The sequence below is a fragment of the Lissotriton helveticus genome, chromosome 10 (genome assembly GCF_964261635.1).
Source record: "Lissotriton helveticus chromosome 10, aLisHel1.1, whole genome shotgun sequence".
NCBI classification, from domain to species: domain Eukaryota; kingdom Metazoa; phylum Chordata; class Amphibia; order Caudata; family Salamandridae; genus Lissotriton; species Lissotriton helveticus.
In genome coordinates, this window is record NC_136071.1 from 7,206,297 (window position 1) to 7,322,724 (window position 116,428).

At 48.2% G+C, this 116,428-nt stretch overlaps 1 protein-coding gene across 1 annotated transcript; it reads left to right on the top strand.

The window, feature by feature from the left end:
• The first annotated feature begins 15,435 nt into the window (after window positions 1–15,435).
• GPKOW (G-patch domain and KOW motifs) lies at window positions 15,436–92,406 on the top strand. The gene is made up of 11 exons (XM_078664525.1): window positions 15,436–15,701; window positions 22,851–23,011; window positions 26,395–26,534; window positions 27,397–27,503; window positions 44,306–44,510; window positions 51,459–51,591; window positions 52,903–53,050; window positions 56,680–56,824; window positions 85,371–85,440; window positions 87,754–87,839; window positions 91,957–92,406. The coding sequence occupies exons 1-11, from the start codon at window positions 15,490–15,492 to the stop codon at window positions 92,083–92,085; spliced, it is 1,536 nt and encodes a 511-aa protein (XP_078520651.1). The 5' UTR covers window positions 15,436–15,489; the 3' UTR covers window positions 92,086–92,406.
• The last annotated feature ends 24,022 nt before the right edge of the window (window positions 92,407–116,428 follow it).

A 116,428-nucleotide genomic window follows, 5' to 3' on the forward strand; every position in this document is an offset into this window, starting at 1 on the left:
GGAGCAGTGCAAGCTTCCCTCACACACAGAGCAGGTACAACACAGGCAGCAGCAGTGCAAGCTTCCCTCACACACGGAGCAGGTACAGCACAGGCGGCAGCAGTGCAAGCTTCCCTCACACACAGAGCAAGTACAGCACAGGCGGCAGCAGTGCAATCTTCCCTCACACACAGAACAGGGACAGCACAGGCAGCAGCAGTGCAAGCTTCCCTCACAGACAGAGCAGGTACAGCACAGGCGGCAGCAGTGCAAGCTTCCCTCACACACGGAACAGGTACAGCACAGGCAGCAGCAGTGCAAGCTTCCCTCACACACAGAGCAGGTATAACACAGGCAGCAGCAGTGCAAGCTTCCAACACACATAGAACAGGTACAACACAGGCAGCAGCAGTGCAAGCTTCCCTCACACATAGAACAGGTACAGCACAGGCAGCAGCAGTGCAAGCTTCCCTCACACACAGAGCAGGTACAGCACAGGCAGCAGCAGTGCAAGCTGTGCAAGCTTCCCTCACACAGAGCAGGTACAGCACAGGCATCAGCAGTGCAAGCTTCCCTCACACACAGAGCAGGCACAGCACTGGCAGCAGCAGTGCAAGCTTCCCTCACACACGGAATAGGTACAGCACAGGCAGCAGCAGTGCAAGCTTCCCTCACACACAGAGCAGGTACAACACAGGCAGCAGCAGTGCAAGCTTCCAACACACATAGAACAGGTACAACACAGGCAGCAGCAGTGCAAGCTTACCTCACACATAGAACAGGTACAGCACAGGCAGCAGCAGTGCAAGCTTCCCTCACACACGGAGCAGGTACATCTCAGGCAGCAGCAGTGCAAGCTTACCTCACACACAGAGCAGGTACAGCACAGGCATCAGCAGTGCAAGCTTCCTCACACACAGAGCAGTCACAGCACAGGCAGCAGCAGTGCAAGCTTCCCTCACACACAGAGCAGGCACAGCACAGGCAGCAGCAGTGCAAGCTTCTCTCACACACGGAGCAGGTACAGCACCAGCAACAGTGCAAGCTTCCCTCACACACGCAGCAGGTACAGCACAGGCAGCAGCAGTGCAAGCTTCCCTCACACACGGAACAGGTACAGCACAGGCAGCAGCAGTGCAAGCTTCCCTCACACACAGAGCAGGTACAGCACAGGCAGCATCAGTGCAAGCTTCCCTCACACACAGAACAGGTACAGCACCGGCAGCAGCAGTGCAAGCTTCCCTCACACACGGAACAGGTACAGCACAGGGAGGAGCAGTGCAAGCTTCCCTCACGCACAGAACAGGTACAGCACAGGCAGCAGCAGTGCAAAATTCCCTCACACACGGAACAGGTACAGCACAGGGAGGAGCAGTGCAAGCTTCCCTCACACACAGAGCAGGTACAGCACAGGCGGCAGCAGTGCAAGCTTCCCTCACACACGGAGCAGGTACAGCACAAGCAGCAGCAGTGCAAGCTTCCCTCACACATGGAACAGGTACAGCACAGGCAGCAGCAGTGCAAGCTTCCCTCACACATAAAACATGTAAAGCTCAGACAGAAGTTCTACTTGTTTCTTCTCTCTCACACTCACACACACACACACACACACACACACATGCACAGATATAGCACAGGCAGCATCAGTGCAAGCATCCCTTGCATAACCGGTGCAGCACAGGCAGCAGCAGGGTGCGCGCGCACACACACACACACACACTCCCCCCACCCCAACACCATCCCCTGCATAGAGAACAGTTACAACACAGGCAGCAGCTGTGCAAGCTTCCCTCACGTCGAATATTCCAGCACTGACAGCAGCACTGCTTGTTTCTCTCACACACCAGGATACAGCACAAACCGTAGCAGACAAGCTTACATTAGTCTCAGTACAGGAAGAGCCTCCTTCATATTAATAATTATAATCATTATTAATGCAATTATTTTTAAATGAACATTCGTATAGCATTAACAAACACTACCAAAACAAAATCTCTTGGTGCTATTAAGTCAACAAGGACTACAAGTAGAAAGGGCGTGTTTTATGCACCGCTTGCAGGTTGTCAAAACACATAAATTAAAGGCATTGTCATTTAGAATGCCAGTAGCTCTCAAAATCTCGCAAATACGAGACCTATTGCATTGCAAATGCTTGTTTCTAATTGCACTATAGGTATCTTTACGATCACATGGGCCCCAACGTACTGAACATTTACTGAAAACCATATATGATCTTATATTAAGACGCCATGTAAATATAACATCTGCGGGCTTTACATCTAGTGTTTTTATTGTTCTCTGTGTCCTATGTAGTGAATACTGTGACGGGTTCCTGACGAAGGCATTTCAGCCGAAACGCGCGTAGTGTCAATCTACCGCCAGCTTTCTGCACCAATTTAGTCAGCCGCATTGTGGATTCCCTTTACATGGTGATATCCTTTGATCAATCTATGTAATGTATAGAGGAAAAATAGAGAAAAAATGTGAATCACTGTCTCCTAAAATGTGTATTCATTAATGTATTTATTGCAAATTTTGGACACTGGATAAATTTTATGAATTATGTATGTTGAGAATTATCAGGTACTTTATCAAATGTGACAACTTTTAATAATTAATAAATAATTTGATAAAAAATAACGCAAGCAACCTCGCATGTTATTTGACATACTTAATGGAATTATCTGTGGTCTAGATGTTGTTCTGCCTGCACACATATGTATAATGTTATTTGCCTAGGTCTTTTTCCCAGTTGTCTGTAGTGCCAGAAATCCTTCGCCAAATTCGAAAGTGCCTTTGAGCGGGTGCCCCCAAGCCGATTGATATACTGGACTGTCGAGATATTGTCCATCCATAACAGAATGCAACGGGATACTCTGTCTCTGGAGAGGGATTCGACCGCAAAGGATCCGGCAAGGAGTTCCAAGCAGTTGATGTGTAACTGCAGCCCCTCCTCCAACCATCGTCCCCCCATCGACACATCTCCATATCTGGCTCCTCAGCCCGACCGCCTGGCATCTGATACTATGACTATGCCTGGCGCTGTCACAAAGAATGCTCTCCCGTTCCAAGCATCCATGTTGTTGACCCACAATTGGAGTTCTGTTCTGGCTTCGTGTGTCAGGGATATTAGTTCCGAGTAGGTTAATTCTCTTCATAGGTGCGTCGCCTTCAGTCTCTGTAGGGCCCGGTAGTGCAGCGGGCCAGGGAAGATTGCTTGTATGGATGACGAGAGTTGTTCTACTATCCAGGCCAATTGCAGCAGGGAGATCCTGTCCCGCCTTAGGACTGTTCTGAGTTCCTTCCGGACTTTGGAGACATTCGAGGATGGTAGGCTCGGGGAAGTCAAGATCGATTTGATGAGAAACCCCAGGAAGGTCATTTGTTGTGCGGGTATCAGTTCAGACTTCCGCTCGTTGTTGACGGAGCCAAGTTCCTAGAGTAGCCCAATAGTCATCTTCAGATTGCATCTGAGTTGCATTGGAGACTGGGCCATAAGGAGGACGTCACACAGATAAATAAATCATTCGTACTACTCGTGTGCGGAGGGTCTCTACCACTGGCTGCAGTAACTTGGCGAAGCACCAAGGGGCTGATGAGAGGCCAAAGGGAGAGCCCGAAACTCATAAAATTGGCCCGTCCATGCGAATCGGAGGAATCTCCTTTGGGTAGCCCCCTCGCAAGTTCTCAAATTGCTGTGTAAATGGCCTCAGTACCTTAAAATCACCAGCAGGTCTTATGCAAAGGTTGGTTGGTTAGAAGAGCCCTGGAAGCTTCACAGGGTTTCTCCCCACACGCGCGTTTGCTGCCAGTGAGAGCGCTTGGATAGAGTAGCCTCACTTTGCAGTACCGCATCTGTCAGGAACGAAGACGGTGTATAACAGCACCCCTTCTAGACCCTCAAGGGAACGGAAAGCTCGCTCAGGCTAATTGCCTACTTCGGGGATAAGTGATAATGACCAACGCTAGCGGCATATCACAGGCAATAAACGTTAAATAGTAAATCGCTCACTATACATAATATAGCTCCTCCTTTCCTTCGGTGCGGTGCTTGTCACCTGTATTCTATGGTGAAGTCCGATTCCTGAGGAGACGAACGCCGTGGTTAGTTCCTAACCGCTTACTTGCCAGAGTTCCTAGAGGATACCGCATGGAATAGAGACCCTCCTTCGGTGAGTCCCGAAGGCGTCCTGTACACTCGCCGGCAGGGCTCAGGAGCCGCGGGTGTTACCAGATTTATTTCCGTTTGGTCCGCGAACGCGTTGGAGCGCATTCGCGACCTCTGACCCGCCAGCAGCGTCTGGCAGCCTTTGGGGGGGCTCACAGCTCGTGTCGCGCTGGAGCGCAAGAACGAGACAAAGCCCGATTATTCTTTTTTCCCAACGTTATTACTTTCCCGCTGCCGGGGCCCACACAAACACGCTTGTGAGGAAACTAGCGCATTCATTGATTTATTTTAATTTTGTACCTTTTCACCTGCGAGAACGGGTGTTTCAAGAAAACCTCTCTTGGATTACTGTATACATTTGATCATTGCCTAGTGGAGCCGTTGAGAGGCTCGGATCAGCAACTTATGTCCTGGATACAGCAGGGTGTTGTGGTTTAACCCTGTACACAGGAATCAAGAGATACTTTCAGATTGCACGAAGCATAAAGAAAGACTCACGAAGGCACTTTCAGATAAGTAGATGTCCTCCATGACTTTCTATATTTTTTAATCATTTTCTCGCTGAAACAATTGCAACCTTGAACAATTAGAAGCAAAGAACTATTTTCTTTTCTTTACTTTATTTTTACATTTTGTGCCTTTTTATCTTCTCAGGATGATTGTGGCAGATGTTATGTAAGTTGGTCACCTCCTCAAAAAAAAAATATATATATATATATATATATATATATATATATATATATATACTGCATATTGTGGGTGAAGGGGGAAAAACTCATGCCTGTCTATTGTGTCTCTAATACAGGGAACAAGATGCAGTCATAGGAGTGAGGCCTACAACTCCTTCAACCCATGCTGTAGAAGCTTCTGGCTGCCACATTATTTTGTTTTGTTTATCCCTTTATTTCCCATTCCCCTGCTGAGGTCATATCTGTGGAGTGAGTATTTACTATTCGCAGGTAGTGCCGCACTCAGGGAAGGGGTTAACTAGCTTCATCATCGCTGCTGCTGTACCCGGCTTTTCAAGGTTAGTCAATCATCATCTGTTGCGACAGACCGCGCCTCTTGATCAAACTTCTATCCCACCTGCAATAGAGGAGGGAGAGCCAGACAATATTGAGGTGGCTACAGAGGCGGCAACAACGCCGGTGACACCTCCTATGCAGGTGAGCATGGTACAGGCCGGGGAGGTGTCGGTTGGAGGAAGAATTGGATTGTTCTTTCAAAATTGGGAGGCAATAAAACAAGACCCTTGGGTACTCCAGACTATACAGGGTTTTCAATTAGAGTTCCATTCCTCCCCAGAACAACTGCGGAGGCCTCAACCTCTTCATTTTTCCCTAACAGAAAGCTCTTTCATAGACGAGGAGATAGTATCCCTATTGAAAACAGGGGCGATCATAGAGTCTTCACCTCACCCTCACAGTTTTGTCAGCATGATTTTTCTAGTGCCAAAGAAAGCTCAGGGATTCAGCCTAGTGTAAAATCTCAAGGAATTCAATTCCTGGAAGGTGTATTGCCATTTCAAAATGGAAGGTATACACTTATTGAGGGACATGAGGAGGAGGGTGGGCGCACACTGCCTCACATCCCAGCACTCAGTTTGCCCCGATGCATCATAGTAAATGCAGTGCATGATAACATTTGCTTCGGTGACAGACTTTAGTTTTTCACCCTTGTTGGTGTAGCCAATGCTGTGTATCTCTAGACATGTGTTTCAGGATCGTTATCCTTCTTCAGTAGAGAGCAACACACTCTTTATGGGGGTGCTGGAAATGCTGCCCAAACTCTTCTCAGGTCTCTGTACTACTCGGTGGCCGCAGGTGCATTCGTTCAGCAGTTTCAGCGGGAAATCCTCAGATTGAAGGGAAACCGGTTGGGGAACATCCTTTTATTTGTAAGCTCTTGAGAGGTATTAGATTGGTGAAACCACCGAAGCCCAGACATTCTACCCTTTGTGATGTAGATGTGGTGCTTTGTTTTTATTAGAAGCTGGCCGGCGAATGAGGGACTCTCACGGAAACAGTGGTCAGCAAAGCTCACCTTGTGATTATGTCTCATTTTCTGTACACGAGTCTCGGATATACGGGCCTTGGAATTGGCAGATAGAGTATTTACTCCCTCTGGGGCTTCTGTCCCAATTTCTAAACTAACTAAGACAAATTCAAAATGTGTGAGTTACCCGCCTTCCCACATCATAGCAAACGATGTATAGTCCAATGTGTAAAATGTTACGAGGATTGCACTTGTGAATTTAGACATGATGTATCAGGTCAATTGTTGATTTCCCTTCTGAAACCTTTTCGCCCAGTCTCTTCAGCGACTTTGGCAAGATGGGTCAAATGGCTGTTGAGTGAAGCTGGTATTGGCATCTACGTATTTGGAGCTCATTCTGTAAGAGGGGCAATGGCAACTAAAGCCTTTGACTGGTTCTTGTTTAGAGGACATTATGACTGCGGCGGATTGGTCATCCGATTCAACGTTTAAAAACATTTCATCATAAACCTATTGTGGATGTGGCTATAAATGTGGTGGAAAAACTTTAAACAAGCATAATCAGAGGCCTCCGTTTCCTGACATCGAATAAAAAAAAATCTTGCTTACACGTCAAGAATTTTCAATTCTATTAAGGCCACGGAGGCAAGGATTATCCCACTCAGAGAGGTGATATATTGAAATATTGAATAATTGATGGTTTATCATTGTTAATGACTTTTATCACTTGTGATTGTAAGACGTTACAGATACCCGCCCATTGTTGATGAGGTATTTGAGACAAGAGATATTATGGCTTTAGTTTTCTTTTCCGTTAGGGAGAGCAAGGTGACCTGAATGATTTTGTTAAGCTAAAGGTCCCAGTGAAGAAGTGCGGTTAAAGGACCAGAAGTTTTGAAGTTGATGTTCATGTTTGGACCGTTTGGAAAGAAAGAGGACGATGCTCGTTGGAACTGAGTTATATACCTTAAGGGGTGTGTGGTGATTGGTGGAGTCAGGGCATGCTATACTTGATGGGTTACGCAGTTCAACGTTTTATTGGCTGCTGTAATGTCCAGTAAAGAAAAGAGAAGCATAATCCTCGCCTCAGTGTCCTTAATAGAACTGAACATTTTTGACGCGTAAGTTAGAAAAAAATTGACCCTCGCCTCCGGTTTTGACAGGATTTCAAATGGCCATGATCATAGCACCTACGGGACAATGGGGAGAGGAGTTGGCCCAATGGCTAGAGCAGTCAACCTCAAATCTGGGGAACCGGGTTCGAGTGTTGGCAAGGACGCCCAACATCCTGAGATTCTTGGCAAATCACTCTATCTTCCCGTGCCTAACAAAATGAATGTGTTGTCATGTGACACAGCCGGGTCTGGGGGCTCAGTGGACTAATGTGTCCATTGCAGAGGCCTGTGTTTGACCTCATGGTCACAGGTTCAAATCCCGTCGGGTCCACTCAGCCTTTCATCCATCTGAGGTCGATAAAATGAGTACCATTGAGATGGGTAACAATGAATCTGTTATTCAGCGCCAAGAGACCTCTGGGTGAACGTGCGCTTTACAAATACACATGCTATGTTATGTAAAGTGCTCAAATACCTGATACCTTCAGGCCAAGTTCACGCTAAACAAAAATATATATATTGAGAGAGAGAGAGAGACATGGACAAGAAGATGAAGGTGGCCTCCATCTTAGATTGGGAAAGTAAGCCTGATAGAAAGTGACCTTAGGAGGACCATACATGCCAACATTTAAGGACCAGGAAGTGGGAGATTTAAAAGAAAAAATCGGGAGAATGAAAATTCCCCATTGACTTTTGTTGTAGAAAATGCAATTTCAGGCGGGAGACAGCTAAAATAAAGCCATTTTTGGCTTTTAAAATCGGTAGTCTCCAGCCTGAATCGGGTCTGTTGGCATGTATGGAGGACACCTGGCATTGAGACTCCTACTTCAGGTTCAGGTTCAGGTTTAAAGTCTTTATTTCGATATCAAAATCATAAAAGACAATATTTAAACACATTTCATTATAATAACATTATTCATTTTAAAACAGCAACACCATTATCTTAAAAAGGTATTAAACATACAGAAATACAAGACAAACCTGAACATAACATATTAAAATTTGAAGACAGACAAAAGATACAGGAAACATACCTCATACTATATACAATTTTTCTGAATTTAGTAAGAAGAGGTGTGGGTAAGCCTTTATGAGGGAATTAAGAGGCCCTATTAAGTTGTCTGCTTCTTGCCCTAATGGCCCAGGCCCACCCTAGGAATTTGGCTGTACTCACCACGATCATCTCTGTGGTATTGGTTTTTAAAACCTGAATAGCCTCCGAGGACCTTCTGAAAGGGAGGTGCTGAAACAAGGGTTTTAGCCATTTTGTACGGGGCGCAGAGTAGCACGGGCAGGCAAACAGGAAATTACCCTCAGTTTCTTTATGACTTGTGCACCAACTAGAGAATTCGGTTGCTCCGTTAGCCCATTTTTTTGTGAAGGAATTCAAAGGCAATGGTCCTACCCGAAACTGATGGTAAAGTTTCTTGTCCAGCGGTTTGGTAATGATGTCCCAGTAGGTCTCACGGGAGGGATCCAACTTAGTAGTCAGGAACCTTCCCGTGAGACCAACAGAGCTGAAGGCCGTTATTAACAATAAACGGACCGAGGCCCAGTACAATGCCTTGAAGTCCTGTTTGGATGGAAAAGCGTTGGTGCTTGGAGAAGTCCATAGATGTTCTAGTCCCATTTCAATCAGGATGGTTTTTACGCTTTTTACCCAGGGGATTCTCCCAGATCCCCCAATTGACCTAACTTCGGCCAGTTCCTTAGCAAAAAGGGTAAGGTCAGGGGATGTCCATAAGCGCCTCCAGAAGGCCACCAGTCTAAATCTAGCCATCTCATTGATAGGGTTACATCCCATGTCCAAACATAGGGGTATAGAAGGTGATGATTGGGGTAACCCAATCAAGCCCCTTAGGAACTTACACTGGGTTCTGAATAGGCCGGAGAGATCAGTATAACCCCAGAGATCAGCACCATATAGAATTGCGGTGTTGATCTTGGTGTCGTAGATTTTTAACACTGGGGTAACCCGTTTAGTAATTGATCTCCTTTGCTCACTCAGAAGGCAACCAGTGAGTCGGGCAAGTTTAAGCTGTTGGGCGCCAACCTGATCTTTCCAACCCAGGCGACGGTCCAAGGTGACCCCCAAGTACGTCATGGTTTCAACTTGTTCCAAGTTGACTCCACTCAAACTTACGGAGCTCCGGACAAGATGCCTCCTGTTAAGAACCATAAACTTGGTTTTACCAACGTTTACCTTAAGGTCGTTGATGGCACAGAACTCCTCAAAGCGGTCCAGCGCCCGCTGCAGACCGCTGCGTGTTTTTGAGAGGAGTAGAGTGTCGTCGGCAAAGATAAGCATTGGGAACCTCGACCCTGCCAACAAAGGGGCGTCAGTGGGAGTGACTGCAAAAAATTTGACCACTTGATCGATGAATAGCAGGAAGAGTGTTGGGGCCAGGACACAGCCCTGACGAACACCACGGGTCACGGGGAAAGATTTTGATACTTGTCCCTGGCCTCCCCACCTCACCCTAGCATAATTGTCCTCGTGCATTTTAACTATCAGATCAAGTAGTTCCCTTGGTAGACCCAAGTCCCTCAGGACGCACCACAATTTAACCCTCGGCACGAGATCGAAAGCAGACTTCAGATCGATAAATGCGGCAAAGATGGTACCACCGCCGAGCAGAACCACCTTCCAGTAGATCAGACAGAATCTGAATACCTGATCGATGGTGCTCGTTCCAGATCTGAAGCCTGCTTGCATGGGAGATAGAATATCCTCTAGTTCAATCCAGCCTTGGACTCTGCTCAAAACCATGCGTGCAATTATTTTTTTGAGGGAGTCGATAAGGCTAATCGGGCGGTAGTTGCCCGGATTAGACCTATCGCCTTTTTTGTGGATAGGGAGTATCTCCGCACCCTTCCATGACCTAGGGATTCTTGCCCCATTAGCTATTGCATTAGCGATCTTTGTTATATAGGGCACCCAAAGAGCGGGGTTGGCTTTAAACAGGTCAACAGGGATTAAGTCCATACCTGGTGTTTTACCCCGCTGGGACAGGCCAAGTGCTAGCTCTACCTCGGTTTCCGAGAATATGAGTTTCTCCCCTCGAATGGGTGGCAGAGGTACCTCATCCAATTTAAAGGGAGGTTCAGATGTTTCAGCACAAAATTGGGCCGAATAATGGGTCACCCAAACTTCAGGGGATACGTGGTTTGTAGGGGTGCGTGAGTCAGAATCCCTACCCCATTTCACTAAATTCCAGAACTTAAGCTGGTTATTTGAGGTGGAGGCGTCCAGAAGATCGGACCAATACATATCTTCCCACTCATGTTTGGCTTCCCACTGAGCTTTCTTATATTGCTCCCTAGCTGCCTTGACCGCACACATGTTCCGGGACTTAACCTCTTTAACAAGATGTCTGTGGGCCTCCCTGCACTTTTTGTTATACCATTTCTGGCGGATTGCATTCTGTTTAACAATACCCTTCTGACCTGGTAAAGAGAGAAGGGATTTGAGCTCATTAAAACAGCGCTCATGAAGGTCAATAACAATATTTACAGATCCGCCCCCCTGCAATTTCTTGCGCATGATTTCGTTAGACGTATTTGAAACCACGATCTCAATGCTCTCCTGGAAGGTCTCATCCCCCGCTAGCCTAGACCATTTTAACCTTCTACGGTCATTGGTCAGGAGAACGTCCCCTGTCCGGGTGGTATCGGGTTCTTTTAGTCTCTTCATACCTGGCAACCTTAATTTAAGTGCGAGGGGGTTATGGTCGCTTTCTGGGCGAGATACCACTTCCATATCTACCAGCTGCGGCCAGTATTCCAACTTCAACAAGAAATAATCAATCCTGCTTTTCCTCATACCGTTATCAAAGGTGTAGTTGGCACCCAAATCCGATCCTGACCGACCATTTATTGCCCTTAGCCCCCGGGTAAGACACAGAGCCATCCAGTTCAACGCGGCCTCAGTAGCTTTAACAGTTTTATTTAACAGTAAATCTGGGATATTCCAGGCTGCGTCTTCTGCAGAGCCCCAGCTGTCACCGGCTACATATAGCGGCTCAAAGGTGCAGTTAAAATCGCCTGCCAGGAGGATAAAGTCTTCTCTGGCCTGTCCTGCGAGAAGGTGGTCCAATACATCCAACACAGCAGGGAAGCGGCCCCCAGGGAGCCCTCGTGCATATACATTAATAACAATCACGTCCCGATGGCCCTGTTTGCTCAGTTTAATTACCAGGAGGTCCGGGTTGTCTACAAGTATCTCAGATGAGTGATATCCTGATGACTGCTTCACCCAAGTCAGCAGACCCCCAGAGGCACGCCCTTTGACACCCTTTATGGCTGGTTTGAAAAAATTTACAAAACCTACTCTATGGACTGGGTCAGGTGCCCAAGTTTCCTGTAGCAGGATGATATCAAATCTGTCCACAAACTCCAACCAATCTTCTGAATTCATGCTTCCCCTGACCCCTGCAACATTCCAGGACAGTATGTTAAATGTATCCAATGAGGGAACTACCGGGGGGATCGTTAGTACTGGCGCAGCAGGGGACAGAAATGTACCGCCCCTTGGCCCAACTGTGTTACAGAAAGCCACCTTTGGCGGACTCACTAGAGCTCTGAGAGGTGTTTCCTCTGGTAAACCTGCCTCTTCAGCCCTGGTCTCAATAAAGCCAATTACAGATTTTAAGAAGGATTGTGGGCCTTCCAAGGGTATGTCACTAACAACATGTGTTTTAAGTGAATTAGAGATGGAAAGCCTAATTGCAGGTCTTGGAACAGGACCTGCTACTTCAATAGGAGCAACATTTTCTGCACAAACTTCTAGAAGGGAAGGGACAGAAAACACAGGGATAGGGATGGATTCAGGATTGTGAGCTAGTACATTAGCCCTCCGAAGTCAGTCGACCTCGTCGAGACAACCAAACCTATTCGAAGTGGGGACCCCTTCCCACCAGCCATTTTGACCCTGCCAACCTTCCCTTCGTCCACCCCACGTAGTATTATGGACTGTAGACCAGTTCCCTCCTAGGTTTGTGTGTGGTCGTGGGGGGTATAAGAAGGTAAGTGGCTTGACAGTAATACCAGAGTTGTCGCCACGTACATCCCATAAACATAGATGGTGAGCTGTCTTTGGATCTGCAAAGGAAATAACAATGCAATCACCCGAGATAGACTTGGATGAAGGGCCTACCCAAGGAACCCTGCGAACCATTAGGATGTTACTTCTAAGATTGTTCGGTAATTGTCTATTTACATTGAGCCAATGAATAACCTTGTTCTTTAGTGAGCAATGATCCTCTTGAGACCATGGCTCCAGAACAGACACACCTGCCAGCACTACAACACAAGACCTGGCATCTGGTGGTAAGTCAATGTAGCCCCCACGAAAGTTATGTCTATTTCCATTTCTAAATCCCTTGGAGTAAGTACGTGGGTTCACACTCTTATTTGGTTGTAGGACACTAGCCTGAGAACCCATTTTTTTTATAGGTACTTTATCTTGTAAAGGGCAAGGGATTGGGACAATAGGATGGGGGTTAATGGCTAAAGGGTTACAAACCTTAGTGCGAGGTTTGGGTATGGGTTTGGGATTAGGCAGGGGTGGAGCCAATATAAGTGCTGCTGGGGCCTGTGGGATGCTCTCAACACCCAGTAGGGTATTTGCCTCCATCTGCTTTAGGCCAAGACTAGCTAGAGTGACAATTGTCTTGTCCATTTCTAATAGATTATTTTCAATTCGTGAGAGTCGAAGTTCCAGGGGGGATAAAAGCCTCTTCAATGTGTCCCATACAATTTTGAGAAAATCTTCATCACCCCCCTGTAACTTGCCAGACTCGCCTAGCAGTACCTCAGGGACTCCCTCAACAAGATTTGGGAGTGATTCCCCCGCTTTTGTATCTAAGTCTATACTATCTATACTGATACCAGTGTCCACACCAGTAGGGCAAGTATTGGCCAGCGGAACACTAGTACCTGCTCTATTTGATGCCAGGATACGACGATTAAAGAAATGTGCCCTCGCAATTTTTGCCTTTTTCCGAGCATAAGCTGATCTGGCAAGACGTTTTCTTATATGTGCAGCATCCCTTTTATTAACACTAGCTGGCTGCTTTAGCATGTCAAATTGTTTGGAAATACCTAAATTTGAACTTTGGGTTTTTAACAACAAAGTCTGGGTGGGCTTAGGAGATATCGACAAAGGAATAGATTGTAACTCCGGTGGAGGGATTGGTGAAGGGTGATAGATGTCCGCCTGTACTATCAGGGGCCGAGGGCCTGACAGGCATTCAGGAGTTTTAGCCGAGGCAATGTTGCCTAAAGATGATTTTTTAGAAAATGCTAAATCCTGAGATAGTCTTCGCGCTGCCTCTAACTCCAATGACACTCTGTGTTGCATTTTAGTGATTTCATTGTCAATGGCTATATTAGTCTTGACAATGAAATCATCGAGTGTCCCATTAGGTTTTAGCCCTCCCTTAGCAGTTTTGCTACGAGTCCCCCGTGAGCACATGTTAGATATAAAAATGAGAAGTAGTTAAAACCTGTACATGTGATCACAATTTAGTCAAGAGGGGTGGCCCAGTCCAGTCCTTTCCGTCCTCGAACGGCCTCAAACGGCCCGCTCTTCGCCCCGGTCTGCGTCCCGGTCGCGTCCCGCGGTCCGCGGTGAGGGCGGGATTAAGCGAACAGGCAAGTGGCAGGCAAGCAACGGCTAAGCAGGCGGCACCCGTAGAGCAGGGTCCGCGAGCCGCTTTATGCCTGCGGGAGTGCTGGGGGCGGGAAGAGACACCAGCTGCGCTGAGGTCTGCAATGCGCTGTGGAGGCTGGGTCTCGCAGTCCCGTCCCGGTCCCCGCAGGCGGAAATCCCTTGGTGATTGCTCCTGGAGCGGAGCTCCTCCGGCTTGGCTCGGCGGGAAACAGCGAACAGGCAAGTGGCAGGCAAGCAACGGCTAAGCAGGAGACTCCTACTTAATTTTTATTCATTTTATTTATTTAATGCGTTTTTAAATAGCGCGATGGGTGCGCAACGTTATTATTACATATTTCCCAGACACCAACGCGTTTCCTTAATTCGGTTTTTAAATCAAAAGGGAGCTGGTTTTAATCTTCGAGGTTTTGGCTCCCAGGCCTTCAAAAGGGACCTCAAAGTTCTCCTCCTCCAGAGACACCTCCAAAAGTAATTCACGTCCTCTTGCTATTTGTGAGGAAGACTTCCCACTACTGATAATTTCTACTTTCCACGACCTTGGAAGTGCCTTCCCAGTGTATTCCTGTGGTTGGAGTGTCTGCCTTTTTGCAGTATTTTCCATGTACTGGTGTTCGGTGCCCTTTTGTAACATGCACACACCACTCTGCCCTTGCAACACACGGCTGCTACCTCTCACATGTCTTTACCCTTGATACTTGCACAAGTGCCACCTTGCCCACGTAACGCTTGTTCTTGTGCCTTAGTGTCTAGCACCTATTGCAGGACTATACCTCAAATTATACTCTGTTTTCTCTTATAACTGCACACTTGTCACTTTCCTCTTGTGCACTTTTGACTACCTCATGTATTTTTGGTTGCTCACAATTTTTACTCAAGTATTTTGTTTGCTCACGTATGTCACTATTACCTTATGTAAGTAACGTATGTTTTTGCAATCTGTTCTTTTGTAATGTTTCTTATTATGTTTCATTTCTGTTCCTAATGTGAAGCGCTCTGACGCCTTCGGGTAAAGTCCGCGCTATAGAAAAATGCATAAATAAATAATAAAAGAAATAAATAAAATTGGCGACTCTCTGAGGGGCGCCCTCCTCCAGGGGGGCAGACAGGCCACAATGAAGACTCCACCACCAGGACAGGCTTCAGGGATGAGAACCCATCGCAACGACCCGCCTCGGCCTCCGTAGGGAGCGCCGCCTCCCTCCACGCAAGAGACGCTTCTTGTGAACCAATGGGGCTCCTCGTTTGGACGCAGGGTTGCGTCGACGCATAATAAAGCTCTCCCAATTCAAGATGGCCGCCGTAGTCGTGTGTATAGCTTGAGGGCGGTGTTCACCCTACCAATATGACGAGCACAGCCATTTTGTAGCACGTTCAAAGTGTACCGTTGCAAGATGGAGAGTGTGACTGCCCGCTGTGGTGCATGGGAAGGACCCCGTCCTAAAATGGCGATAATGCACATTTGTTCTGGATGAACGAGAGACTCCTTCCCGTTCCAAGATGGCCGTGAAGACCGCCGCCTTTCCAAAATGGGCACCGCAGCAGCAACCGTCCGCTGTTAGATGCATGCTGGGAGTTGTAGTTTAGGAGGTGTCCTGCCCCTGACTGTGAGAGGGAAGATGGCGGAGGAGAGAGCTCCGGGGGCTCCCCCGGCCCCGCTGTCCTTCGGCTTCACCCGCACCGCGCCCCGCAAGAAGCTCCCGGGAGCAGAGGGGGGAGAGCCGGCCGAGGGGAAGGAGTGGGTGCGGGGCGTGGAGGACAGCAGGGTGCTGAGGTGAGATGGGGGAGGTGTGGGCAGGAGGGCATGCAGGTGCAGGGGTGAAAGGTGTGGGCAGGAGGGCATGCAGGGCTGGGGTGAGAGGAGTGGGCAGGAGGGCATGCAGGTGCTGGGGTGAAAGGTGTGGGCAGGAGGGCATGCAGGGCTGGGGTGAAAGGTGTGGGCAGGAGGGCATGCAGGGCTGGGGTGAGAGGTGTGGGCAGGAGGGCATGCAGGGCTGGGGTGAGGGGTGTGGGCAGGAGGGCATGCAGGGCTAGGGTGAGAGGTGTGGGCAGGAGGGCATGCAGGTGCAGGGGTGGGAGGTGTGGGCAGGAGGGCATGCAGGGCTGGGGTGAGAGGAGTGGGCAGGAGGGCATGCAGGTGCAGGGGTGAGAGGTGTGGGCAGGAGGGCATGCTGGGGTGAGAGGAGTGGGCAGGAGGGCATGCAGGTGCAGGGGTGAGAGGAGTGGGCAGGAGGGCATGCAGGTGCTGGGGTGAGAGGTGTGGGCAGGAGGGCATGCAGGGCTGGGGTGAGGGGTGTGGGCAGGAGGGCATGCAGGGCTGGGGTGAGGTGTGGGCAGGAGGGCATGCAGGTGCTGGGGTGAGAGGAGTGGGCAGGAGGGCATGCAGGTGCAGGGGTGAGAGGTGTGGGCAGGAGGGCATGCTGGGGTGAGAGGAGTGGGCAGGAGGGCATGCAGGTGCAGGGGTGAGAGGAGTGGGCAGGAGGGCATGCAGGTGCTGGGGTGAGAGGTGTGGGCAGGAGGGCATGCAGGGCTGGGGTGAGGGGTGTGGGCAGGAGGGCATGCAGGGCTGGGGTGAGGTGTGGGCAGGAGGGCATGCAGGTGCTGGGGTGAGAGGAGTGGGCAGGAGGGCATCCAGGGCTGGGGTGAGAGGTGTGGGCAGGAGGGCATGCAGGGCTAGGGTGAGAGGAGTGGGCAGGAGGGCATGCAGGTGCAGGGGTGAGAGGTGTGGGCAGGAGGGCATGCAGGGCTGGGGTGAGAGGAGTGGGCAGGAGGGCATGCAGGGCTAGGGTGAGAGGTGTGGGCAGGAGGGCATGCAGGTGCAGGGGTGGGAGGTGTGGGCAGGAGGGCATGCAGGTGCTGGGGTGAGAGGAGTGGGCAGGAGGGCATGCAGGTGCAGGAGTTAGAGGTGTGGGCAGGAGGGCATGCAGGGCTGGGGTGAGAGGAGTGGGCAGGAGGGCATGCTGGGGTGAGAGGTGTGGGCAGGAGGGCATGCAGGGCTGGGGTGAGGTGTGGGCAGGAGGGCATGCAGGGCTAGGGTGAGAGGTGTGGGCAGGAGGGCGTGCAGGGGTGGGAGGTGTGGGCAGGAGGGCATGCAGGTGCTGGGGTGGGAGTTGTGGGCAGGAGGGCATGCAGGTGCTGGGGTGAGAGGTGTGGGCAGGAGGGCATGCAGGGCTGGGGTGAGAGGAGTGGGCAGGAGGGCATGCAGGGCTGGGGTGAGAGGTGTGGGCAGGAGGGCATGCAGGGCTGGGGTGAGGTGTGGGCAGGAGGGCATGCAGGGCTGGGGTGAGAGGTGTGGGCAGGAGGGCATGCAGGTGCAGGGGTGGGAGGTGTGGGCAGGAGGGCATGCAGGGCTGAGGTGAGAGGTGTGGGCAGGAGGGCATGCAGGTGCAGGGGTGGGAGGTGTGGGCAGGAGGGCATGCAGGGCTGGGGTGAGAGGTGTGGGCAGGAGGGCATGCAGGGCTAGGGTGAGAGGTGTGGGCAGGAGGGCATGCAGGTGCTGGGGTGAGAGGAGTGGGCAGGAGGGCATGCAGGTGCAGGAGTTAGAGGTGTGGGCAGGAGGGCATGCAGGGCTGGGGTGAGAGGAGTGGGCAGGAGGGCATGCAGGGCTGGGGTGAGAGGTGTGGGCAGGAGGGCATGCTGGGCTAGGGTGAGAGGAGTGGGCAGGAGGGCATGCAGGTGCAGGAGTTAGAGGTGTGGGCAGGAGGGCATGCAGGGCTGGGGTGAGAGGTGTGGGCAGGAGGGCATGCAGGGCTAGGGTGAGAGGTGTGGGCAGGAGGGCATGCAGGTGCAGGGGTGGGAGGTGTGGGCAGGAGGGCATGCAGTGGCTGGGGTGAGAGGTGTGGGCAGGAGGGCATGCAGGGCTGGGGTGAGGGGTGTGGGCAGGAGGGCATGCAGGGCTGGGGTGAGGTGTGGGCAGGAGGGCATGCAGGTGCTGGGGTGAGAGGAGTGGGCAGGAGGGCATCCAGGGCTGGGGTGAGAGGTGTGGGCAGGAGGGCATGCAGGGCTAGGGTGAGAGGTGTGGGCAGGAGGGCATGCAGGTGCAGGGGTGGGAGGTGTGGGCAGGAGGGCATGCAGGGGCTGGGGTGAGAGGAGTGGGCAGGAGGGCATCCAGGTGCTGGGGTGAGAGGTGTGGGCAGGAGGGCATGCAGGGCTGGGGTGAGGGGTGTGGGCAGGAGGGCATGCAGGGCTGGGGTGAGGTGTGGGCAGGAGGGCATGCAGGTGCTGGGGTGAGAGGAGTGGGCAGGAGGGCATCCAGGGCTGGGGTGAGAGGTGTGGGCAGGAGGGCATGCAGGGCTGGGGTGAGGGGTGAGGGCAGGAGGGCATGCAGGTGCAGGGGTGAGAGGTGTGGGCAGGAGGGCATGCTGGGGTGAGGGCAGGAGGGCATGCAGGTGCAGGGGTGAGAGGAGTGGGCAGGAGGGCATGCAGGGGTGGGAGGTGTGGGCAGGAGGGCATGCAGGGCTGGGGTGAGAGGAGTGGGGAGGAGGGCATGCAGGGCTGGGGTGAGAGGTGTGGGCAGGAGGGCATGCAGGGCTGGGGTGAGGGAAGGAGAAGCACTGCAAGGTACAGAGGGGAGGTGCAGCACTGCAAGGTACTGAGGTGGGAGGAGGCAAAGCACTGCAAGGTACAGAAGGGAGACGAAGCACTGCAAGGTACTGAGGGGAGGCAAAGCACTGCAAGGTACAGAAGGGAGACGAAGCACTGCAAGGTACTGAGGGGAGGCAAAGCACTGCAAGGTACTGAGGGGAGGCGAAGCACTGTAAGGTACTGAGGGGAGGCGAAGCACTGCAAGGTACTGAGGCGAGAGGACACGAAGCACTGCAAGGTACTGAGGGGAGGGGAGGTGAAGCACTGCAAGGTACTGAGGGGAGGCGAAGCACTGCAAGGTTCTGAGACGAGAGGACACGAAGCACTGCAAGGTACTGAGGGGAGGGGAGGTGAAGCACTGCAAGGTACTGAGGGGAGGCGAAGCACTGCAAGGTACTGAGGCGAGAGGAGACGAAGCACTGCAAGGTACTGAGGGGAGGCGAAGCACTGCAAGGTACTGAGGTGAGGGGAGGCGAAGCACTGCAAGGTACTGAGGCGAGAGGAGACGAAGCACTGCAAGGTACTGAGGTGAGGGGAGGTGAAGCACTGCAAGGTACTGAGGTGGGAGGAGGCAAAGCACTGCAAGGTACAGAGGTGAAGGGAGGTGAAGCACTGCAAGGTACAGAGGTGAAGCACAGCAAGGTACAGAGGGGAGGCGAAGCGCTGCAAGGTACAGAAGGGAGACGAAGCACTGCAAGGTACTGAGGGGAGGCGAAGCACTGTAAGGTACTGAGGTGAGGCGAAGCACTGCAAGGTACTGAGACGAGAGGACACGAAGCACTGCAAGGTACTGAGGGGAGGGGAGGTGAAGCACTGCAAGGTACTGAGGGGAGGCGAAGCACTGCAAGGTACTGAGACGAGAGGACACAAAGCACTGCAAGGTACTGAGGGGAGGGGAGGTGAAGCACTGCAAGGTACTGAGGGGAGGCGAAGCACTGCAAGGTACTGAGGCGAGAGGAGACGAAGCACTGCAAGGTACTGAGGGGAGGCGAAGCACTGCAAGGTACTGAGGCGAGAGGAGACGAAGCACTGCAAGGTACTGAGGTGAGGGGAGGTGAAGCACTGCAAGGTACTGAGGGGAGAGGAGGCGAAGCACTGCAAGGTAGTGAGGCGAGAGGAGACGAAGCACTGCAAGGTACTGAGGTGAGGGGAGGCGAAGCACTGCAAGGTACTGAGGTGAGGGGAGGCGAAGCACTGCAAGGTACTGAGGTGAGAGGAGACGAAGCACTGCAAGGTACTGAGGCGAGAGGAGACGAAGCACTGCAAGGTACTGAGGCGAGAGGAGACGAAGCACTGCAAGGTACAGAGGTGAGGGGAGGTGAAGCACTGCAAGGTACTGAGGAGAGGCAAAGCAGTGCAAAGTACTGAGGGGAGAGGAGGCGAAGCACTGCAAGGTACAGAGGTGAGACGAAGCACTGCAAGGTACTGAGGCGAGAGGAGACGAAGCACTGCAAGGTACTGAGGCGAGAGGAGACGAAGCACTGCAAGGTACAGAGGTGAGGGGAGGTGAAGCACTGCAAGGTACTGAGGAGAGGCAAAGCAGTGCATGGTACTGAGGGGAGGCGAAGCGCTGCAAGGAACTGAAGGGAGGCGAAGCACTGCAAGGTACTGAGGTGAGAGGAGACGAAGCACTGCAAGGTACAGAGGTGAGGGGAGGTGAAGCACTACAAGGAACTGAAGGGAGGCAAAGCAGTGCAAGGTACTGAGGTGAGAGGAGACGAAGCAGTGAAAGGTACTGAGGTGAGGGGAGGCAAAGCAGTGCAAGGTACTGAGGGGAGGCGAAGCACTACAAGGAACTGAAGGGAGGCGAAGCACTGCAAGGTACTGAGGGGAGGCGAAGCACTGTAAGGTACTGAGGGGAGGCGAAGCACTGCAAGGTACTGAGGCGAGAGGAGATGAAGCACTGCAAGGTACTGAGGTGAGGGGAGGCGAAGCACTGCAAGGTACTAAGGGGAGAGGAGGCGAAGCACTGCAAGGTAGTGAGGCGAGAGGAGACGAAGCACTGCAAGGTACTGAGGTGAGGGGAGGCGAAGCACTGCAAGGTACTGAGGTGAGGGGAGGCGAAGCACTGCAAGGTACTGAGGTGAGAGGAGACGAAGCACTGCAAGGTACTGAGGCGAGAGGAGACGAAGCACTGCAAGGTACAGAGGTGAGGGGAGGTGAAGCACTGCAAGGTACTGAGGAGAGGCGAAGCACTGCAAGGTACTGAGGTGAGAGGAGACGAAGCACTGCAAGGTACTGAGGTGAGAGGAGACGAAGCACTGCAAGGTACAGAGGTGAGGGGAGGTGAAGCACTGCAAGGTACTGAGGAGAGGCGAAACACTGCAAGGTACTGAGGCGAGAGGAGACGAAGCACTGCAAGGTACTGAGGCGAGAGGAGACGAAGCACTGCAAGGTACTGAGGCGAGAGGAGACGAAGCACTGCAAGGTACAGAGGTGAGGGGAGGTGAAGCACTGCAAGGTACTGAGGTGAGAGGAGACGAAGCAGTGCAAGGTACTGAGGTGAGGGGAGGCAAAGCAGTGCAAGGTACTGAAGGGAGGCAAAGCAGTGCAAGGTACTGAGGGGAGGCGAAGCACTGCAAGGTACTGAGGGGAGGCGAAGCACTACAAGGAACTGAAGGGAGGCGAAGCACTGCAAGGTACTGAGGGGAGGCGAAGCACTGTAAGGTACTGAAGGGAGGCAAAGCACTGCAAGGTACTGAAGGGAGGCAAAGCAGTGCAAGGTACTGAGGGGAGGCGAAGCACTGTAAGGTACTGAGGGGAGGCGAAGCACTACAAGCTACTGAGGCGAGAGGAGGCGAAGCACTGTAAGGTACTGAGGGGAGGCGAAGCACTACAAGCTACTGAGGCGAGAGGAGGCGAAGCACTGCAAGGTACTGAGGCGAGAGGAGACGAAGCACTGCAAGGTACTGAGGTGAGGGGAGGCGAAGCACTGCAAGGTACTGAGGCGAGAGGAGGCGAAGCACTGCAAGGTACTGAGGCGAGAGGAGGCGAAGCACTGCAAGGTACTTAGGGGAGGCGAAGCACTGCAAGGTACTGAGGCGAGAGGAGACGAAGCACTGCAAGGTACAGAGGTGAGGGGAGGTGAAGCACTGCAAGGTACTGAGGAGAGGCGAAGCACTGCAAGGTACTGAGGTGAGAGGAGACGAAGCACTGCAAGGTACTGAGGTGAGAGGAGACGAAGCACTGCAAGGTACAGAGGTGAGGGGAGGTGAAGCACTGCAAGGTACTGAGGAGAGGCGAAACACTGCAAGGTACTGAGGCGAGAGGAGACGAAGCACTGCAAGGTACTGAGGCGAGAGGAGACGAAGCACTGCAAGGTACTGAGGCGAGAGGAGACGAAGCACTGCAAGGTACAGAGGTGAGGGGAGGTGAAGCACTGCAAGGTACTGAGGTGAGAGGAGACGAAGCAGTGCAAGGTACTGAGGTGAGGGGAGGCAAAGCAGTGCAAGGTACTGAAGGGAGGCAAAGCAGTGCAAGGTACTGAGGGGAGGCGAAGCACTGCAAGGTACTGAGGGGAGGCGAAGCACTACAAGGAACTGAAGGGAGGCGAAGCACTGCAAGGTACTGAGGGGAGGCGAAGCACTGTAAGGTACTGAAGGGAGGCAAAGCACTGCAAGGTACTGAAGGGAGGCAAAGCAGTGCAAGGTACTGAGGGGAGGCGAAGCACTGTAAGGTACTGAGGGGAGGCGAAGCACTACAAGCTACTGAGGCGAGAGGAGGCGAAGCACTGTAAGGTACTGAGGGGAGGCGAAGCACTACAAGCTACTGAGGCGAGAGGAGGCGAAGCACTGCAAGGTACTGAGGCGAGAGGAGACGAAGCACTGCAAGGTACTGAGGTGAGGGGAGGCGAAGCACTGCAAGGTACTGAGGCGAGAGGAGGCGAAGCACTGCAAGGTACTGAGGCGAGAGGAGGCGAAGCACTGCAAGGTACTTAGGGGAGGCGAAGCACTGCAAGGTACTTAGGGGAGGCGAAGCACTGCAAGGTACTGAGGGGAGGCGAAGCACTACAAGCTACTGAGGCGAGAGGAGGCGAAGCACTGCAAGGTACTGAGGTGAGGGGAGGCAAAGCAGTGCATGGTATTGTGGCGTGTGGAGGCGCATGTTAGTCATGTCACATTCATACTACATAGATCTGACACTCGCGCTGCAGACATGTAATCCACTCATGAAAGGCATCTAGTCATAAACCAAGTATAAGCTGAATTCAGGGTGGTGCCATGATTCTCTAAAGACGTTCACTGGGCGCCAACGTGCGAGAGCCTGTAGATGTGGGATATTAGTGGTACTTGGGTGACACTGCGCTCTCTTGGGCCTGAGCTTTACCTCTTTTTTTCAGTGTAAACCCAGTTGAGGCCCCGAAGGAGCTAATCATTCCACTGATCCAGAAGAACCGCTGGAGTAAAGCCGAGCATCCTCCGCGACCACAGACAGAAGGAGAGCAGGACAAGAGACCCGTAGATGGGGTCCTCTCGCAGGCGGTGAAGGAGTTGATAGAAGGTCAGTACAGATGGAACATATATAGAGCTCTAGGCCCTGATCCATGTTCCCCATCCACTGCTGTTTCCAGTCCGTGCTCTCCACTGTGTATGTATCGCTATGTGCAGAGCGCAAACCTAGCTTCTGAGCCAAGGAGCGTGCCGCACCCATTGACGAGGACTATTCCTGTTGTCCCCACCATGCACAAATGGGCCTTCTTCAAGTTGGCCAATCTTCCATGTGATGCCAATATTTTGACGACGGGCATTCTTAAGGTAGCCAGGGAACCTTGAAAGAAATTCTGCACTTGTTTCTTACTGCACGGTTGTTTCTGGTGAACCTCAGAGTTCGGATGTATTGGGTAATCTGTGTGTGATCGATGACGGTTGCATCAGGTGGACCCGGGGCATCAAAAGGGATTGTTGTTTGGTTCTGTGGCTATCCCAGAGGATAGTTTAGGATTGTGTTTGATTCTAGGTATATCCTTGGTGATAGCTGTGTCTGTGCATTGTTGACCACTTGTAGGGCCTGATCTTTAGCAGGTACTGTAGGGTTCATGGGCAGTAGTTTTCTTGGTGAATTTCAGGGCAGTACTGGAGTTAGCGTTATCTCTTAACTGCAGATCATGTTTAGTATTTGTGAACCACACTTATGCAAAAAAGTCTTAAGGTGGTGAAAATGAAAGGGGTGCCAAGATAAGGATAAGATTTTATTAACTGTGAAAGACAACATTTTAACGTATTCCCAAAGACCACGTGAGAAGAAATGGATTCCAGCGCAGGAAGCAGTCCATTCTAGAGCTTAGGACCGACCATTGAAAAGGCTATCCCTCCATTGGTATCTTTCTTAATCCGAGGGATAGGCGAAGATTGCTTAAGGCAGACCGACGATTGGGCTGGGGAAAACGTGTTCAGTTTCATTTGGAGAAAATTTGTGACAAACCGAAAGGGACAAGATAGAGGACCTTAACGTTGATTCGTTTTCTTACCCAGAGCCAGTAAAACTTCTTCAATAAAGGCTTGGCTAAAGTGAAACGGCTCTTTCCACTTTATTTTGAATCGCTTGGAGTCGGTTTATTTCGTCTTCTACAATAGCTGAATATAAGTAATTGCAGTAGTCCAACCTGGAACCGACAATGGCAGCGACAGCAGTCTTTGTGCATTCTTCTGTCAATGAGGGAAGAATAGACCATAATTGGAGGAACAGGGAAGAGCAGGAGGAAACTTGGACGTTCATTTTAAGTTTATGGTACAAAATGAACCCCAAATGTTTTACGTGATGCCTGGGTTGATGACTGGGCTGAGAGTGGGGCCAGAAGGAATAGAATCAGGCCATACGATGCAAGTTAATTTTCAGCCAGATACTATCCATCCATTCTTTAACCTAGTAAAGGTGTGCATAAGTCCTTCTGGCAAGAGGGAAAATAAGTTGGGTGTCATCGGCATAAGTATAAACTTTTACATTTATAGTATCCGATTGGTTGGGACAAATTTTGGATGTGTATATTGAACAGGCAAGCGAACGCCACCAACTCTTGCAGGGCTCCAGTAGTTAGAGAGACAGACTCCGACAGAAAAGTGGGTAAGCATCTCTACTCAAGATCTGTTTTGGAGGAAAGAAATAAGCCTGTCAAGTACCATATCACCAATACCAAGATCACCTAATCTAGATATTGAAAAGTTCTGATCGGTGTTGAAGGCTGCAGATGGGTCGAATAATATCAATACACACGTCTAGCTGCAGTCGGAAGCCATTCGAAGATGATGTGAAATTGCTACTAGAGCTGAGTCAGTCAGGGCGAAAGCTGATTCAGCATCACCCACAATAGAAAATGTTATCAAGTAAGCTGAGAGTTGGAAGGCCGCAGTGTTTTTCATTATCTTTTCCTGCGGATATTAGTGTAAAAGGGAGGTATTTCACCTGGTCAGCAAGATCCAGTCGCTGGACTTGCAGCGTGGTCCGGGGGTTTTCATAGATGTCGTCTCGGGTCACTTCAGGGTGTATAAATTCAAATTGAAGAAGAGACCAGGGTGTTACTAGGTGTCAAAGGATAACCTTGCACCCTTGATGCCTGTGTGACTACAGGGACAGGCCCTCCCCTTATGTCACATGGAAGTTCCTAAATTAGGGATCAAGTGGAAAGAATCAAGGAGGCGTAGACCCATTGCATGTTCTAATTTTGAGTGTTGTTTGTCCAGTGACAGGACAAGCGAGGGTGGGTATTGCACCAAAACTATTTCCAGCGCTACTTCTGGTCCTGAGGAAGGCCTTGGACCCTCAGTGGCTGCAGAGTAGAGGCTGAAACATGTCCACACTAGAAAGGGTGTAGGGCTATTATGCCCCACATACACCCTATTTTTATTTTTATCTATACCGTGGGTGCACAATATTAAAAGGATACCTGGGCATTCACTAGCTATTTTTAAATTGCAAGAGACCTGAGCTAAAAGAACAATATCCTAAAGTGCTCCCTGGAATATGGTTTAGCCCATCCTGTTTTTTAGGGATCAGGATGCCACTCGAGGGTGAGGCATGATGCTAATAAAGTGGGTGAGGATCCTTTAAAAACCTAAATAGATTTCATGTGGGTTTCATGTCATTCTTCCATTCTTAAATCTAAAAAATACCTTTGTTAGTTACCGGTTGTAGGATCCCTTGTTGTGTTTCAAACCTTAATGTATTCACCATTGCTGTTTGTCTCTTGGTGTTTTCTTTTCCTGTATTACTTAGTCTTTTCGTTGTTGTTACAAACCTTCATGTGTTCACCAATACTGTTTGTCGCCTGTCTGTTGCTGGGTGTTTTTTTTTCCTGTAGCACTGAGCCTCCTGCCTGCTGCTGTTTAAATCATCGTGAATTCACCAGTGCTGTTTGCTGCTGGGTATTTTCTTTCCCTGAAGTGCTCTGTCTCCTTTCTGCTGCTGTTCTTGCCCTCATGTCTTCACCATTGCTGTCTTTTGCCTGTTTGTTGCTGTGGGGTTTCTTTCCCAGTAGTACAGAGCCTCCTTCCTGCTGCTGTTTAAATCATCATGAAATCACCAGTTCTGAGTATTTTATTTCCCTGTAATACCCTGTAGTGCCCAGGCTCCTTTCTGACGCTGTTCTTGCCTTTGTCTTCACCATTGCTGTCTGGTGCCTGTGTGTTGCTGGGTGTTTTCTTTCCCAGTAGTAGCGAGCCTTCTTCTGCTTCTGTTGTTGCTCTCATGTCTTCACTATTGCTCCCTGTTTGTTGCTGGCTGTTTTTCTTGCCTGTAATACTGAGTCTCCTTCCTGCTGTTGTTCAAACCTTCACATGTACGCCATTGCTCTGTTGCCTGTTTGTTGTTGGGCGTTTCTTTCCCGGTAGTACTGAGCCTCCTTCCTGCTGCTGTTCTTCTCTTCACCATTGCTGCCTTATGACTTTCAGAGTCCAGGAGGTCTCAAGACATTTGGGAGAACGGCGAGAAGGTTGATTTGAACATGACGATCCCGCTTCTGATGCAGAATAGAGTCCCTGACGGTTTTGAGGATGGGGACAAAGTGGATGTGAGCCTGCGCCCGGAATCGGTAATTGCTTCGAGCATCGCCTGCACTTAGCTAAGCTTCGGCAAAACCTTCTGACCCCCCTAAATGCGCCATAGCATCCCATGTGCAATGAACATGCATCGCCTGCACTTAGCTAAGCTTCGGCAAAACCTTCTGACCCCACTATATGCGCCATAGCATCCCATGTGCAATGAACATGCATCGCCTGCACTTAGCTAAGCTTCGGCAAAACCTTCTGACCCCCCTAAATGCGCCATAGCATCCCATGTGCAATGAACATGCATCGCCTGCACTTAGCTAAGCTTCGGCAAAACCTTCTGACCCCACTATATGCGCCATAGCATCCCATGTGCAATGAACATGCATCGCCTGCACTTAGCTAAGCTTCGGCAAAACCTTCTGACCCCACTATATGCGCCATAGCATCCCATGTGCAATGAACATGCATCACCTTCACCTTTCTTCAGCTCTCCTTCATGACCATTGCTGCATATTTCACACCCTCTCAATAAAAGCTCATCACCTGCACCCGCATTCCACAGACCACCCCCCTTTCAACCTCTCATCCCACCAATCTGACCCTTTCTGCACATTTCGCGCCTTTTCAAAACATTGCAGTTCTGTTGCAGTGCCTACCGCTTCTGTTGTTGCTGACGTTCATCTGTCAAAGGCTCATGGTCCCAGGGCTACTGGCCTCGGGTTCCCAGAGTCCTTCCTTTTCGTGCCACGCACCTCTCTTAGCCTGATCTGGAGTCTTGGGTGTTTGAAGTGGCTATGTCACTCAGATCTCCTGTCCATATATTTAAACTCTGTGTAGAAGTATTTTGCACACCCATGTACTCCGTTTTGTAGGATGTAACTCTTGAATTCCTTTTTCTTTCAGGCCACAGATGTGGATTACGATGTGGTTCCCGTTGAGGCCTACGGAATGGCTATGCTGCGTGGGATGGGCTGGAAGCAGGGTGAAGGCATTGGACGAACCTTCAAACAGTGAGTGTAAGAAATGGGGGCCAGATGTTAATCTGATTGCTTCTGAATTATTTTGGGGAGCAGAGGGGTCGTTTAAACTTTCCCAGGGGGCCATACTCCTGCAGAGGTGTCCGTTTGGGAAACCCAGTCTCTATATTATGAAGCTATGAAATATTTGTGAGGAATGGACTGTGAAACTATCCCTTGTTTACTAAAACCTCCCCTCCCCCGTCACGTGTAGTAAAAACAGACCCCACTGAGTCCTTGATATATTTCCTGCTTTTACTCTCTCCTGTTGAGCATCACAGCTTTCTGCATTAATGTACCCACCAGTTTTGAAAACAGTGAATTCACAAGAGTCTCCGTGATGTCGAGGGCAACTGTTTTACATGCTTGTTGGAAGCGATGAGGGGACAATCCAGATTGTCAATCCATATGTTTCTAAATCCGATTGGCATACATCTTTACATGCTCCCACTCATCAAGAATAAAGAACATTAACGCGAGTATCGAGTTAGAATGTATGGATGTGATTGGATGAACGGGGCCTCCCACACGGTCACCCTATTGACCGTATGCAGCAAGCGAGGGGCAGCCAGGGTAGAGACACAATGTAATTAAGGCAGGGATCCAGGTCCTGAGAAAGGCCGGGGACCTCACTTGAGGCCAATGGCTGAAACATGTTAACCAGCGGGATAGAGGGCCATTGATCGCTCTCCCTTATGCTCATTTTGATTATTTCAGATCTACATAAAATGGTTGTGGGGGATCTCTGGTCAATTTTACCCTGTGCATATTTAGATCCAATTAAGATCTCCTGTGACTTTAGACCCCACGTGCACCACCAGACATGGGGTCCAGATGAGGAGCCCAGTGATGAAGCCTGCCACCTGGGTTGGTGGGTGAGGGTTTGTGGCCATTTTTTTTAGAACATAATCAAGACTGCGTGGGTTGTCTGCTGTCTGCAGAGCAGAGCTATAGGTCCAGATTCCTAGGCCCGGATTGTTCATTTGATATCTCTACAGTTACATCTGAGAAAATGCATGTTTCAGACAGCCCACCACTCTTTCCTCATGTGATCACTGATGTCAGGGCACCAATAACTCATTTTGGGAGATTGATTGGCCCATAATGTGTCCGATAACAACCTGGGTCCTGCACCTCTGAAAACATACAAATACTAGCCGTGAGCAAGCACCGTTTATAGCTAGGAAGGAAGCCATTGATGCACCCGAATGCTCTTATTTCCGAATAGCACAACAGGGCATCTGCCATGCGTCACAGTTGGGGCTTGTAGAAAGGGTTGCCTCGTTCTGGTGGCCCATGCCTACATTGGTATTTGGACATTTTTCAGGTGTCTGTCCACTCACAATGCATTGGCATTCTTTTAGAATGCCCTTGGTGCCTCAGGAAACGCTACTTTCTAGCCACCCCAACCTTCCAAGAATTGTCTTTTGAAATATTGTCTGTGTCACATGAGTTTAGTTTACCAGGAGCTTTCAGCGAAGTGCAGCTTGCGGATGGACACATTCTTATAAATGCCTCCACCAACATCTAGAGAGGAAGATACAATTCACAGCTCAAACCCTCAGAATTGGATTGAATTGTTTCAAGATGTCTGCTCTGTTTTAGTGGCTGTGTGTTTGCCTTCGGATATTGGTATCTTTTCATCATATTTACTCCGTCATCTCTTTTCTTGGCCCTTTTTAGGTTTCGCCTGGGGCACGGAGCTCCTAGCTCCGCTCCCAGGAGAAATCTTATGTCTCTACAGTGTACTGCTTAGTCCCGCCCTCTGTTCCATTGGCTAACTCCATAAATGGAGACTAGCCATTGGAACAGAGATCTGTCCGTCATGGCCGGACCAGATTCGTGGGCGTTCCGGGGATTTTTACTCATCCCGCCCCTTTAAGAACATCATTGCGGCGGTGGGCGGGTTTACTTTTTTTTTTCTCAATGTTTGTTTTCGCCATTTCGGCGAAGATGGCGGCCGGGCAGTAGCTTGTCTTCCAAAGCATACATACAGGGAGCCCATTGCACACTGTGCGCGCTGCTGTGATTACCCTGCCCTGCAGAATTGATCGTCGCTGCTGGGGGTGAGGAGACCGTCTCCGCGAGAGCCATGGACTGTCAGCGCTGCAGCTGGAGAGACAAGGGTATTGTACTGGTGCTAATTGCGCTTGTGACGCCTCGCCCACTGTGTTTGTAAGCCAAGAGACGGGTATTTATTTATTTGTAAGCTCAGCAAAGGAATTCTAGCTCCTTATTTCTGTGAAGAGGATGTAGCGTTACAGAACATAAGATACCGTGAGTTTCAGCTAATAAAACAGTTAGCATTGATAAAAGGCATTGAGGGATGTCATGAGTGAATGTTTCTTGAGACTGAGCGATTTTAATTTCAAATTCATTCGATTCAATCTGAGGGGTTGTCGTGTATTTCTATAGGTTCTGAATCAGTCCCCCTATTCCTGACCCTATTCTGGTTAAACTAACTATCAAGTTAACTAACAGTCAGCCCATGAGGCAAGAAATCCCCCATGATGCAGATACCGTTATCTGACGCAGTCACACTACGGCACAGGAACGTGTTATCTGATTAGGTCATAACGCTTGAGATCTAATTAGACAAGCGACATTCCTCCAGCCCCTGATAAGGCATACGACGTTCTCATAACAAATCAAACCTATGACAACCTGGAAAATCCGTGCGGCCATTGTTTTGATTTCACAGAGAACTTTTGCAAAAGAATGTGCTAACGAGCAAGTCGTATGACATCTTTATTGACGTACCTATGTCCATCCTTACGTCAATCTCGGCACCTTTAAGGTATAAATATTGCCGACCTTGCCCTATGCAAACACACGCGTGGTGACAAGACGGAGCAGCCATACTTGCCGAAGCCGAGAGCAGAAGCAGACCCCGCTGGCAGCAGCCCCGCCTTCCTGACGCGCTGAGAGACGCGCTGCTATCTCAAGCCGAGAGACCCAGCACCGGCGCTTCTGGGCAGCCCTCGCAGGCAGCCTGGAATATCGAGAGCAGAGAAAGAGATACCATTCCTCATTCATCCTAACTTCCAGGTACAGAACTGAATAACCCCTCACAGAGAATTCTTTTAGTTATTCACTTGGCAAAAACAAACTTAACTTAAACTGTAACTTTCTATTCCCGCCCACGCATTAGACTTAGGTCAGGTACACGGGGTAGGCGTATTTAGAAACACCAGTTGAGTACGTTTAGTCAAATGTATATGTGTATGTAAATATATTTTAATCATTTTAAACATCATATGGCTCAGAAACCATATCAATGTTTTTACAGTATTATTTTATACTATTGCTTTTAATGTATGCACTTTACTTAACTATAAGTATTGCAATAATATCGATCCATTTCTCTTGTACGAGAAAAGAGACTGATCAATAAATAACATCTTTTATTGAACACGCCCGTCTCTTCCTTTTCTCTACATTCTGATGAGACTAAGAATGCACGTACTGACTGAGTAAAATAATTGCCTTGTGCTCACACGACTCTTGAGATTGACTCTTGATTAGGGGAGAGCAAAGTTGTCATGTTCTATGGTTGTCAGAAACTAAATCCCTTCTTGTCTAATCAGGGGAGTTAATCCTTCCTTGAACATTCGAGAAAGTTTCTAGCGAACTCTGAGCTTAGCTGGCAAACCCAAAAATTAAGTCTAGTATCGACAGTAGTAGACCTAGTTAACGTCTGGTCTAGGCCTTTACTGCTGTAGGTACTATTCCAATGCGCAGAGCCTATTGGGAAAATAGGAGCTACACTACATGGCGCCCAACGCGTTTGGAAAGGGCGATAAAACTAACGTAAGACATTTAGAGTAACTCAGTCGTGCTCTCTCACTCAGACCCCTTTTCCCAAATACTCCAAAGACGTCTGGAGTGGGTGAAAGGTTATATCCTCCAAAACCTCGCAGGAGGGAACTCCTATGTATGGTTCTTGGTCTAGTCAACGTTGAAGGATAAACAGTGTTCCAAAATATTGTGCATCTAATCTCTGTTTCCATAAAGAAACCTGATCTGCAAACAAACATAATACCATCCTGTCTGTAAAATGGCAGAGAGTGATGATGAACGAGAGGCAGTTAGATTAGCAACTGAACTCGCAGATGCTGATGCTACCATGCAAGCAGCAGACGCGGATATAATACTCATTCCGGTCAGCAAAAGAAGATCTATACCCTTAAAACTTATAGAAAATGGACTGACACCTAGAGGTGGCACAGTCATATTCGTAATCGAGGCACACGAATATCGGCAGACAGAGGTATACTATACATGGATACATTTTCCAGCAGCAAATGCTGTAACAAAGTACTTCCACTATTACAAAATAGAGGTTCCACCCGACACGTACACTCCTTTCGAGGAGGTGGAAGTACCACTCAAATTCCAAGAGCATTTGCTCTTATTTGATGGCACCCTAATACATAACAATCACATTACAAGGCTCGGTCCTTTAGGAAGACCAGGAGCAACGTGGCCGGTCTTAGCCGGATACACACCACATCCAGACATCGAAAGAATGCCTGCAGCAGAGCTATTAATACAGCTAAAACAACTACTAAAAATTCATAGACAATTAGTTCAGTATGTAACGCGGACTTCAACAATTCAGCCAGCGATTAAACTTCCACAGCTGACCCCTCACCAGGGGAACACAAATAAAATTACACCACAGAACATCCAATCCTGCCTAGGTAAAGTTCCGGCAAAACGGGAACAGATACCATTCTGGTTGGCACAGAAAATCACCCAAATAGAGGCGGTGTTTCCTGACACCACCCCGCTGGAAAAACACAGGATTCTGACTATATGTCTCCCAATGGGAATCGCACCACACATTGAGGACTGCGACACTTGGGGTACAGTCTTTGCTTCCATCTACACAAAAACGCACGGTGTCCCATCCATTTCGGTGATACCAGATGTGCTAAAACAAATTCAAGATGAATACGGTCCAGAACCTGCTTTAACTCTTGGTATGAAATTACTAAAAGACTTCAAGCAGGTTTCGGCTATATTACTAGCCAACATAAAAGGTGAAGCAGCAAACGTGGCGATCCGCCAGAGGTTAAAAGAGACAGATATAGCAGACCAACCAGCTGAAATAGCCAGAATCATAGAAAAATCCTATGAAGAACTAGGCAGAGATAGTCTAGGTGGAATACCAGTAAAACCGCAACTGACTACAAGTCCAGAAAAAATATTTTTTAATAATAATAATTCACCAAAAAAGAACTGCGATGGAAACAAACAATCCAATCCTAAAGAAAAGAAAATCCAGTCCAAAGGAAGGTCTCCTAGGCGAAGAGAAAAATCTCCAAACCAAAGACAGAGGTCACCGCAGAGTGACCCCTCTGGGAATAGATATAACCTTAGAAATAGGGATAATATTAAAAAACCTGATAGATATCAAGACATTGATACACGTCCCTCTCAATCTTTTCAGACTTCCTCGCAGAAATCGGAAAGAAGAGGACGATCAGAAGAGCACGCCAAGTCCAAAGACAAGGAACCTGCTCAACTAAAAAAGAAATTACAATTTCCAAAAAAGAAGGTAGCCAGTATCAAGGTAGTTAAAAATGCCGAGAATACTGAGGACACAACTGAAAAACGGAGAATGGGCTCAGACAATGCTAGACAGCGCAGCAGAGGTGAGCATAGCTCGCAAAGTCCTTATGAATCATCTGGAGACAGTGGACACGAATGAATACTTTCAAGTGGAAACTGCAGACACCAGAGTTAGCAAGCCCCACAAGATATACGAGATAACATTACGTATAGAGGGAGATAAGACTAGGAAAATAAGGGGACTATTTTGGGATAACCTCTCCAAAGGCTATGACATCCTTCTAGCTGAAAAAGACTGGCCACCAGAGTTTGTCAGGGAGTGCCCTCATGGCGAAGAAGTAATTATGCCTGCCTTCTCGAATCAAATACCGATTCATAAAAAATACACACTTGCTAGAAAGTGGGCAGTGGCCTTAGCACCTGCTTTATATAAAAATCATGTAGGATGGGATGAGGATTCTCCTCCTCACAAAATCCAGTTAAAATCACAACCAACGGCACAAAGGCAGTACCCAATTAAGCAAGAAGCTAAAAAACAAGTAAATGAAATACTAGATCAGCTAGAATACCAGGGGGTGATTGAAACTTGCACCTCACAAATGAACAATCCTTTGTTTCCGGTCTCCAAACCAGACAATTCGTACCGTCTAGTTTTGGATTACCGACACCTTAACACATGTTGCAAAACCTTTGCAGTGCAAAACTCACACAGTGCTGCACTAATGAATAACATAGTGCGCAAAAAATACAAAACAACCTTGGACATCTCCAATGGATTCTTTTGTCAAAACATAGCACCAGAGAGCAGATCTTTAACTGCATTCTCAGTAAATGGCACTCAAAAACAATTCTGTCGGTTAGCCCAGGGGTACAAGAACAGCCCAGGGGTATTCTCAGCGAGAGTAACAGAATTACTACAACTATATGATGATGAAGCATTATCTTATGTCGATGACATTTACTTAACAGATGATGACTTGGAGACTCACTTGAAAAGGGTGAACACCATAATACTTGGGTTCGCTGCAGATGGTTACAAATTCAACTTCAAAAAATCCAGAATTGCCCATCTAAAAGTTCTATACGAAAGATATGAATTATCAAGTATAGCCTGGTTGACAATTTTTTGAGAACTAGAAGAATTGAAAAATCTAAAATATGAAAAGACGTATCCTCTGCCAATCGACATTCTGCCTCTACGACATTACGCCTGTTTAATCTATACAGACGGACATGCTCAACCCTCCGTTTGGGGAGAACATGCATACAATCCCACATGTGAGATTACAAAAGAAGTGTGGCGCGGAGGTAAACTAAAACCTCTATTAACAAAATCACACTCAGTAGAAACTAATTCAGAACTACAAACTGAAATAATAGCTTTGAAAATGGCGCTAGATAATGCGGATCGCGAATTCCCGACACTTATAGTGTCAGATTCATATTATTGCGTCAAAGCATATAACAAGGATTTGCAGACATGGATTCAGAACGGTTACAAAGATAAAACAGATGCACCAATAAAGCAGAGACTACTCTGGGAACAAGTAGCTCTTTTGAAAAAAGAACTACCAAAGACTCACGTGACACACTCACTGAGTCATCAGCGTGATGGCGTTCACGTTGTAGGGAATTCATTGGCTGAAACAGCCGCAGCGGCAGCCACTAAATCGGCTCCCGTAGATCGAAAAAAGCGTACATTAAAATACATTGACGGTGAAACAATGCTGGCGGTGAAAACGTCATCAAAAGGCGACTGCTCAGCGTTACCGATCAACTATCCACTCAATTATACATACATAATCGATGCAAACTCCGTCCCTTTTGCTCGAATCCCTGGAGTGGGGGATAGAGTGATTCCAAACATGGACAGGAGAAACTTGTTAATCGCAGACGCACACATGGGCGAGGGTCACAGACACCTTAAATTAAAAGATTCTCTGGAAGAATTACAATCACGGTACTGGTGGCCAGGCATGAGCCTGCACTACACCATGTTTGTAAAAAACTGCCCAAACTGCAACAGAGATCGCAGTGGGGAGAGAAGCAGTTTAATACCTCGTCGTATCAAGGCAGATAATATTATCAGCAAAAAGAAGGGCTTGCGATTAACATATACAGGCTAGTTTCCACTTATAATGTAGATCACAAGCACTCGGCTGACGTCCGGACTATTATACAAGATTTGCTAGTCTAAATGGCATATACGCTAAGAGCATGCTACGTTCGACCATTGTTTTCACTCAGGCAATCCAGCCTGGGGGGGAAACATGGCCAAATGAGCACAGCCCAGCGGGAATCTTCTCACTTCCTTCCTGAGGGTATGGGATGGTGTAAAGAAAAAACCAAGGCAGAAAGCAATCTATAATAGAAAGGATATTAGGTTCGGGGGCTGGGTGGGTCAAACATCTAATAAGTGTCCAACGTAGTCTAAATAACTTGCCAAGAAATTCTCTGAAGGGATTCAGTTCGTACGAATTATTATTCGGAACTAGGATGTTGATCTCTGACCTTGATAGTCAGACTTCAGTGGTAATAGAAAAAACCTTTGATGTCAAAGACCGTTTGGCTATTTTGCAGGACTTAAACAAAACAAGAAAAGACCTGAGCAACATACAGTTGAAACAACAGCCAACAACCACTGAAGAATCACCACCTGTCCCAGCAAGACCTGTCTGGATTCCAAAAGTCGGGGATCTAGTCAGGGAGAAGATCGCGGTAAAGAAGGAATTTGGGCCTTCTTACAGAAAAGCAGTTCCTGTCTTGTCTGTCAACGGGACAAGTCAGTTGTACTACCGCCACTTGCTGGAAAAAAGGAGAACCGAGTTGTATCCATCGACCTGGTAAAACCACAACATGTGGCCGATAACAAACAGTAGGCCAAGTGGACTCCCAATAAGTAGCAGAACACCAAGGTTTGCTACCAGTACAGAGGTCCTATCAAAGCGGCTCATCACATTCGAAACGCCTACAGAAGAAAAACAAGGACAATGCAACAATGCAATAGAACTAAGACCTCTGAAAACCCAAATAAAGACATTTAGCAGAGACACACCAATCTATACTGAAGTACCAAGTGAAAATGCAAGAAACAAAAATCCTGAACCAATTGGAACAATTGACAGAACTGCATCTGGTTACTTCATCAACTTCGATGATTCCTCTGAAGGCTTCAGTGAACCAAAGACACAGCCATCATCAAAATCCTTTAAAGACAAAGCTAAGGAACTTTTGAAACAACTGAAAGAAACATATCTGGTTTCTCCATGGATTGAATTTTGGGTGGGTTTTGGTGCATTTATCCTCATACTTTGGCTCATCATGGTATTTACTTTGGGACGCTTCATTGAGGGAAAATATGCTAAAATGGACACAGCAAGTCAGAACATCAACTTGGTCCTCAAACCACACACATCTTCACACGTCGAGAAAAGAGAACTTTCTCCAGAACTTTCTTCAGCCAACTTCACAGCCAATTCGATACCTGGTGGGGTAGCCTGGGACAACACTGACTATGAAATTTATGGTCCGGTCGAGATCCTGAAATATCCACACCAAATCAAGATCTCCTTGAGTGACTTTGCAAAACCAAACTCATTTGCTGATGATTGGGACTTTGAAAGTATTAACAATATGATGTCTGACTTAGTAATGTCTGCTAAATTTACAAAACATGATTATTTGCAAGGTTCTACAAATTATGATAGTATGTATTGCTATAACCATTATGGTAACCATTTCTTGCATAAATCTGCACAACCTAGAAATGTTTTAAATTATAATCAATGGGAACATTGTGCTACACCTCCAAAAGGGAGCTCTAGAACCGTTTATGACAAATATTCATATTTTTCAGGTTTTAACATAACTAATGCTGAAACATTTTATTACAAATTGTCAAACAAGACAGGGATGAAAACCATGATAACCAACACAAAATTGATATATTCAGATTCATTCTTTGAAAAAATGAATACTTTTGGATTTGATTATTGGGACAAAAATGTTGATTTGAAAAGTGTTTGGGGTACAAAAGAATGGCAAGTACAGGGTTTAGAAGCTTTGTTTAGAGCCTGCATGATCCCAGAACAAATGATATTTTTAAATGACACTGTTCAACAAACCACCTGTCTTGGCTTAGCCAAAATCAAAGATTTAAATAACCCGTCTATTCCAAAGCCAACAATGTTTAGCAATAACTCTGATACAGATGAAGGAATAGACATAAACCATATACTTAACCAAAACAGAACACATCCTGATTGGAAACAATGGTTGATCTGGCCCACAGATACAAATAACTGTCAAGATAGATTCCTGAATAAAACACAGGGTTTCAAAATGACCAGGCCAGACCCTAGATATCCCCAAAGACATCACCCAGGGATAATAACAACCTACAGTGTGGGCAAATTATGCCTTCAATGGCTACAGTCTTCCACACTGCCTGAAATTAAGCAACACCTAACTTTACTTACTGATGGTGCTGACTTGCGTGATTTCATAATGGGACCACGCAAACAGCGTCAAAAGCGTTTCATAGCAGCCTCTGTATATGCAGCATACAATGAGGCCTGGAAGGTTACTCAAATTGAAACAGCAGAAAGAATACGGGAAATTGACCGTATCAATTTGGAAAAATCACTTTCTGTAGTGGACAATGGGTTAATGACTCTGTCCTCCAGAATTTTTTCATTGGACAGCATTGTGTCTTCAGCAATCGATATATTATCGCAAGACTTACTGTTATTACAACATGGTCAGTCACAATTGCGTTCTATTGTACAGCTTGGCTGGACGTTACAAAATCTGCGTTCAGGCTATGTGCCTTGGCGTTTAATCAACACAACGTCACTATTCCAAATCTTTAACCTTACTGATAGACAAATCGGTATGGCGCAAAAGGGTGCTGATTATACAATCTTGAGCATTGAAAAACTAGAAAGATTACCAATGACAATGTCAGAACGACCTGTCAGTGAATGGATAATCCACGGAATCATAAATATTCCAATCTCAACCTTCAGGTTTCAATACTGCCAAAAATATATACAGGCTGGCATGTACGAGAAATTGGGAAAGGGGTACCTTAAAACAACTTGGAACCTGCCCTATTCACATGCATGTGTCAGTAATAAAGGACAGAAAGTGTTTCTTAGTGGCAACAATTGTGCTATGTCACTAAGCGGCACGCTTCTGTGTAACGGAATTAGTTTGCACGGAGCCTGTGAAGGGAATTCATACAACCTTTCATGTCACCAGCAAGGCGCACCTGCAACTGAAATAGAACCATTCTTTCAAAGACTCTATAATGGGAGATACATTCTTATTGTAGACCGCAGATGTTGCAGTCTTATGCCCGGGACTCCTTATCTAGTAACTACAACAGCGAAGGTCAAGTGCTGTGGACGTTCTTTGTTCCCCAGCTCCTTTCCAGACAGGGAGGCAAGGGCATGGCCCAGTTTGAAAATTACTTCTATTCGAATAGACACTTTAAGCAGAATGAAAACAGTGCTTCTTCAGACGCCTACAAGGCTCACGTCATAAAAAAAAACGTATGATCTACAAGTCGCAAGGACGACTGCAGAGATACATACATTATTATCAACCAATTCCCCCGTACATTTCGCGGAAATCCTGAGCGAAATCTTAAATATTTCTGATACCACTGGGGTCTCAAAGGTATTTAAGACAGTATTTTCGATGGCATTAACACCATTCAAAGCCATACTGGGTATTTTTCCAGATTTCGTCCATTCGATTTTTGGCGGACTTCCCCTGATCCTGGGACTAATTGCAGGAATCCTATTCCTAGTCCTTAATTTTCGTTATGGCAACCCATGTCACAGATCAAACTCTCGCGACAATGGAAGATACGATCCTAGCCATTGGATACCGGGACCGGATATCAAAAATCCTGGGACTCTCCCGGCTTAGAGACCTGAACATGACTTGGTTTCTATCATTTCGACCAATGTGGCAAAGGTGTGTTTTACCTGTACTAAGGTGTCTGCTATGCGGAGAAGAATGCGTGTTAGACACCTGTCTGACGCTACAATCGGATGCGCCAGTGGATGCAGATACACTGTTGGTTCCTACCAAGGTTCACGCTTTGTGCTGCCCTCAAAGGCTGCCAATCCTGATGACGGCATTCCTGGAATCTTCACCACTGCGATTGAAGAGTAGTGAAGTTCAAGATGAAAGCAACATCGAACAGGTACGACCTTCTGTCAGCAATGCAAATCAGAATGTCAATGGAGACAATCATGCGCACGAATGCATGGTTACCCCTATTTCCGACTTAGTGGAACTTTCCCATGAAGCTGTTGACAGTTTTTTCGAAAGCCTGAATGATATGATGTTCTCTCCGGAACAGAAATAGAGACTTTTGAGTAAACTCGCACACGGCGTTCCCTGAATTCGGCCTTCAACTTTAAAAATAAAGTCACATGAACAATTACAATCCAGTTCACGGACAGCAATTTTTTCAGCATGCCCCTTAAAATATTTTTCTACATATTTTTTCCCGGGACACTGATCTTCTGCTTAAAGTAAGAAACTATTCCTAGAGAAATAAGATTTCTATTTTTAGATACTTTATATAGATTTTAGCTGCCCGCTGGTAGGTTCACAAATATTTTATTATGTGATGAAATGGTCTCGGACTTCCTTTCTGTATAGCCATATTAAGAGCCATTTCATGTGTATTTCTCATATACCAAAAAGCAATAATGCATAACAATGCGTGTTTACTTTTGCATTTAATTCATAGCTTAAGTGCATACAATATATATGACTGCAATTTTTCAGTATATTTGAAAATTTCGAAATGCATTTATGTATTTTGGGGTGGTAAGGTATACACTATACTCTATAGTATGTTGTACTATGTTATACTATGCATAGATTAGTAGATATGACCATAGTTAGCGTGGAGTGGGTGTCGTGTATTTCTATAGGTTCTGAATCAGTCCCCCTATTCCTGACCCTATTCTGGTTAAACTAACTATCAAGTTAACTAACAGTCAGCCCATGAGGCAAGAAATCCCCCATGATGCAGATACCGTTATCTGACGCAGTCACACTACGGCACAGGAACGTGTTATCTGATTAGGTCATAACGCTTGAGATCTAATTAGACAAGCGACATTCCTCCAGCCCCTGATAAGGCATACGACGTTCTCATAACAAATCAAACCTATGACAACCTGGAAAATCCGTGCGGCCATTGTTTTGATTTCACAGAGAACTTTTGCAAAAGAATGTGCTAACGAGCAAGTCGTATGACATCTTTATTGACGTACCTATGTCCATCCTTACGTCAATCTCGGCACCTTTAAGGTATAAATATTGCCGACCTTGCCCTATGCAAACACACGCGTGGTGACAAGACGGAGCAGCCATACTTGCCGAAGCCGAGAGCAGAAGCAGACCCCGCTGGCAGCAGCCCCGCCTTCCTGACGCGCTGAGAGACGCGCTGCTATCTCAAGCCGAGAGACCCAGCACCGGCGCTTCTGGGCAGCCCTCGCAGGCAGCCTGGAATATCGAGAGCAGAGAAAGAGATACCATTCCTCATTCATCCTAACTTCCAGGTACAGAACTGAATAACCCCTCACAGAGAATTCTTTTAGTTATTCACTTGGCAAAAACAAACTTAACTTAAACTGTAACTTTCTATTCCCGCCCACGCATTAGACTTAGGTCAGGTACACGGGGTAGGCGTATTTAGAAACACCAGTTGAGTACGTTTAGTCAAATGTATATGTGTATGTAAATATATTTTAATCATTTTAAACATCATATGGCTCAGAAACCATATCAATGTTTTTACAGTATTATTTTATACTATTGCTTTTAATGTATGCACTTTACTTAACTATAAGTATTGCAATAATATCGATCCATTTCTCTTGTACGAGAAAAGAGACTGATCAATAAATAACATCTTTTATTGAACACGCCCGTCTCTTCCTTTTCTCTACATTCTGATGAGACTAAGAATGCACGTACTGACTGAGTAAAATAATTGCCTTGTGCTCACACGACTCTCGAGATTGACTCTTGATTAGGGGAGAGCAAAGTTGTCATGTTCTATGGTTGTCAGAAACTAAATCCCTTCTTGTCTAATCAGGGGAGTTAATCCTTCCTTGAACATTCGAGAAAGTTTCTAGCGAACTCTGAGCTTAGCTGGCAAACCCAAAAATTAAGTCTAGTATCGACAGTAGTAGACCTAGTTAACGTCTGGTCTAGGCCTTTACTGCTGTAGGTACTATTCCAATGCGCAGAGCCTATTGGGAAAATAGGAGCTACACTACAGGGTATTCAGCTTGTTTAATTGATGCTAACCTTTAGCCGGTAGTGTTGAAAGAGTGCTGGGTTAATGTTTAGATAGTCAAGGGCAGGACCTGAAGTGGACAGTGATTCACAGCGTAGAGTCATTCAGTATGTGTGTTAAACTCCCTTATCTGGTTCCGATAGCATCTACATTTACATTTGGGAGGGTTGATAGTATGCATATTTTCAATCTATATAGGCAACATTTATATACTACCCTCGCCATGTGCCCTTTGCTACTTTACGTTGCAAATCCGTGTCCCCAGCTCACTGCGTAAGTACCCCCACCCCCTCCCCGGTAGGAGACACTCAAATAACTCCTCAAATGTAATTCCTATTTAGGTTCTTAATTTCGAGTTGTGGCAACCATTTCCTTAGTGCTCTTGTTGGTGGAAATGTTTATAAGATGTTAAATATAAAAAAGACCGCTTTTTTTTTTTCTCAAACTCCATTTAACGTTTCCATACTTTTTCGATCACATCGCACAAACTGATTTGCTTGTATTTTTAGGTGAACACATATAAAAGTATACGTATTAAGAAAAAAAAAACGTAATTGTGATTTGTAGGTATGTTTGAGCTTTACAACAGTACAGTGATGAACTCTAAATGACAAGATTTGGTCGGAGTGGCTGTGAAAGCCTTGGAAAACTTCAAGCACTTAAATTTCTCTAACACAAAAGAAGCTCAAATGAATCAGTTGATGGCGACCAGTTCTTCCACTGTCCTAGTATTGTATTGTAATTGCATTTATATATGGCTTACTACCCCTGACGAGGTGTCGAAGCGCTTTTTCGGAGAGTAGCACGCTACTCCGGGACCCATAGAGGATTAGTGTTCCTGCAATCCACCAACAGTGGCAGCCTGTCTGAGGGATACAAGAGGTTATTCATGGAATGTATGCTTTTCTCCCACGGAGTAGGCCCCAGGAATTGTAGGCTTCCAGTATCCAATTTTAACATCTGTTTAGGGACTACTACTTTTCGCTTTGGTTAAGAGCCTTTAACAACCGTGCGGGATGTTTTCAGTTGCTCTGAGCTCCGATCTCTGTTTGTGTAAACAGGGCTGTAATTCTTATCTCCTCACATTTGCTGTCCATTCAAAAACAGAGATCAAATGTCAGACACTATTTTCGTTTTCAAGGTAATTTTCTTTCACAGACTTCAAAGAGAGAACATTTTTCACGTCCCCCAAAACCATCCTGCTTTGCTGCTGTGCCTGCCCTTTTAACAATTCTCATTTTCCATTTCACTTTTAACTTTCTCATGGCCCCTAGCTGGAAAAGACCAGCTGTTGTGCTTCGATCGGAGCTGCTGCAATCAAACATGAAACTTGTTTTTAAGGCACTTCAGAAAAGCGGGCGGCCTCTAATTCGAGCTTCTGGAGGGCTGACTGTTGTGAACAAGACATCTTGGCAAGAAAGATGCTTGGCCAGCTCTCTCTTGCGTTCTGCAAAGTATGCACTTCCACAAAGCACCCCAAATATACTTGTTGCCGCTACCTCAGAGGAGCAAGCGTACCATTTGGATGACCTCACTTTAAGTCAGGGCATTAATAAGAGGCACAGAGGAGGTCTGCGAAGTGATGTTGATTTAGGCAGCAGGATTTCACAAGTAAATAATCGCAGGGAGAACGGAAAACGTGAAATACGAAGTGGTCGCACTTCACTGGTAAAAGCACTCCGTCCCTGTTAACAATAGGCCATCGAGATTGTTAGGTCATGTCCGGAATCGCTGTTGCCTTTTCATGTTTGTCGCATGTACATGCTGTGGCTGGATGGTGGGTGAAACAGGGTGACATAAAAAGAACATAAGAAGGCGTTCCTTACAACAGCTGTGGTTTTTAGGTTTCGCCTGGCGTCCGCTGCGCAGCAGCGTTCGCGCAGGTGAAATCTAATGTTAGAACATACTGGCTTTGGTCCCGCCTTCTCTTGCATTGGCTAGCTCCATAAATGGAGGCTAGCCATTGGAAGAGCGATCTGTCCGTCATTGCCGGAGCAGATTCGTGGGCGTTCCCGCAATTTTTACTCATCCCGCCCTCTTGCTATCGTCATGCGGCGGTGGGCGTGTGTGTGGCTCTAGGTGTCTGTGTGGCTCTGGGTGTGTGTGTGTTTGTGTGTCTCTAGGTGTGTGTAGCTCTGGGTCTATGTTTGACTTTGAGTGTGTATGGCTCTCGGGGTGTGTGTTTGTGTGGCTCTGGATGTGTGTGGCTCTGGGTGTGTGTGTGTGTGTGTGTGCGGGGGGGCTCTGGGTGTGTATGTGTGTGTGTGTGTTTCTCTGGGTGTCTGTGTGTAGCTCTGAGTGTGTGTGTGTGTGTATGTGTGGCCGCATTGTGTGTGTGTGTGGCTCTAGGTGTGTGTGTGGTAGTAATTGCTGTCTGCTAAACTCGTCCGTAGGATACAATAAGTCTCACATTTGAGAGAAATTAAGCAAATGGCAATGTAAATACCAATGCCATTTACTTCTCTATTTCCTAAACCAACACATAAATACAAACTTTGTCATTTACAATGCCAATAGCTCAAACTTTTCCAAAGGCGAAACCATTGCATTGTAAATGCTTGTTAAGCAAGGGGCATCACACTGATCTCTCTTTGTGCCTCGCAGAGGGGGCTACGCTTCATTGGGACGTCTTAAGTGGGTTTCCGTCCCCACCATAGCTTGTTGGCCACACATAAATGCAACGATGCTCTGGACACAGGTGACAGGCTTACTGACCTGGTAAGATCTCTTAAGGGAACAGGTCTTTATTGAGGGGACTGTGGGGGTTGTGAGGAACAGCTTCATCCGGTGTACACATTTCAGTATCTTGCCTTAGTGCTTCTTAAGACGCATTGAATGAGGTTGGGCGTTGCGGGACACCAGTGACCTGTCCCATTTATTTCAGAGATGTGAAGCCCCTGGAGCATCAGCTGAGGCCAAAGGGACTTGGTCTGGGAGCAGACAGATCTGCGGTGAAGGACTTGGAGCCCAGCAGACCTCGGCGGCCCCCCAAGCCTGGTGAAGAGCGAGAGGAGGAGGAGGTGGGAGGACTTGTGACTGGGTCTCTTGTGCAGATTGAGACTGGAGCGCATAAGGAGTTGTACGGCAAGGTAAATTCACTCTGGTGGCTTTTGCTCACACCTGTTTACTCTTCAGGAATCCATCAGCACCTTGTGTGGACAGGGGACTAACCTGTTGATCGCCTTTCAAGTTCTTCTCAGTCCGTGCCCTGTCCAGACTCTGTGTTCTCTATAGACAGCCCCTCTGTATCCAGGGGTCACATTCTGCATAGACAGCCCCTCTGCATTCAGAGGTCAGTGTTGCACACAAACACCCCTCCGTATCCAGAGGTCCGTGTTCCGCACAGACAGCCCCTCCGTATCCAGAGGTCAGTGTTCCGTACAGACAGCCCCTCCGTATCCAGAGGTCAGTGCTCCGCACAGACAGCCCCTCCGTATCCAGAGGTCAGTGTTCCGTACAGACAGCCCTTCCGTATCCAGAGGTTAGTGTTCCGTACAGACAGCCCCTCCGTATCCAGAGGTCAGTGTTTTGTACAGACAGCCCCTCCGTATTCAGAGGTCAGTGTTCCGTACAGACAGCCCCTCCGTATTCAGAGGTCAGTGTTCCGTACAGACAGCCCCTCCGTATTCAGAGGTCAGTGTTCCGTACAGACAGCCCCTCCGTATTCAGAGGTCAGTGTTCCGTACAGACAGCCCCTCCGTATTCAGAGGTCAGTGTTCCGTACAGACAGCCCCTCCGTATCCAGAGGTCAGTGTTCCGCACAGACAGCCCCTCCGTATCCAGAGGTCAGTGTTCCGCACAGACAGCCCCTCTGTATCCCGAGGTCAGTGCTCCGCACAGACAGCCCCTCTGTATCCCGAGGTCAGTGCTCCGCACAGACAGCCCCTCTGTATCCCGAGGTCAGTGCTCCGCACAGACAGCCCCTCCGTATCCAGAGGTCAGTGCTCCGCACAGACAGCCCCTCCGTATCCAGAGGTCAGTGCTCCGCACAGACAGCCCCTCCGTATCCAGAGGTCAGTGCTCCGCACAGACAGCCCCTCCGTTTCCAGAGGTCAGTGCTCAGCACAGACAGCCCCTCCGTTTCCAGAGGTCAGTGCTCAGCACAGACAGCCCCTCCGTATCCAGAGGTCAGTGCTCCGCACAGACAGCCCCTCCGTATCCAGAGGTCAGTGCTCCGCACAGACAGCCCCTCCGTATCCAGAGGTCAGTGCTCCGCACAGACAGCCCCTCCGTATCCAGAGGTCAGTGCTCCGCACAGACAGCCCCTCCGTATCCAGAGGTCAGTGCTCCGCACAGACAGCCCCTCCGTATCCAGAGGTCAGTGCTCCGCACAGACAGCCCCTCCGTATCCAGAGGTCAGTGCTCCGCACAGACAGCCCCTCCGTATCCAGAGGTCAGTGCTCCGCACAGACAGCCCCTCCGTATCCAGAGGTCAGTGCTCCGCACAGACAGCCCCTCCGTATCCAGAGGTCAGTGCTCCGCACAGACAGCCCCTCCGTATCCAGAGGTCAGTGCTCCGCACAGACAGCCCCTCCGTATCCAGAGGTCAGTGCTCAGCACAGACAGCCCCTCCGTATCCAGAGGTCAGTGCTCAGCACAGACAGCCCCTCCGTATCCAGAGGTCAGTGCTCAGCACAGACAGCCCCTCCGTATCCAGAGGTCAGTGCTCAGCACAGACAGCCCCTCCGTATCCAGAGGTCAGTGCTCAGCACAGACAGCCCCTCCGTATCCAGAGGTCAGTGCTCAGCACAGACAGCCCCTCCGTATCCAGAGGTCAGTGCTCAGCACAGACAGCCCCTCCGTATCCAGAGGTCAGTGCTCAGCACAGACAGCCCCTCCGTATCCAGAGGTCAGTGCTCAGCACAGACAGCCCCTCCGTATCCAGAGGTCAGTGCTCAGCACAGACAGCCCCTCCGTATCCAGAGGTCAGTGCTCAGCACAGACAGCCCCTCCGTATCCAGAGGTCAGTGCTCAGCACAGACAGCCCCTCCGTATCCAGAGGTCAGTGCTCAGCACAGACAGCCCCTCCGTATCCAGAGGTCAGTGCTCAGCACAGACAGCCCCTCCGTATCCAGAGGTCAGTGCTCAGCACAGACAGCCCCTCCGTATCCAGTGGTCAGTGCTCCGCACAGACAGCCCCTCCGTATCCAGAGGTCAGTGCTCAGCACAGACAGCCCTTCCGTATCCAGAGGTCAGTGCTCCGCACAGACAGCCCCTCCGTATCCAGAGGTCAGTGCTCCGCACAGACAGCCCCTCCGTATCCAGAGGTCAGTGCTCCGCACAGACAGCCCTCCGTATCCAGAGGTCAGTGCTCCGCACAGACAGCCCCTCCGTATCCAGAGGTCAGTGCTCCGCACAGACAGCCCCTCCGTATCCAGAGGTCAGTGCTCCGCACAGACAGCCCCTCCGTATCCAGAGGTCAGTGCTCCGCACAGACAGCCCCTCCGTATCCAGAGGTCAGTGCTCCGCACAGACAGCCCCTCCGTATCCAGAGGTCAGTGCTCAGCACAGACAGCCCCTCCGTATCCAGAGGTCAGTGCTCAGCACAGACAGCCGCTCCGTATCCAGCGGTCAGTGCTCCGTACAGACAGCCCCTCCGTATCCAGAGGTCAGTGCTCCGCACAGACAGCCCCTCCGTATCCAGAGGTCAGTGCTCAGCACAGACAGCCTCTCCGTATCCAGAGGTCAGTGCTCCGTACAGACAGCCCCTCCGTATCCAGAGGTCAGTGCTCCGCACAGACAGCCCCTCCATATCCAGAGGTCAGTGCTCCGCACAGACAGCCCCTCCCTGATAGTATCCACAGGGCAGTGTACAGCGCTGTAGGGAGTTGGCTCTTTCTATAGTGGACCAAAATGAGATACGCTGTGTAAAGACTCCAGGCAAACCCCAAAGAAGATGCAGGGTCACAAATGACACCCCAAATGCCATCTTTTGTGGGAGTGTGGGCGAGCATTTGGGTATGTCAGATGGAAGTGCCAAGCATTTATTGCATACACAAATGCAGTAAATGAGACGCACTCAATAAAGAAATTTGACAGCAATTTATAAAAATAACACATAATTTTATAGAGATTTAGATATCAAGATCATCTGAATCAGTTAGTACTTTTCGAGTTAGGAATTTTTACAGTTTCCAAAAGTTGACACAATGCAATGTTTGGCTGCAGGAATGTTATCCTATGGGGAAAAACACGTACTGCATTCAGGCACTTGACAGTGACTTAAGGGACTGTTCTCTGGAACTTAAGCTGAGCTTGGGGCAAGGTCAAAGGCCACACCAACAGTCACCTTGGGTTGCTCCGGGGCATCCGATGCAAAGGTGTGTTACAGTGTCCGGTGTCTTACTCACTTCAAAGGGGAACGGTCTGGCCAAAGAGCCTGGGACTGGGGGGACCAGCCCGGGTGAATACACAGGGGCTCGACCCTTGAGCTGCTCGGACAAGTAGGGACACCGTTGATCCACTTCTCAGGCTATGGGGCTCGGGTGCCATGGTGTCTTTTGGCATTGAGTCTGGTGCTGGAGTCTCTTGCAGTTGGATTTAGCTTCTGTGGGTCTGGGGATCCCGTTGGCTCCATCACCTTCCTTTGACTCGGGCTGTGGACTGCGGGTGCAGAGGTACCTTGAGGCGTCGGGTGGCGGCGGTTGAAGACCTACTTCTTTGTCTTTGTTTCTCCTGCAGAGGCGCAAACGGCAGCTGGGCCACTCATTATGTAGGTCTCGGTGTCCTTGAAGTCCCCTGTCAAGCAGGTCGGTCTTCCTAGGCATTAGTGTCTGGTCTGGACACATCAAAACTTGGCTACTGCAAGAGGTCCGATCCCCCAGATATTGGTGTTGTGTGGCTCCGGGAGGTCCTGGCATCCCCACAGTTAGAGGGAGGATAGATCTGACCCGTGGAAGCTCGGCTACCTCTTCCTGGGTGGCTGCTGCGTTGGTAAACTCTGTAGGCGGCAGGTCGATGTACAGAGTCTTGCTTCTTTGGTGCCTATGGCTGCAGTGGGGTAGCTCCTCTACTCCAAGGGAGTTTCTGTGGCAATTGGCGAAGCACTGGCAGCGCTCCGGGTCTGTATAGCAGCAGGACGAGTCAGTTGCTCCACGAGGGTCGGGTGCAGTAGGCAGGCTGGCAGGGTTGGTGCCAAGTCTGTTGTGTTCCTTGGTTCTCCTGTCAGCCGTCTTTTCAATCCACTTCTTCCTTTATGTCCCTAAAAATCTATCTGAAGTCTTGGTATCAGGGGGTCCCCTAAATACTCCATTTTGGGGCATTAAAATGAGGGAGGAGTAGTAGCCTATGAGCTACTTTCCCCTGGGGTCACTGTATCCCCTAGATGACTACTTCCTTTGGGGAGTGGGCTTCACCCTTTCCCAGAATTCCTAATTCCACCACACACAGGATGGTGGAATTTCTAAATTCGTGTTCACTTCAGACTGGTCACCCTAGACGTGTGTCCAGCCTGGAAGTGCAACACGCCTCCTGCATAGCTAATTTTCCCACCTGTCCTGACCCAGGCTAAAGAAGCAATTGATGGACGGAATGCTGAACAATGCAAACATTCACCCCCAGTCACAGATCTGGGTTTAATCCATCATTTTTTTGCTCACCATGCCACCCCAGTTTGGACCCAGCCATATGCAAATCAGTCTTGACCCTGTGCCTCATGGGAACAGTCCAGCCCGAACTGCCAATCCATGTCTTCCCTGGACCGGAATCAAGCTTCCGAGGACCGGTTTCTGGCTATCAGCCCTCATCAGCCTGGATAGCTTGAATCCAGTGGCGTAGTGAGCACGGGACCCACGTCTTGGCATACCCTGCCCACTTAGGGTGACAAATGCAGAATAGTGGCAGGGGGTTGGCTTTTCCCCTGTCTGGGGAAGCCTTGGGGCGCATATCAAAGGTGGCAGAGGTCTTTGAAGCCTCCTTCCTTGCTCTGCTGATTTACCAGCCCTTCTGTCCTCTGAGAGCAGGTCTCTCCCCTCCTGGGGGGGGGGTCAGAAAATTCATGTGTGGTGGAAGACTGGACTGTACTACTCCGCACACTATAAGGCTACTAGGGTTCAGGGGGTACCTCTAAGGTACCCTCTGGGTGCATGTATTAATAAATCAATTTCTGATATCTGTGTGGGTTTATTAATACGAGGTGTTTGATACCAAACATCATATGTCACAGTGAAGCCAGTAGGTAGCTGGGGAGCTCGTTTTGACCAGTGCCCAGTACATGCCTTAAGATGGCTTCCCCATTCACTTGTAGTGTCAGTAATTGAACTGGCCTGCACAGAGCCCTACCTGCAGATATGTCCTCACATGTAATATAATGCACCCTGCTACAGGGCTGTAAGGCCTGCTGTAGGAGTGACTTACAAATATTACATGCAGTGTGAGGGGACAGGGTACACAGAGTATGTGACATGTTGTGTTTTCACTTTTTAGATCACCTTGGCACGCATCGCGCAGTGACAGTCTGTATGAGTTTGGCGCTTGATCCCTTAGGGTGACACATCTGCAGCTTTTAGGGACCCAGGGGTACCACTTTCTAGGGACTTACAGAGGTGCTAAAGGGCTGCTCACTTGGGGATCAAGTGACCAGTTGTCTTGTTTTGTGGAAAGAGCACTGGCACTGGGGACCTGGTTATCAGGAACACAATGCACTTCAGTCAAAGTTGCATCAAATTCCAGGCACAAAAGTGGCAGAGCTACTGCAACAAAATCCCAGTTTTCTACAAGCACAGCCCCCCCTCCCTGACTGAATCCACAAGTCAGTGTACTGCACAGACAGCCGCTCCCTGACTGTTCCTGAAGTCCACCCACCGCCCCTGTCCAGTGGCCAGTCTGTCTATCTAGAGTCTCACTGTTACCCGGCCTATTCCAGAGATCCGTGGACAACACTGTCTGACTTCCTACAGCCCCACTCCTCTCCACTGCAGGCAGGGGGGACTTTTCAGCCCCTGTGCCAGATCTCTTGACTGTATTTAGAGATCTGTTTACATCACGTGGCTCACTGTCTGACTGGGTCCAGTACTGTCTGCCCCTTCCTGACCAGGTTAGGAGAACAATACACTTTACTGTTAGCTGCCCCCTTGACTGTGTTCAGAGGTCAGTGTACACCACTGGTAGCCGATCTCTTGGCTACAGCCAAAGGTCAGTACCCAGCCTCAAAGGACAGTTTACTGCATCACCGGCCCCTCCCGAGTGTTAACATAGGTCAGCCTATAGTACCACCTGACTCTCTGGCTGGGGTTATGAGGAAGTTTAGGGCCCCGCCCGACCCTTCCGCCCCCCTTGCCTGAGTATACTTAGTGGTCAGTATACCTCAGTGGCAGCCCCTCCCCTGGCCTCCTTCAGAGGTCAGTAGGCAGTGCTGTCTGTCTGTCTTTTGATAGTTCTTTGGTTGGTTTACAGTGGCCCCTGGCACTTTCCCCTCCGTGGGTATCTCTCCTGGGTCTGTGTCTAGCAGTTTGTTTACAGCACTGCCAGCCCCTCCCCTGGCCTCCTTCAGTGGTTAGTAGGGAGTGCTGTCTGTCTTTTGATAGTTCTGTTGGTCGGTTTACAGTGCCCCCTGGCACTTTCCCCTTCGGGGGGTTCCTCCTGGGTCTGTGTCTAGCTGTCCATATACAGCACTGCCAGCCCCTCATTCAGGGGCCAGTATGCAGTGCTCTCTGTCTGTTTACAGTGCTGTCTGTCACTTTCCCCTCCATGGTGGGTCCCTCCTTTGTCGTGGTACTGCTTACAGCCTCTTTATACAACTCCTTTTGCTCTGCATTGTCCCTCTTCCCCTACCCTGGGGATGACTTCAGTTCTTGCTTGGCCTCTGATGCGGTCAATCCTCATCTTGGTAATACAAGCTTCATTCAGTGGCACCGTCACCCACCCCCTCGCCCTTCTGCTCTCCCCATGGTGGGAGTGTATGCTGGCCTTGCCTGGTCTTCAGTTCCGTTAGCCCACCCCTTGTCCTAGCCGCCTATTCCTGTTGTTTATGTTCTTTTAGATGTCTCGCTGGTGTATTGTGCTTTTCCTGTTGCTGACGGATCCCCCTTCTTTTGTAGGTGGAGGGCGTGGACCCCGACAATGCTCGAGTCATGGTGAAGCTTGCTATTGGGGGGAAGGTTGCGACAGTCACTCAGTACTCCCTTCGATTGGTTGGCAAGAAAGAATATGAGAAAAACAGCAAAGACTTAAGTAAGTAACTGAAGGTGTGTGCCCTCTAGGACAGGAAGAAACCACTACAATGGAGGGACTCCCTAGTTTCTGTGATGCCCTTTTTGCCAGTCTGTCCACCCAAGATGACGGGAGTTCTTTACTGTGGTCTCAGAGATTCCCTTTGGGCCAATCTGTTCACCCAACATGAAGGGTAATCTTTTCTGTAATGCCAGGCGACTCCTTGGTCTCCGAGATTCCCTTTGGGACGGCCTGCCCACCCAAGATGACGGGCCATCTTTTCCTTGGTGTCAGAGATGCCCTTTGGGGCGGTCTGTGAGCTTACGAGGAAGGGGGCGCTTCTTTTCTGCAAAGAGGATGCTCCCTGGTCTGTGCTGCTCTCCGGGAGAGCCCTTCAGTTGTCATATTATGGTGTAGGTCCTCTAGCTTTAGAACCTGTACGAAGGTGGCACTGAGAGTGCGGACGCTCACTGGTTCCCCTTGTGAGTTTAGGTTTCCTTTACCAATGTGGCCCTGTGCTCTTGCGGCTGGGTGATGTCACCATCAAATGTCCATGTTGATCTCGCGCTCCCAGAAGCTCGTCAGTCACATAGGTGCTGGTGGTAGCAGGCGCGTCTCCAGATCCTATGGTTTTAGAACGCACGAGGAGACCACCGGGAGGTTGCATGTTCTCCAGAATGAACCAGGAATCTGGGAGCTGGAGAGCATTCCTTGCCAAGTTTAGCTGCAGCCTATTTTTTCTTGATTCTCCAGTGGTTGCGGTGTTCGAACTGTCAAGGCTCGAGGGCAGCTGCCATACTTTATCATGCTTCATACAGGCCAATGTCTAGTCCCATGTACTCATTTTAAAATAGTTGTGTCTTTAAAATACAATTGGATAACTAGAAGAATTGAGGGTAGTTACATCTGTGAAACCCAGAAGCGGCTAGCTCCCTCTGTTAATATGACCCTGGAAAGATCTGACACCGTATAGTCCAACAGGAAATAAAATTGCGTATGTCTACAATCTGTTGTACTCACTATGGTCTGTTGGGGTCCGTTCCCACCCTCACTGGGTCACTGAGTCTTCAGGTTAACCCCTGTTTTCACTGAGTTTGTGTGCACCTGTGTGTGTGTGTGTTTCTGGCCCCAAAATCTCCTCACATGATCTGTATTCACCTGAAGGATTTAGGAACCTTGAAACAGCAGCAAGCCTTGAAAGGGGAGGGCATCGGAATATATGACCCTTTACTCCAGCCTGGATCTGTCAATCACTCCCTTGTTGGCCACAAAACAGATCCATCTAACGTCGGTCGTTAAATGCTTCTCCTGTGTCTTTGTTTCTCTCACCAGGTCGTTTAAGCAAAGCCCACAAGGCTGAAGAGAAGAGGAAAGAGGAGGAACGAAACGGATCTGGACCGGCTTCGCAGACTGACAGGACGGATCCGAAGAGTTCTGTGCAGAGCGATAAGAAGCGGAAACCCCACCGGGAGTCTGACAGGTAACCCCTCGTAACCCCTTCAGAAGGAGACGTCACTAGGCCAGGGGGCTGCACCAGAAATAGTGACCCAGACTCTTCAGTGCTGGTGCTTAGTTGAATTAGTGTTCGGGCCCAAAGTTGTTCTCAGAAGCCACCATCCGGCGGCATTGAACGCCAGGGGGACACATTCCAAGGCTACATAGTCTTGATTCCGCCTCGTGCCTCTTTCACCCACAGCCAGACACTCCTGCCTCTTTATCTCACCGTTTTTAGATTTTTTTTCATCCCTGCTTTCTTTCTTTGTCACAGTTTTTCTGTCTTTCTCTTCATTCTTCTTTCCCCCTCTCTTGTCTTTCTCTTGCTTTGGGTCAAAGTCTGATGAGAAAAAACTCAGTGCTGACCCAACGATGAGTGCCAGCGGATCCCACCTACAACCCCCAGCTCAAACTGAGCACCGCAGCCCCCTTTTCTATCCAGCGGCTGAAAGCGACTGCATGGCTTTCATGATCTCTCTACTGACGAGCAGTGGCCAAGGGAACTCTGCAGCTGAGAGAGCTGCTGCGCATCCCACTGAGTTTTGTTCTATACTTGTAGGTTTCTTGTTTGGCCTTTGGTAGGACTTCTTGTGTTAGCAGTTCAAAGAATGTCCAGGGAGACCTGCGAGGCTCAGGACCACAACTTAGCGGCAGGATGTTAAATTGTATTCGGGATGTTTCTAGGTTTTAATTTTTGTGGTGTATTGTAAGGTGCAAGTTTGGCAAATATGCCTTTTCACTGTTGCTCTCCAGAAATCTGATTATTCCTTCCTCTTGGACTATATTTGCACAGAGGGATCTTGCCAGTTGCAAGTATGCAATTTGCTTGAGAATTGGGGACTTTATTTTTAAGCCTCTCCATCCGGTGCCTGGTGCAAGGAAACCTTCCCGCCACCTCATCGTAGGAGGCCGATCGCTTCCATACCTCAGTCGCGCGGCGGCTCTGCGCATGCAGATTTGAACATGCTTGTACAGGCATGACTAGACACGTCACACTGCTGGCATTGTATAGGATCTGTACGTCAGACCTACTTCACATCGATGACACTGCAACTCTGAAATGTCTAGCTTTGCCGCAGTGTGACGTGAATTTTGCTTGTGCCACACATTCCGTAATGCAACCTACCTGTCACGTGACCAAATGAAATTCTGTATAATAAAAGTCTGTGTTTATTTCGCGTAAGTTAATGGATGTCTGGTGTTAGTGGAGGCTGCTTTGTGTTCTTGACCAGGTAACCAATATCTCCTTTCCACTGAGGTAACCAAATGGAGGCAGTGCCGGAGTGCGGTGGGCAACACACTTGTCATGCTCAGTCTTGTGGGGGGTCGTCACTCTGTCCAGTAGTGGATTATGTGGTGAGCATACACCGTGGTACCTGGCAGAGGTGTGTGCGGCCCTCCCATACAGCCCTGCTCTTACCTCGTACCCACCCCTATGCCACTGGGACATCGTGGTGTTATGATGCGTGCACTCCCTCAGGGAGAGGTTCCTAAGGGGGTGGATGGACTCCCCAGGATACACCTTAGCCTGCAAGACAGGGAGGCTTTCTATAGATGGAGACAGAATAATGCAGGGGTTTAGGAGGTTGGATCTTTGATGAGACAGTCGCTGCATTGTGTGTAAAACCGAAGCTTATCAGATCAGTAGCGTTTACTCAGCTTTTCCTGAAAGTCTGAGTCTGCTGTGAGGTCAAACGGAAGAGGAATCAAACTCCTGAGGGTGGAGGCTTGTGTCCATAATGTTCTTCCCCAAAATATTAGTGTTTTGTCGAATGGAGAGTCTACTTTGGGTGTTGAAACTAGGGTTTCTGTTCAGCTGATCCAGCATCAGAAGCTTGGAGAGGTAGAGGGCGCTAGACTATAAATGGCCTTTCACGAGGCATGCCGGAGTGAATTCAGCTTGTTTAATGGGGTGTCATAAATGTATTTGCAAAAAGAACAAATGATGGACAGAATGCTGAACAATGCAGACATTAAACCCCAGTCGCAAAGATCTGGGTTGGATCCATCATCATTCTTTAGCTCACTTCGCCACATTAGTTTGGGCCCAGCCAAATGCAAATCAGTCTTGACCCTGCTCCTCATGGGAACAGTCCAGCCCGAACTGCCAAGCCAGGTCGTCCCTGGACCGGAAACGAGCATCCCAGGACCGGTTTCAGGGCATCACCCCTCATCAGCCAGGCTAGCTTGAATCCAGTGGCTCAGTGAGCACAGGACCCACTTCTGTGCATACCTTGCCAACCGAGGGCTACAAAAAAAATATGCTTTTGTCGGCCTAAGTGGGAAAGGAATGCCCAGACTTGGACAAGGACCTGGCTTGGCAGTTCGGCCTGAACTGTTTCCATGAGGATCAGGGTCAAAACTGATTTGCATATGGCTGGGTCCAAACTGGCATGGCGTGTTGAGCAAAAGAACGATGAATTAAACCCAGATCCGTGACTAGGGGTGACTGTTTGACTTGTTCAGCATTCAGTCCATCATTTGTTCTTTTTGCATACATTTATTTGCTGCATGTGACCTTTACCTTACTTCAGACTTGAAGATGGACAATTGAATGTTTACAATCAGAAGAAAAAAGTGATGGTGAGTACGGCGCATCCAAATAGGCAGGGTGGGCATCTATTGTTGTTGATGTGAGATCGCTGACCCTGGCGGTCTGTTGGAATGACGTCAGTGTTGTCGATAAAGTGCCAGTTTGCTTGAGACCACGGATGCCGTGGGTTGCAAGGTTCTGTGCTCTCAGGAGCCTGCGCAGTGTCTTGGCAGGTGGACTCTCATGGAGTCTGTTGCATAGTTCAGCCCGGAACAAACCACAAGTAGAACTAGGGCTCGCACCGAGGCAGAATTCCAGAGAGGATCCGTAGATGGGAGCGGGCAGGTGTTTCCTCAGCAGGAAGACTTCAAGTAGTCCTCCTCCATCTTTCTGAAGGACTTCCTGGCCTCGAAGGAGAGGCTGTTTTCTGAAAGTCGTGTATGTTTTCAGCGCCTTGGCTGATGTGGCCCTCTGTTTGCAGTAGTGTGTACACAACCTAAAGTAGCGGCCGCAGGCTTGTCCCTCAAGGTTTGTATTCCATAAAAAGAGTCTGTGCTGGGAAATTTAACTAATGGAGTGCTGGGAGGGGAGCACTTTTCGTTGCGGCTGGTCACATCTTTGAATCTGTTGGTGATCAGTTCTCTGGTGATAGGGACCCTTTGATACCAGCTCATCTTTGATGGAGAAACAGATTTGGGCATGGTCAGACTGGGTCTCGAGCCCTGGCTGCCCAGCCCCCTGCGTCTTGATACTTTGAGAAGCCCCTCAAAAGCCCTGAATGTTTGAGCTCCTCCCCACCTCCTTCCCAGGTGTGTTGAACCTGTGTGGAGCTCACAGTCTCAATGTGTAGCCTTGGCTGCCTGTGAAGCCCCCTGGGTTCCTTGGCTGTGTTAATAGCCCCTCAAGAGCCCCGGCAGTCCGTGAAGCCCCCCGAGTTCCTCTGTCGTGTTTATAGAGCCCTTCCAGGACCCAGCTTGAGTTCGGACCACTGCACACATACACATTATCTTTGCTGGTGTCTGATTAACTTTGCTCGAGGTTGGTAGCTCATAATCACCTCAGCCCTTTCTCTTTGCCCACAGAGAGTCCCCTGTGGTGAAGCAAGTTAAGAAGAGTGACCACGTCAGCAACTCTTCCTCCTCCCGATCCGCCCACTGGTTGCAGCGGGACCTCCGGGTGCGCTTCATCGACAAGCAGTACAAAGGCGGCAAATACTATAACTCCAAGGTAATGCACGGTAATACTGGAACTGCAATGTACTGTATGCGTACACCCAGGTACGGCGTGATCGTGAGTAATAACACTCCAAAGTCTTCTGTGCTAATACCCAGGTAAAGTATATTAGATAATGCCGCCAGTGGATTGTGCGCGTACACCCAGGTACTGTGTGTCAATAATACCTCTGGTTTACAGTGCGCTTACACCCAGGTACTGTGTGTTATTAATATCTCCTGTGAACCGTGCACTTATACCCAGGTACTGTGCGTCAATAATACCTCCTGTGGACTGTGCACTTATACCCAAGTACTGTGTGTAAATGTATTTATTTATTTATTCCTTGTTTCCTATAGCGTGAACATGATCCACAAGTGGATGTCCGAGCGCTTCACAGTACAAAAGCAATCAATTTCCATAGTTATACATGGCTTAAGTGGGCTACCAATGATAGTTCTAAAAGTGGTATTCAGTTTGCTTTAACGATTAATACAAATATTGATTATTGCATGGTTACGGTTCTTGAAACAATATCAAACATTACCTCTGGTCGACAGCGCTTACACCCAGGTACTGTGCGTCAATACTACCACTTCTGGTTGGTACCAGAACATACCAAGTATCACCTAGACCATTAAATGCCTTAACTGCAGTGTAAGTTGATGCCCCAGGCGTTGCGGAGGCCACTTGTTCCTGCGGTAACAGTGGATAGCCCCGGTCAGCCCACGTCAACAAATATTTCCATGTGGAAAAGAAAGCTGTTTGCAAACTCTGGTTATCCTATCGACACTGGTACCCAGGCTACCACCGGAGCAGGTGAACCGTCACCAATCTAATATTAAAGTGGCCTGAAATAACTAGAAACTGCTAGATACCCAAGCAAATCTGAAAGCTGCGCTTCCACGGCTACAGACTCTCTAACCGAAACAGAAGAAACCACTCCGTCTGCTTGTAGGGCACCTTTGGTGTCCTTCTTGCATAGTCCAGTTCAAACCAGTCCTGGAAGCCATTGGCTCCCGCTCTGGCGCGAAACTGGACGAAGCACATGGGAGTATCGTGCCCACTGCCTGACCCTCCCCTGGGAGGGAACCCTGAATCATCCCAACCCTTTCCTTAGGGTACTTAAGGCTTACCTGAGGGTGGGACCCTAGATTCGTTGTGGGCCAAGATTAATTTCGAGACACCACTTCTACTTCGACCGTCTGGGCACTCTGGACTTCGCTCTGGGTATCAAGGCTGCAACTGGGAAGACTCCTGCTGCTCCTGATCTCATCGCCCGCTCGTCTGCTGCAACATCCATGCCTGTGAACTGTACAGGAACCTTCCAAGGCCTGTGGGCATCGCAGACGCCTGAAGGAATCTCCCTTGAAGTAAAGGAGTCACTTCCCTGCATCAGCATGTTCTACAACGCAGCTCACCAGTCTGCTGATCCTGGGCTCCCACAGACTCCGAAAGGCTCAGCAACTCAGGTGGTGGCAGTATCCCTCGTCGGAGCCACAGGAACCGAACCCCTGTGCACCGCGTCAACTTGCTGTTGCAAAGGCTTGTCGGCTTCCTTGCTCCAAGATCTTCGGGCTCCAAGTAACCCCAACCTTAAGCGTCTCCTGTGACCGAGATCTTCGTCCTCATCGCATCACTTGCACCGTGGTCCTTCATCTTTGGTGAGCTGCTCGAGGTCCTCTTGCGACTCTAGTGCCTCTGGCCTCTCGGTCCTCTTGAGGATATTCTTTGATTTCTATAGCTCCCCTGATTGCTCGGGGCCTGGTCTGACTCCCCTGCTTGTGGTGAGTCACCTGGACCTTGCTGGTTCCAACATTGCACCTTTTTTGCTTTCCACGTTGGTTGCAGTTGCCAAGGCATGTTGGTGCTCTCGATGGACACCGACCCCTCAAGTCTCGACATCCAACGTGGGACAGCTCGTGAACGGCTCCTGGTCTTCCACAACGTTGCCTGGTCCTCGCAGCTGCAGCTCCAAGGTCATCGTCAGCTCTCCTGCAACACCTGACATCGGTGGGCATTCGTCTTCCTGCCTCCTGGTCATTTCTGAGTGGCATAGACTCTGTCCCCTCTGCTTTCAGGTACTTCTTGACGTGAATCCACCTTTGGGTTCCACCGGACACTTTCACCTTCCTCAGGAGCGGCATCTTCCTGAAGCCCTCCATTGAGTTTGATGGCGGTTTCCAACGCCACCTCACATCTGTGCACACAGCTTCCCTGTTCTAGGTATCCTGGTTCCTGAGTTATCCACTGTGGGGTGACTCTCCAACCTTCTGTCTTCCATGGGCTTTCTTCAGGGTCCACTGGGAAGGGTCCTTCTTTAAAATTGCAACCGCGACTTTCCCATTGACTTGCATTGAGCGAGCGGTCGTCCTCTCTGCACACGGCCTCCTTGGGGTTCCTGGTCTCTTACCACGGGTGGGTCCACGGGGCCCCGGCACTTCTACATCTTCTGGGTTCAGTTGAGACTTGAGTTGTGGTTCGCATACCACTATTATAGTATATGGTTTGGTCTCCCCTTGGTGACCACTGTGCATTGGTGCTACTTACCTGTTTTTATTGCAAAGTATTGTGTGCATTGTGTATATCTCCAAGTAGAAGATATCTCTATGTGTTATAAAAAATACATATTTTTTATAACTACACTGTGTGGTTCTTTTTTACTTAATCTATACCAATAAGCTTATGTGCTGGTAAAAACAAGCTGATCTACGCTCCTTCTGCAATAAGCCTGAAGGCTGCTCTCCACAGCTACCACTTAGAGAGTTTTCTAAGGTTGTCTAAGACTATTAAAATCACCATAAGGGCTGCCTGGATTAGTGGTAAGTAAGCTTCTCACAAGCATTGAGTCCCACCCCTTCCTTACCCTCATCCACATGCCACCCTCATTGTCGCCGTCTATTCCCTCATAGTGTTACATCAGCCCCTACGTCGGAACTTCCTTTCCCTGAAGTCTCTGATTTCAGCCTCCTGTCGTCTGTTCGCAGAGATTGTGGGTTCTAAGCAGATGCCCCGATAGTCTGCCCATGCCTCAAATCCAAGTATGCTTCTCCGGGCACCCGTGGGCCGTGTTTACTGATTTTCCATGCAATAATCTAGGCCTTGTTTCCATTCAGTGACCGTCAGGGGGTAGAGTCCTTCCACCTGCGCGCCCCGTGCCTTTGGCCACCGTGAGTCCCAGGTGAAGGAGGTTTGTTTTGTATCCGTCACTGTCTAAGTCTTCATTAATGTGTAGAAGTGTAAGTTTAGGGTCTATCGGGAGTCTTCACCCCAGGACTGACCCCAGACAGGCAAAACCCCTCTCCAGAGTGATCGCAGGGCTCTGTAGCCCCACACCGTATGTAGGGTTCTTCCTCCACCTTACAGCAGAGACTGATAGGAGAGGCCACCACTCTCGTAGTCCACAGCCTGCGTCGTGTCAGATGTACCCTGTAGAAGTATTTTAATTGTATGAGGCGAAATCTGGCGACCATGCCTCCCTGTCAAGTGTTTTACAACATAGACTAGAACCATCATGATGGCAGTTCCTGTCACTGATAAGATAAGAGCAGAACGGAATAGCAGCCAGCCTAGCAGAGATTCAGCTCCAAATCCCAGATCTTCCCAGCACCGGTGTGTGGGGCCTCCTCGGTGTCCAAATCTGCCGAATACTCACCTAATGAGACCAGCGTTTATTCTCCTCTGGTGCCCATGGTGGAAAGCCACAGTAAGCTCTAGATCACTCCCTTCCAAACCCCCCTCTCTGCGTCCACAGACTCCAGGTAAAGCAGGTTTCAGCGTGGAAGAGATGAGAATATGAGAAAGAGGACTTTACCTTCCCAAAGTAGGACCCCCTCTTGTGAAGCATGCGTGTACCTTTGATCCAGTACCAGTACGTCACATGTGTCCTATATGATAATGGAGCATGGACTGTGATAGTGGAGGGATCTTTATCCGAGAAGAGCCAGCAGGCATCCGTCTCACAGGGGGGCAGCGGATAAAGCACCAGCTCCTGACTAGAGTGATGCTGCCACCGCTGTATGCGCACATAGGACGAGGGCAGTGCCATGCTTCTCAGTAGGCATGGCACAGCTCTGATGACGAACAGTAAAGGAAGGGCATCCAGCACCTATAGTGCACTCGCGTGATTATCTAGTTCACTGGATGAACAACTCTGGACAGGAAGCAGTTTTTCTAAGGCATACAGAGGCTTTTATACTAGCAGGAAAGTCAGTTATAGGTCATTCACCCCTCCTAACGGGATTGCACGGCATAAGATACGCTGTGTTTATTAACGCCCATGATGTATTTTGTTCTGTGATCGTTTTTGGTTTGTTCGGACATTGAGTGTATAGTATTGAACCGCGTACTCCTGTCATGGAACGCTGTGCCTTGTACTGTCGTCCGGTGAGGCCGGTAGCATAGGTTATACGCCTGTTGATCAAAACTCAATAAAAATAAGTCCAGCCGTAGGTCACCGCTGCGAGGCGACAGACATTAAATAACGTAGGTGCATAGGTATAGCAGGTGAACATAAAGACAGGGAAGAGAAGCCACCCCCCTCCAGGCGTGACTAGTTTCAGGGAGGTGGCCTTGAGTGCAGGGACATGCCAGTGCTGGCTGTCTTCTCCGTTTAATTAGGGCAGAAAAATCATACTTCCCCAAGCTGGGCAGGGAATTTGTATCCAACAGAAGCTAAATTCTAATTTCCACTCAGACGGTCTGTTGAAGGAAATAATTTTTCGTAAATTTACTCAGCACCTGAAACGCGAGACGTTGTCGAACTAATCCGATCACTTGTTCTAGAATACGCGTGGTACTTGCCAGATCTGTTGTCAGACGAGCCACGTCATGAGCCAAATGAAAGTTGTACAAAGTGGTATCTGCACGTCATCAACCAGGTGCAGACTTGCACTTTACTTCTTTGTATCCCCGCACAAATGCACTGTCCGAGGCAAGTGAAATCGGTGAGTGGAAACAAGCCCAGAAAGCGGGGGAAATCATGCTGCTCAGAGCTAGTTAATTCGGGACATACACGTCACTCTATTCCAAGCCTGGCTATCATGTTTAAACACAGGTACTGTGCACACGTAAGATCAAAGCAGTATTGGTAATGTGGTAGTTTTTGAGACAAAGAGAAATGTAAATATCATTGATTGCTTGAAGACAGTTTGTAGTGTTGAATATTAGTTTTTATTTCTTTTTTCTTTATTAAAAAAACGCCAGCCGACACATGTTTCATCACAGGTTAGAGACCGTGACTCATCAGGGCTGTAGTGGCTCCTGCTAAACCACGGCCAGGAGCACGACCACCCTTCCCAGCCTGTAGCATTCGCACCCGAATGCACGGCGGACCTCTATTCAGCACACCCTTGCTGACCTCCTTTCCATTGGTTTTCCTCGCACTCCAAGACTACATGATAGCGATCACGCCACTACAGCCCTGATGAGTCACGGTCTCTAACCTGTGATGAAACACGTGTCGGCTGGCAATACTGCTTTGATCTTACGTGTGCACAGTACCTGTGTTTATTTGTTGCAAGTGTCCAGGCATCCTTGTGCCTGTTCACCTTAGAGAGGCTTTAAGGTTTCCCTCTATACTGTTTGCACCGTGTTACTTTTTTCCTAAATCTCTCCATCATCACCGATACTTCTTGCACTGTGTGAGTGCCTTACACTGTCAACCGAAACCTTCAGCTGAACCCCACTGACTATCATGTTTGCCAGGTAAAGAGTCGGAGACAGTAATTCCAGGACAAGTATTACCAAAACCCCTGTATCAACCAAAGCTCAGCTGGGCTTTGTGTGTCCTGGAATGTTTGTAGTACTAAAACATAAATCGTCTGCACTGCCAACCGAAAAACAAGCCCAGAGCCAGTCTTCTTGAGACGTATAAATCTAGAATACTGTAATGGGTGCGGCGCCCACACCGCCACCTTACCATCACCAATGCTGCCACATGTGGAGAGACATTCACACGTGTGCATATGGACGCGCCTGTGTATGCATGTGCTGGCCATGAGGAGCCGTTAGAGGAAGAGGCGGGAGTTGTAAAATAAGCCCTCATGCATTGCAACGCATGCACTCCGTGGGAGGTGAAAGGATGCAAATAAACAGCCAATAACATTAGGAGAAAGAGAAATCCCCCTCTGGGCAGAGCCAAGATGTGGCTGACCAACGTGACTCCGTGACTGCAAGAGGCTGATCAAAAAGGCAGTGGTTAAGCGTGGCAAATCGTCGATATGTATATTAGAAACAATTGAACAGTTAGACAGATTTGCTGTCCTAAAAATACTGCACCAGATAGAGGGCCATATGTATCATTCCAAATTGCGATCGCAAACGCCGAAATGCGTTTGCATTTAAGGAATCGCAAATTACGATTCCTTAAATGCAATATAAGAAGCACAGAAAAAGTGCAATTTGGCCTTAAGGAATCGCAAATTACCACCAATTTCAAGTTGGTGGTAATTTGCAATTTCTTTGAAAAATGCACTTTTTTGATTTTTTCAAAGTGCCATGTGGCACACATACGTGTGCCACATGTGCACACATGTACATTTCAGGGGTGCAACAGGGTGTCCTTTTGACACCCTGGCTCCCTTGAAATTGCATTGTCAATTTGCGATTCTCTAATTGAGAATCACAAATTGTGAATGTCTTCCCATTCATTCCTATGGGCATCAAGGCCCATAGGAATGAATGGGGAGGTATTCCTTAATTGCGAATTGCAATTTGCAATTCGCAATTAAGGAATATGTAGGATTCGCAAAATTATTTGCAAATCCTACATACATAGCGTTTTGCGATTCTCAAATAGCGATTCTCTAAAAATCGCTATTTGAGAATCGCAAACCCAAAGTTTCATACATATTGCCCATACTGTATTGTATGCAGTTTTCACCCACAGGGGAGTTATTTCATGCCTTACGACATTCATTGCACATGACATGATTATCTACAATTTACGCCATAGTGTAATGTCTCCATAAATGTCCTTCTCCTCTGCCTTTCAGTTATAAACCAATGGGGCCGAACAGTATTTGTTGTGCACTTATTGTTATGGCTTCTGTGGTATGACTAGTTCATTGTATTCTCCAAGAGAAACACTTACACAAGTGGCTTCTAACCATAGTAACAATGAGCATTGCTGCCGTGCAATTCACTAACGAACTGCCTAATGATAGGTGTTTGCCAAGCTGAGCTGCTTAGCAACAGGTCCCTAAGAGACCGAGCTCAGTAAACGATAACTAGGTGCGCCACCCTACCTATGGATTACTATGCAGCCGCTTAACGTAATTACCTGTTGTGAAGGCACAAAAATGTATAACTTCGTCTGTCAAGAAGACGAGGATCATCTGAACAACCCCGGGCGCTGTGCCCGTCCCAGGGGCATTTTCCCACTGACAAACCAGCGGGACAGTCACATGGGCTGTAGAAAGTATCTGGAACGTTTTACATAGCTTAGCAAATATTGCTATGAATGTAGGCCAGGATTTTCACTCTTAGTGAAAGGGGCCCTTAAAACACTCAAAGAACTAGGATTCCATCTAGAAGAAGCAAAGAATGGTCCTTCGGAGACTACTTCACCACCAGTTTTTACACACCATCAATCGATATTACAAACATCCAATCTTGAGGGTTACCGTTCTGACCAAAAAAGCAGTGTACTCGCACATCAAAGTAAATTGCAAAGTTATATAGACAGTTCATGTGAGAAGTTGGCCTGATGTGCAGTGCTCACTATTCTAGTGATCACTATATATCAGTCCAAACAACCCTTATTGATGATTGGTTGTAAGTCAACCTTATAGACCAGCTATCCTAGTAGCATGGATACGAGCAGTCTAAGGCTAAGACTCTAGAGGGCGTGTTAAGCCAGCTGTTTTACCATCACATTACCCCTTGAACACCCAGTGAAAGGACACCACACAAGTTGTTATGAAAATAAACAGTGTATTTATTTATAACAAGACTACCCTGGCTCTTTATGAGACAGGGAGCTAAGCACACAACAAAACTCTTACGAAAATACTTTTAAGTTAGCACGTTACACAAATGCCCGAGGGGCACGAAAAACCATATACGCTAAAAGTGGAATGCGAATTACTAGCAGGTAAGTAACAGTTCTAATAGGCTTTGGAATCGCTAGGACTGGACTAGGGAATCGTTAGATTACTACTAGGAGGCCCAGGGGACTCGGGTGCAGAGTGTGCACTCTCACGCGGGATGCGGGACAAAGTCTATGGAAGCTAGAATTCACAAAGTTAGTGTTCACGGGCGAACCCGACCTGGTAGGGAGAAAACGACAGTGGATCCTGACCCTTGGATAGTGAGGCTATGCTGGGACACCGGAGTGCCGAAGTTACCTAGCCATGGGGCTGCAGCTGCATAGGTCTGAAAAGACGTCGGGGATCTCGTTGCCGGACCAGGAGCCTGGACGGAAGAAGTTGCTGGCAGGCGACCAGTGAAGGAAAGTTCGATGGATCCAAGCCTGGATCAAGGAAGAAGAAAACCTGAAAGCAGAGGGGACCAAGTTCTTGAATCACTAGCCAGTGATTAAGTGGGCACCAGGATGGCACCGGGCGAAGTCACCGCAGTCAGGTGAGTGGGCACTGCTGGGCTCTGCAGTCTCTCGGACCAGGAGGCGTTGTCGGCGACCAGGATGGAGGTGCGAGCTGTCCCACGACGGATGAAGTTGTCGGCGTCGAAGTTACCCAGGATTGGGCAACAAGCCTTGGCTAATTCAAGCCCACGCGGTGGACTCAAAATGGCGTCTTGAGTGGACCAGGAGGGTCCGGGGTGCTCCTCTTCTGGAAGGGGGCAAGGGCCAGTCTGGAGCAACCAGACCAGCAGCAGAAATGTCGTCGGGCGTCGTCAGGAAGGCCACAAGCCAACGGGCTAGTAGCCAAACAACGCGGTGAGCAGCGGAAAGCAGAAGGGCCCCACGCAGATCGTGGAGATGCTGGGGGGCTGCACTTCGGAGCTGGAGCTGCTCAGAGTCGGGGCTTCTCGGACCCCAAAGCACTCACCAGTAGATTACTCGGCGGGCTTGCTGGAAAGAAGTCGTGCAGTCTTGAAGATGGCCGGTCCCTTGAGGTCTCGTCGCACCCACGGTTCTCAGCTGGGCTGTAGAGGCGGGTAGAGGTCAGAGGTGCCAGGGAAGCCGGTTCTCGTCGAGCTGGGCAGTCGGATTCCGGAGGAAGGACTTGCAGCAGACCGCAGTGTTCTTAGATGGTGCCTGCGGATGCAGGGTGACTACTCCTTAGTCACAAGGGAGAATCTTGAAGAAGGAAATCTTGAAGTCCTTTCGCAGAAAGTCGTGTCTTGATTCCAAAGATGATCTGATTTGGAAGGGGGCCAGTCTCTACCTTTATCCTGTAAAAAGGGGCTGGCACGCGACTAAGTCCTGCCCTATGGGTGGGACTAGGAGGGGGGTGGTTACACCCACTTCCTTGGCGGGCTTTTCCCCAGCACAGGGTCTGGAGTGACCCTGGAACTGGTTCAAGCCGGCCTATGCACAGTGAGCACCGGGGTGCCACTTGCAGTCACCTTCCTCTAAAGCCCTGCCTACCTACAATACACAAAACCCTGTCTGGGACGGTGCTGGCACCGCCCCTGGCAGGAAACCCTTTGTCCTTATCTCCTGCTCTGGGAGGACTCCCAGCAGCAGGAGGGCAGACTTGTGTCTCGGTGGCAGCATCCATTTTGTGGATGCTAAGGCTCTGTCTGACTTTTAACCGGGTTATAGGTTACAGGCATGTCGTGTCCCTCTAGAAGGGTGGAATGCTAACCCCGTCGCCAGAATTGGCGAGGGGTTAGTATTCCAATTCGTATGACACCTTACTCGACATGTTTTGATAAAGCGATACCAGAGTTGGCACATAACCGCGAGGATTATAATGCACTTAAGAGTATATGGTATGCGATATCATGGAAACGGCTAAGGGATGGATCCCGAAAGCCGCAGACAGGCTCAGCTCATGCTAGAGCACCATCTCACACGATTCCAAGCACTCTGCCTTCAGGATTGTTAAGGCCTGCTATAGGAGTGACTGATAGGAGATCTGTGTGTCCATTTTTAGGGTTAGATATAGGTATACTATATCTAAAGCAAAGGGTGAGTACACCACCTTGCCCCAGCTGTCGTGCAGCCAGTTGTGTCAGTTTTAGTTAGTCAATCCAGGGGTGGCATAATACATGCTTCAGCCCCTGGGAGACTTCTGGGTGCACCTCAGCCCTGGGTACAGGGACTTGGAGAGGGCCCAGTGCCAATTCAGTACCTGAGTACAATTTGGATAGAGAGAACAGCTAGGCTGTGGGTCTGATTAGCAGGCCCACAGCCAGGGAAAGTCGTAAACCAGTGCAGCAAAAAGCAAAAATCTGGGTGATCATAGGATTGCAGACCCTACTCTCCTACATGACCCCCCCCCAAACTTTGGGACAATAAACTAACCTTGACCAGGTGAGTCTTCTTGCTCTAAGTGGAAATACCTGGAGAGCCCATCAGCATTGCTGTGATCAGTCCCAGGTCTATGCTCCACTGTAAAATCCATCCCCTGTAGGGAAATGGACCACCTAAGCAGTTTGGGGTTTTCACCCTTCATCTGATTTAGCCACAAGAGGGGCTTATGGTCTGTCTGAATGGTGAAGTGAGTGCCAAACAAGTAGGCCCTCAGCTTCTTCAGGGCCCAGACCACACCAAAGGCCTCCCTCTCAATAGCTGACCAATTTTTCTCTCTGGGTGTCAACCTTCTACTAATGAAAGCAATAAGCTGATCATTACCATCAAAATTCAGTTGAGACAGAACAGCTCCCACACCCAACTCAGAAGCATCTGTTTGGACAATGAATGGCTTGGAGTAATCTGGACTCTTGAGGATAGGTGCTGTGCACATGGCCTGCTTTAGGTCATTGAATGCTTTCTGACAGCTTGCTGTCCACTGAACTTTCTTTGGCATCTTCTTGCTTGTCAGGTCATTAAGGGGGGTCACTATGGACCCATAATTTCTGACAAACTTCCTATAGTACCCAGTCAGGCCCAAGAAAGCTCGAACCTGAGTCTGGGTGATTGGAGGAGTCCAGTCCTTGATGGCCTGTATCTTACTCTCCAGTGGCTGAACCTGGCCTCCACCTACAAGGTGGCCCAGGTATACAACCTGTGACTGCCCTATCTGGCACTTGGTGGCCTTGATAGTGAGGCCTGCCTTTTGCAGGGCCTCTAACACTTTCCTCAGGTGGACCAGGTGATCCTCCCAGGTGGAGCTAAAGACAGCAATATCGTCCAGATATGCTGCACAGAAGTCATCCAGCCCAGTGAGGACTTGATTCACCAACCTTTGGAAGGTGGCAGGTGCATTTTTCAGTCCAAAGGGCATTACCACAAATTGATAATGCCCTCCAGGGGTAGAAAATGCTGTCTTGGGTTTGGCTTCCTCAGCTAACCTGATTTGCCAATACCCAGCTGTCAAATCAAATGTGCTTAAGAAGTTGGCAGAAGCCAATCTATCTATAAGCTCATCTGCTCTTGGTATTGGGTGGGCATCAGTCTTAGTGACTGCATTGAGGCCTCTGTAGTCTACGCAAAACCTCATCTCTCTCTTACCACCCTGGGTGTGAGGCTTTGGCACTAGAACTACTGGGCTAGCCCAAGGGCTATCTGAGGGCTCAATGACTCCCAGTTCCAACATTTTCTGCACTTCAGTTTTGATGCAGTCTCTAACATGATCAGGCTGTCTGTAGATTTTACTCTTGACAGGCAGACTGTCTCCAGTGTCAACATCATGGGTACACCAATCAGTTTGGCTGGGTGTCAGAGAGAACATATGTCGAAAGGATTGCAGAACTTGCCTGCAATCCTGTTGCTGATGTTCAGTGAGGCTGCCACAAAAGACAACACCATCAACTGACCCATCATCAGGATTCTGAGTGAGCAGGTCTGGGAGAGGGTCACTCTCTTCCTCCTGTCCCTCATCTGTGGCCATGAGCAAGCTCATGTCCTTCCTGTCAACATATGCCTTGAGCCTGTTAACATGGAGCACTCTGAGAGGGCTCCTGGGAGTTCCAAGGTCCACCAAGTAGGTAACCTCTCCCTTTTGCTCAATGATGGTGTGGGGCCCAGACCATTTGTCTTTCAGAGCTGCTGGGGCCACTGGCTCCAGCACCCACACCTTCTGTCCTGGCTGGTACACAGTCAGTACAGCCTTTTGGTCATGCCAAGCTTTTTGAAGTTCCTGGCTGGCCTCAAGGTTTTTAGATGCCTTTTCCATATACTCAGCCATCCTGGAGCGGAGACCAAGTACATAGTCCACTATGTTGGTTGCAGGCTTTTTGAGAGGTCTCTCCCATCCTTCCTTCACCAAACACAGGGGTCCCCTTACAGGATGCCCATACAGAAGCTCAAAAGGGCTGTAGCCAACCCCCTTCTGTGGGACCTCTCTGTAAGCAAACAAGAGGCAGGGGATCAGGACATCCCATCTTCTCCTAAGAGGTTCAGGTAGTCCATGAATCATCCCTTTCAGGGTCCTGTTGAATCTCTCAACAAGCCCATTGCATTGTGGATGATAGGGTGTGGTGAACTTGTAGTTCACACCACACTCTTTCCACATGGCAGTCAGATATCTTGACATGAAGTTTGTACCTCTGTCAGAAACGACCTCCTTAGGGAAACCCACTCTGGAGAACACTCCAACTAGGGCTCTTGCCACTACAGGGGCTGTAGTGGTCCTAAGGGGAATAGCCTCAGGATACCTGGTGGCATGGTCCACCACCACCAGTATAAACTTGTGTCCTGATGCTGTCTGGGGTTCCATTGGACCAACAATGTCAATCCCCACTCTTTCAAAGGGAACCCCCACCACAGGTAGTGGTATGAGGGGGGCCTTTGTTGTGCCACCTGACTTACCACTGGCTTGGCAAGTGACACATGAGCGACAAAACTCCTTGGTATTCTCATTCATATGGGGCCAGTGAAAGTGTGAGACAAGCCTGTCCCAAGTCTTTGTCTGACCTAAATGACCTGCAAGGGGAATCTCGTGGGCCAAGGTGAGAAGGAAACCTCTCAGAGACAAGGGGATGACCAGCCTCCTGGTTGCACCAGGCTTGGGGTCTCTTGACTCAGAGTACAGGAGTCCATCTTCCCAGTATACCCTGTGGGCACCTGTGGCATTCCCTGCAGCCTCAGCAGCAGCCTGCTGTCTGAGGGGTTCAAGGGAAGGGCAGCTCAACTGTTCCTTCCCCAGGTCTGCTCTGGAGGGTCCCCCTGAGCCCAGAAACTCAACTTGATCAAGTTCAAGCTCTTTAGGCTCAGTTTCCCTCAGCTCTTCTAGATCAGCCTCCTCAGAGACTTGATCCTCAACCTGGGGCAAGGGGGAAGGCAAAGCCTTACCCCTACTGCTCTTCTTCTTGGGAGGTGTCTGGTCCATCATTTCAGGATCCAGCACCTGTTCAGTGGGGCATTTTCTGGCCTGTGACCTAGTCACAGCAAGCACATGTGCTGGCAAGCCTAACATCTCCATGTGAGTCCTCTGCTCCACTTCTGACCATTGTGATGATTCCAAATCATTGCCCAACAAACAATCAACTGGGAGGTCTGAACTGACTACAACTTTCTTTTGTCCCTTCACTCCACCCCAGGAGAAAGCTACAATTGCCACACTATGACTAGTAGTGACATTGCTGGCATTGGTCACCAGGAAATCAGTACCTGGCATGATCTGTCCAGGGTCCACAAAGTTAGGTGTCACCATGGTGACACTGGCACAAGTGTCCCTATAGGCCTGAGCCATTTTGCCATTAATCAAAGGTGTCTGCCTGTATTTGCCCAAAGTATTGGGACTTATTTCAGGGGACATATCCATATCCCCTGTACAGACAAGGACAGCCTGAGTGAGTGTGCCAACTAAGTTGTCAGACCCCTCAGTACCCAAGGTTAACCCAACTAATGCCTTGGGAGTGACACTACCACTACTGACTGTACTAGGGGGTGCAGTTGCTTTAGGAGCTGTAGTGGCAGGAGTTTGTCCTCCTCCTCTTTTGGTGCACTCACTAAACCAGTGAGATTTACTTTTGCAGTACTGGCACCACCTTTTTGACTGGCCTTCTTGAGTCTTCTTCTTCTGGGAAGCCTGACCCCCACCCTCTTTGGTTTGTTGGGGACCTGGTGAAGACTTCTGGTCATTTTGCTCATTCTTAACATTACCCTTCTGGTCTGCTTTCTTCTGACCACCCTGGTTCTGGTTCTGGTTCTGCTTGATCCTTGTCCTGACCCATTTGTCTGCCTTCTTTCCCAATTCTTGGGGAGAGGTCAGATCTGAATCAACAAGGTGCTGGTGCAGCAACTGGTTCTGACAATTGTTCAAAATTTGTTCTCTCATCATTAGATTATACAATCCTGTGTAATCTGTAACCTTGCTACCCAGCAACCAGCCCTCCAAAGCCTTAGTGGCACAATCCACAAAATCAGACCAGTCCTGAGACTGAGTTTTCTGGGTGTCTCTGAACAGCAACCTGTACTGCTCAGTGGTTAAACCAAACCCATCAACCAGTGTATTCTTCAGGACCTGGTAATTGTTAGCATCCTCCACTCTTGTAGTGAGGAGCTTATCTCTACCTTTACCATCAAAGGAGAGCCACAGTATAGCTGCCCACTGACTCTGGGGAATGTTCTGCACAGTGCAGGCCCTCTCCAGAGCAGCCATCCATTTCTGGATGTCATCCCCTTGCTTAAAGGGGGGCACTATTTTAGTCAGGTGTTTAGTATCTAAACCCTTCTCTCTATCTCTTGGGAGATTGCTGCCACCAGTGGGAGCTAGCCCACTCATCTGCTGCTCTCTTGCCAGGGCAAGCTTCTCTTTGGCCAGGGCAATTTCTTCCCTTTCAATCCTCAGTTCAGCTTGTCTCATCCTAGCCTCATGCTCCTTTCTCTGAGGGGAAGTAAATCTCCTCTGTGGAGGATTCCTTCTCCCCTGAGAAGAGGCATTAGAGTGCAGAGATCTATTGGAGTCCCTAGAAAGAGATCTATCTCTCCTAACTCCAAGGTTAGGCCCACTTCGGGTTAGTACTGGGGGGCCCCCAGATCCTAGCCCAAGTAAGTCTAAGTTGGTCCTAGTTAGCCTTCTGACTACCTCAAGACCCTTGTCTACCTCATCCCCAGAGAGTACCTCCTGATCCTCCTCCTCAACTGCTGAATCAGTGTTGGGGAGGTCTGGATCCCCAGAGGTTCCCTCTAAGGCTGGCATGCTCTCATGTAACTGAGAGAGCTTTCTGGCATCATATGTCTCTAAGAGACCTATCAGAAAGAGAATGGTGGGGTTAGACCCCTGCTTCAGTTTCCTGGAGACACAGATTTGTCTCATCTCCTGAAAACTGAGAGCTGCATGCATATCTTGAAGTGACCTGTGGAGGGTCAACACTGACCAGGGGAGTCTCAGTAGAGTCCCCCTGAGTCGACATGCTTTTCTAGTGAAGTGTAAGTGGTGCACTTACCTACACTATATGTTTGCCTACTGATCCCTTGCTAGAGTTGTAGTTTAGGGTGTGCTAGGCCCTAGGAGCTACAACAGCTGGTTCAGTAGAACTCAGAGTATTCTAAGCTAAGTTATATGTACCTTTAGTACTTATGTGATCTTTCACAAGATATTCTTAGGGCATGTGTGGTAAAACAACAGCAAGCTCAAATCCCAACCGCTGCTCACCAATGTGAGAAGTTGGCCTGATGTGCAGTGCTCACTATTCTAGTGATCACTATATATCAGTCCAAACAACCCTTATTGATGATTGGTTGTAAGTCAACCTTATAGACCAGCTATCCTAGTAGCATGGATACGAGCAGTCTAAGGCTAAGACTCTAGAGGGCGTGTTAAGCCAGCTGTTTTACCATCACATTACCCCTTGAACACCCAGTGAAAGGACACCACACAAGTTGTTATGAAAATAAACAGTGTATTTATTTATAACAAGACTACCCTGGCTCTTTATGAGACAGGGAGCTAAGCACACAACAAAACTCTTACGAAAATACTTTTAAGTTAGCACGTTACACAAATGCCCGAGGGGCACGAAAAACCATATACGCTAAAAGTGGAATGCGAATTACTAGCAGGTAAGTAACAGTTCTAATAGGCTTTGGAATCGCTAGGACTGGACTAGGGAATCGTTAGATTACTACTAGGAGGCCCAGGGGACTCGGGTGCAGAGTGTGCACTCTCACGCGGGATGCGGGACAAAGTCTATGGAAGCTAGAATTCACAAAGTTAGTGTTCACGGGCGAACCCGACCTGGTAGGGAGAAAACGACAGTGGATCCTGACCCTTGGATAGTGAGGCTATGCTGGGACACCGGAGTGCCGAAGTTACCTAGCCCAGGGGCTGCAGCTGCATAGGTCTGAAAAGACGTCGGGGATCTCGTTGCCGGACCAGGAGCCTGGACGGAAGAAGTTGCTGGCAGGCGACCAGTGAAGGAAAGTTCGATGGATCCAAGCCTGGATCAAGGAAGAAGAAAACCTGAAAGCAGAGGGGACCAAGTTCTTGAATCACTAGCCAGTGATTAAGTGGGCACCAGGATGGCACCGGGCGAAGTCACCGCAGTCAGGTGAGTGGGCACTGCTGGGCTCTGCAGTCTCTCGGACCAGGAGGCGTTGTCGGCGACCAGGATGGAGGTGCGAGCTGTCCCACGACGGATGAAGTTGTCGGCGTCGAAGTTACCCAGGATTGGGCAACAAGCCTTGGCTAATTCAAGCCCACGCGGTGGACTCAAAATGGCGTCTTGAGTGGACCAGGAGGGTCCGGGGTGCTCCTCTTCTGGAAGGGGGCAAGGGCCAGTCTGGAGCAACCAGACCAGCAGCAGAAATGTCGTCGGGCGTCGTCAGGAAGGCCACAAGCCAACGGGCTAGTAGCCAAACAACGCGGTGAGCAGCGGAAAGCAGAAGGGCCCCACGCAGATCGTGGAGATGCTGGGGGGCTGCACTTCGGAGCTGGAGCTGCTCAGAGTCGGGGCTTCTCGGACCCCAAAGCACTCACCAGTAGATTACTCGGCGGGCTTGCTGGAAAGAAGTCGTGCAGTCTTGAAGATGGCCGGTCCCTTGAGGTCTCGTCGCACCCACGGTTCTCAGCTTGGCTGTAGAGGCGGGTAGAGGTCAGAGGTGCCAGGGAAGCCGGTTCTCGTCGAGCTGGGCAGTCGGATTCCGGAGGAAGGACTTGCAGCAGACCGCAGTGTTCTTAGATGGTGCCTGCGGATGCAGGGTGACTACTCCTTAGTCACAAGGGAGAATCTTGAAGAAGGAAATCTTGAAGTCCTTTCGCAGAAAGTCGTGTCTTGATTCCAAAGATGATCTGATTTGGAAGGGGGCCAGTCTCTACCTTTATCCTGTAAAAAGGGGCTGGCACGCGACTAAGTCCTGCCCTATGGGTGGGACTAGGAGGGGGGTGGTTACACCCACTTCCTTGGCGGGCTTTTCCCCAGCACAGGGTCTGGAGTGACCCTGGAACTGGTTCAAGCCGGCCTATGCACAGTGAGCACCGGGGTGCCACTTGCAGTCACCTTCCTCTAAAGCCCTGCCTACCTACAATACACAAAACCCTGTCTGGGACGGTGCTGGCACCGCCCCTGGCAGGAAACCCTTTGTCCTTATCTCCTGCTCTGGGAGGACTCCCAGCAGCAGGAGGGCAGACTTGTGTCTCGGTGGCAGCATCCATTTTGTGGATGCTAAGGCTCTGTCTGACTTTTAACCGGGTTATAGGTTACAGGCATGTCGTGTCCCTCTAGAAGGGTGGAATGCTAACCCCGTCGCCAGAATTGGCGAGGGGTTAGTATTCCAATTCGTATGACACCTTACTCGACATGTTTTGATAAAGCGATACCAGAGTTGGCACATAACCGCGAGGATTATAATGCACTTAAGAGTATATGGTATGCGATATCATGGAAACGGCTAAGGGATGGATCCCGAAAGCCGCAGACAGGCTCAGCTCATGCTAGAGCACCATCTCACACGATTCCAAGCACTCTGCCTTCAGGATTGTTAAGGCCTGCTATAGGAGTGACTGATAGGAGATCTGTGTGTCCATTTTTAGGGTTAGATATAGGTATACTATATCTAAAGCAAAGGGTGAGTACACCACCTTGCCCCAGCTGTCGTGCAGCCAGTTGTGTCAGTTTTAGTTAGTCAATCCAGGGGTGGCATAATACATGCTTCAGCCCCTGGGAGACTTCTGGGTGCACCTCAGCCCTGGGTACAGGGACTTGGAGAGGGCCCAGTGCCAATTCAGTACCTGAGTACAATTTGGATAGAGAGAACAGCTAGGCTGTGGGTCTGATTAGCAGGCCCACAGCCAGGGAAAGTCGTAAACCAGTGCAGCAAAAAGCAAAAATCTGGGTGATCATAGGATTGCAGACCCTACTCTCCTACAGTTCATTAAAAAATATCCCCAAGTTTTTTTTTTTTTTTTTAAAAACCTTTATTGTGCATCAAGAAAAGAACAAATACGGGCCCATAACCAACCGGCCGGCCACGGATACAATCGAAGCACCAACGCATGCAACATGGCGACACAGTAACATCCTGTCACGAAAAGCAAATATTTGAAAGTTACACTGTAGAACATGTTGTTACCGCGTCTCAGGATTAATAAAGGTTTGTTTTATATTTTCTGGCAGCTAGGAAGGTCGACATTCGCCATTTTAGCGTAAACAAAGAAATCAAAAGAGCAGAGTCCGTGCAGGCATGACGTAATAGTAACCACAATATTATCATGCAATCATGAAACCCAGAAGTAATTCTACACAGGCGGAAGAGCGGCTCTGAAATTGTACAGCAGGATTATAAAAGTCAACGTCATAAACAGTGCCCATCACCACCCACCCACCAACTATCCCAAACACGGACCCAAGATAAAGTAAAGAAAAGGAAACGAAGACAAAAAGAAAAAAAAAGATCCCAAAGTTAAAAAACTTTGTCATACAGCATACATTGTGTAAAGAAAGCAGCATCGTTCTATGAAACCACTTTGAATTACAAATACAGTGCAAATAGACAAGTTAAAAACCGGCGAGAGTATTAAAAAAAGACACTACTCTGTCATACAAAACCATATCCAGAGCAACGTTGGGGCTGGACCCTGATATATTACAGTCCGTCAGCATCTAGAGTAACAGCCCAACGAGTGGATTTATGGTTTGTACTCTTTTTAACATAAATAAGAAGTTTTACGACGCAATCGGATGGCACCATCTATGCCATTAGGAAACCCAAGACTCAACAAAGCTGGGTACGCTAGAGGTTGCCTTGATTGAGGCGAATTGTGAGTCTCATAATAAGGTTTGAATCATCAAATTCATACTTTGGTACTGGGAGCAGGATCAAATATCCCCCCCGGTAGGAACTCCTACACTCGGGATCAATTTGTTTTTTCTTCTTTATTTTGCAGAGTTTTATATAGCGCAAACTTAACCCGAATCAGGTATCAGAGCGCTTTACATAGCAGCAGTTACGTTACATGAGGACACACATTCATTTGTGTTAGGCACGGAGAGATTAAGTGATTTGCCCAGAATCACAGGATGTTTCAACACCATTACCGTGACTTGAACCCAGTTTCCCAGGTCTGAGGTCGAGCGCCCTAGCCGTTAGGCCAACTCCTCTACCCAGAGTTTAAAGATACATTACCAGCAGAGAGTGTAAATGTTTTTAGTATTGATAAAGATGTTCTAAACCAGGAAACCATTGAAACGCGTCGACGCCTGTACTTCAGGCGCCATCTCCCCCCCCCCTCCCCCTCATCCTGTACTCCTCTGGGAGATGTTTGACCAGCTCCTGCATCTCCTCCCACTGGGATCTGTCACTGTGGAGAGTTGGCTCTGTGCCTGCGAGGAACTGCCCCTATGTCCACCCTGCTGCACTCTGCATCAAGCTTCTTGCTCTCTTTGTCAGGCAGCGGGCGGCGCTTGTGGCCCAGAGCAGAGGCCCTTCTCCTGGGCGGAATGGATGAGTAGAGGGTCGGAGGGGCATGGCCGCTGATGTAGACAGGGTCACTGGGGAAGGCTTGTATTTTTTCTCCTCCCTGGGGTGTTAATACCCTTCCCTTGATGTGCTCTTTGAAAGTTTCAACGCCGGATTTAAGGATGCCCTTAAGCATGGGCAGGAACTACACGTTCACTCTGAGAGCGTTTAAACTAGGACATCCTCTTTTTTTTGTGTGGAGAAGTTACATGTCTACCGTGTGAAAGTGTCTGCCCTCTGGATGACGTGGTATGCCGCTGTATCTAGTGTTTAGGGAGATGCCCGGATGAGGTCGGGGAAGAGGTCTCAGTCACCTGGAGTACCTACATCATAGTCGTCCCAAGGGTCATCTGTGGGCCCTGACTCGAAGGGGCTGTTATAGGAATCAGCGGGGTCAAAGGGGCTACCTGGGTCGAAGAAAGAGCCTGTTGGCTCCTAAGGTAGCTCTGTCAGAGGCAGTGGGGGTGTTGTGTGTGAGCACAGCAATGGTGGTAGAGGAGGTGGAGGTAGAGGTGGAGGAGGTGGAGATAGAGCATAAGCTGGAGGGCTGGTGCCCCTGTCTCCTGGGCATCTGATCCAGAGTGGGGGGTTCCAATAGGGGTTCCTGCTCGAAAGCTAGCCTCTTCTTTTGAGGCAGTCTCTCTGCAGGCTTCGGCAGAGGTTGTTTTGCTGAAATCTTCCATTAGAAGATGGATAAATAGGCACCTCTGCCTTGCATCGAGCTTCTCTTGGAGTCGTTTCAGGATAGGCTGTTCCGAATCCTCGGAGCCGGTCATTGATGGTTCTTTCAGTGCCAGTGCAGGGGCCTGGACACCAGCGTTGATGGTGCTTTCATTTTTGAGTGGTGTTGAGGCTTGTCGGTGGCTTTAGGCCACATGGGGCTTCATGGCTGGAAGGGGTCACTATCTTTGGACGGGTGCTTTGTTGGATCCAAGGCCTTCAACTGGTGTAGACCGGAGCCTCAAGGCAGCTGAGGCCATGGAGGCGGTAGTGTCTTGATCCTCGACTCCCTTGGCAGCGGTGCTCTGCCTCATTGTGAGGCCTCTTATGAGGCTTTGAGGGGGGTTTCTTGCCGACTTGTGACCCTGTGTGTGGTCTTCAGTCGAGGGCTGCTGGTCCTGAAGGTCAGCAAAGCCTCCACTTCTTCCTCTGGGTTGGAGGCTCATGACGATATGGCCTCTGGGCTGGGTGCGGCTTGATGCGGCAGAATGCCCCAGGGCTGACTTCCACTGCACCGAAGGGGTCTTGTTCGCCGAAGATGTCCGGGGTATCGGTGGCAGCCTGCTGGTGAGTCTTGCTGTCTGCGTTCACATTGCCCACTATGGAAGGCATCTTAATACTTTCATTGACTCTAAAGACTTCTTCAAAGAAAATCAACTTCCAAATGTCCAAGCGCGACAATAGATGATAGGAGTACGCAGAGCATGTGTATCGACAGCCACACCTGCTACGTACACTAAAACACTCCTGTTGACCACTACCTTTTGTAACAAATCATAACCCCACCTCACCCTTTCATGTCTAAATATCTGTTCCCCTTTGTTCCACAATGAACATTTTAAGTCACCAGTCTAAGCCGCTTCGCTGGCATCTCCACACCCCTCCAGAGATGTCTTACTTTGTTTCCCTCTTAGTTGTATTTTTGGGATTGTACATTAAATTGTAACGGGAACTAGTTTCTTTATGGTTGTTTCCATAAAAATACATTGTACTAACACTAACTTGACTACAGGAATGTAAAATATATACCCGAAGTCCCTTCCTGCACCAGCCCTGTTGCAGCATCCTTTGTAGCAGTGGGTCATCCACTGGCTACCATCAGCAGCCCCCCCCTCTCTCTCTCTTTCCCTGAAGGGAGCAGGGTTTGGCACTTGTACCAATATCCCATCAGATACAGAATACCAGAATCTCTACCAACATGGCCGTTGCCCACACCACCCAGAACCACAAGGCACACCTGGGCATCAGCTCTTTGTTGCAAAAGTGCCCTGAATTGATTGTGGAATGAATGGTTTGTGCTCTACACACCAAATGAACGAAGTAGTCCGCGCAGCTGCTGAGGCAAAGATACACACCAGCTGTGCACAGATTGGGGGAAATAGACTGTTCTGGTACACAGTGTTGATAGGAGCAAAGCTGGGATTAGGAATTCGAAAATACTTTATTCGAAACAAGTTTCATAAAAGTACAACACACAATAACAAAAATAAACTATACACAAAAATAAAATATTCCAGCAGTAAAACAATTTTAACATAAAAATAATTCAGACAGTGGGCAAAAGTTTCGACCTGATGAACCAAGCATTCGCCACATATTTAGCCACCCCACAAATCATATTCATTGAAATGACATTTGTTTGTAAAATACGCATGGCCAATCTATGTTCCCTCACCCCTAAATTCCTACAAACCGGTTTTAACCACCTATCTCTTGGTTTTTTGTAGGCTACACAAGCAAAAAGGAAGTGTCCTAATGATTCTTTCGGACAGGGACAACCTGGACACTTAACCCCTGTTCCACTATATCCCTTCCAACCTTCTTTAAATGTGTTAAGGGGTAAAATACCGTATCTGAATTCCAGAAACAGTGTTCTATCTCGGGGGACCTGGATAAAGTCCAAAAAGGGCTCCAATTTTCCAAGGGGCTTATGGTCAAGAAAGTTGCTGGTTAATTTACCCCAATTTTGGTTCCTAAGATCTTTTGCAGCAACCCAATCCCAATATAGTTTTTTTACAATTGTTTTTGGGGGTGGCATTTGGGAAGACCAGCTCTCCTCCAGGCCTATGGACTTCACGAGCCTCTTTAGGTTATTCAACCATTTAATTTTGTTGGCTACATTCAGGCCAATAAGCTCATCTAAAACCTTGGCATAATTAAAGAGTTCTGGGGTCCTTCTGAGACGAACCCAGAATAACAAGGGGCGAATTTGCACCAGATCTACTATTGATTTTTTGCCCAGGTCTAAAAATAAAGGTTTCAGGGGGGACGATAAAGGTAGCGAAACCATATCTCTAATAAACTTATTTTCCGCCACTGATAAAACTTTTGTATTTTCCGCACCCCAAAGTTCTGAACCATAAACTGCCGCCGCCAGTGCTTTCCCTTCATACACTGCCAGGGTAGGGGCTATGGGTCTACTAATAGAACGTCGCTGGTTTTTAAGAATCACTCCTGCCACCCTTTTTAGATTTAAAACCATTTTAGTGATATGGGCGGACCAACTCAGATTGTTACAAAGTCTTACTCCTAGGTAGTCAAATTCTTGTACCACCTCCAGCGCGGTGCCATTCAACAAGAGGTTAACCTTCCTATGTTGCCTTTTCGATGTTAACACCATCAACTTTGTTTTAGAGGTATTTATTGTCAAACCTCTTTCTTTACAAAAACTGCAAAACCGATCAAGCAGTTTCTGCAGACCCATAGGGGATTTAGACATGAGAAGAGTATCGTCGGCAAAGAGGAGAGTAGGTGTTTTCTCGCCCGCAAGGGTGGGGGCATCAGCCTGGTCCTCCCTCAAATGGTCTACCACCCCATTAATAAAGGGGGAGAACAAGGTTGGGGCCATCACACACCCCTGTCTCACTCCCCTATTTACCGGTATCTTCTCAGTCAATTGGCCCTGAGATCCCCATCGGATCCTGGCATAATTTCCTTCATGAAGTTTAACAATAAATTGTAAAAGGTAACTAGGAAATCCCATATCGGATAAGACCGACCACAGTTTAGTTCGTGGGATGACGTCAAATGCTGTCTTCAAGTCTATAAAGGCCAAGTATAGACTACCCTTCATAATTAGCACTGACTTCCAACAGACTGCACAAAATCTGAAGACCTGATCTATTGCACCTATATTGCTTCTGAACCCGGCCTGAAAATGGGACAAGATGTCATTATCCATGAGCCAAGATTCTGTGCGATTTATGATCACCCTTCCTACCACCTTCTGAATGGTGTCTATCAGACTTATTGGTCTATAATTGGAGGGGTCATCCCTTTCGCCCTTTTTAAATATAGTTATCACCTCAGCGCCTTTCCAGGAGTCTGGAACAGGGTGGCCAGCCTGGATCAAGTTCATCAGATACACAATATACTTGGACCATACATGTGGATCATGTTTTAACAAATCCCCTGGGAGACCATCTTGGCCAGGGGCCTTCCCGGGCAGTAATTTGGAGATCGCATCTAATACTTCTTTCTGCGAAAATGGATCTAAATTGTGGATCAAAGTTTCACAGAACATATTTCCATGGATATTAGCTGGTTGTGGTAACAAGCTATCCACGTTATCATCACAGTACAGCTTTAAAAAATGGGAGTACCATTCCTGCTCCGTTATATGATTTAAAATCAATCCTGCTCCCTTGCTATCTAAGGTATTAATTAATTTCCAGAAAATTACAGCATTTTTCCCACGTGCTGCTTCCTTAAGCTGTTGCCAGTGCTCTTCCTCCCAGGCTCGTTTTGCCGAATTTATACTTCTTGTATAGTCTTTCCTGGCAACCCTAACGGACACAGGATCCTTGCTTTGTATTGCTTTAGTTATTGCTTTCCTCTTAATTCTACAATCACTTGTATACCATGGGTTACTTGTGGTTTTAAAACCTGATTTTGCTGGTTGCTTTTTACAAAAATGGGCTCCTATTTCACTTATTAGGTTACTGTAGGATTCCGATAAACTGGGACCAACTACATTAACTTCAGAGTGGGGCAAAGCAGTCAAACTACTAATCTCTTTGGATACTAAATCCATGATATTTTGAAGCTTCCCCTCATCACATTTGACTACATTCCATTTCAACCTCCTGCTATTATTTACAGGGAAAATTTCTTTAGTTAGCATCTCTGTTACCTGACTAGGTTCACGGCCACATACCCACCTAAGCTGCATACATAGGGGGTTGTGGTCACTATAGGAAGATTCCTTGACCACCATGTCTATTACATCGGGCCATGAGTGCGCATCTAAAAGGATGTAGTCGATACGTGAGGGGCATCCCACCCTATTGAAGGTCATAGCACCTGCGCTATCTGATTTTGTACGACCATTTAAGGCCCAGAGATTATGATCTAGCACCAGGGCATTCAGCTGGATAACTCTTGAAGACCATTTCTTAATTGGGTTAAGATTTAGCAATGGTATACCTTGTCTACCTTCCCCAACGTTCGGACCCAATACCTCTTCCACATCTAAAGGTTCGAATGTGCAGTTGAAATCCCCCCCGACCAGTACTTTAGCACTGGTCGGGAGTTTTGACAACTCCACATCCAATAATTCCAGTATCGGGGAAATAAGCCCTCCCTGAAGACCTCTAGCATAAACACAAAAGATTTCATATGTGTAGCCCCCTATACTATTCTTTAGAGTGATGTGCAAGATGTCGTTAGAAATGGGCTTATTAAAAATAACACGGCAATTCAGAGATATTTTCACCCAAATCTGTAACCCACCCGAAGGGCGGCCTCTTCCCAGTGAGACAGCTGGAACATAGAATGTAGAATAACCATTCATATGTTCAGGGGATAGGCACCACGTTTCTTGAAACATACAGATATCAAAGGTGTTAATAAAATTGTTCCAATCAGGATTTACTAGATTTTTCTTTAGACCTGCAATGTTCCATGATAAAATATTAATGACGGGACCCGGGGGCTTGGGATCCAATTGGCCTGCGGGTACTATATCTTGCATACAGCTACCAACTATAGCTGTTGATGCAACACAATCTGTACCAACACCGGTTGAGCCTACCATAACCACTCTATCTACCGGTATATTAACTTCATCTCCAGGTAAAGACTGCACCACCCTACTACTTAATCGATCAATAGGCTGCTTTGTAAGTCAATCGACTTCCTCCAGACCATTGAACCGATTATAACATTGAATCGGGTAGTCCAACTGTGGACCCAGCCAACCCTCCTTAGGCCTATTACCACCATGGTAGGTTCTACCTCTACCTCTACGTACTTCTTCCCAATCTCCTTTTCCAACATTTCCCCAATTGTCGAAACGATGGTTTCCCTGGGGTTCAAAACTCCTCCAACCTTGTGTGTGCGGGGTGGGTCTTAGCCAGCTCCATCTATTATCATGGTTCCCCGTGGGCATATAAAAGTATGACAAAGGTTTAATTTGAATCTCGGAGTCATTAATGCGGCTAGGCCCAGAGCAAATAAACTCAACAATACAAGGGTCTTCAAATGTAATTACCACACAGTCTCCTTTAAGATGTTTCTTTTTCTCTCCCACCCACGGTGTTCTCTCTACCATCAAAATGTTCTTATTCATATTGGGTGGGGATGGGAGGTTTCTGTCCAACCAATGACAAACTTTATTTTTAAGCCCCCAGAATGTTTCGGGGATATCTGTGGTGAGCTCAGGGACGCCTGTTAAGACTACCACGAATGGGCAGGCGTCAGATGGTAGATTAATATTCCGCCGTACCCGTGGAGTCTTCGCAACGGGTTGGCGCTGAATGATACCAGACGCAGTTGCGCTGGCAGTTACTGTTTGTTTATTTCCATCTGCAGTAACTTGATTAGTAGTCACTTTACCAACCTTCTGCACCATAGTAACGGTTGGACAAGTTTTAGTTTGCTGAGTGGGTACTATTGGAGGGATCTTAACTAATGGCTGTGGGCTTCCCGTTGTACCGGGGGTATTCTTCTTAGTTCCTTGATTTGCTTTAACCCCCTTACAGTTTAAGTCATTTGATATAATTCCCAGTTGGTTTTCTATACCCTGTAGTCTAGCTTCCAAAGGCGAAAGCAAAGACCTAATAAGGGTTGCTAGGGTATCAAAAAAGGGCGCATCCACATCCTCTTCACTCTCTCCAGACTCATCGGGACTACCATTATCAAGAATGCTAGCCAGACTTGTATTAGAGACAGATACATCTGGTAACTCTAAGGGTAGGGGGTGTGAAGCACGAGATTGCCTAACAGAGGTTACTTGAGCATCCACATTTAAATCTCCCTCCTGTAAGCCATTTCCCCCACCAACCGTATACCCTATACTAGCTGGGATATTTTGACTAACTACAACAACACCAAGCCCTTCTGTAGCAGATGGTATTGGAGAGGGTGTTTCCCCCACAATAGAGGGCCCCTCTAACTCCAGGGGGACTGAGTGTATAATAGCTGTAGTAGCCATAGGTGTTATAAGAGTTACAGACTCAATTATGGGTACAGGTAATGGAGATACCGTGGGCAATGCAGGGGTCATAAGAGTAGTTGGTAAATGGGACGTGTCCGATAAACGCATTTGTTTAGTCGGAGTTCGAGCCATGGCTATATTGCCCAGTGATGACCTTTTAGCCTGGAGCAGATCTTGAGAAACCCTCCGTTCCATCAATATAATACCCTCATCAATTAGGGTGTTTGTACGAAGGATAAAACTATCCAGAGTACTAGTAAGTTTTTTGGTTTTTGTATTTTTTATCCCCGCTACCGCCTGGCTTCTCGTTTTCCTTGTAGACATTATATAGCACCTGCAATAACTAACACAGGATACTGTAATTGAAGATAGAAGAGCGTAGCTTAAGTAACAACCCTATAAGTAATATCAAACTTAAAAATAAACTAATCAACACAGTAATACCAATAGCCAAGCAATAAAATCCAATACAAAAAGGGATCACAAATAAAAACAATTTAAAAATAAGGAAAGATTTACGAGGGGGTATGGCCAGTCCAGTCCTCTCGGAGGGCCTCAGAGGGCCCGCCCTTTGCCCGGGCTTAGCCCCGGGCTATGTCCCGCGCGCGTCCCGCGTGCGCGGTCACCTCTAAGCTTAAGTAGGAGGGCTGGGGGCGGGAAGAGACACCAGGTGCGCTGGGTTGTAGAAGCGCTGAGCAACCTGGGTCTCGCAGTCCCGGCCCCGGCAGCGTCCGCTTCTATCCTGGGTCCTAGTATCTTCAGGAAGCAGGGTGCAGGGCAGGAAATAAAAGCGTCCTTCAATTTAAAAACTGAGTTCCACGAAGGGTCCCAAAGGCTGCGAGCGGCACCCGCGGAGCGGGGGCCGCGAGCCTTATATGCAGTAAGCAGCAAGGGGCGGAGGGCTGGGGGCGGGAAGAGACACCAGGTGCGCTGGGTTGTAGAAGCGCTAAGCAACCTGGGTCTCGCAGTCCCGGCCCCGGCAGCGTCCGCTTCTATCCTGGGTCCTAGTATCTTCAGGAAGCAGGGTGCAGGGCAGGAAATAAAAGCGTCCTTCAATTTAAAAACTGAGTTCCACGAAGGGTCCCAAAGGCTGCGAGCGGCACCCGCGGAGCGGGGGCCGCGAGCCTTATATGCAGTAAGCAGCAAGGGGCGGAGGGCTGGGGGCGGGAAGAGACACCAGGTGCGCTGGGTTGTAGAAGCGCTGAGCAACCTGGGTCTCGCAGTCCCGGCCCCGGCAGCGTCCGCTTCTATCCTGGGTCCTAGTATCTTCAGGAAGCAGGGTGCAGGGCAGGAAATAAAAGCGTCCTTCAATTTAAAAACTGAGTTCCACGAAGGGTCCCAAAGGCTGCGAGCGGCACCAGGATTAGGAATACTGGAGTCAGCGTGAAGATGCCATCCTTATATATACATTTCTTTTCCTGTCGCTACAGATAAGAATTGAAGATGTGCTGAGCCCCGAGGTGTGCGTGTGCCGGACAGACGAGGGCCGCATTCTCGATGGTCTGTATCCGTGTCTGTCCCCTGCCTCTATATTTATCCCCTGCTCTCTTCTTACTCAGCCACTCATCTAATCCTTCCCTCTCTGTTGTCTCTCTACTCCCACCTAACCTTCTTTCCTTCTCTCCAACACTGTGTTCATTCCTGTCTCTTCTCATGTTTCCTGCTGTATATCTCCTCTCCTGCTCCCTCTTCTCTCTCTGTCCTTTTCATCATACTTCTGTTACTCGTTCCCTCTCAAACTGTCCTGTTACCGTGTGTGATCTTTTGGCATTCTGCCATCTACCTCGCATCAAGTTGTTTCTACCATCCTCTCGCATCTGTCCACCTCACCTGCTCTGTCTCTGTCCACCTCACCTGCTCGGTCTCTTCCTAATCCTCTTCTTGTGTTCTCTTTCCACGGTCCTCTTTCTCCCCTCCATTGAAGGAAAGCGAGCAGGGAGAGGGAAAACTACGTAAGGTCAAGTTATGGGTGCAGAGGGCATGTAACTCACTCATGTTCCTATTCTGAACAATCAAGTACATTTCTCCGGTCAGGAGATCCATGTTCCAGACCCGCATCAAGAGACTCCTAAGGGGGCGCGCTACATCATGTGCCTGAGGGTCGCCAACAGCAGGAGAAGCGTCTGTTGGCTGATAGTTGCCCACCCGAAGTGAACTTTGTTGTTGCTCCCTCCGCTCTCCGCCTCCTTGTACAAAGCATTGTGAAGTCAAATGCACGTGGTTGGGTTTAAATTCACATCCCCTGAATGGAGGCGGAAGAAACCTTCCTGTTTACCTGTCCCGGACCAAGCCGGTTCAGGCTGGTCATCCTGTCGTCTGGGAGAGGCAACAATTAAAGGTGGTGGCTAAGGGAAGGCTCAGGATGGCCACCTCCAGTCATAATACGGGCTCGCTACCGATCCCCACATCCTCTCTCTTGTAGGAGCCGGGGCCCCATCTATAGAAACGGACGATGCAGGGGTCGCTGCACTGCAATCCACAACTATGAAGAAACACTCCTCCTGTAGCTGATTGCCAAGGAATGATGTATTATAGTGTATTGTAGCATTTGTGTGGAGGGCTGAAGTGCTTTCCTACCCGGGTAGCACGCTACACTGTGTAGGATGTGTGGTTGGAAGGATGCTGTCTTTGTTTTGATCCATGTGGGAAGTGTTTATATGTGGCAGAACCAGAAAAAAATTTACATTAGAATTGGTTGTGTCCGAAAGCTTGGGCCAACTTGCATCAAAGTGGCCATTTGATTGGAGGCAAACTGCCTTTCCCAGTACCTGAGCACAAATCAGCGCTTTGCCGTCTGGAGTCTGAGACTGCTGAGAGGAGACCTGCAACTGCTGAGCATGCCAGCCTGTGAGGGCTCGCCGCCTCTGCACACAGGTCTGTGTGCCAACGCACCCATCGTTGTTCCCTGTAAGTACAGGATAAGGACTGTATGTCTTGTACTCTTATCTCGCTCGTGCGCCCCGTCTGCATGTGGCACTGCCCCCTGCAAGAGCGCTCTTAAATCTCAACCCTACATCACCGCATTTCCTCCTCAACCGACATCAGCCCAAGCGTCAGGGCCCTTGTCCCTCCGCCACCATCGCTGCCCCTTGTTCTCCATTCTCAGCCCCTGACTGCTAAGTACCATGAGACGTTGCAGTGTGGTCACTTTCAACGCAGCCGGGCAAAAAAACGTGCAAGCATCCGATGTACTGAACTGTGTATCGCTGGTCACGTTAACACAACAACGCGCTTTGGTTGCAGATCAGGCTACCACGTTTCGACTGTGTCCAGGGTTGAAGTGCACAGAAGTGCTAGAAGACACAAATGTTGTAAAAGTGTTACTATAATAGTATATACAAAATGAGTAACAGTGGTAGGAGATGGTGTATATATCGAGAGTAATGTGCTAGCTGAACCAGGCGCTCTTCCCCACACCACGCTCTAAGAGCAGGCCCTCACTGTTTTATTGCTACCCCTGAAAGTCAAGCTTGCAGAAGTACCTGGCTCCTCGGTTTCCAAATAAAAGACAGTTTGTTACTTGGCAAGTTGTGCTCCTATCCCTTGGGTCTCACATACACCTGGTAGCTGGACTGACTCTCTCTATGCTCCCTTCTTCTAAGGTCCCTCTTTCTGCCTCTTCCTCGCTTGTTCCCTCTCATTTATCTGATCTTTCCTTGTCGGTCTCGCCCTTTCTGTGCTTGCTGTTTTATCTCCCACATTCTCTTCTCCCCTCGGGTCCAGCGCGCCCCCCCCCCCCCTTTCTCTTTCGTGCTTCTATCGTGTCTGCAGGAATATTTCCTCCTAATGCAGAATGTGTTCTTTGTCTCACAGGAATCAAGGAGTCCATGCTGGAGACCCTCATCCCGAAGGCGGAGGAGGATTTCGTCATGGTGGTGCTGGGGCCACACAGTGGTCAGGTGGGTGGAGTGTTTTGGGGCCACACAGTGGTCAGGTGGGTGGAGTGTTTTGGGGTCATGTGATTAGACTTGTAGTTGGCAGTGAGGGGGGCGGAGGGCACAAACAACACAGCTTGGTCTCTAGAAGATGTGATCATTTTTGGCAATTTTATTTTGTTTTAATGAGGCTTGAGTAAAATCAAAAAGGCCTCAAAGTGCTGCACAACACAATTTATTGTTATAAAAACAAATAGTTACTAAGCATTTAAGTAAGGGGCAAAACGTATTCAAAGACCAATATTACGATAGCTTTGAGTAGAATGTTTCCACAAACAGGATGGTTTTCATAATGTCCAAATCCTAATACGAGGAAGTAGAGCTGCAGGGGACAGAGCAACCTTTTAGGTGTTGAAGGAGTACTCTCAGAAAAGGACTCTGGGGGTATCTTTGACCTTATAAAGATTTAAGTTTTGAGACCCAGTAAAAAAATATGAGAGGAAGTTCCATGCTGGCTAGCAAATAGTTTGGTGAAAGTTGGTCAAAACAGAGGCCAGAGTGAGCCCGGGATGTGTCAGGATGAGAGATAATACTCCAGTCACCGTGGAGGAGGCTGCATGAATCTGAAGCTCCACGGTCCAGGTCATCAGAACAGCACGGGACGTATGGCTACCGCGAGCAACATCAGCATTTGAAGCCGAAAGCTGCATCTCCTGGGAGCCAGTCTCAGGCAGTCCTATTTGTGGGTGTCTAGTGCTACCCTGAAAGCCCTATTCCGATAGGCAAACTTAGTATCCAGTGTAGCTGGTGGGTGTGTCCTGCGCCCACTCGCTGGACTAGAGGCCTCAACGGGGGATGAATGGCTCTTGCCTGCATTTGTTCTCACCACAGTGTTGGCTTTGTACTCTGTCCCCGCTGGTCCCAGAGACGCCACCTTCCATTCACCATTGCTGGCAGAGGGGACTCTGGGGTGATGATGGCACCCACCTGACCCTCCCCAGATGGACAGCAGTGATCATAAACCAAGAGCAGGGAAAGTATCCGCCTAATGGCCAGGCAGAGAGGTCACACCAGCCAGTGAGAAGGCTGCATGTGTGCATCTCCTGCACTTAGGACCTTCTATGAGTGTCAACGGAGTGGAGTCTTCAGTGATCCAGAGTGGATCCGCTGTAGTACAGGCGGAGAGGTCACACCAACCAGTGAGACGTGCTGCACATGTGTCCTCTCCTGCACTGAGAACCTTCTATTAGCGACAGCGGAGTGGAGTCTTTAGTGATCCATACAGGAGCTTCACTTCCACACTTGAGGCAACTGAGAACTGATATCACAGGGCAGGAGAACAGGCAGAAAGGAGACAGATCCTAGGACCAAGGAATCCTGAATCCATTTCAGAAACAAAGGACGACTGGGTACAGGCAAGAGTTTTACGAAGCCCAGGAACAGGCCCAGTTTCTCGCCAGTGCATCACTGCAGACCACCGTCTGATGTGTAGCCAGGGTGCAGACCCTTCGTCCATGACCTTGTTTGGTTTTGGTTGAAGCTTTTGCCTGGTGTTATGAGGGGGATTTGAAGACTGCTTGTAAGTCAAAATGGCAGCTGCAAACATCCTTTGTGGTGTTAAGAAAGCTGTAGTCCTCTCTGATTTTACTTACGTGGTTTTCTAAAGCGTGGACCAGGAGTCCAGGGCCGCAGAATGCTGTACAGATGCGGCAGCTGCAGATTAAGCAATGACCAGGATACTAAGACTTAAGACGAGAACAATCCGCTTACAGTGAAAAGGCACATTTTCAATCATGCGAGCAGTACGTTTCTGATCTGTTAATGCAGAAAAGATGTGAAAATGTCAGAGACTTTAAAGAACAAGGCAAACTCTGATCTGGGTGAGCTGAGCCCTCTTCCATGGCCACTGATGCTTGGACCCTGGCTTCCCTGTCTAAGATCAGCCAATGGAAGGAGAGTATTACCTCAAGATAGGCGCCAGGCTCCCCAGGTGTATCAGTCAGTCAAAAAGCTTTATTGTCGGTTGAAAACCATAAAAGCAGAACACATTGGTAAATTTACAGTTTGGCCAACATTAAAAACATTATATACAATATAAAAGTAAAAAAATATATATATGTATATAAAAGCATGAACAATTAAAACAGATGGTTAAATACAGACATAATATGGGTAATTGTGTGTTACAGATCCCAAGTAAATTCAAGGGGGTGTAAAATCAATTAGGGCACGATGCGGTTTAATTTTGGCTCCTCTAGTACACCACATCGAAAACAGGTATCTAGAGGTCGGGAACACAACCAAAGCAGAAGAATCATATTTTAGCAATCTAAACACCTCTCTATAGTCCCTAAAACCCTTAGACTTACATAGCCGCACGATCCATTTTGCTCTAGCCCGGGAGTGCAGGGGGCAGAACGTCAGAACGTGCAGATCTGTCTCTTCGGCCTGTTCGCACCCCGGGCATAGGCTTAATGCGTGTTGAGCCATAGACCACTTATTTGTTACAGCCCTCACGGGAAGGCAACCATGCCTAAATTGGACGTATAGTTTCTTCGCCAGAGGGGGCTGGATGTTATCCAAGAATTTCTCAAAAAGGTACACATCCTTTATTGCTAAAAAAACTTCTTGTGAGCCTACCAAGGGATGGTTTCACTACCAACTGGTCCAAATGGAATTGGTTAAGCACTTTAGCCAGTAATTTCCTATGTATCGAGAGGGAGGAAGATTCCGGAGTAAGCCACAAGTCCCCCCTCCCCAGGTCTTGGCAAAGCTGTTTTACGTGCTTAAACCAAGGGATTTTTCCCACACCTCTCAGCGTCAGAAGGTAAGTTAATTCCTCCCGGTAGCTAGAGAGCTTGGCTGTTGCCCAAAGCCTCCTCCAATAAAATAGAGGTCGATTAGGGATGACTTCATGTAGCGGAACCAACCCCAGGTCAAGCCGAAGTGGAATCAGGGGAGTGCTCTGTGGGAGTCTCATTAGACGCCTAATAAAACTATTCTCCGTAATGGAGAGCGTCGTGGCGTTAGCATGGCCCCAGAGTTCAACCCCACGGAGCGCCCCCCCCTCTCGCCTGTGCTTTGTAAATTACTAACGGTGGTCCTAAAATTTTGGACGAGCACTCATCATGGACCCTGAGGATACCTCCAATAGATTGGGACAACTTCATGCTAGCCAGGTGTATCTACATGGGTCCTTGGCGTTCTCAACTCGTGTGTCCTTGGGCTCACAGGTACCGATTCGCAAAAAAAGTAGGACGTCTACCTTCAGAGATTTACATCAACGTCTGAGTGTGGATTTACTACTTTTTGGAATTCACAAAAATGTTCAGGAATCCCCAAGAAAAGCTGCTCCAAGTGTAGATTTTTAGACTTATTTGGATCCCTTGGGTCAATACACGTTTTGTTTGGTTTTTCTCCACTGGTAATTATTTTTCCCTGTCGAGAAAACTATTCCTGTACACTCACTCCAGATCCGAGGATGTTTCATTCTCCTTTCCACTCAGGAAAGGGTATCTATGCCAGTCGAGTAAAGATCCTGCCCTTTCCAGGCTGAAAAGAGGTTTGAACAGGAGATTGCGGCCCTCAGCGTGTGTTTGTGAACGATTGCAAGCTTCCAAGATTAACCACCGCATAGAACGCCTCGGAACGCCTTGGTCCCACGCCTTGAGTGGTATTTACAGGTGCAGAGACCTGCGCACTTGCGAAGGCGTCTCCATGCTAATATTTGGGCATATGCTTGCCCCGAATCCCTTTGTGAATTCCTAGCTGGCGTAACTTACATTTGGTCATTAATTTAGATTTACGACTGAGTTTATCTTCGTGTATATTCCCGATAGGTTTCATGATGCCGGAGTGCAGTCACAGTTGGCAGCGGAAGCTGCAGGTGCTCAGAGAGGAGTCGCGTGGCCCCTAAGAAGGGACACTCGTCGGTGTGGGGGAGGGGTCTTGTGTGGGTTAAATCTTACCATTCACCTGAAATGGCTGCTGGGTGGGATCCAATGTGACCATGCATTGTGCAGGTGTCTTCAAGGGTCCACGCTTGGAAGGTGTGGACTGATGGTAGGGGGGCAGTGTATGAGTTATTGGAATGCTTTTGTGAAATGTGCTGGTGGTGACCAAACCTCTGCCTCCCTTGCAGGTCGGGCGGATCCTCCGCAAGGATAAAGAGAAAAGTCGAGCTCTGGTGCAGCTTCTGCGGGATGAGGTGAACGTCCTGAAACTAGACTTTGATGCCATCTGTCACTACGTGGGTGAGACCCAGGACTGAGTGCCACCATGACTAAGATCAGTCCGAAGACCTTCCTGAGGGTGAGGTCGCTGCTGGACTCTCAGAACTATTGCTGAGCAGAAATCGTACCCAAGGTTGGGTTTTAAGGGCAAAGTTTGTAGGCTGGTCCTTCTCTCCTCCTTTGCTTGGAGCACGGGCGCCCCTTTCCTGCCCCCCACCACCCTGCTCTTGGCTGACCACGAGGGTATGTGGCCCAGTGACTCTCTGAAGACCATGTGTGATAACCTGTACTGAACACACCAGATCCCCGCAGGGGCTTATTTATTTTTATGCTGTAAATAAAAACCTTTTCCTACCTTTCTGGACTTGAGTGTCTTTGAGAAGGAGGGAGGGGGCTTGGGTGTGTCAAGTGTTGCTGGAGGACAGGGAGGTGTATCTATGTGGAGTTCAGACGATTGTTCAAGCAAGGCATGCGCTGGACGCAATGTGACCAACGAATGACCCGCATCTCCAGAGCCACGAGGAGCCTCACCAGCCCAGAGGGAAACCTAAGCCTCCCGTGAGTGACGCGGAGAGCCAGGAGGAAGCTTCTTTCAGTCACCTGAATTCATTTCCTTTCTTTTTTTTTAGTTAATAAGTTTGAATCGTATTTTTCTGTTGCCGCCCTGTGCGGTTCATATTCTATTTGATTGCAGTAGCGTTTGTACATCTCCCCTGACATGCCCCAAAGCGCTCGTGTGACAGGATACAGCGTCAAGGCTGGTCTGGGTGGGCCGGTGTGTGGACAGTTTGTTGATATTGTGACACACTTGTGTAAGTGCGGAGTGCTGCAGAGAGGAATGAGAGCCATACCTGCATGTGATGACACATGCCAGCTTTGTGTTGGGTCAGACCCTGGGGTAGAGGTTCCTGCCGGGGCCTGGCACTGGTTTGGCGCTGCCTCCGGGTAGAGTGACACTGGCTTGGGTCCTCCTGATGGGGTGAAGGGGACCCGCTGGATGTTGCCATCCTGCCCCGATGCCTTTCGTGTGGCATGTGCAGGGCACCGCAACATTCCGATCTGAAAGGCGGTATTTTGTAATCAAAGAGAGAAACCATTAAATCCACTGTACCACGACGTCCAAGAAAGTACCATTCATGGGCACATATCCTGTGTTTGTTGGTGAAATGCATGCACATTCTTAGAATGTAAAACATCCCGGTGTTCTGGCTCCGCCTTTCATCCTCACAAAACATTCAACATTTACACTGTTCCTTGCGTACAAACGCAGTTGTCAAACCCACAATACGAAATGACTCTTAATCCACACCTGACGTTAATGCCACCTAATTTATATTTAATGGGCCATAGAAGAAAGGTCTAAGTGCATAATCTGAAAACAGAATACTTCTAGAAACTTGCTTCCACTATTAATAATTACCAAAAGTATTCTTGAAACTTGCTTCCACTATTAATAATTACCAAAAGTATTCTTGAAACTTGCTTCCACTATTAATAATTACCAAAAGTATTCTTGAAACTTGCTTCCACTATTAATAATTACCAAAAGTATTCTTGAAACTTGCTTCCACTATTAATAATTACCAAAATTCCTTTACAAGGACACATTTTCCCCAGGATTCATTACTTTCTGTTTTAGCTGGTTTTATCAGCAAGAACTACATCCCACAGCTGTTCCCCAAACATGGAGCTGCATTTTATTTATTATTTTCTCCGGTCTTTACATCCATTTCTTATCCCCGTCACCAGGTTGAACTCTGAAACAACATGAATAAATTCTTTAATTGCACCGCTTACTTTTATTTCCAAATATTGAATACAAGTTCTGTGAATACCAGCGAGTTGAGGAACCGCTGTTGAAGGCCTACACCATGCTCCCGCGCCTCGGCGCTGCCTGTTCGCTCCAGGTCCAATGGGGGGGGGAACTACCCCCCATCCCTGCACCGTGCTGTCACGCCTCACTGCCTGGTATGCCACGGTCCAATGGGTAAACACCTTTCCTGTCCCCTCATCCCTGCACCATGCTGCCAGATCTCACTGCCTAGTCTCCCAAAGTCTAGTGGAGCAACCCACCTGTCCTGCCCACCCGCTCCCCACACCATGCTGCAATGCGTCACTGCCTTGCCTCACAGGGTCCAGTGGGGGAACCCACCTTTGCTGCCCCCCTAATCGCTGCACCATGCTTCCACACCTTACTACCTGGTCTCCCAAGGTCCAATGGGTAAACCCGCTTTTCCTGCCCCCCACCCTTGCCTGCACCAAGCTGCCACACTTCTGCCTGTTCGCCAAAGGTTCAATGTGGGAACCCCACACCATACAGGATAAACTACAGCTATGTATTAAAAATATATATTTTCATTTATTTTGTATAACATCAAATACTACAAGACATTCCCACCTTTCATCAACAGCGTTTAGGCCATCAGATTGCTCTCCGTAGCTATATCCTATTTCCCGCCCATGTGCCCATGTTCACCCCATTATTGCCTCCATCTCCGTGGATCGATCAGTTCCAGAGGACTCCAAGCCCTGAGGGGTCGGTGCCTTCCTGGCTGGGCCCTATCAACCGTCTGGACCACAGCCGGACAGAGCTCTTCGACCACCAACCATTCCCTGACACCCCCAAACCGCTGCGACATAAGAGGGCCTCCTGGGTCTGTCCATTGCGCCATGATTCTGCGCAACGCTAACAGTAATAACTCCAGGCCCTGCTCCATCAGTGAAGAGTTTAGGATTCTGGATTAATGAAAGATTATCTATGGAAGTCCAGCTCAAAAAATTGGCATCTTGTTGCTTCGAATTTCTCCGTACCTTAGGCAAGATTTTAAGCTGGCTCTCAATCCAACTGCGCAGAATAGTAGTCCAAGGTCTGATTAATTCACGCCTAGATTACGGGAACTCCTGTCATCTAGGCCGTCCCAAATATGTTACTAACCGTCTGCAGGTAATTCAGATCGCAGAGGCATGTACACTTTTTAATGTTCCTAATCGCACATCAGCAGCCCCGGCCTTAGCTGCTCTTCACTGGCTGCCAATTCGGAAGAGAATACAGTTTACATCTCTCTGGTTAGTCCATCGAGCTTTATACAAAAAAGGACCCCTGTCCATTCACGTCTGATCACTCCCAACGTGCCCTAAACGAACCTTACGCTTCGAGAGTCAGAATCTTCTGCTTCCCAGGATCTATAAATAAGTGGCGGAAGCATTTTTTCTTTTTTAGCTCCCAAGCTTTGGAATAAGCTTCCAAGCTTTGGAATAAGCTTCCCTCTCATATTAGGAAGGAGAAATCCCAGATGACCTTCAGGAAGCTATTGAAAACGTACCTCTTCTAGGGACATCTAGTTATCCCACCAGAGCGGAGGTCTTTACCAGCACTGGGAGGCCGTTTGGTAGCCATGCGCTATATTAATCCTGGAAAATAGAAATAATACCAGTGACAGAAATTTGTATCTGATTTTTCTCTCTTTAATATTTAGAACGCAACCCCAGCACATAGCATTTCAGGGAACAAGCTTCTCTCAACCTTGAAATATAGCTAAAGATTCCGAGATCTTATCCCATTATTCTGAGATTATCGGGCAGGACCCTGGCATGTGCAGCAAATCCTCTACATCATGGGCCTCCTCTCTATGTTCGGGTAGATTTTACTAGGAGCACGAGAGGTTAAATAGGCTCTATGCAATATCTTGAGTTGTGTCAGCCGAAACCGGCATTACTAGTTACAATCTCATGGTATCCCAGTACAGGGCTGCCATACCCCGCTCCATTAAGCCCTCACCGCCAACGGGAGTGCACCTTATCCTGGATCAAGGCGGTATATATTTTGGAAACTGGTTCTACTGCCCGCCTGTAAGACCATCACAACATTTATTATGTGCGATTCCAGTGTGCACCCCTGAAAACTGGACCAGTATCTACCCACCACCGCAGTCATTCTGGTGAACGTCAGATATTGTCCTGGGCCTACTGCAAATGTTTGTTGCGCCTCTTCAAATGTGAGTTAGCTTTCTCATATAGATCTCCTAGTTCCCTGCAGCCCCCGTCAATCCTTCCCGCATGCCGAGCTAGCGGCGTTATACCTTACAATATCGGGCGGGTCCACATGTCCATGTCCGAGCCAAAGGGGGTCCCCCACACGACATATCTACTGTAACGGTGTAGGAAAGTGGGTTTCTTGTTGCAGTAACACCCCTCCACACACATTTTCCCAGATCCTTGATGCAATTTTAGTGTGCCCTGGGTCCCTGTCAATCAAGATCCCAGGGCCCGTGTTCTTTGCCAAACCTGTACCCTTGTTTCCACAATTGGCACAACTCCGGCCTACCCGTAAGCCCCTTGTAAAAGGTACCTAAGGTACCATGGGCATGGTAGCCAGGGATAGGCCGCTGAGGCCTGCAGCACGTATTATGCCGCCCTCAGAGACCTCTCACTTTAAACATGCGCCACTGCCATTGCAGCCTGCGTGTTGTGGTGCAGCTAAAAGTGAAGTGTCGACATGTCACACAACCTTGTGTGCCATGCCTGCCCAGCACTGCATAAGGCCTAGGTAAGTCACCCTTAAGGCAGGGTGCCCTATGCCTCAAGTGAGGACTCATCTGCATGAGCAGACAGATCCCTATAACATTTAAGGCCATTCATAGATTATTATAAGTGATCGGGAACGCCATCCTGAGTTATATGGTCCGCAAACTGGTCATTACGAGTTTCCCAGCACCATAATGGTTTTACTGAATATAAAACATATCGGAATAATAAACCTGCACTGATTCCAGTGTCACATGTATTATTCCCTGCACTCAGAGTCCCTTCTCAGGTGGGTTCCTGCCTGGTGAACACCTGCCTGCCACCACAAGACAAGTCTCTGGACCCCTGGGGTGGGAACCTTCGCTCCCTGGGCCAAAAAAGTCTTTCCTGGGCGAGGTGGTCACTTTCCCTCTCCCCCCTCCCCTGCCCCTGGTCAGGAAGACCGTAACCAAAACTGGGTCTGGGCTCACGGGCAATAAGAACAAGCCTCAATAATGAACAAAAACCAAAACGAGCACCACTATTGCCAACTCTTTGTATTAGGGTCTGTGCTGACCACTCGACCTACTGCATTAAACAGTAACTCTTAGGACACTTGTTTGTCCGGATTGAATCCAATGATTTTAATTAATTCGTTTTATCAAAACACATCTAAATGAAAAATATTTCACATCAATTGTAAAACAATGCTTATTTCACTCCACATTCGACATACAAAAAATGATTCACTCTCTCAAATATTCTCATTCAAACACTCTCAAACACTCGTACCAACAATACAACACAAAAGTAATATATATATTTTACATCAGTTAATAGACACAATATTTACAGTACAATTCTTTACACAAAAAACATGGCATTGGAAAACACTTCAAGGGTTTGTTAACAGTGTTGTAATTTTAGCACAACTTTCCTAATGCTAGATGGAGGTCTACGCATTTCGATGGCCCCTAATTTTGGGGAGATCTCTTCAGGACCACGTGCATGTGAATGAAAGGGACAGACATAAATTAATATGATAGAGGACCCAGCCTGTGCAACCTCAGGAATAAAAGGGAACCTAATCCTACCTCAAAGGTGCTCGATTTCTCTTGGACTTGGTGCTGTAACGAAAAACAGACTATACTTAATACCAGGCTCTACTCTCCTTTTACGCATTCGATGGAAAACAATCAAAGGTACTCACAGGAAATGATTTCCACACCACTTAAAGTTCAAATGGAAGTGAAGATCTGTTATGAAAAAGTGAAAGTGTGTAAGTACGTGCTCTGGGGATTCCAGTTGCTAGTTAATTAATGCGGGGACGGGGATCTTACTTGTAATCCGGCGTGCCCGGGGTCCAGCGGTTGGTTAGGGGCCTGCGGGCCGTTATTTTTGCCTGCTGAAGTAAAAAGGGACGCAAGTTAGGTCTCGTAATTGCCGCACTGTTCGGTGTTTACAGTGGGGGGTTCAAACTCTAACTAGAAATACCTTTAAGGTCGGTCAAGTCAGCCAAAGCGGGGGGTTCACGCCATACAGCCTCCGTGTGGTTCTTCAGAGAGCTGCCGCCATCAATGCGATGTTACTAACACCGCGTATCGGCATCTATCTAACTTCCTGGTCCCAGGGATTCTGGGATTGGTAGTTTTTTGCACGTATGTACTGGCACAGATTAGAATGGATCTTCTATGGTTGAACTACGGAGGGATAAGCTACAGTGGTCCTCATGCCGCCAAAGCGCACACATGTCTCACGGTGACAGGGGGGCATAAAGGGGAGTCCATTCTGTTATTAGAGTCAATAGATTTCAGAAATTTCATTGAGGCCATCTATGGCTGTATTAAATTTGACTATTAACATAGCCTCAATACGTGACAATTTTTGTTCCATGTCACCGCCTCAGGGGTCTTTTTCCACTTTCATGATTACAGTCCATTTTAACTCTTCCAACGTATGATTGTTGTTCTGCCAGTGGCTAACTAGCGGGGCAGTTATCACATTCTTCTTAATACGCGATTTATGTTGCCTAATTCTGCATCTGACCTCTTGGCTAGTCTTACCGATATATAGTTTATCGCAAGGGCATTTTATGCCATATACGACATATCGGGATTTGCAGTTTGAGAATTTTTCATGCTTCCAGAAGTTCTGTTTGTACTTGAAGAGGGTGCCTTCCTCTGTGCTTGCGCAACATATACAAGAGCCACATTTATGATGGCCTTGAACGGGACAGAAAGGGGGTGGTGATGAACAGAGTGTCTGAATTAAGCAAACCACTCTTACCCAGTCCAAAGATCAGGGCTTGATCCATCACCGTTATTTAGCTCACTGCCCCATCCCAGCTCAGAACCTGGCTATATGCAAATTAGTCTGTCCCTGGCCCAGTGCATCATGGGAACAGGGCAGACCAAACTACCAAGCCAATTCTTCACCAGAAAGGAGACAAGCTTCCAGGGACCGGTTTCTGCCATTTCAGGCGTCGTCGGCCCGGCTTGCTTGAATCCTGATGGAGCAGTGAGCAAGGGACTCATGTCTGAGTATACCCTTCCACGCTTATGGTGGACAAAATGATTCAGAAAAGGGGGTGGTGATGAACAGAGTGTCTGAATTAAGCAGACCACTCTTACCCAGTCCAAAGATCAGGGCTTGATCCATCACCGTTTTTTAGCTCACTGCCCCATCCCAGCTCAGAACCTGGCTATATGCAAAATAGTCTGTCCCTGGCCCAGTGCATCATGGGAACAGGGCAGACCAAACTACCAAGCCAATTCTTCACCAGAAAGGAGACAAGCTACCGGGGACCGGTTTCTGGCATTTCAGCCTCTTCGGCCCGGCTTGCTTGAATCCCGCCTCAGGGGTCTTTTTCCACTTTCATGATTACAGTCCATTTTAACTCTTCCAACGTATGATTGTTGTTCCGCCAGTGGCTAACTAGCGGGGCAGTTATCACATTCTTCTTAATACGCGATTTATGTTGCCTAATTCTGCATCTGACCTCTTGGCTAGTCTTACCGATATATAGTTTATCGCAAGGGCATTTTATGCCATATACGACATATCGGGATTTGCAGTTTGAGAATTTTTCATGCTTCCAGAAGTTCTGTTTGTACTTGAAGAAGGTGCCTTCCTCTGTGCTTGCGCAACATATACAAGAGCCACATTTATGATGGCCTTGAACGGGTGGCAGCCCTAACAGTGAACCCACTGTTAGTTGCTTCTTTTTTATTGCTGCTCGTACCAAATGGTTTGCCACACTTTGGTCTTTTTTAAAAGCAAAAAGTGTTTTTTCTTTCAATGATTCGTCGATGTTTTCCACTAAATGCCAGTTCTGCAGAATGGTCTTTTTAAAAAGGTTTGAATTTTGGCAGAATGTTGAGACACATACCACTCTATTGAGGGTAGATTTTTCTCTCTTCTCTAGGAGGGTATCTCGAGGAACCCACCATGCTCTCTTCATTGTTCGTCTTAGTAATTTTTTCGGATAACCTCTGGCTAATAGATTGTCAGTCAAATTATTAGCGTGAAACATGTATTCGTCTTTAAAATGGCAGTTTCTTTTAATCCGGAGGTATTGCCCAAATGGCAAATGTTCCCTTAAGTTCCGTGGGTGGTTACTTTGAAAGTGAAGGGCCTTGTTTCGGTCGGTTGGCTTTTTGTATAAGGTGGTAACTAGACCCTCTTCCGTTGGATAGACTTCAACTTCGAGGAATGCCATTCTGATTTTAGAGAAATTCATACTGAATTTAATCTCTTCTGTTTTTGAATTGAGCCATTCATGGAATTGTTTAAGATCTTCTTCATTACCTTTCCATGTCATAAAAATGTCGTCGATATATCGACTCCAGCTGGAGATTTGTTCCGCAAATGGATTGAACTGGTAAACAAATCTCTCTTCATAAAGTGCCATATAAAGCACTGCCAATTCTGGAGCGAATGGGCACCCCATAGCTACGCCGCTCGTTTGAAAGAAAAATTCTCCATTAAAATTAAAATAACTTTTCTTTAGTGCCAATGACGCCAACTGCATGATAAAATCTGTTGGCACTCTGGTAGGTCTTTCCCTTTGGTCAAGATAGTATTGAATCGCATCCAGTCCATCACTTTGGGGAATCTGGGTGTACAATGAAGTAACGTCAAAAGTCTTCATTTTCTTCAAAAGGAATTGTAGGAAGTTTATTGATAAAATCAGATGTGTCACGGAGGAATGATTTGACTTCAGGCATGAATGGTTTTAAAAAGAAATCAACAAATTTCGAGACTGGTTCAAATAATGACTCACAACAGGAGACGATCGGTCTTCCGGGCGGTGTATTTTTGTCCTTATGGATTTTGGGTAGGACATAAAAAAGAGGGGTCCGTGGATTATTACATTTGAGATATTCATATTCCTTTTTTCCAATGATTCCGTCAACTAGGCCTTTGTCAAGAATTGGATTAAGTTGTTGTTGCAACTCCAAAGTAGGATCTTTTTGAATTCTTCGGTAGCATCTAGGGTTGTTTCGTTGGCTCATAACTTCCGCTATATATTTGTCAGTGTCCCAGACTACAATCGATCCACCTTTGTCCGCTTGTTTGATTGTGACCGACGTGTCTTTTTTTAGGTCTTCTAAAGCACTTCTTTCTGATTGTGAGATGTTAAATTTTGTCCAACTACGTTTTTGTTCCATCTTAGTGATGGCCGATAAAATAGTTTTTTCAAAGGTGGCGATTTCTTTTGCGACTTTATTAGATGGTGGACAGAAGGATGACTTCTTCTTCAAACCTGTGACCTCGGTCGGTGGGTTATACACTGTTTGTGAGAAAAAAGATTTTAATTTAAGTTTTCTACAGAATTCCAGTGCTTCTGTTTTGAGCTTCACGAAATTAGTGTGTCTGGTGGGGACAAAGGAGAGTCCTTTTTCTAGAATGCTTGTTTCTGCTGGTGTAAGAGTTTTATTCGACAAATTGAAAATTGGGGAGACTACCAATTCTTGTAGTTTTGCCTCCGCGTTGACATTTCCATGGTTGGTTGTACCGTGGGCGTGTTCCGTTTTGTTGCTGGCCTCTCCCTAAAAAAGGAGCCGTGGACGGGCCTGGTTGTTGTTGGAGGGATCCTCTTTTGTTTGTAGTTCTCCTCTGGTTGTCAGCCTCACCCTCGCTGCCACTCGATGATGATGAGGTATCCGAGAAGGAAATGAACTTATTACTCGATCTACCTTGATATTCTCCTAGATATTCTCTTGAGTCCGGTCTAGAATAAAAATCCGGTTGGAGATATGGATAAATTTTTTCTAGGTTGAAGTTCTTTTTGTCCTTTTGAAACTGATTTTCCTTCTGGTTTATAGTGTTCCTGTTCAAGTTCAAATAACTTTATTCGATTGTAAAGATTACAATCATAAAAGTACATATCATCGACAAACAATTAAAAACGATCCGGATAATTCATTTTGACAAGCAGTCCAATACACAGTAAAAGGTAAAAAAGAGAAAGCAGCGGGCAACACGAGCATTAACATTATTAAAAGTACATTAAAAACATAAATAGATTTGTTATAAAAATTAAAAGTACCTAAAACATTAACAGCATAATTATCCATCCATACTTTTCCTAAAGGTAATGGCTGATTTTAAAAAGTTACAGACAAATAAAGTGCAATCACAATTCAGCAATTGAAGATAGTAAAGTGCGGGTTTGACTTGAGTAAAATTCAATTTTTTAAGACATGGTTTAAGATATAATTTCCGTGGTAAAGTGTAATAAGGGCAAGTAAATAAAAAGTGTGCCAAGTCTTGCGGAGACTTCCCGTCGCAGCCGCAAGCTGGCAACTTCTCCCCCCGATGAGCCCCGCTTGGGACCGCCAATAAGAGATGAAATAGGTCAAAGCGAAACCTTGTTAACAAAAAACGTTCGTAGCCAGTCATATGCCATGACAAGTAGGGTTCCATTTGTGGACAGGTTTTGAGTAGTAAGTGTTTCCTAACACTGTCCTTCTGTAGCTCAACCTCTTCCCTGTCTGAACATCTTAGTATTAACATAGCATTCTTTACAAATATAACATCGGGTTTCGTAATCAAATTGGGGGCAAAAAACAAATCAGACCGGCCAATTGCCGTCAAACAGTCCTTTATATACTTCAGCCACGGAACTTGAAACCTCCCATCAAGTGTCAGGGCTTCTTTTAACAAAGCTTGGGTGAGAGGTATATCTTTATTAAGCCAACAGTTCAACCAGCACAGTACCGGGTTCAATGCAATTCTGTCACTTAAATAGGGGACACCCAGCTCCTCGTGTATCGAGAAATTCCCTGTGCCCCTTGGTAGCCTCAGTATCTTTTTCAAAACATTATTTTCTGTAACCTCTAGGTCCTTTATCTTACAGTAGCCCCAAAGCTCACTTCCATAGCTGGTGACAGCAACACTTGGTATAATTTGAGCAGGGCGGCCGTTGGACAATTTCCGATTTTTTCGCAAAGCCAAGAATGGCCGCATTTACACGTGTTGCCTCACCCTTCTTTTTGATGACTGCGGGACCCCAGGATAATTTGTGATCTAAGAGGACTCCAAGGTATGAAAAGGTGTTGGTGGTAGGGATTTTCTCCCCATTTATACAAAAAGAATTAGTTTTCCGTATACCCTGACCTATTTTCATAACGTAGGACTTAGAGTTATTTATACTTAATCCACGGGACTCCATGAACTTAAAGAAGGAATTTAGTAATTTCTGAAGGCCATTTGCTGTTCTAGAAATGAGTACAGCATCATCTGCATAAAGCAGCACAGGAACCCCTTTGCGCTCTACAAAGGGGTAGTCTGCTTCAATTTTTAGAAGAAATTCCTCCAATTCGTTGATATACAAATTGAAGAGGAATGGAGCCAGGATGCACCCCTGTCGTACACCCCGATTTATTCTAAATTCGCCCGTTACTTTTAGGTCTTGGGTGTAACGGACATTGGCTCTTGTGTCCGAATGCAGATCGGCCAAAAAGTTAACAAGATTCCTCTCTACGCCCATTTTTATCAGGGTAGCCCATAGTGTGCCTCTGTCCACGCAGTCAAAGGCGGACGATAAGTCCATAAATGCCATATAGACTGTTCCTTCTTTGGCCAGGGTATACTTACTTAAAATCAAATACAGGTTCAGACACTGTGTAATTGTCGAATGGCCAGGTCTGAATCCGTATTGTATGGGTGATAAGATGTTATTTTCTTTAGCCCATGTAGATAACCTGTTCAGGATTATTCCTCCTACCACTTTGGCTACTGAATTTATTAGGGATATCGGCCTGTAACATAGTGGGCTACTGCGATCGCCCTTTTTAAAAACAGGGACTATGGTCGATAACCCCCACACATTTGGGCACCCCGAGATCACTGCTGCATTCACTACAGCAGTGAGGACGGGAGCCCAGAAGGAAATACTTGACTTAAAGAGGTCCGGGGGTAAACCATCCGGGCCCGGGGCCTTATTGCTAGTTAGTCCCTGGATACCCCTTTCAACCTCGTTAACGGAAAAGCTCAAAAAATTATCGGATGGAGTTACAAAGACATTTTCTTCCCGTTGCTCATGACTTTTAAAAATTGTGCTAAAATGGGACACCCACTCCTCCTCAGAGATGTTAGTACCAAGGGCTGTATCATTAGGATTATCAAACAGAGGTTTGTTGATAATTTGCCAGAACTTACTGCTGTTCCCCAACACTGAGGGGTCAAGGAGAGACTCTATAGTGTTGGCCTTAATTTCTTTTTTCCTAGCGGCTAATGCCTTCTTGTGTATCGATCGGAGATTTCTTATTTGATCATAGTCTCTGGGTTTGATTTTTAGAGCATTCTTCAAATCTCTGCTTGCCTTTGAACAATTATGGTCAAACCATTTGGAGTTACTATCACATTGTCCTTTTGTTGGTGCTGTTAGCATAGGGCCAATTTTTAAAACTAACGCCTCAAACCCAGACAAGATGTTCTCAGGAGGTGAGTATGAAGATGTACATGTTAACAATTCCTCCTCACAAACTTTATTTATTTTAGAGTAAAGATTTTCTTGGTTTACCATTGTCCATTTTATACGACGTCTGCCATTTATACAGCTCATCGTTCCCCGATCATTGCGGGGCATGCGTTGTTTGAATAGAGTCCCACCCAGTTTGATAGTTAGGGGATTGTGATCACTATGAGCGCTCTAAAGAATGGTAAAATTCGAGACCCAAGTTACGAGATCTGGGGAAACCAGTATATAGTCTATAAAAGATCCCTGACCAGGTCCTTTAAAAGTTGTAACATCATAGACCTTTGTTTCAGGAACCATAGACATGGCTACAATTAAATTGTTTTCGTTCACTAGATCGTTTAAGTTCTTACCTCCCCTGGTATGGGCGAAATGGAAACCTTCTATATTGTTACATCCCAGAGAACCCATTGGGGTGAGGCCTGGATTACCACATGGGTGTACATTGAAATCACCTGCAATCAACAACTTCCGTGACACAATGCATGCAGTTTCTCTCAATATCTCTGTTAAGGACACAATATTACAATCACCATTACCGTTAGCATTGTAAAAATTAAACAGGGTCAAAACACTTCTGCCGCTCTTTAGTTCAAGAATCTGAATGTTCCGATTGGCATTATAACAGTTACTTATTTTGCAACACAGACCTAGATTGATGAAGATGGCCAAACCCCCCTTTGCTCTGCCCCTGATTGATGCAGCTGCTGGTATAACAAAGCTTTGGAAGCCCTCAATGTGGACATTTTTATCCTCCATCCATGTCTCTTGAAGGCATATAATTGTGTATTTTTTAATAGATATTAACCAAGCAGGATCACATAATTTATCGGCCAAGCCGGCTATGTTCCAGGAAACTAGGCTTAAACTACAGTCACCAGATACTGTTTCTATGACGGTTTTTCTATTAACTGGAGTTATCATTGGATTGGCTGTATCTATGTTCATCGCCCCCAAGTTCACAGTGCTGGCCAGGTCTGGTTCTAAGTTGGCCAAGGGGGGGTTATGAGCCTCAGGCAAGACAGGAAATTTATTGTTATTGGGTGGATTGACCATGGCTGGCAATAGCTTACTGGGGTTGTCTAGCTTTGACATCAAAGGGGGGCTACTATGGCTTGTTTGTATGCCACTCCTTGTTCATGGTTAGGTTCTGTGAAATCAGATTCTGCGAATTCGCCTGGCAATAATATAGATGGACCAGCCTGTAGTCAGTCAACCCCCTCCAGATCATTTTGGTTATAAAAAACATCATACCTGTTAGTGACGGGTACATTATAATAGATTTTTGGATCTATGAATTGGGGGTGTTCTTGATGATAATACGTCCCCTGGGCAACCTCCCAGTTCTCTGGATAAGTACCTTCGTATCTAACCTCTCTGGGTTCCCAGGATGTATTCCTTCTTTGCTGACGCTGCTCCTTTGCGATAAAGTGGCCTTGATTTCTAGGTGTTAACCCACTGTAATGTTGGTGAAAGTTATCTGGGGCTCTTACATGTTCAGCAGTAGAGAAAGAATGCACCGATGTTGGAGGATGGTTATTCGGGGGGTAAAAGTAACTCAGATCCATAGTGCGGATCAGGCTGCTAATGGAACTGTCCTTCCAGTCCGTTATAAACTTTGCCGTACGGCCATCCTTGAAGTTGACTACAACACAATCACCCTCGGTGGATTTAAATCTATTTCCCACCCAATCCACTCTTCTGACATTTGTTATTTTACCACTGACATATATGGGGGAATTGGTCTATGAGCAGTTAGCCAATGGCTCACTTTGTTTTTCAGTTCACCATAGCTTTCTGTTTTACCTGTCTCGAGTTGTGGTACCCCAATCATTATTATGGTGTTCCGATGAGAATCAGGTGGGAGGTGAATATGAGTAGTCTTTTTTAGTTTTATTGTTGTGGGTATTTGATTAGGACGTGTATCAGAAGCAGTGTTTTGTATGGTTGTTGGCCTTTGTGGCTCAGTTTGGCCACCGCTAGGCTCAGAGGATATATCTTCCGCAGCCCATTCACTCTCATCGGTGTCAGGAGTGTAGCTCTCGGGTGAGGAATCCAGGGGTTGTGCTGTATCTATGTTATTATTGGCTTGTGGTGGTGTTAAAGTGTTTTGCACTGAAGTATTTACAGGTAAAAAAGGTGTCAAAACAGAACTACTACTTTGGGCAATAGAATTGGGTTGTGTCCTCTGAATCTTTGTTTGTTTAAGATTACTTTTAGGAGGTGTGGAGCTTTCCTTTAGTTTAGGCACGGAAAGGATCTTCAAAATACTAGAGGTGTCCTTTCTTTGTTGTTTTTCAAATTTCGCTAAGGTTTGCTCTATGCAGGTGATTTTATCACACAAAGGTTGTAGTAAGGATTTAAACAGTTCTTCCAGGTCAGTTGGTATTTTGTTGTCCACTACACTATATTTTTCAGTCTGGCTTGATTGCACTGAGTAAGTCTTAATGTGATCTACCTGTATGTCATTTAATGTACTTGTATTCTTAGTGGCAAGTATAGAAGTGAGATTTTGTGTGGCATTAGGTGCTTTGGCCAACCTGAAATTTAACCAGACATCCTTAGCCGATGGCTTGTGGAGACCTAATGGTCTATAAATTTTCCTTACTATAGATTTAGTTTTTGCATGTTTCTTTTGTTGGCGCTTTCTCTTATTTGGGGATAGTGTTTTGTCGACAGATATTACATTGACATTTGGTGAGCCTTCAACACAAGTGCCCCCTTGTAAGCTTGAAGTGGATATTCAGGGTTGAGGAGAACAATCAATGCCCCCCGAATTGGAAACAAGTAAGGGGCTTTGTTCTAGGCTGTTTACAATTATAGGAGATGACATTTGAACGGTTTTCTTACTGCTTACTGCGGGTGACGCGGAGAACTGTTTGTTGTAGCGCCAGAGCCCGAGCGCCTAAAGGATTGTCACGAAGAGGAAGAAGTGCTGACCAAGTAAAGCCTGCCTGCTGCCTGCAGCGTCCCCCTCCCGCCGCCGCAACCGAGCAAGAACCGCGGCCGCCGAGCGGAGGGGGACACCAAAACTACACCCCCCAGCAGGCCTTGCGGCACTAGACGCCCTCCCATTGCGCCAGGCGGCGCATAAAGGTAGCGTCACCCCCGCGTCGCGGGAGCGCGTGGGAGTGCCCGGGGCGAAGTCCGGGCAAAGGGCGGGCCCTCTGTGGCCCTCAGGGGACCGAAGGAGACGGGACGGGCCACCTCCCTAACGCTGCACCACCCCCTGGATCAAGGTGACTGAGATCCTCTTTTGTTGTTCGGTTTTCCGCTTTATTAACCGTTTTAGTAGTTAATACATACATATACTGATTTAAATACGGATTATTCTTTTAAAATGACTAAAGTAAGAAAGACTCCTGTGGCCACAAGATCATCCACCAGAAACAAGACCATACCATCCACACCCTTGCCGACACTAACTGCTATAGACCTAATGTTACAAAAAACTATTGGAGTAGTTGCAGATGCTATCCAAAATACGGAGAGGCGTCTTTCATTAACCCCGGATTTATGCTTTCCCAACTTATCACAGCACACTACTGCAAACTCCACTGCAATCAATAACATCATGGACTCTTCTTTCAATCAGGAGGAATCTCTCCTAATGCAGTCCTTTGCAGGGTTGCCAAGTGGTTTATAGTGTAATCTTTAAATTCCAAAATATCCTTTTCAACTTTATCTAGTAATGTTTTTGCATCCGTGATTAATTGATTTTGTTGTATTTCGGTTTCCAATGTTTTAATTTCTTCCAGTTGTTGGAACAAAATCCTTTGTGTTGTCTCGACCGTTAAGACCATGAGGTCTCGGCTACAGTTGGTCTGTTTTGTTTTTGTTGTGTGCCTGGTCAGGAAGAGCCATCAGTGGCAGGGGAGCTTCAAAGGCCTTGCCGCCTTTGCAACACCGCCCCCCCGCCATCTCCTATCAGGAGCCGGCCCCCTTCCTGTCTCACTCCCTTTTTGGTGGGAAGACAGGAGGGATAAACTAGACCAGCCCAGAAGGTGTGCACACCTCTGCCAACCCCACCGATGGGGGAGGTGAGGTGAAGCCAACACTTCAGTGCCCACCATCTTGCAGATGGCAGGCACCCTCCAATCATGGTTGGGGATTGTGCCCACTCCCCATGTGGGGTAAGCACATCAAGCGTGTAATCACCTTAAGGTCGGTAGCCCCTTGGCTCATGACCTTGAGACCCCTAAGTCGCCCCCTAAATACAGTATTTAGGGGGCAGTCCTGAACCCAGAAGTCAGTTCTCAACGACTGAAGAAGATTGGAATTCTGAAGACATCGCAGCAGCGAAGACTCCATGCCCTACCGGGCTGCCTGAAGCTCCGGAGAAAATGATGGCTTCAAAAAGGATCCGCGACCTCCAGATTTGGTGAGAACTGATCCCTCTACTTTAGCAAAGACTTGAAACTCCTAAAGACAGCGGCCCTGTCCACAGAAGAAGACCCAGCCCCTGCTGGGCCAAGAAACCCTGCTCCAGGACTTACCACTGCACCTGTCGTTCACGACTCGTGTCCTAATAGTCTATCCATCCTGAAGCGGTTCTGACCTCCAAAACATTGAGGGGTGTCGCCTCCAAGGTTCTGTGCCGATGCCTGCAACCTCTACACAATGACCCCCCTCCACCACAACCGAACCGGTAAGCAGATTCCCGATGTCAAAAGGCAACCCTGCAGTCTCCGACTCTGCGTCCTGGTGACTCAATCCGAAGTGTCCTGATGTCAAGGGACATCGCTACTTACCTGCCCAGCTGTTGGTTCCTCCCGGAAGCCTTCCTGGACCGAACCTGTAGCCGAAATCCAAAGACAACCTCCTCAATAGGAGAGCATTGGGCTCCCGACAGTCTAAGCACCCTGCACCCGGCCGCCCCTGTGCATTCGGTGGTGTGGACTTGGTGCTAACTTGCCCTGACCTAAACCCTAGGAGCTTGCCTCCCAAGATCGAAGGGCCTGCCCATGAGCAGCCACCAACAGAGGTGTCCCATTGGCACCCTGCACTCTGTACCTGGTCGGCCTAGTGCCGCTGGTAGTGCCCTTTGAGTGCCAACCTGAACCTTGGTTCTACCTCCCCAAAACTCAAGTCCTAAAATGGTTTACTTACCTGTAAATCTAACACTTCGCTTTTCTCCCTAGGATTGTATAGTGGGTTTTCTCTGAATAATCTTTCAAGTGTTGAACCTGTCTTGTACTGCAACAAAAGTAACATAGCATCCTTAAGAGTTAGCCTGTTTACTGGGGTCCTGTGATGCTTAGATTGTGTTACCAGTTTGTGTAACTCCAAACTAAAAAGTAACTACAAAGTAATTTCAAGTATTTTAAAGTGCTTACAACCTGTTTCTTTGACTACAAAGTAACCTTTGTTTCTATAAAATTAATAAAACTAGTACACACTGTATCTGGCAAAATATAATTGTATTTAATGTACCTGCTAATAGGTAAATCTTGGTTCTAGACATAAAAATAACAAAGTAACTTTTTATACAAACAATTAGTCTGGATTCAGTCTTTGAGTGTGTGCTATCATTTCTTGCCTGAGTGTGTCAACAAATGCTTAACACTACCCTCTGACTGCTCAACCACACTACCTCAAATAGAGAGTAAGTTATTATGTACTTTAGCTTCTGCCCACCTTTGGGGATGCCCTGGACTCTGTGCACACTATACCTTACTTTGGTGTAGTATATACAGAGAAAGCTACGGACAAATGATCACAGATCCGCAACATTAATATTAGCAAATGTGGCATCCACTGCCCTTCCTTGTGCCTTTCTAGCTATGCTGTCTTTACCTCTCCTTTCTGGTAGCCACCCTCAAGGAGCGTCCTCTCACGGTTGCGCTGGTTGGCCAGCCACAGTGGCAAGGGCTGTAGCTAGGCTGCCCCATAGTAACACTCAACATCATTGATGGTCTTCCCCCCCTTTTCATATGATAATTTCAGTGTGTCCAGTTTTGTGCTAAGGTGTGCGCCAAAGAAACACTGTAATCAGCTTATCTAAATGTCGGAATACCGACTGTGGGAGCAAACCCGTCCTTCCCTGAAATGTGTATAGACATCTAAGTAGTATGATCCTTTTACAAACTGCCACCCTGCCTGCAAGGGACTGCTGCAGCGTTCTCCAAAATGGGATGGACTTCTCAAGACCCTGCAGGAGGGACTCCACATTTAGCACAAAGTCGTCTGCAGGGTTGTGCGTCACATATATCCCCAAGTATTTTAGTGATGGTGCGTGGCCACACAAGATGGGCAACTAGTCCCACTCCCACCGACTTCCACCAGCATTCATTTAATCCTACATCATCCTGGGTCTGCAATATTAACTGAACCGCTTCCCCGACAACTAGAAAACTGTTTGTGACCCACCTCGATTGCTGGAGAGGCCGTCTTGGAGCCAAGGCCCTGGCATGTCGGGTCTCGTGGAGTGTGGGTGCCAAAGTGGCCCAGTGGTTGAAGCCATGTTGTGAGTGTGGACGCCCAGAGAAAGCAATGCGTGGAGACAGCTTGCCCTTTCCCAACAAAGCGGGGAGTGCAGGGTGCTGTGGCAGCCTGGGCTGCAGTTTGCTCGCCACAGCAAGGAGAAGAGGCGGCAGCCGTCCCGGGCTTTGCTGTTTTCCCCAGCATGAAAGTGGAGACACCATAGCAGCCTGGTGGGTGGGACCATGGTTTAAGTGGGGCAGCCCCCCAGGTGCATGGCTGAAGGAAAGCTGAGGTGAGGCCCGCTCCTCTCGGGGGCCTGCTCCCAGATTGGACCCCAGCGCAGGAGTGGGGCAATGAACTGAGCCAGAGCTCCAGAAAGGTGGGAGAGGACATCTGCAAGGATAGCGTCTGGCACTGGTAAAAGGCAACAAGTGGGAGAGCTCCTTCCTTACTACAACCCCCCCCCCTTGAGGGGACCGGTGTCATCTGGATACCTTCAAAATAACTTTGCCCTGGGCTGGGGACCATGTGACTCGAGTGCCATTGTGGCTGCAGGGGACCGTGAGTTAGTGGCCGGTGCTCTGATTTAAAGTAGGCCAAAAAGATCACTGAGAACATTTGTGCCCAAAGTACATAACACTTGCACCTTCCTGCAGTGGTTCAGACCAACCTCAGAGATTGGGAAGGACAGGCCCGCCAGGGCTGTGAAGTTGAACAAGATTGACCGAATGTGCTGTTGGGGAGCAGGCCAAGCAGGATCTGTCGGAGGAGGTGTGGTAGACCTGGCAGTAAGAAGGAGAACACAGGAGGTCATGTCGGTCACAATCTATACCGTGGTCATTGAGGTGAACTTTCTCCATGTGGACTTTCGAAAAATGTCATAGAGGGTCACAAATGCTGAAAGAAATGTTAAAGAACTACAGCAGGAGGTGTTGGTCCTGAAGAAGACAGTGGCTGCACTTCAGTCCCTCAGACTCAAATGGTGTAGGGGATTAAGGACTCAGAAGGGTGCTCCTGTAGGAATAACCTGAGATTAGTGGGATTCCCAAAATGTGCTGAGGGGTAATCTTCTGAGTTGTTCTTAAAAGATTGAATCATGAGCTTTTTTTTTAACCAAGGAAGCTGTCAAAGTTAATTACCATTGAGAGGGCCCATAGGGCATTGGCACCGGTACCCAGACCGGTGATGCCACCCAGCGCCATCATTGCCCAGCTCTTTAATTTTAGAGACAAAGATGCCCTCCTGCAGCATGTAAATATGAAATAGGATTTGTAAAGCGCACAGCTACCTCTGGAGAGGTGTCCCAGCGCTGGAGGCCGTCGGGAAGAGTAAGCGAGCTATTGCCAGAGTCACATGGTGCTGGGCTAACCTGCCGCCGGAGATCGAACTGTGAACCCCGTGGTCCGGAGTCAGGCACCCTAGCCACTGCGCCACACCTCATCCCAGGTACATGGTAATATTATGGTCTTCCCGGATTATACCCGCAACGTGCAAGAAATCCACAGGAACTTCATGCTGGTTAAAAAGAGAATGCGTGCTCTGAACCTTCCGTACAGCCGGATGCTCCTGGCGAAACTTGGGTGCAACACAATGGAAAGGCTTTCTTCTTTACCACACGGGTGAGGCAAGCGACTGGCTAAACACTCTTGGTAAAGCACAGCAGAAGCTTCCCTTAATGCATAAGGCCTCTGGTAGTGGTCTTGGCCACCAGTCATTGCGATTACAGAGGCATTTGGTCAGCTCAGCAGTCCATGCTCGGTGCTGTGAAGAAGGGAGGATATCGGGCTGCTCGGATGGTACTTTGGAAGACTCCAACTATGTGCCTGATACTTGTGACTCCTTATGCTGCAGGAGAGTTTGTCTCTCCCTGAGTGACAGCAAGGACCTGGGCTAATGAGTGTGGTGACAGTGACAATGACACCTTGGTACTGTGCCAGCTGCCCTGGTCTGTGGTGGTGCTCACTTGGACTGGGAGAGCCGGAGAAGGGACCTACACGGGGCGGTTCGCAGGTGGAAAAGGGTCACAGAGGCTGCTGGTTCGCTGTTGCTTTGTAGACTATAGTGATGTGTTTGAATGATTCTGGACCCAGTACAGACTTGTGCATAATTGGGGAGAGTTAATGGTGATATTTTGTTGCTAAATCATGGGGGGGAAACTCATTATGTTTTTATACGTTACACTGGCTCACGGATCTTTGGGTACACGCCGGCGGGCAGGTGAGGAGGGCTACAGTCCCATGGGGATGGTTTGAGCACCATTGGTCTTGCTGCTCCAGCGGGATGCTAAGCCCTCAGCGTGATACGGTTGGGAGGCTGCGGCCTCCTTGGGGTGGATGGGGTGGTGTTTGCGGAGTCTTAGCCTGGATGTTATGGGCTGGAGTTCCCTGTGGGTGGGGGGTATTCTGGGAAGGCATGTTGATTCTTGTTGTGAGTATCAGGGGTCTGGTATTGCTGTACTGTGCAGAGACATGTCAAGCCGTGTGTAGGATCAGTGTGGCTGTGGGGAGCATGTAAGGGGTTTGGTGATACGGGACCGAGGATACATATAGGATGGACCATGTACGGAAGTTCCTAATATGGAACATTTGTGGATGGACAGCCTACCAAGCGGTGTATGGTGTACTTGTTTTTGAGGTGCTGTGGGATCTCATTAGCTTTTCTACAAGTGACATATGTATGCTGAATATTTAAGTCCCCAATATGGATGATGCTGAATTCTATGGAACGGTGTTGAGAGTGACGGCGAGTATCTAGGCCCGGAGGTGTGGTTGCTGGAGATCTCAAATGTGCATTGGATGTCACCTGGGACCATTTCCCCCCCCTTGGGACAGATATGAAACCTACCATGATGGGTGCCCTCCAGAGGGGCATGGGAGGACTAGAGCTACAGGATGTATGGAGGGTGCGTCGCCCTCAGAGTCGTACCTATTCATGCTTTACCACGCTACGGGGACATATAGTCGCTTAGATTACTGCTTGGTGACTGGGAATATAGTTCAGGATCTGGTTAACATTTAGTACCTGGCGCGCTACCTAGCGGATCATTTCCCTTGTTAATCTCTGACAGCGTGAGTAGGAGGCCCTGAGGGTTCAGCTCTGGAAAGTGAGGGTAGAGGCATTGGCAGACCCTGTGTGCACACTGTCTGAAGTGCTGGACCGCTACTTTGAGAAGTGGGAAAGTAAAAATGCGAGAGCCACTGAGTCGGATGCTATGATGGTGGTCTTTGGGTTGGGTAACAAACATCTGTTATTCAGTGCCAAGAAAACCTTGGGTGACCGTACGCTTTACAATTACACATGCTATGTCTCACGGGTGAGTGTATGAAGAACATTTATGTGGTAAAGCTGCAGCTGTCAGGTACACTGGGTGTGCAGGAGAAGAGTGTAGGTGCGCTGAAGGAGTACCTGGCTGCGCAGCCGCAGCTGTTGGTGGAGTGGAAGGAATGTAAACGGGAATTGCTGGAGATGTGGGACCGGTTAGACAAGTTTGTACACATCAGCTATAGGCAGCGACTCTACGCGGAGGGAGACAAGGCGGGCAGGGTGCTTGCTACCCTGCTCCGCAGTGAGGCCTAGAGGACGTCCGTGGTCGGGGTGCAGGATGAGCGGGTAAGGGAGGTACATACACAACAGGACATCACAGAGGTCTTTGCGGGGGGGCCTTTCGGCTGAACTATACCAGAAGAGAGTGGGCTCATTTGCCTGGTAGAAGTTTATAATGAAGTGTAAGAGAAAGGGCAGTTACCCGAATCAATGAGATTGTCTCTCATAGTAATGTTACCTAATCTGGTTAAGGAGGTTACCTCCTATTGCACCCCTCTCATAGCTGAACATGGACGTGAAATTCCACAGAAAGATTCTGCTGTCCAGAATTCTGGAGTACCTGCTGTAGGAGAGTAGGGTCTGCAATCCTATGATCACCCAGATTTTTGCTTTTTGCTTCACTGGTTTACGACTTTTCCTGGCTGTGGGCCTGCTAATCAGACCCACAGCCTAGCTGTTCTCTCTTTTCCAAATTGTACCCAGGTACTGAATTGGCACTGGGCCCTCTCTGAGTCCCTGTACCCAGGGCTGAGGTGCACCCAGGGGCTGCAGCATGTATTATGCCACCCCTGGGCTGACTAACCAAACAGACACAACTGGCTGCTTGACAGCTGGGGCAAAGTGGTGTACTCACCCTCTGCTGTAGATATAGTATTCCTATATCTAAACCTAAATGGACACACAGATCTCCTATCAGTCACTCCTATGGCAGGCCTTGATAATCCTGAAGGCAGAGTGCTTGGAATCGTGTGAGATGGTGCTCTGGCATGAGCTGAGCCTGTCTGCGGCTTTCGGGATCTATCCCTTAGCCGTTTCCATGATAACGCATACCATATACTCTTAAGTGCATTAAAATCCTCGCGGTTATATGCCAACTCTGGTATCGCTTTATCAAAACATGTCGAGTAAGGTGTCATACGAATTGGAATACTAACCCCTCGCCAATTCTGGCGACGGGGTTAGCATTCCACCCTTCTAGAGGGACACGACATGTTGGTAACCTATAACCCCGGTTAAAGTCAGACAGAGCCTTAGCTCCACAAAATGGATGCTGCCACCGAGACACAAGTCTGCCCTCCTGCTGCTGGGAGTCCTCCCAGAGCAGGAGGCAAGGACAAAGGGTTTCCTGCCAGGGGCGGTGCCAGCACCGTCCCAGACAGGGTTTTGTGTATTCTAGGTAGGCAGGGCTTTAGAGGAAGGTGACTGCAAGTGGCACCCCGGTGCTCACTGTGCATAGGCCGGCTTGAACCAGTTCCAGGGGCACACCAGACCCTGAGCTGGGGAAAGCCCGCCAAAGGAGAGGGGTGTAACCACCCCCCTCCTGGTCCCACCCATAGGGCAGGACTTAGTCGCGTGCCAGCCCCCTTTTGCAGGATAAAGGTAGGAGCAGGCCCCCTTCCAAATTAGATCAATCTTTGAATCCTGAACCGACCTTCTACATGAAGAACTCAAGACTCTTCTCAAGATTTCTCCCTTGTGACTAAGGAGTAGTCACCCTGCAGCAACCAAGTATCGCGGTTTGTTGCCAGTCTCTCCTTCGGATCAAGACTGCTCCAGCACGACGAGAACCGGCTTCCCTGGCACCTCTGACCTCAACCTACATCATCAGCCCAGCTGTGATCCGTGGGTGTGACGAGACCTCGAGGGACCGGCCATCTTCAGAACTGCACGACGCTTGTCCAGCACGACCACCGAGTGACCCTCGACCGAGTGCTTTGGGGTAAGAGAAGCCCCGACCCTGAGCAGCTCCAGCACCGAAGTTCAGCCCCCCTGCATCCACGAGATCTGCGTGGGGCCCTTCTGCTTTTTGCTGCTCACCGCGTTGTCCAGGTCACTTGCCCGTTGGCTAGTGACCCTCTGACGACGACCTCTAACGACAAACACCGCTGGTCTGGTTGCTCCAGACTGGCCCTTGCTTCCCTTCTTCA

Coding starts and splice junctions, on each gene's coding strand:
- GPKOW (XM_078664525.1), top strand. CDS start 15,490: ATGCATGCTGGGAGTTGTAGTTTAGGAGGTGTCCTGCCCCTGACTGTG. Junction 27,504..44,305: donor ATTGGACGAACCTTCAAACA/GTGAGTGTAAGA, acceptor CATTTATTTCAG/AGATGTGAAGCCCCTGGAGC. Junction 85,441..87,753: donor CGAGGGCCGCATTCTCGATG/GTCTGTATCCGT, acceptor TTTGTCTCACAG/GAATCAAGGAGTCCATGCTG.